The following is a 144,179-nucleotide window of genomic DNA, read 5'->3' on the forward strand; positions in this document are numbered from 1 at the left end:
ATGGGACTGCAATTCTGCACCTGGGTCTTGTCACTGAGCTTTTCAGCTCAAGACTACTGCCCTATCCCTTGAGCCATAGGGCCACTTCTGGGTTTCTGGTGGTTAATTGGAGATAAGAGTCACATGGACTTCAGTGCCCAGGCTGACTTTGAACTGCTATCCTTGGATCCCAGCCTCTTGAGTAGCTACATTTACAAGTGTGAGCCACCATACCCGGCTAAATTATTTTTTAAGTTAATTTTTTTGGTTAAGTCAATATATAGTTGGCATACGGTTACATAAGTAATGAACATATTTCTTAAGAAAATTGTTATCCCCTCCCTCATTTTTCTCTGTTTTCCTACCCTCAGCCCCCTCTCCACCCAGATTGTTCAGTTCATTTCCGTTTAGTGTCTTCCAAGTATCACTGTTCAATTGGTTCACCCTTTATCCTTTGTTTTTTTTTTTACCATTTTAATATACCCTCTCCATTTCCCAAATCACCTAAACCTATGTACAAGGCACAGGGTACCCGAATTCAACACAGTGACTACAGAGAAGAAAACTAAAGGGAAAAAGAAGAAAAGAGGTAAAAAGCAAAGAAAATGAAAGAACATCATACAGTACCTTAGAAGCAACAACACTGAAAAACAAAACATAAAACCTTGGGCTGAAAATGAAGCTTACCTAGAATGTATGAAACCCTGGATTCCATTCCTCAGCACCACATAAACAAAAAACTGGAAGTGCCACTGTGACTCAGCTGGTAGATTTCTAACGTTCAGCACAGAGTGTCTCCAAGTGACAAAAATCTGTCACATTTAAGTCAGGCTTCAAAACTTTGCTAGGAACCAGTTATGTGATTTGGAATAAAGTCCAGTTTTCAAAAAATCACTAGCCAGGCGCTGGAGGGTCATAATTGTCATTCTACTAGCCAGGGAGAAGGTGATTCAAAGCCTTTGCAAGCAAAAAAATGAAAACAAAAAAAACTGTAAGATTCTACTCTCCACTTATCCACCCAAAAACTAAGTGGAGTTGTGGCTAAAACTGGTACAGCATTAGCCTTGAGGAAAAAGAACTAAGAGACCTTGACCAGGTCCAAAGTTCAACCTCCCCACCAAGAAAGAAAAAAAAAAGGAGTCCAGATACCTTAGTTTAAAAAGTATATCTGGATATCTTAGTAGATTTTTCTGATCTTTCCTCATTCATCTCATGGAACCACATAATCTTGATCCTGACCTGACTAAGAGCCTGCATTGTGCGTAATAAATTCACTCCACATATTCCAGTAGAATCTGGACAGCTAACAGCCACTTACCAATGCTTTATTCTACGTTTAGGCCAGTATGTCTTCATACCATCTACACAGTCAGCTATATCATCTTTCCAGAAGTATCATTGAGTGTAGAACACTCAGAACTAAAATAATTGCATAAAGATGTAATAAAACCCCTTGATTCATTAAGAAAATTTCTGTACCACTTAGAGCAAGTACATTAGTGGTATTTACCTCTAGCCTCTTTTTTAAAAAAATTTATTAACATTGAATTTTACATCATATTTCAAATGTCATGTTTAACCAACAAGTATTCAAGAAGGGAATCGCTATACAATCACTGGCACATAGATTTTAGAATATAGTAAAAATTAAGCTGAGTCTTTGTATGTCATAGATACAGATTAATCTATAATAAAACACATGTCTATAGAGTGTATAGTCTATCCTAGATTTTTATGTCTATGTAGTTATGTTTATATCTCCAAAATTATGTCCAGAACTTTGGGTATCAACTATTCAATCATCGCTCTACTACTGTTTGAAACTAATATCCATATATTAAGGATACCCTGTACCTTTTGTTCCTTGGTCTTGACTTATCTCACTCAACAGGATTCACTCTAATTTCATCCACTACCCCAAAAATGCCATTATTATTTTTTTCTGTGCAGATCTTCTTTTTATGTATTTATTTTTATTGTAATTTATAGAAGGGTTACATTACATTCACCAGATAGAAGGTGCATTACTTCTCAAACTTTGATACCCCATGTAATGATATGGTCCCCATTTCCCTTCCCCTACCCCCATTCATGTTCATTTCCCCCCTTCCCTATCCAATTTCAAATAACCAATTAGGCACATATGAAATATATCAGAAAACAAGGTGAAATATTGTAACAATATGATATAACCAAGGGATAGTAAAAGAGATAAGAGATCACATAGTTCATTAAGGACAACAATCACTCATTATATGAGTTTTGTTTCTTTATCTTGGAGGTCCTTACATTTAGTGTCATACTATTTGTCACGATGTCTCTAGATTTTGTTCTATTGTAAATCTCTGGTACCAGAGCCCAAGGTTTCTAACTGAATTTGACAAATGAGGGAGACTCTTGGGCCTATGTTCTTTGAGTTTGGCTTACTTCACTTAATATGATTTTTTTCCTTTTCATCCACTTCCCCGAGAATGCCATTATTTTATCTTGTCGGTTGGCTATGTATCATTCCATTGTGTGTGTGTGCGTTTGTGTGTGTGTGTGTGTGTGTGTGTGTGTGTGTGTGCGTGTATCACATTTTTTGTAGTAGGGCATCTGGTTGTTTCCATCATCCAGCCTCATTTTCTACAGATATTTTTATAGTCTCTTTTTTATTTTCAGGGTAATGTATAGAGGGGTTACGATTACATTTACAGGTAGTGGACTGCATTACTTCTCACACATTTATTCCACTACACATGTTTTTGTCCCCAGTTCCCTCTCCCCTCCCCTTCCCAATCATCTTGTTTCCCCCCTTCCCTTTCCTATTTGACATAAACAAATAAACATATATACAATATGCCAGGGTAAAAATCAGATACACTAACAATCTGACATTAACCAAAGGGCAAAATAAGAGATGAGAAATAACATAGTAGTTTAAGGACAAAAATCACACAAGATTAAGAGCAACGATGACACAAGATATAGCTCTTGTTCCCATATCCTAGAGATCCTTTCATTTAGTCTCATCCTATATGACCTTATATACCTAGGTTTTTGAGTTATTGTAATCCTCTGCTAGGAGAGTCCTAGATGTGAACTAATTATTACAAATGAGGGAAACCATTGAGGTTATGTTTCTTTGGGTCTGGCTGCTTCACTTAATATGAATTTTTCCAAGTCTTTCCATTTCCTTACAAATGGGGCGATGTCATTCCTTCTGATGGCATCATAGCATTCCATTGTGTATAAGTACCACATCTTCTTGATTCAGTCATCTACTGAGTGGCATCTGGGTTGGTTTCATATCTTTGCTATGGTAAATAGTGCTGCAATGGGCATCATTGTGCTAGTGGCTTTAGTATGTCCTTTTTTCTGGACAATTGGGTAGATGCCAAGTAGTGGATTTGCTGGATCATAGGGGAGCTCTATGTTCAGTCTTTTGTGGAACCACCACACTGCTTTCCCTAGTGGTTGAACGAGTTTATACTCACACCAACAGTGTAGGTGTGATCCCCCCTGGTCACTTCCCCACCAGTACCTCTTATTAGATTTTTTGATAATGGCCATTCTGACTGGAGTCAGGTGGAATCTCAAAGTTGTTTTGATTTTCATTTCCCTTATTGCTAGAGTTATGGAGCATTCCTTTATGTGTCTAAAGCCCATTTTAATTTTTTCTTCAGAGAATACTCTTTTAAGTCTTTAGTCCACCTGTTAATAGGATGGTTGTTTCTTTGAAGATTTGTTTGGGAGAGATTCATTTTTTTCAGCTATAGATATATTTTAGATAACTACATATATTTTTGTAGAAAAAAGAATGGAAGCCATCATGCTGGCTCACAACTTAATTTCAGCTACTTAGGAGGCTCAGGGATTAGGATCACAGGTCAAAGCCAACCAGGGCCCTACAGTGTGTGAGATCAAACTCTGTGAACATACAATGACTGTAAGAGGAATCTCACTGCCTGGGAATGTAGCCTAATGGTAGAGTGCTCACCTAGAATGCATGAAGACCTAGGTTCTATTCACCGGTACCGCATACTCAGAAAAAAGCTAGAAGTGGCGCTGTGTCTCAAGAGGCAGAGCACTCACCTTGGGCAAGCGAGTCCAATGAAAATGACTAATCCCTGAGTCCAAGCCGTAGGACTGGCAAAAAAAAAGAAAGAGTAGTCTTACTTAAGTAGCAAGGAATGTACCCTATATTTATACAGACTGAAAAATTCATTAAGAAATTAGAAAATATGTATAAAGTGCATAATTTCTTTTGTGTGTTGGCACTGGGTCTTCAACTGAGTGCTTCAGCTCTATCCCTGACCTTTTCTGCTCAAGGCTAGCACTCTACCAATGCAGCCCCAAATCAACTATCTTCAATTGAGATATAAGCTTTGAATATTTCAGGGTGCTTCATGAAAAACATTTTTAAAAATTGAAACTTTCAACACAGTCTTATTTTAGTATGAATGTTGAGATGGGAAGAGACAGAAAAAGTGAAATGTTTCCTGATCTCCATAGAGAAGAAACTCAGCAGAACCACTGTGGTCTGCAGGCTTCTTTGTGAGTTTTGTTTGCTTGTTTGATTTTTGTCAATTGTGGGGCTTGAACTCTGGGCCTGGGCACTGTCCCTGAGCTCTTCAGCTCAAGCCTAGTGCTTTAATCTGTGAGCCACAGTGCCACTTCTGGTTTTTCTGGCAGTTAACTGGGTACTTTGGCTGGCTTTAAACTTTGATTCTCAGATCTTAGCCTCCTGAGTAGCTAAGATTATAGGTGTGAGGTACCATCACCAGGCTGCTGCTCTGTTACTATGCAGGTTCTGGATCAAGAACTTCAAGTTCGTACTTCAATTTTTTCTTCTCTTGCCTGATACTCTGCCATTTGAACGAAGCCCCAGTTCCTGGTCTTTGTTGGTTAATGAGAGATATTATGATTTTCTAATATTCAGAGCAACGATTATAAAACCCAGCATTTTACTTACTTGAATAAATTAAGAGACAGGACCTAGTGAGATGGAAAACAAAATTTTTTTTCAAGTTGCAATCCTGTTCTAATGCATAAGTCTGGCTATTTTGCTTACACACAAATATATATTTTACCAGTTTCTACTCTATTTTTGCTTAGCTTAAAACCACCACTGCCATTTCATAGATTTTGTTGTTGCTGTTTGCGGTGCTTGAACTCTGTGCCTGGGCTGTTCCTCAGATCTTCAGTTCAATGCCAGTGCTCTACTACTTTTGATTTGGCCAGTCCTGGGCTTGAACTCAGGGACTGAGCACTGTCCTTATATGTTCTCAAGGCTAGGGCTCTACCACTTCAGCCTCAGCACCACTTCCAGCATTTTTCTATGTATGTGATATTGAGGAATTGAACCCAGGTATTCGTGCATGCTAGGCAAGCACTCTACCACTAGGCCAAACTCCCAGCCCAAAATTATTCATCATTACTATTAGCTATCTTCTTTTTTTATTATTGATTCATCATGGTGCTGGACTTTGGGCCTGGACACTGTCCCTGAGCTCTTCAGCTCAAGGCTAGCGCTCGTCCTCTACAGCTCCATTTTTGGTTTCTGGTAGTTAATTGGTGATGTAAGTCTCACAAACATATATGTCCAGGCTGGCTTTGGGCTTTGAACCAAGATCCTCCAATCACAGCCTCCATAGTAGCTAGAATTACAAGCTTCAGCCAGCAGTGCTTGACTGTTTGATGTCTCTGTCTCTGTCTCTCTCTCTGTCTGTCTCTGTCTGTCTGCCTTTCTGTCTGCCTCTCTCTCTATCTCTGTCTCTGTGTCTCTCTCTCTCTTTCTCTCTGTCTCTCTCTGTCTCTCTCTGTCTCTCTGTCTCTCTCTGTCTCTCTCTGTCTGTCTGTCTGTCTGTCTGTCTGTCTGTCTCTCTCTCTCTCTCTCTCTCTCTCTCTCTCTCTCTCTCTCTCTCTCTCTCTCTCTTTCTCTCTCTCTCTCTCTCTTTTGGTTGTAAGACTTTAATTGTGCACCTGGGAAGTGTCCCTGGGCTCTTCAGCTCAAGGCTACAACCTTAAACACCTTGAGCCACAGTGTCACTTCTGGTTTTCTGGTGCTCAAGTGGAAGTAACAGTTTCATGGACTTTAGTGTCTGGCCTGGCTTGGAACTGTGATCCTCAGAACCCAACCTTATGAGATCATTTCCAGCTTTTTTTTTGGTGTAAGTGGTACAGAGTAATTGAACACAGGGCTTTGTGCATACTAGGCAAGCAAACTACCACTAGTGTGCACTCCAGCCTTAGATAAGGGCTTTCTTTTTCTTTTTCTTTTTTTCACTCATGGGGCTTGAACTCTGGGCCTGGATGTTTACCTTAAGCTCTTCAGCTCAAGGCAAGAGCTCTACCACTTGAGGCACATTGTCATTTTGAATTTTCTGGATTATTTGGAAATAAGATTCTCACAGATTTTTATGCCTGGGCCGTCTTTGAACCTCGATCCTCCAGGGTAGCTAGGATTACTAGGGTGAGCCACCAGTCACAGGCATTAAATTATTATTTTTGCATGTCCTATGGCTTCAACTCATGGCCAGAGCACTGTCCTAGGGCTTGCTCAAGGATAGCACTTTACTTCAGCCAGCCAACTCCCGGTCCAAATAGGCCACTCTTGAAGCTAGAATTACAGAGATCTGCCATAATACTGGCATGTCGTTATCTAAGTATACAATTTTTCTTCTATTTTTGATGGATTTTCCTTAGTGTACATAATTCCTACATATTTTATGGAAAACTTCCTTCCCACTGGGGCCATAAGTTAAGCCTAGTGGGAGAGTTCTTGCCGAGCATTAATGAAAACCCAAGTTCAATTCCTCAGCACAACATAGATAAAAAAAATAAAAGTGGGGCTGTGGCACATGTGATAGAACTTGCGCCTTAAGAATAAACAAAAACAAAAACAAGGATCGTGCTCAGGTCCTGAGTCTAAGCCCAGTACTGGCAAAAAAAATTCTGTCCAAAGTAGACATTTAAACTTATTGTACTTTTCAAAAAATTTGTTGTCAAGGTGATATACAAAGAGATTGCTGTTACATATGTAATGATTACATTTCTGGAAACACTGTTACCCCCTTCCCCTTTTCTCTTTCCCATCCCCCCAAGTCATAAATTTCATTTACAACAAATATATATGTATTTTCATTCCTGAAAAAAATAGTTTAAAATGTGTTCAAATACATGATGTAGGTTGATATATTTATCAAAATGGATTACTTGAACTCTAAAATAATCATTCTAGGTAATTTTTCTCCTAAAATTGTAGTAATGCTATAAAAATAATAAAAAAGGATTTACCATTAACATTATTACACTAAGCATGCTGTTTATGGTATTAATACAGACAGCATGAAATATGATTATGTTAAAAAAATTAAATGATTAAAAATAGTAAGGTTGGGGGCCAGTAGTTTGGTTTGGTGGCACACACCCTGGACTGGCAAAAAAGAAGTAGGGTTAGATAAAACAGATTTATTTCCAAATATGTGGAAAATGGTATGATTTCTTGTTTGGCTAGTCCTGCGGCTTGAACTGAGGGACCAGGTACTGTCCTTGGCCACATTTGTTCAAGGGTGGCACTCTGACACCTGAGCCACAGTGCCCCATCTGCTTTTTCTGTGTATGCAGTGTCGAAGAATTGAATCAAGGTCTTCTTGTATACTAGGCGAGCACTCTACAACTAGGCCACATTCAAAGCCAAAGTAGATTTTTGATGCTATTGTGGAGTTTTAATTTTCTTAAATATTTGTACAAAGCACAATGGATATATAAACAGACTTGAACTCACCGAACAGAGTCCCACATAATATTACAGTTACTCTGGCACTTCTCCCGATTGACAAAACACATTTCCAGTCATCTGTTCTGTCCTTAAGCTTTGGTAGCTGACTTGTCTTTCCATGGAGGCCTGGCCTGGATTCCTGGTGATTCCATGCATTTCATAGTTCCCTGTATATCCAGTAAGGTTGTCTTCTATGGGACCAGACCTGTCTGGTTTTTGGCCCACCCAGGACCTATGTGTCTGAGGTCTCACATTATAAGTGGAAAATAAAACACAGTATAATAAGCACTGAAGAACTGCACACCATAATATTAACAATGAGAGTTTAATAGTTAGCAAAGTAAATACAATGAATACTTGACAAGAATCATGAGAGCAAGACAAAGAGATGGCTTTTTAGGAAGGGGACAGGGAAGCTCTAAATCCAGACTGGCCTCCAAGTTGCCTTCAGACAGTAATTCTCCTTCAGAATCCTCAGAAGGGTCTCCTTCCTCATGAGAAACAGAATGTCCTTCCTGAGTTAAGAGGGGGATGGATTCTGGTTTGTCGAATGGAGATTGAGTCTCTTTTAGTGAGATGGATGGGTCTGGATATTCTGTGAGGATGGATTCATTTTCCTCCAATGAATCCAGTATTGAGAGTACACTTGCTGCTTCCCATGGGGACATTTTCCATGAGCCCAGCGTGTGCACCTTCAGCTTGCACAATAAGTGGAGTGTTACTCTTACTCAGATGGACGGACTGGGTGGAGTGTGAAAGGAAATGGAAGGAAATCTGGCTGCTCTTTTTCTTCCTACATAGTATCTGCAGGTTCAACTGTGTCACACATGGGGTGCAGAGCAAAAGGTATATCCACAGGACTCTAAACCTGTTTGGTAATTTCTACAGAAGGCCCATGCTTTCTGGAGTGCAGTGATGATTCTCAGTCTCCATCAGTCACCAGCTCCATTGGTGGGTTTTTCATCCGGAGTTCAGGATAAGCTCTTCCACGATGCCCCAAACCTAAGAATGGAAATAGGTACAGAGTGGACAGAGTGGACTCTGCAAGTTGAAGTGTCACTCAACTTCCATGAGGATCTAATGGAGGAACCTGTAGAACTGGAGTTTGGACTGAACACTGAGGAGGTGTAGGGTCTTTCTAATGAGGGCTTATTCCCGAGTCCTTTCAGAGGACAGACATTACCTGGGTGACACCACCCATAAAGGGCATTTTGCCAAGCTCTGTAGAAGTAAGGGCCAACCAATATCTAGACCACATGGGCTTCCTACTCACAGGCTCTGAGGCACCCACACCAGGACTTCTACTTTTTCTTGGTCTTACTGGTCGCACATTCCTCCAGCTGGTAAAAAGTATGTGTTTAGAAGAGCAGGTCCAAAGCCGGCATGTGGAGCCTCATATAGAGGTTGAGTTGTGTCAGGGTGTGGCAGCTCTTGAATTCGTAGAAATCACTGGGGTAGAAGTCCATTCACATCGTATAGATGGAACACATGATGCTGTGGGCACATTCGGTACAAGGAAAGTGAGAGCCTTCTCTCTCCATCCTGAGCCTTCTACAAAAGCCCCTTTCTTGCAGGACTCTAATGCTGTGGCTGTCCTGCAGAGATGTGCACTTATGTGCTGGGAGGGGGGTAAGAGACACTCGAGAACAGGATGACTTTTACACCCCACTTCCAGAAGCTTCTGAGAGAGGCCTCTATGCATCTGTCCAAAGTAAACACACCTTAAATTAACCAAGTAAATGCTCTAAATAAATCAATAAGTGAATGCTCTAAATAAAGAACTAAATGCTCATTCCTCTAATCTTAGCCACCCAGCACGCTGAGCTCTGAAGATCACAGTGGAAAGCCAGTCTAGTCAGTAAAACTCTAAAGGCACTTGTCTTCAATTAGGCAGCAAAAAGCCAAAACTTGACCTATGACTCAAATGGTACAGTGCTAATTTTTGAACACCAAAGGGACGGCATTTAGACCTGGGTTCAGGTTCAAGTGGCAGCACTGGACCACACACCAAAATGTAAATGCTTTCAGGTTCTAACAGGCAAAGCTATCACAATCCCTCCCTCATGGCTCAAAAGTGATTCAGCCCCCAGCTTTTCCTCTGACTCCAGTATTTCACAGGCCTCCGCCATTAGTACTGACACCTCATTTCTTACTGGGAAATGGGATTTCCTAGGATGTCACCTAGGTGAGGGCTGCAGTTGGGAGCCACTTACTCATTCCTGAAATCAAACTTCTCAGTAAGCACACTGTTGAGACTCCAGTAGCTTGTGAGGGAAATGAAATGGCATGGTGTCCCAGTCATAATAAAGTAGTTTGTGCACTTTTATCATGCTTAGCTCCCCTGTGAACACCCCAGTGAACCAATCAGGCTCAGAGAGGAGCCAAGTATTCCAAGACTTGGCCAGGAGGGGTGAGCAAACCTGGGTTTGGAGGGGGAACACTCACTTTTTCAAGAGAATTTCCAGCAACTACTACATTGTCCTCCACTATTTGAAATTGTGCAGGAAGTTTCCCACATAAAAGAGATCACCTTTCTGGTAGGCAGCGATCAGCTTTGTCAGCAGCATCTCCAACAGGCCTTCCTCCAGGATCCATAGGTTACAAGCTCATTCAGAGTCTGAGCTGACTTACCATCACACTATGTTGGCAAAACAGTGGATATTTCAAACGTAGGAATGGGACCACACTTCACACTGAGGAATTGGAATAGAGTAGATTGGAAATGACACACTCTAATCTCACTATAGTCACTTGAAAGCACACAAGAAGGTTGTAGTGTGTGGGCAGGATGATGGGTTCCAATAGGTTTCCTCTCAATATACCTCATCTGAGTTGCCCTGGAGTTTCCTGGCTTTCTTCCTAGAGAAATGCCTGATATACTGGAATTTTGGCTTGGCACTGATCCAGCATCTACTTCTTCAAGTGAGACATCCATATCTCTCATGCCTGAGATGCGAGCCTCCTGACCTTTGGCAACAGCACAGCAACATCTTTCTGGTTCCTGAGCCACAGGCCAAGGGAGCTGGCTTGAGCTGGTTGTCACATACAGTGGCTTGGTTACCAGGGTTCCATATTCTGTTCCATTGTGAGGGAGGTAGGGTCACCTTTCAAGGCCCAATGACCAAAGCTCCTTGCTCACAGAAGACCTCCCCAAAGACATACTGGAGGCTGAATCTCCCTTCCCACCTCACATATGGATGTAGTAAACAGCACACCTTTTTGTTCAAATCCCAAGTCATTAACTAGGCGTAAGTGCTAGCCTGGTCTCAGGCTCAAGGAGTCTTTCTTAGGTAAGATCCAAACTTAACTGTCACTATTCCCCTTACCCTTCACAAGACATTTTGCTTCACAGTGCCTTCTCAGCTTGCATTTTGCCTCTTGCACATTTTTTTGCTAGTCCTGGGACTTGACCTCAGAGCCTGACCATTGTTCCTAGGCTTTCTTTAGGCTATAGCTGTCCCACCAAGCCACAGCACCACTTCCAGCGTTTTCTATGTATATGGTACTGCAGAATCAAACCGGAGTCTTTTTGTGTGGTAGCCCAGCACTCTACAAATAGATGAAACACCCAGGCCATCTTGCACATATTTTTCACTTCAATCTACTAGGACGTTGTTAGGTTTCTGTAGCCTAATCTATTTTTCTTCCTGATGAATATCTGTGCTGTCATCTGTAAAAATGCAAGTGGGAAAATCACAGAAGCATTGGTGACATAAAAAAGTCTTACAGACATAGATAAGTGTTCATTCTTTGTAGGAGAAAGGATATTTTGATATGATGATGATGACTATTTATAAATACTTTATCGGGGTTTAGAGTTTGGCCCAGTGGTAGAGTGCTTGCCTAGCATCCATGAAGATCTAGGTTTGAGTCCTTAATATCACACAGATATAAAAATCCATATGGCAATGTGGGTCAAGTGGCAGAAGGCTAGACTTGGGAAAAGCCAAGAGCAGTGCTCAGGCCCTGAGTTCAAGCCCCAGGAATGGCAGAAAAAACAAAAGAAAAGAAAAGAAAAGAAATGTGCTTTTTACAAGTTATTCACTCACAGCATTTGCCTCTGAATTCTTCGCTTCTGCATCTTGTGACTTATCCCTTTCCCTCAATGTAGACAAGAAAAACAGATTTTATTACTTGCTATCCTGTGGTCCAATCTTTGGATATTAATTCAAAATACAATATTGCATGAGATATTGTGTGTGTGCATGTGTGTGTGTATCTGCCAATGTGTGCATGCACACATGTGTACAGGGTTTAGGGCTTACTCATAGGGCCTGTGTGATAACCCTCAGCATCTTTTCCTCAAAGGTATTGGTCTTTCACTTGTAACTTATTATAGCTAATTGGAGTTGAGAGATTCACTCAATTTCTTGCCCTGTGCATTGGAACCCAGTGCTGGGTTCTCATATTGTTAATTGTAGCTATAGAGAAGGCTGAGGTCTGAGGATCCTCGTTAGAATCCAGCCCCTGAAAGAAAGTCACTGATAGAAATCTTTATCTTCAGTTAAGCACGAATAAATAAGGCAAAAGTGGAACTGTGGCTCAGTTCCTCTTGTACCAGCCATGAGAAAATTAGTAAGTGGCAGCACCTGGTCCCTGAGAGAAATCCTTAGCACTGGTTCAAAAAAAGAAATAAAATAATGAAAAAATTAAAACTTGCTGAGGAATCCATAAGGATAAACGTGCCTGTGAATAATCTTGTCATTTCAGATTCCCTCAAGAGCTTATGTCTCTCTATATTTTATCAAGTTTTTTTAAAGATATTTACATATTTTCTATCTTTCTTAAACAGAGATAGCCATCCACAAAACACAAACACAAACTCTCACACAGTATACCACCCACCCATAAGTGTCTGGCTATGTATATATGTATAGTCATATGTATTGATCTATCTCTCTATACTAATATATAAATGCATAAACATATGTATTTAGACAAACAGGAAACATACATAGATAGGTCTCAGGCATTTCCAGATTTTGTGCAAGTCTTCTGAGGGCAACTTACCATTGTATTGTTTGTCAAGATAGAGTCCCTCTAACTTTTGGCCAGCTTCTTGTCCTTTGATACTTTTTTCTGGCAGTCCTGGGTTTTGAACGCTAGGCCTGGATGCTGTCACTGAGCTTGAGCTTCTTGCATTCAGAAGTTTATTGCAGATAAGAGTCTCATGGAGTTTCTGTCCTGGGCTGGCTTTGAATTGTGATCCTCAGATCTCAAACTCCTGAGTAGCTAGTATGACAGTCTTGAGCTACCAGTACCTGGTTCCTTTGCCTCTTTTACCCTTTTTTTTGGCCCCACCACAGCCATGGAATCTACCTTCCTATGTTCTCTCCACCTGCCCCCAGACAGGGGTCTGACAGATGCTTTCCACCCACTTATTCATGTCCTCCTCTGTATTGGCTGACAGCTAAGACATGCACTCACTTGTCTGGATGCCAAACACAAAGCCATGTGATTGTTTCTCAGTCTGGAACATCCTATCAGATTTATAGCACCACAGAGGGTCAGGTTGATGCTCCTCCAGGGCTTCTTAAATTGTTCTCATATTAATCCCCAACATGTTTGTCATCACTTGTCCAGCTAATTCATGGACTAAAGCAGCATTCCCTACAAACTTAGATCCCAATACCATGAGGACACTCAAGGGTGCATTAGGAGTGTGACCTGCAGGTGGATGTGAATCTGTCTAACTTGGAGGGGATATCTCCACCACAGGAAATGGAATACAAATTTAGAATCTGCTTTCATGAGGTGACAATCTCTGGCAGATGTTATTATTAAATGTGGCACTGCCTACTTCCAGCTTAAAACATGGGTTGATGACGCAGCATAACAGAGAATACATTCACCCCGGCCCAACACATAGGCTGGGACCCTGAACTTTCAGGTAGCATTTGGCTTTGAAGGTCATGAGATCTTAGTCTACAAATGATGAGCCCCCTCCCGTGAGGCATAGTAAATGGAGCCAAACTGCAACCCAGTTAAGCACCAGATCAAGCTTCCCTTCTTCAGTAGGGTATGGTTTGAAAACTGTGCATAGCTTCGGTTTAAAGCCAGTCCAGAAAGGAAAGTCCATGAAACTCTCATTTCCAGTTAACTGCCAAGAAAAAGCCAAAGATAGAGATGAAGCTCAAGAGAGGTAGAGAGCCATCTGAAAAGAATGGTTACACCCTGCAACATCCTCATTACCTGATCTTGAAAACATCTCTGCGTGCATTCCAGCATGCAGCCAGCATCTGGGGGTGACAGTGAACCCTGCGCCCATTGGCAATCTGCACTGTCTCTGACATCTGTAATGTGAACCTCATTCTGTTGGGTTTTTGAAGCGGTGTCAACCCTGCAGAAGGAACCAACTGTGCCCTAACTCCCTCTGTCCCCTGGGGCCCCTAGCATTCCCCCATCTGCAACCCTCCTGTGGCTTCTGATCCTAGGGAGCCCTCCTGCCCTGTCCAACACTCACATGAAGTGCATATTTCTTCTCCTGGGGCAACTTCTCCACAGAGAGTACATGACATGCCCACTCTCCAGGCACGGGGAGATCCTGCCCAAGTAGCAAATCAGTGATAAGGACATAAAGTGATGAATAGAATTTTAGATCCTGATGGTAGACAGTCTGCAAAATCCAAGGGAGAATGGAATTGGAGGGGACCAAGGATCAGGATGTGGGCATGGAGCTTCCCTGCCAACGGGGTGGGGGAAGTCACAGGCTGGGGGATGCACAGGATGATCCATGGGCCCTGTGCAGCTACTGGGTCACCCCCTTCTGCATCTCAGCCTTTGGCTTTGAGCTCTGTGATCGTCAAGATGTGCACAGTCTGTACTCTGGCTGGCAGAAGAAAGGACCCTGGGAAGACAATTGTAGACCCTTTGTGAGTGTAGGAAGGGGTATGCTGGACACCCAGTCCAAGAGGAGCTAAAACTGGAGTCGAGGGGTGTGCAAGGATTGGGTGTGAGTGTTGTGGGCAGTCACAGTCACGGCAGAGGTGGCTCTGTCTGTGGGGTGAGTGCCTCCCTGCAGGCACAGCACTGGACATATCAGAGATCCACATGAAAAGGAAAAGCTGGAAATGGCACTATGGTTCAAATGGTAGAGCATCAACCTTGAGCAAAAGAGCTCAGGGACAGTACCCAGGACCTGAGTTCAAGCCTCATGACTGTAAAAGAAAAAGAACCAGGACTATGAGAGGGAACCTGGTACTCTCTTGGTCTAATCAGACACAAGAAGAGGCCGGGATAGGCTGGGGAAAAAACACAGGGAACATCTTCCCCCAGCTCATCCTGTCCAGCATGCAGGGACAGCCATGTAACTAGGGCTATGGTGAGATCATCTTCACCCCTGTGCTGCCATCTGAATTGTAGGACTCTTTCCTGGAATGGGGTGTCCTGATGGCTGAGCAGGTGCCCTAACCCTAGATGGAGATCAGCCACTGACTGTGGTAGCTAAGGAGAGATCTGTTCCATAGCTATCAGTCCACCCAGCATGGGAGCCATAACCACCCCTCACCCAGGTAGAGGCCAATGGTTCTCCAGGTGCTACTAACATTGCCCCACCCCTAGCTCTGGGTACACGTGACATTCCCTCCACAAGGAGCAGGACTAAGTGAAGGATCAGGAAGCTGCCTATGGGCTTCAGATGATGGCCAGGCTGGCACTACAGATGGCCTCACTCTGTCACCACCTTCCCCTGCCTCCATCATTCCTCCATCATGCCTCTCTACCTCCCACCCATTAACCTTGGAAACCAATGAACTGGGATCTCATCATTCCTCTCATCTCTTCACCCACCTTGCCATGCGTCCATCCCTCTGTCACTTCCACCCCACACACATCCCACCACCAGCCACCCTGTAGCTTATGAGGATCCCAGAGGAAGCTCTTGGTGAAGGGCTTGTGACCACAAAACAGTTACTGTCACCCGGTCCGGCCTGATCCACCACAGAATAAGAACAGCCAAGCAGGCACACACTGCAGCAGAGTTGCTCTGCTGCCACCTTGATTTCTTCATGGCCAGGACTTGGCTCTCCTCAGCCTCCCAGCTCAGTAACCAGAACATTGTGCTTTCACAGAGCCATGGCTTCCAGTCTCCATGGACACAATGAGATCAAGGTGATGCCAACTTCCCCATCTCTATATATTTCTAACTATGGGATGGGAGCTGAGGTTCTCTTCTGTGACTCCATCCGCTAAGAGGCTCATGCAGATTTCTATCCTTTGCTCATCATGGTGACTCTTTGGTTAACAAGTCACTGCTGGGCTTCCAGTTCACCACATATAGAACCCATACTCCAACACTTTTCTTAGAAGGATTGATGACTTTTAAATATTCTCTAGTTTTAAATTTCTACTTCCTTCTCTCTTTCATTTATATATTTCCCTTCCTCACATACTTCCCTTTTTTTACCTTCCTTCTTTCATTCCTGGCCTTGAACTCAAGACCTGGAGCTTTTTCTTAGCTTTTCTTTGCTCAAGGTAGCACTCTAGCTCTTGAGCCACAGCTCTACTTCAATCTTGCTCTAAACTGGGAGTATGAGTCTCATGCATTTTTCCCTTTGCTGGGTTGGTTTTAAACCACAATACTAAGATCAGGATCCTGAATATGCCTCGGATTACAGGTATTATCTAATCAAAACAAATTCCTGATTTCTTTTTTAGACATAATTAGTTCTTTCAGGTGAGCCACCAGCCACTCATGCAAGAGCATTGCAGGATCGCAGCATTCATCTTGTCTCCAGTCTTATTCCATCAATCTCACAATGGTCATCTAAAACACCCTGCTGCATGGCTGAAGTCGCAAGGAACGTTCTCAACGCCATGAGAAGCCCCCTTAAGCTCTGCCTCAGACATGCCCAGCCCCCATCCCACTTCCACATGAGCATTTGTTTAGGAGAAATTTCCTGAGTACATCATCATCTTTTCCTCACCATTCAAATGTCATCTTTGGAGTCATTTCTCCCAGACAAAGAGGAACATGATCCATGGTTTGATAGCAGCTCCAGCTACATAGTCCCAGCCACCAACACCCCCCATTACCCTGGCAGACACCTGAATTCAAGAACAATGTTTTCACTACCCCTGACGCTTATCAAATGTTTTAACTTATACAGTGCATTAAAATAATTTTACTGAATGGAATAAACACATGGCATGAAGCTTTAGAATCTTTGCACCTGAACTTTTAGTGAATCTCAGACACACCAGCATTTCTGTAGCCAACAGAAATCTTAGCTTTGAGATTTCAGCATTCCTGGTATCCAAGTTTGGATGTGCTAACACTGCCCTTAATGGGGCACTTCAATCACACAATCCCACAACAATCAATGTCATTTGACATTCACTAGTAGGTGGTGCTAGGAAAAAGACTGATGTGCAACTGCATGCTGGCTTGACCTATGCCATCTTCAAACCTGGAGCAAGTGGGGCTCCTCTCTCCATGACACCTTTTGTGTACTACCCCAGGAGGACCTTTACCTTGAGACAAAATTATGAAGACTATCTCTACCAGCAAAGATTCCAGTGAGATGTGCCTACATGGATAAAGCTAAAATCTCACTAAAGTGAGGTTGTTGACAGTGCTGGAGCCTGAACTCAGGGCCTGGGCACTAAGCATTTGTACTCAAGACTAGCCCTTTACCACTGGAGCACAAACTCCATTCCCAGCTGTTTTTATTTTTGGTAGCAAGAATCTATCAGACTTTCCTGTTCTAGGTGACTTGGAACTTCCATACTCAGATCTCAGCCTCCTGACCAGCCTGGATTAAAAGTGTGGATCAGCCATGCGCCACACCTGAGGACTTCTGCCAGCACATTTTTTCCCAAAAATTGGAAAAGGAAGATGAGGGAGGGTTGGGCTCATCCTGCCCTGCATATGAAGGAGAGCATCAGCGCCTGAACTTCATTCCCTGTTGTAGGCTGCTGGAGGAAAACGAAGCAAATAGGCACAGGCTGGCAGCAGAAGCCACAGAACAACTTGTGACCAAGACTCCCAGAGCAGACCTCAGAATCGATGACAGAGTTGGATCTACCCAGTAACAGAGGCAGTGGTGACACCTGAAACTGCGTGTTTGAGCCTTTGCTGCTAGTAAACAGGGCCACCTATGTCTCAATGAGAAAGGTGAGATTTTGGTGGAGAAGGTGAGATTAAACATTATGTATCATGCAAGAAGACAGACTATAAGGGGTCTTTTATTATTCCAAGTGAACTTTTGGATTTCCTCTTCTGTTTCTTTAAAGAATGACATTGGGATATTGATGAATATTGCACTGAATTTGTAGATAGTCCTTATCAAGATTGCCATTTTTACAATATTACTTCTTCCAAACCAGGAGCATAGGTTTTTGCATTTCCTCAGTTCTGCGTTAATTTCCTTCTCCAGGGTTTATAGTTCCATCAAAAAGGTGCTTTACATTCTAAGTTAATTCCTAGGTATTTATTTTCTTTGATAGCAAAATGAGTTGCTATCCTGATTCTTGCCTCATTCCTCTCATTTGTTAGCATATGGGAAGGCAGTTGAGATTGAGGGTTAATTTTATACCCTGCTACCTTACCAAAGTTTTATATCAGCTCAAGCAGCTTTGGAGTAGAGTCTATAGGGTTCTTTAAATACAGAATCATGTCATCTGTAAGGAGAGAAAGTTTCAGTTCCTCTTTCCCTTTTCCTCCTCACTCCAGTTAGAATGGCCAAGATCCAGAAATCTAATAACGTATGCTGGAGGGGATGTGGCCAGGAGGGATCACTACTACACTGCTGGTGGGATTGCAAAGTCATTCAACCACTATGGAAAGCACTATGGCAGTATCCCAAAAAGACTAAACATAGAGCTCCCCTGTGATCCAGCAATTTCACTACTTGCCAATCGTCCAGATAGGACATACTAAATTCACTAGAACAATAACATTTATCACAGCACTATTTACTATAACAAAGGTATGGAACCAACCCAGATGCCCGTCAGTTGATGAGTAGATCAAATATGGTATTTTTACACAATGGAATTCTGTGCTTCTGTCAGAAAGAATGACATAGACGAATGTGTAAGGAAATAGAAAGACTGTAAGGTTTAGAAATTAGGTTCTGTGTCCTTCTCTATCTCTGTAAAATTTAGAAGTTCCTGTTTCTCTCTCTTTCTGTCTCTTTTCTCTCTTTCTCTCTCTCTCTCTCTCTTTCTGTCTCTCTCTCTGTCGCTCTCTCTCTGTCTCTCTCTGTCTCTCTGTCTCTGTCTCTCTCTCTCTCTCTCTCTCTCTCTCTCTCTCTCTCTCTCTCTCTCTCTCTCTCTCTCTCTCTCTCTCTCTCTCTCTCTCTCTCTCTCTCTGTCCAATCCTTAGGCTTGAACTCAGGGCCTGAGATACTTTTGCTCAAGGTTAGCACTCTACCATTTGAACCACAGTGCTGCTTCTGGCTTGCTCTTTTCACGTAGTATTGAGGAATCTAACCCAGGTCTTCATCCTTGATAGGTTAGCACTCTACCACTAAGCCACACAGTCAGCTTTTAGAGGTTCCTGACAAAGGTATTCCTACATGCTATTATTTCTTCTGTGAGTGCTCTTATTGCTTGCTGAAGGTTGACTTTGTTTAGAAGACTTACCCTAATGCTCCCATATACAGAGATTCTATATATAGCTAAATGTTTTTCATTACTCAGAATTTCTCTATTGTGTATATTCTGAAATGTACTGAAGACTGACTTCTGATTAAAAGTCATTGCACATTTGTTCTATTCATTAGATTTCTTTTCTTCTATGGGAATCAGGTTTGTGATGAACACAGAAGTATGCCTTCCAGGTCAAACACTTTCCACATTTGTAATATTCATAAGGTTTTTCTCTCCTATGTGCATTTTATACTTAGTCATACGTTCATGATGGATTTTTCATATTCTTATATTCATACGATTTTTATCCTGTGTCTGTGTGGTATCATGCAAACTCAACTATGAGTTCTTCAAAAAAATTTCCCTTTCATTTTATTCATAGGATTCTATCCTGTGGGTGTTTAGTGATAAATCTTGACTTGTGCCTTCTGGGGAAAAGACTGAACATTTGCTACATTCATTTAGGGTTTTATCTTGTGTTGGTTCTGTGACACAAGCTGAGTTTTCATCCACAGACTAAAAAGTCTTTCCCATTTATTACATTGCTAAGGCTTCTCATATGTGTGAACTCTCTTATGCTTCCTGAAGGGTGAATACTGCACGAAAGACTTTCAACTTTGGTTATATTCCTAAGGTTTCTAATATGTGTGAATTCTGTTATGCCTCCTGTAATGTGACTTCCATCTGAAGGTCTTACCACATTTGATGCACTCGTACAGTTTCTCTCCTGTGTGTGTTCTCTGATGCAATTTGAGGGAAGACTTCCATTTGAAAGACATTCCACATCGGTTACATTCATAAGGTTTTTCTCCTGTTTGAATTGTCTTATGCATGTTGAGGTTTGGCTTCTGTGTGAAGGACTTTCCACATATGTTACACTCATAAGATGTTTCTCCTGAGTATATTCTCTGATGAACATGGAGTTTTACCTTCCATTTGAAAGACTTTCCGCATTCACTACATGCATAAGTTTTCTCTCCTGTGTGTGTTCTATTATGCCCATCAAGATATGACTTCCTCTTGAAGGTCTTTCCACATTTGTTGCACACATAAGGTTTCTCTCCTGTGTGTGTTCTTTGATGCAATTTGAGGGAAGATTTCTGTCTGAAAGACTTTACACATTGGTTACATTCATAAGGTTTCACTCCTGTGTGTATTCTCTGATGAACACGAAGTTTTCCCTTCCCTTGGAAAGACTTTCCACATTCATTACACTTATAAGATTTCTCTCCTGTGTGTGTTATTTGATGAACTCGAAGGTGTATCTTCTGGGTGAAAGACTTTTATCATTTGTTACATTCATAAGGTTTCTCTTCTGTGTGTCTTCTCTGGTGCAAAGTGAGGTATGATTTCAGTCTAAAAGTCTTCCCACATTTATCCCATTCATAAGATTTCTCTTCTGTGTGAGATCTCTGATGTGTGCTGAGAGCTGAATTCTGGACAGAAATTGTATTACGTTCCTCATATTCATAAGGTTTGTCTTCTCTTGGAGATCGAAGTTGGAGAGTCAGGTCTGACTTCTCAGAAATTAATTTTCACACTTGATGTATGCATCACATATCTCAGGATATTTGCTCTGAGGTATTGTAAGGCGTATTTCATTACTGAAAGATTTCTTACATTCACTACATGTATGAGGAGTCTCTCCTGTGTACATTTTCGGATGTGTAGTGATGGTCAGTGTTAAGTACAATATTTTTCATCACACAGAACATTTAGCAGTTTTCCTCCCTCCCTGAAGAATTTCTTGGGCAGGGAGAACAGAATTATGATACTACATATCTTTTGGACTGTCACAATCATGAATAAAATGCTCTGAATATCCGATGGATTTTTTAAGAACAGGAGACATACGAGATCTATATGCAGCATGCATCTCATCAGGCTTAGGAGACAGAAGCATGTTCTGACACTTAATGAACTCCTCAGTCCTCACCCCTAAGTTGTTACCGTTATTACTAATCAGCTCTGGATTATGTGTAGAGCTCAAATTTAAAGTTGTTGCAAATCTCACGTTTTCCTCCACTTCGATACTACTTGCAACTGCTACTTCACAAAGACATTCATGTGGACTTTCCTGGCAGGTCTTGAACACATTTTCCATTACCTGGACATCTAAAATGAGTCATAGAAAAAAAGACACAAACATACACGAGATACAAATATTCCTTACTGTAAAGGTAATGACTTTACTTTCCCATTCTAAGTGTTAGATATTTTAAAATATAAAAGTGGAAATTGATTTGTGAGAAATATATGCTTTTCTCCCTAACATATTAAGAAAATGATATTTTACAATGACCAATAATGTTTTTCTGTGTTTTAGTTCTCTTTTTTTGTATTTTTTTATTGTAATTAGTAAAAGGGTTACACGATATTGGCCAGATAGAAGGTGCATTAATTCACATACATTGATACCCTTTCACATGTCTTGGTACCCGTATCCCTCCCCCCCCACACCCCCCACCCGTCTTGATTTTCCCCCCTTCCCTATCAAATTTCAAATATCCAAATACAAATAAATTCAATAAATCAGATGACAAACTGAGATACTATACCAATATGAGATAACCAAGGGACAGCAAAGGAGTGCTCCAGTGGTGCAATCGGTTAGCGCGCGGTACTTATATAATAGTTCTCTTTTTATATCACAGGAAATATTTATTGAAATTACCCAACTATGTATTGCTACAGTTTTAAGCTGAGTACTACCTATACTATACCTGCAGCTGTTTTTTTTCAAATACTGCTTTGTTTATACATTGAGGAATAGCTGCCTTTCTTTTATTTTTGAGAAATAATCTAAATATTGTGCTGGTTTGCATCTTATTAAAACTTTCTTTTCTTTTCTTTTCTTTTTTTTTGTAGTTCATAGGCCTCGGCCCTGTCCCTGAACACTTCAGCAGAAGACTATAACCCCTACCCTTGAGCTACAGCCCCACTTCCTCTTTTCTAGAGTTAACTACAGATAAGAGTCTCAGGTCCTGAGTAGCAGATAGGATTACCTTACCCAGTTTCAATGCTGTTTGCTTATTAAACATTAAGTGAGGAACACGAATTTTTTCTAGATTCAACGGCCACAAGTTTGGTTTATATGTCTGTTTGCCTTTGATCCAAGCAAGAACGATTCTTGAGAGTAAGGTCTTACACATATATCCCTTCAGTTACAACTTCTCACTAAAGTCTCAATTTAGGTATTTGTGGGAATTTTGAAATTCATTTCTTTCCATTTGAAGTCTTATAAAAATTCCTTTTCTAACACTCCTGTCCCTCAGAACCATGGAAGACCAGAAAATCCCCAGCTCATAGTATAGTTAATTTTCTAATGTTGATTGAAACTTTGTTGTTTTTTTTTCCTTCCATTCCTGGGTTTGAACTTAGGACCTAACCATTGTCCTTGGGTTTTCTCAAGACTAGAACCCTACCAATGAATTCATTACTTCTGGCTTTTCTATGTATGTGGTAATAAGGAATCAAACCTGTGTCTTTGTGCATGGTAGGCAAGCACCCTACCACTAGGCTCAATTTCTGGTGGAAAGGTCTGGTTCTGAATACCAGTCTCTTCCTACCAGCAAAAAGATATTATCCTTATCAGAGAATAATGCCCTGACTTATTCCTTGTTTGCTAAATCATTTATAGTCTTAGTTTTAAAGAAATGAAATATCTTTCTTTCTTTCTTTCTTTCTTCCTTTCTTCCTTCCTTTCCTTCCTTCGCTCTTCCTTCCCTCTTTCTTCTTTCTTTCTTTCTTTCTTTCTTTCTTTCTTTCTTTCTTTCTTTCTTTCTTTCTTTCTTGTTTTGCAGTCATGGGACTTGAATTCTAGACCTGGCTGTTCTTCCTGAGCTCTTCAGCTCAAGGCTACTGCCCTATGTTTTAGCCTCAACCCCACTTCTCATTTTCTATTGGTTCATTGGAGAGAAGAGAGTAAGGTGTTTTTGTGATAGGTCAGTCTTTGAACCTTGATCTTCAGATCTCAGCCTCCTAAGTAGCTAGGATTACAGGCATGAGCCACGGGCTCATGGCTTTCTCATTTTATTTTGTTTCACACTGATTTCTACAGAGAAATCTAACTTTAACTCTACTGCCACATAGAATTCATTATATCACCCTATGATTCTTGGTGCTGGGGGTTTGGGCTAGCATGCACAAAGACCTGGTTCAGTTCATTGGTACTACATACAAAGAAAAAGGCAGAAGTTGTGCTATGACTCAAGAAGTAGAGAGCTAGCCTTGAGAAAACCCAAGGACCATGCTCAGGCAATGAGACCAAGCATAGGATTGGGAAAAGAAAATGATTCTTGATTCATTCACAAAGAATTCCATAGGTTCCACACAGGATTTAGGGTAACTAAGAATATTATTGCTCAGTACATCACAACATGAACTTACCAATGGGGCTCAGGCTCCAACATCAATATGAAGATGCATTCATTAACCTGTGATATTCTTGTCAGAGTAATTTCCTATCCAGAGGTGTGCACAGTGCTCTAGCTTGTCAATTAATACAGGTTTGGGAATATAGGGCCCTGTAAATTAGAAACAGTAGAGAGTTATTGCTTATGCTGGGTCATCATTGCTTTAAGTTCGCAGACATCCTACTCACAAGTTATCTATTAAATCTTTTCTCTCATTTCTCACTGGCTCCATGGTTGACTTTTCCCCAGCTCTGCATTCATTTTGTATGGCATAAACTTAGCTGTCTTACTCAAGGCTAGAAAAATACCAGTTTGAGTCCCAGCTCCACTTACATGCATAGGTCTTCATGCATGCTAGGCAAGCACTCAACCACAAAGTCAAACTCTTGACACTCCACTAACATTTTTGAGGGGTTACTTGGAGTTATAGAGTTTCATGGCAATTTTTAAGCCATTGCTGGCTTCAAATTAGAATTCTTAGATTTCTTCCTCCTGAATATTTTAAGATTACAGGCATGAAACATTGCACCTAGTGCCAGGTTTCCATTATAAAATCACTGTTTAGTGATTTGTAGATCCTATTTCCAATAATGATATATATTCTATTCTGGATTGTTTATCCACTTACAATTACTGTGTAAGTTTGGAATGTCGTCTCCATTAGAGGAAACATAATTTAGAACGGTTGTCAAAGTATCCTGAAGGTATCCTGAAGAATGAGTACAAAATTACCTTAGGTTTTCTTTAGAAAGTAATGATACTTCTCAGGGCCTGGAATCTTTCATTTAAATAGTATTGAAAGTTTGATAAACATTCACGTATCTGCAAAATAACAAGGCACTTGGCCTTGCAAGTGAATTTGACTTTTGCTCACCTAAAGACACCAGGTTGCTGTAGGTCTCCAGCATTACATCTCTGTACAGGGTCCTCTGAGCATTGTCCAGATGCTGACACTCCTTCCAGCTGAAATCCACAGCTACATCATCAAATGACACCAGCTTCTGGAATGGCACATTTCATCAAGTAATTAGCACTAAGTTATAGACACACCATGTCTGGAATTTTATTCTTTTGTGGTTGGAATTGTATTGCTTTACTTAAATGTTTAGACTTACATGAAATATTGACCTGAAAAGCTTAGGGATGGCGCCTAGGCCCAGAGTTCAAGTCCCAAGACCCACCAAAAATAAAAAGGCAAGCCAGGTGTTGGTGGCTCACGCCTGTCATCCTAGCTACTCAGGAGACTGAGATCTGAGGACCATGGTTCAAAGCCATCTGGCACAAAATTCCATGAGACTCCTTTCCTATTACCCACCATAAAATGTTTAATGGCTTGTGGCATATCATGGTAGAGCAATTGTGGTATTGACAAAAATATGTCTCTTCAACTCAAGGCTATCACTCTACCTATGAAGCCACAGTGCAATTTCCCATATTCTAGTGGTTAACTGTAGATGAGGGTCTCATAGACTTTCTAATGCCCAGGCTGGCTTTGAACCAAATCATTAGATATCAGCCTGATATCTGAGTAGATAGGATTACAGGTAGAAGTCAGTGCACCTGGCAAGAAATTTATTTCTTGCTGTTTCATACTACAAATTTACTGTATGTTTTACTTTTTCAAAAAGACTGAGGATGACCTTTGTTCTGTATATAATGGGAAGAGGGGTAGGGAGCTGTGAGCAGAAGGACTGAGGGGCAATACTCAGGGTAGGACAATAGCCTTAAACTAAAGAGCTCACGGCCCAAGGTCCAAGCCCCATGACTTTCCCCACTACCCCACAAAAAAAGGGAAAAAATTGGAGATTGGAGAGGATTATCTAAAAAGAATATATAGAAATAGTAGATCAAAATGTAGAAAGAAGTTCAATATTAACAGTCATGAGAAAAATTCAAATTACAATGAAATCATTACTTTAAGTATATTAATATAAATATAGTTTTAAACAAAAAGATCCACATACACACACACAAACACACACACACACGCATACAAAAAAACAACTTTCAAAGTCTAACTATTACTGGGAAGGAAGTGAGAAGAAGTAGAACTCTGGAATATTTCTGCAAGGAATATAAAACAATCAAAAATTGCATGGAGAGTGCTAAAAAAGTACTAAATATAGAATTACATAGAAATATGGTCCAACACTTCTATTTCTAGATTTGTACCTAACGGAAGAGAAAGCAGAGACTAGAACAAATATGTGGAGAATCCATTCACAACTATTAATAATAATCCAAAGATAGAAATATGCAAAACAATGCATTGAAAAGGAAGAACATTTTACTATATTTTACAGATGAATCTTGATTACAGTAAACTAATAATACAGCAGTCATAAAGGAAGAGCTAGGGTATGTTTTCCCTTCCAGAGCTTCCAAGGATCAACAAACCCTTAGAGCCAAAAAGCACGATGATTCCAGAGAATGGAGTAGAGAGGAACAGGAGTTGAATGTTTAATGATTATACATGGAAGATGAAAATTGCTCTAGATGGGTAGAATGAAGAGAGAACTGTACCCTAAACAATGGTTATGTAGCCACACAGGATGGGACACACCTATACTCCCTGATCTTGGGAAACTCAAGAAGGATTTCTAGCCATCCTGGATGCATGGAAAGATCTATCATAAAAACTAATGTGGAGGGGCTGGGAGTTTGGCATAGTTGTAGAGTGCTTGTATGAAGACGAAGGTTCAATTCCGCAGTACCACATACACAGAAAAAACCAGAAGTAGTGCTGTGGCTCAAGTAGAAGATCACTAGGCTTGAGGAAAGCTGAAGGACAGTGCTCAGACCGAGTTCCAGCCAAAGGGCTTCTTTAAAAGAAAACCAGAAAGCTGAGCATGATGGGGTGGTGGCTCACTTCTATAATCCTAGCTACTCAGGAGGCTGAGATCTGAGGATCAAGGTTTAAAGCCATCCTGGCACAAAAAGACCTGAGACTCTTATCTCCAATTTACCTTTAGAAAATGGGAAGTGGGGCTTGGCTCCAGGGTAAGGTGGTAGCCTGGAGCTGAAGAGCTCAGGGATAGTGCCCAGGCTGAGTTCAAGATCTATGACCCATCAAAAAAAAACAAAAAACAAAAAATAATACGGAAAAATTTGGATTCTGTGAATTTTATCAGGCATATAAATGTCTTTTTTTGCCGTTGAAATAACAAATTGTTTGGAAACATTTTAAAAGTTTTTACCTAGAAATGTACACTACAAATGGAATTAATAACAAACACAAAATATGCAAAAGATACAAATTATCACAATATGGGTATCCTGCTTCTGTATCTTTTCACTGACTTCTGTTCAAATGAGTCACATATTCTGAATCATTTCTCCCAGTCGATATATGCCACACATGTTAGCTTGTACTGAACTTCTTGGGAAATCAAAAGCAAATACTAAGCAAATGTGTGTTAGATTTTGTCAACAGTGCTATTTCAAATATAAAACCATACTCATAGCATTATTTAATATCAATGCTGGAATCTAACTTACACTGGCAGAATCTTCAATATTTTGAGAATCTTCAAAAGGGTGTGTAAATATTTAGGATCGTTATGTCTTCCTGGAGGAAAGATCCCTTTAGTAGTATGTAGTCACCTTCTTTGTCTTTTCTTACTAATTTTAGTTTGAAGTCTATTGTATCTGATATGAGGATGGCAACTCCTGCCTGTTTATGGGGGCAGTTAGCTTGATAGAGTTTATTCCAACCTCTCACTTTCAAAAGATGATTGTTTTTGGGTAAGATGTGTCTCTTCAAGACAGCAGAACGATGGCTCTTGCTTTTTGATCCAACTAGACAGCCTATGCCGTTTAATTGGAGAGTTAAGTCCATTGATATTGAGAGTTAGGATTGAGAGATATTTATTAGTTCCTACCATTTTTAAAAGCTTTTAGTAGGGTTTGTGTGTTGACAGTTCTTGTGCTCCTTAGATGGTATGCTATTTAGGTGCCATTTCTTTCCCTATATTGCATTTATTTTGGTTTTCTATGTATAGAGCATCCTTGAGAATTCTCTGTAGTGTTGGTTTTGTTTCGACATATTGTTGCAGCTTTTCCCTGGAATGGAACATTTTTCTTGTCCCCTCAGTTATGAATGAGAGCTTTCCTGGCTACAGTATCATTGGATGGTAGTTATTTGGTTTAAGGGCATGACATATATGCTTCCAGTCATTTCGTGCTTGCATGGTCTCTGCTGAGAAATCTGGGGTTATTCTGATTGGTTTGCCTTTATAGGTTACTGATCCATTTTCCCTGGCTGCCTTTAGGATCTTTTCTTTCGTTTCTATTGATCCAGTTCGGACCACAATGTGGCAGTGGGATGTTCTTTTCTGGTCAGGTCTGTTATGGGTTCTAAAAGCTTCTCGTATCTGGATGGGCCTGCCCTTCTGGATATTTGGGAAATTCTCTGAGATGATTCCCTGAAGTATATTTCCAATGCCATTGACCTCTTTCTCCACGCCCTCCTCAATACCAACTAGCCTTAAATTAGGCTTCCTAACTGCATCTTGGACCTCCTGAAGCGCTCTCTCATATTTCCTAGATTTGAATTGACTCATTTTCTGTTCTTTCTCTATAATAACTAAATTATCTTCAGCCCCGGAAATTCTCTCCTCTGCATTGTCTAACCTGCTATCAAAGCTACCTACTTTATTTTTCATCTCCCTTGCTTCTAATTGCTCACTTTTGATGCCTTGCATCTCTTTTTTTAGATCGTGTATGGATTTCTTTATCTCCTTGATTTCCTTTTGAGTGGTTAGCTCAGTAGCTTTATTTTCTTTGGACATTTGCTGGAGTTTGGTCACGTTTTTATTTGTGGATTCAATGAATTCATCCATCTTTCTTTGAAAAACCTTTATTATGGCCTCCTTTATGGCTTCTTCTTTTTCACTTATCACCTTGTTTTTGCTTTGCTCTTGTTCAGCTATGGCTTCCTCCATTATCTCTTTCTTTATATTTTCACATTTTTCATTAATGAAGTTTATCAATTGCATGTGTGTAGCACTTGGGAGACTCTCCTCTAGGATTGCCAGTGACTGTTCCATTGTCTGTTTACATTGGGTGGGGGATGTTGTTTCTAGATTTGACATTTTTCTTGAGTTTCTTATTCTTCCCATTTGAAAATGGGAGCAAGATTACTACTAAATATGATTATAGTGTTTCATATATAACCAACCTAGACCTCTGTAGCTGGTAGACACTAGATGTTCACAAGTTTTGATTGGTATTATCACTCTTTCTTTTTGTGCACTTACAGACCAGTCTATTACAACCACTGATAAACGATTTATACCTAAAACAATAAGCCTCTCAATCCATTCTCTATTGACTTTAGGTCCCACTGAGCCTAGAGAATAATTAACCACCTACATATACAATATTGCTCAACAGCCATCAAGTGTAGATCCGTGCATTATAAGGGTTGAAAGAAGAGCAGAGGTCCAGAGATAGAAAAAAGAATGAGAGAGGTCAGGGGAGGTACAAGAGGATTAACGTAGGAGTGTAAGAATATTGTAGTAATGAAGAAAAATATAGCATAAAGATAACTAAAATAAGTTGGTTAGTAGGTAGCATATTTGAGTACAAAGTTTGGAAAGTATTAGAATAAAACTTATGTGTTGCTGCACGACTAGCTCTTAGCCCAACCAGTGGCCTCACAGTGGACCATGGGATGGATCTTTTTTTCTTGTCAATGTTGAGGGAAAGGTGTATTACACAAGATACAGAAGCAAAGATTTCAGAAGCAATGCTGTGAGTGAATTAGCTCGTAAAAAGCATTTTTATTTTCTTTTATCTTTCTGCCAGTCTTGGGGCTTGAATTCAGGGCCTGAGCACTGTCCTCGGGTTTTCTCAAGTCTAGCCCTCTGCCACTTGCCCCACAGTGCCACATCTAGATTTTCTATCTATGTGATACTGAGCAATCAAACCCAGATCTTCATGGATGCTAGGAAAGCACTCTACAATTATGCCAAACTCTCAACCCTGAAAAAGTAAGTATAAAGTCATCATCATTATATCAAAATATCCTTTCTTCTACAAAGAATGAACACTTATCTATGTGTGCAATCCTTTTTTTTTAATTTCATTAATTCTTCTGTGTTTTTCCCTCTTGCATTTTTTACACATGACAGCAAAGCTAATCATCAGGAAAAAATTCATTAGGATACAGAAACCTAATAATATCCTAGTAGACTGACGTCAAAAATATGTGCAAGATGCCCTGTGTGTTTGGCCTAGTGGTAGAGTCCTTGGATACCACGCAAAAAGACTCAGGTTTGTTTCCTCACTACCACATACATAGAAAACTCTATAAGTGTTGCTGTGGCTCGGAGGGACAGCTAAAGCCTAAAAAAAGCCCAAGAACAATGTTCACACTCTGAGGTCAAGTCCCAAGACTAGCAAAAAAAAATTCGACAAGGGGCAAATTGCAGGCAGAGAAGGCACTGTGAAGCAAATGTTTAGTAAAGGATGAGGGCAATAATGACCCTTAAGTTTGGATCTTACCTAAGAAAGGCTCCTTGAGTCTGAGACCAGACTGGTAGTTGGGCCTAGTTGAAAACATTGGAATTGGATAAATAAGGTGTGATGTTTAATACATCCACACGTATATTGTGAGATTGGAGGAGAGATTCAGCCTCCAGTATGTTTTTTGTGAGGTCTTCTGTGAGCAAGGACCTTTGGTCATTGGGCCCTGAAGGGTGACCCTGCCTCCCTCACAATGGAACAGAATATGGAACCCTGGTAACCAAGCCACTGTAACTAACAACCAACTCAAGCCAGCTCACTTGGCCTGTGTCTCAGGAGGAAGAAAGATGTTGCTGTGCTGTTGCCAAAGGTCAGGAAACCCGAGTCTCAGGCATGGAAGCTGTGGATGTCTTACTCGAAGATGTACATGCTAGATCATTGCCAAGCCACAAATCCAGTATAACAGGCCTTTCTCTAAGAAGAAGGCCAGGAAAATCCAGGGCAATCAGATGTGGTATATTTCTAAGAAGAAATGTATTTGACCCCATCATCCTCCCCACACACTACAACTTTCTTTTTTTTAGTTTTTTTTCTTTTAATTAGTAATAGGGTTACATGATATTTGCCAGATAGAAGGTGCATTAAGTCACATACATTGATACCCTTTCACATGTCTTTGTACCCATTTCCCTCCAACCCCACACCCCCCACCCGTCTTGGTTTTCCCCCCTTCCCTATCAAATTTCAAATATCCAAATACAAATAAATTCAATATATCAGATAACAAAGTGAGATACTATACCAATATGGGATAACCAAGGGACAGCAAAGGACATGAGAGACAACATAGTACATTAAGGACAACATTCATTCATTATGTGGCTTTTGTTTCAATATCCTGGAAGTCCTTTCAATTAGCTTCACATTATATGGCCTTATATATGGCCTTTTGCTCTATTGCAAATCTCTGCTAGTAGAGCCCAAGGTTTCTACTGATTATCACGAATGAGGGAAACCACTGAGCCTGAGTTCCTTTGAGTCTGGCTTACTTCACTTAATATGATTTGTTCTAAGTCTTTCCATTTCCTAACAAATGGGGCGCTGTCATTCTTTCTGACAGCAGCATAGAATTCCATTGTGTACAAATACCACAACTTGTTGATCCACTCATCAACTGAGGGACATCTGGGTTGGTTCCATATCTTTGCTAGGGTGAATAGTGCTGCAATGAACATTGTTGTGCTAGTGGGTTTAGTATGCCATTGTTTCTGGATTGTTGGGTAAATGCGAAGTAGTGGAATTGCTGGGTCGTAGGGGAGTTCTATGTTTAGCCTTTTGAGGCACTGCCACACTGCTATCCATAGTGGTTGAACGAGTTTGCACTCCCACCAACAGTGTAGTAGTCATCCCTCCTGGCCAGATCCCCTCCAGCATCTGTTGTCATTCGTTTTCCTGATCCTGGCCATTCTAACTGGAGTGAGGTGGAATCTTAGAGTTGTTTTGATTTGCATTTCTTTATGACCAGAGATGTGGAGCATTTCTTCATGTGTCTATAGGCCATTTTTGTTTCTTCTTCAGAGAAGACTCTCTTTAAGGCTTTGGCCCATTTTTAATGGGATGGGTGTTACTTCGGAGGTTAGTTTTGGAGTGATTCAATTTTTTGAGTTGTTGATATATTTTAGATATGAGGCCTTGGTCCGTTGTTTGGTTGGTGAAGATCTTCTCCCACTCTGTAGGCTTCCTGATTAGTTTACTAGCTATATGCGTTGCCATACAAAAGCTCTGCAGTTTAATGCAGTCCCACTTATCCAGCCTTTCTCTGATTTGTTGTGATTCTTGGTCCTTATTAAGAAAGTTTCGACCTGTGCGAAGGAGACCTACTGTATCTCCTATTCCTTCCTGTAAACTTTTCAGTGTGTCAGCTTTTACCTCCACGTCTTTGATCCATTTGGAGTTAATTCTACTGCAAGGTGACAAAGAAGGATCCAACATTAGTTTTCTGCAGGTGTTTAACCAGTTCTGCCAGCACAACTTGTTGAAGAGGCTATCTTTCTTCCATTCTATTTTTTTGGCTCCCTTGTCAAATATTAGGTGGCCATTGGTCTGTGGTTTAATATCTGGGTCCGCAGTTCTATTCCATTGGACTTCAGGCCTGTTCTTGTGCCAGTACCAAGCTGTTTTGAGAATTATTGCTCTGTAATAGAGTCTAAAGTTTGGAATTGAAATTCCTCCAGCGCTGTTCTTTCTGCTAAGAAGTGTTTTTGCTATATGGCTCTTTTATTATTCCATATGAAATTTTGAATTGCCTCTTCTATTTCTTTAAAGAATGACATTGGGATGTTGATGGGTATTGCATTGAATTAGTAGATAGCCCTTGGCAAGATTGTCATTTTCACAGTGTTGATTCTTCCAATCCAGGAGCATGGGAGGTTTTTCCATTTCCATAGTTCTGCTTTAATTTCCTTTTTTAGGTTTTAAAGTTTTCATCTAAACGGTCCTTTACATTCTTAGTTAAGCTAATTCCTAGGTACTTTATTTTCTTTGAGGCTATTGAGAAAGGAGTTTCTTTCCTGATTATTGCCTCGTTCCTCACACTGTTGGCGTAAAGGAAGGCAGTTGATTTGTGAGGGTTGATTTTAGGACCTGCTACGCTTCCAAAGTTTGGATCAGCTCAAGGAGCTTGGGAGTAGAGTCTATAGGATTCTTTAAATACAGAATCATGTGATCTCCAAAGAGGGATAGTTTTATTTCCTCTTTCCCTACTTGGATCCCCTTTATGCTTGTTTCTTGCCTTATTGCACTGCTTAAGAATTCTAGTACTATGTTAAAAAGGAGTGGAGAGAGTGGGCATCCTTGTCTCGTTCCTGATTTTAGAGGGAATGGCTTTAGATTTTCACCATTAAGTATAATACTGGCAGTGGGTCTCTCATACACAGCCTTTATTACATTGAGAATTGTTCCATGGATTCCTAGTTTCTCCACATCTTTTAACATAAAGGGGTTTTGGATCGTGTAAAATGTCTTTTCCGCATCTATTGAGACAATCATGTGATTTTTGTCCTTGCTCCTGTTGATGTGTTGAAGTATATTAATTGATTTGTGTATGTTGAACCAGCTTTGCCTCCCTGTGATGAATCCAGTTTGATCATAGTGTATAATTTTTTTAATCAGTTGTTCATCAAAGAAATGGGTCTATAGTTCTCTTTCTTTGATGAATCTCTGTCTGGTTTGGGGATGAGGGATATGCTGGCTTCACAGAATCAGTTTGGTAAAGAACCTTCATTTTCAATTTCGTTGAAGAGCTTGAGGAGTATTGGTGTGAGTTCTGCTTTGAAGACCTTATAGAATTCAGCTGTGAATCCATCTGGCCCTGGGCTCTTTTTAAGGGGAAGTTGTCTAATTTCCATTTCTATTTCAGAGCTTGAAATAGGCCTGTTGAGTTGGGCTAGCTCTTCTTGGTTCAGTGTCTGTATGTTAATATTGTCTAGGAATTCATCCATTTCTTCTAGATTCTCAAATTTGTTGGCGTAAGGTTTGAGAAGTATTCCCTCATGATATTCTGGATCTTGGTAATTTCTGTCGTGATATTACCATTTTCATCTGCGATTTTGTTTATTTCGATATGCTCTCTTCTTTTTTTGGTAAGATTTGTTAAGGGCTTGTCAATTTTGTTAATTCTTTCAAAGAACCAACTCCTTGTTTTGTTGATTCTTTCTATAGTTTTTTTTTATTCCAAATCATTTAATTCTGCTTTGATTTTAATAATTTGCTTTCTCCTAATGGGTTTAGGGTTGGTTTGTTGCTCTTTTTCCAGGAGGTTAAGGTGAGACATTAACTAGTTGGTTTGCCATTTTTCTGACTTGCTGTTGTAGGCACTCAGCGCTATAAATTTTCCTCTGAGTACTGCCTTTGTTGTGTCCCTCAGGAGTTGATATTTGTGTGCTCCTTATTGTTAAATTTCATAAACAGTTGGATATCTGTTCTGATCTCTTCGATTACCCATTGTTTTTGATTCAACAATGTATTGTTCAGTCTCCATGAGTTACAGGGTTTTCTTTGGTGGAGATGTGTGTTCAGTTCCAATTTAATGCCTTTATTGTCTGAGAGTGTGCATGGAATAATTTCAGTGTTTCTGAATCTGTCCAGGTTTGTTTTATGGCCTAAGATGTGGTCTATTTTGGAAAATGTTCCATGTGCTGCTGAGAAAAACGTATATTGTGTTGTTACTGGGTGGAATATTCTGCAGATGTCTGTTAGATCTTGTTGGTCTATATAGTTGTTCAGTTCTAAGGTTTCTCTGTTGAGTTTTTGCCTTGTTGATCTGTCCATACGTGAGAATGGTGTGTGAAACTCACCAACAATCACTGTATTTCGATCTATGTATGGTTTCAGTGTAAGTAAAGTTTGCTTGATGAAGTTTGGAGCTCCGGGATTGGGTGTGTAAATATTTAGGATCGTTATGTCTTCCTGGAGGAAAGATCCCTTTAGTAGTATGTAGTAACCTTCTTTGTCTTTTCTTACTAATTTTTGTTTGAAGTCTATTGTATCTGATATGAGGATGGCAACTCCAGCCTGTTTATGGGGGCAGTTAGCTTGATAGAGTTTATTCCAACCTCTCACTTTCAAAAGATGATTGTTTTTGGGTAAGATGTGTCTCTTGAAGACAGCAGAACGATGGCTCTTGCTTTTTGATCCAACTAGACAACCTATGCCATTTAATTGGAGAGTTAAGTCCATTGATATTGAGAGTTAGGATTGAGAGATATTTATTAGTTCCTACCATTTTTAAAAGCTTTTAGTAGGGCCTGTGTCTTGACAGTTCTTGTGGTCCTTAGATTGTATGCTGTTTAGGTGCCTTTTCTTTCCCTATATTGCATTTATTTTGGTTTTCTATGTATAGAGCATCTTTGAGTATTTTCTGTAGTGTTGGTTTTGTTTCAACATATTGTTGCAGCTTTTCCCTGTAATGGAATGTTTTTATTGTTCCCTCAGTTATGAATGAGACCTTAGCTGGCTACAGTATTCTTGGTTGGTAGTTATTTGATTTAAGGGCATGACATATATGCTTCCAGTCACTTCGTGCTTGCATGGTCTCTGCTGAGAAATCTGGGGTTATTCTGATTGATTTGCCTTTGTAGGTAACTGATCCCTTTTCCCTGGCTGCCTTTAGGATCTTTCCTTTCGTTTCTATTGATCCAGTTCGGATCACAATGTGGCGGTGGGATGTTCTTTTCTGGTCAGGTGTCTTTGGGGTTCTAAAAGCTTCTCGTATCTGAATGGGCCTGCCCTTCTGGATATTTGGGAAATTCTCTGAGATGATTCCCTGAAGTATATTTCCAATTCCATTGACCTCTTTCTGCACGCCCTCCTCAATACCAACCAGAGTTAAATTAGGCTTCCTAATTGTATCTTGGACCTCCTGAAGCGCTCTCTCATATTTCCTAGATTTGGATTGACTCATTTTCTGTTCTTTCTCTATAATAACTAAATTATCTTCAGCCCCGGAAATTCTCTCCTCTGCATTGTATAACCTGCTATCAAAGCTATCTACTTTATTTTTCATCCCTTGTTTCTTATCGCTCACTTTTGATGCCTTGCATGTCTTGTTTTAGATCATGTATGGATTTCTTTATCTCCTTTATTTCCTTTTGAGTGCTTAGCTCAGTATCTTTATTTTCTTTGGACATTTGCTGGAGTTTGGTCAGGTTTTTATTTGTGGATTCTATGAATTCGTCCATCTTTCTTTGAAAAACCTTTATTATGGCCTCCTTTATGGCTTCTTCTTTTTCACTTATCACCTTGTTTTTGCTTTCCTCTTGTTCAGCTATGATTTCCTCCATTATCTCTTTCTTTATATTTTCACATTTTTCATTAATGATGTTTATAAATTGCATTTGTGTAGCACTTGGGAGACTCTCCTCTAGGTTTGCCAGTGACTGTTCCATTGTCTGTTTACATTGGGTGGGGGATGTTGTTTTTGATTTGACATTTTTCTTGAGTTTCTTGTTCTGCCCATTTGAAAATGGGAGCAAGATTACTACTAAATACGATTATAGTTTTTCAGATATAACCAACCTAGACCTCTGTAGCTGGCAGAAACTAGATGTTCATAAGTTTTGATTGGTATTATCACTCTTTCTTTTTGTGCACTTACAGACCAGTCTAATACAACCACTGATAAGCGATTGATGCCCAAAACAATAAGCCTCTCAATCCAATCTCTATTGTCTTTAAGTCCCTCTGAGCCTAGAGAATAATTGACCACCTACATATACAATATTGCTCAACAGCCATCAAGTGTAGATCCGTGCAGTATAAGGGTTGAAAGACGAGCAGAGGTCCAGAGATAGAAAAATAGAATTGGAGGTCAGGGAGGTACAAGAGGATTAACGTAGGAGTGTAAGAATATTGTAGTAATAAAGAAAAGGTATAGCATAAGGATAACTGACCTAAGTTGGTAAGTAGGTAACATATTTGAGTACAAATTTTGGAAAGTATTAGAATAAAACTTATGTGTTGCTGCACGACTAGCTCTTAGCCCAACCAGTGGCATCACAGTGGACCATGGGATGGATCTGTTTTTCTTGTCTACATTGAGGGAAAGGGGTATTTCACAAGATGCAGAAGCGAAGATTTCAGAAGCCAATGCTGTGAGTGAATTAGCTCGTAAAAAGCATTTTTATTTTCTTTTATCTTTCTGCCAGTCTTGGGGCTTGAATTCAGGGCCTGAGCACTGTCCTCGGGTTTTCTCAAGTCTAGCCCTCTGCCACTTGAGCCACAGTGCCACATCTAGATTTTCTATCTATGTGATACTGAGCAATCAAACCCAGATCTTCATGGATGCTAGGCAAGCACTCTACCACTATGCCAAACTCTCAACCCTGACATAGTAATTATAAAGTCATCATCATCATATCAAAATAACCTTTCTCCTACAAAGAATGAACACTTATCTATGTGTGTAATGTTTTTTTTTAAATTTCACTACTTCTTCTGTGTTTTACCCTCTCGCATTTTTACACATGACAGCAAAGCTAATCATCAGGAAAAAATTGTTTATGATACAGAAACTTAATAATATCCTAGTAGATTGACGTCAAAAATATGTGCAAGATGCCCTGTGTGTTTGACCTAGTGGTAGAGTACTTGGCTACCACGCAAAAAGCCTCAGGTTTGATTCCTCATTAACACATACATAGAACACGCTGCAAGTGGTGCTGTGGCTCGGTGGGACAGCTAAAGCCTAAGGAAAGCCCAAGAACAATGTTCAAACTCTGAGGTCAAGTCCCAAGACTAGCAAAAACAAAAAAAAAATCGACAAGGGGCAAAATGCAGGCAGAGAATGCACTGTGAAGCAAATGTTTTGTAAAGGATGAAGGCAATATTGGGTTTGGACAAATAAGGTGTGATGTTTACTACATCCACATGTATATTGTGCGATTGGAGGAGAGATTCAGCCTCCAGTATGTCTTTGGTGAGGTCTTCTGTGAGCAAGGATCTTTGGTCATTGGGCCCTGAAGGATGACCCTGCCTCCCTCACAATGGAACAGAATATGGAACCCTGGTAACCAAGCCACTGTAACTAAGAACCAACTCAAGCCAGCTCACTTGGCTTGTGGCTCAGGAGGAAGAAAGATGTTGCTGTGCTGTTGTCAAAGATCAGGAAACTCGAGTCTCAGGCATGGAAGTGGTGGATGTCTTCTTTGGAGATGTCCATGCTAGATCATTGCCAAGCCACAAATCCAGTATAACAGGCCTTTAAGACGAAGGCCAGGAAAATCCAGGGCAACCAGATGAGGTATATTTCTAAGAAGAAATGTATTTGACCCCATCATCCTCCCCACACATTACAACTTTCTTTTTAATTTTTTTTATTGTAATTAGTAAAAGGGTTACATGATATTTGCCAGATAGAAGGTGCATTAATTCACATACATTGATACCCATTCACATGTCTTGGTAGCCATTTCCCTCCAACGCTACACCCACACCCGTCTTGATTTTCCCCCCTTCCCTATGAAATTTCAAATATCCAAATACAAATAAATTCAATATATCAGATAACAAAGTGAGATACTACACCAATATGGGATAACCAAGGGACATCAAAGGAGATGAGAGACAACATAGTACATTAAGTACAACAATCATTCATTATGTGGCTTTTGTTTCAATATCCTGGAGGTCCTTTCAATTAGCTTCACATTATATGGCCTTATATATGGCCTTTTGCTCTATTGCAAATCACTGCTAGTACAGCCCAAAGTTTCTACTGATTATGACGAATGAGGGAATCCACTGAGCCTAAGTTCCTTTGAGTCTGGCTTACTTCACTTAATATGATTTGTTCTAAGTCTTTCCATTTCCTAACAAATGGGGCGATGTCATTCTTTCTGACAGCAGTATAGAATTCCATTGTGTACAAATACCACAACATGTTGATCCACTCATCAACTGAGGGACATCTGGGTTGGTTCCATATCTTTGCTATGGTGAATACTGCTGCAATGAACTAGTGGGTTTAGTATGCCCTTGTTTCTGGATTGTTGGGTAACTGCCAAGTAGTGGAATTGCTGGGTCATAGGGGAATTCTATGTTTAGCCTTTTGAGGCACTGCCACCCTTCTTTCCATAGGGGTTGAACGAGTTTTGATTTGCATTTCTTTTATGACCAGAGATGTGGAGCATTTCTTCATGTGTCTATAGGCCATTTTTGTTTCTTCTTCAGAGAAGACTCTCTTTAAGGCTTTGGCCCATTTTTTAATGGGATGGGTGTTACTTTGGAGGTTAGTTTTGGAGTGCTTCAATTTTTTGAGTTGTTGATATATTTTAGATATGAGGCCTTTGTCAGTTGTTTGGTTGGTGAAGATCTTCTCCCACTCTGTAGGCTTTCTGATTAGTTTACTAGCTATATCCGTTGCCATACAAAAGCTCTGCAGTTTAATGCAGTCCCACTTATCCAGCCTTTCTCTGATTTGTTGTGATTCTTGGTCCTTATTAAGAAAGTTTCGACCTGTGCCAAGGAGGCCTAGTGTATCTCCTATTCCTTCCTGTAAACTTTTCAGTGTGTCAGCTTCTACCTCCAGGTCTTTGATCCATTTGGAGTTAATTCTAGTGCAAGGTGACAAAGAAGGACCCAACCTTAGTTTTCTGCAGGTGCTTAACCAGTTCTGCCAGCACTACTTGTTGAAGAGGCTATCTTTCTTCCATTCTATTTTTTTGGCTCCCTTGTCAAAGATTAGGTGGCCCTAGGTCTGTGGTTTAATATCTGGGTCCGCAGTTCTATTCCATTGGACTTCAGGCCTGTTCTTGTGCCAGTACCAAGCTGTTTTAAGAATTATAGCTCTGTAATAGAGTCTAAAGTTTCAAATCGAAATTCCTCCAGCGTTGTTCTTTCTGCTAAGAAGTGTTTTTGCTATACGGCTCTTTTACTATTCCATATGAAATTTTGAATTGCCTCTTCTATTTCTTTAAAGAATGACATTGGGATGTTGATGGGTATTGCATTGAATTTGTAGATAGACCTTGGCAAGATTGTCATTTTCACAATGTTGATTCTTCCAGTCCAGGTGCATGGGAGGTTTTTCCATTTCCTTAGTTCTGCTCTAATTTCCTTTTTTAGGGTTTTAAAGGTTTCTTCTAAACGGTCCTTTACATTCTTAGTTAAGCTAATTCCTAGGTACTTTATTTTCTTTGAGGCTATTGTGAAAGGAGTTTCTTTCCTGATTATTGCCTCGTTCCTCTCACTGTTGGCGTAAAGGAAGGCAGTTGATTTTTGAGGGCTGATTTTATGGCCTGCTACCCTTCCAAAGCTTTGAATCAGCTCAAGGAGCTTGGGAGTAGAGTCTATAGGATTCTTTAAATACAGAATCATGTCATCTGTAAAGAGGGATATTTTTATTTCCTCATTCTCCACTTGGATCCCCTTTATGCTTGCTTCTTGCCTTATTGCACTGCCTAGGAATTCTAGTACTATGTTAAAAAGGAGTGGAGAGAGTGGGCATCCTGAATGCTACCCCTTAGCACTTTTATGCAAAGCTTAGGCCTGTGGCATTTTACGCACAATTCAACGCTCTGTTTTTTGCTGGTTAATTAGAGGTAAAAATCTTATGGAATTTATTGCATGGCTGATTTTGAACTGGAATCCTCAGGTCTCAGCTTATCTTGAGTAGCTAGGATTACAGTACTTTTACAACCTGTATGCTCATACACATCGCTTCTGATCCAAACACTCATTGTTCAATTTAACTAACAAGATGTGAGGAAAGATGATTGACTGTAATTTACTAGATGGGCTTCTAGTGAGTATATATTTCCACTTCCACTCTGAAGCCAGGGAAATGTTTCTGGTACTTGTTTCAACTATCTCCCAAAGAGGAAATAATGTGTAGTACGTTTGCTAGTATTTCAGATAGGAGATGGACTTTGGTGTTTGGAACCTGTTGGGCAGAGTGTATCAGCTGGGCTGTGATAACAGAGATGATGTTTCAGACAGGAATATTTTCATAACAGACAGACTTAGTCCAGATCCTTGGATTTCAGGCCTTGAGTAGATAGAATTACAAGTGTGAGCTGCCACCACCACCTGGTTCATTTTGGAAACCTTAATTGCTTCTCATTTGTTCCTTTCCTTTTTTGGAAGATTGATCTAAGCTGGCTGATTGTGCATCACAATGAAGTGATTGGCCTCAGGAATTGCAAATATTTGTTTCATCAGCACGGAATGAATGAAAGTTGATCTAAACCCAATAGTATTATCCTTCTGATAAAGAGGGAACTTACTTATATCATTTTTCCTTGCCTTTGCTTTCCCAAAGCAAGCAACATGTTTCTTAAAAACTATACTTCATGAGAATATTATAATTAGAAGCTATCTTCTGCACACTTCAGAATAGTCCTTGCATTTATAAACTTATATTACAATATTAGGTAGAAGAATGGTGACTGTTAGTTTCATAACTATCTCATATGTTTTACTCTTTAAGGCTCATTAACTCAAGAAGGGATTAAATACATTTAGATAATAGTAGATCATAGCTGCTGCTGAATTGATGTGTGTGCATATGATACACAGATTAATTAGGATTACTGAAAAATTTTGTTCAAATTTTCAGTAGTAGACTGCTATGCTAACGGGAAGGTGATAGTAATGATGCTGAAATTCTATGAATCAGCTATGAAGCAGAATTTCAGGGGAGAGTATTTGCTAGGGACTTAATTTCTAAGACGCATATCAAGAATATTGAACTATAACACCAAATGATGGACGACTCAGTGTCACATTTTGTTTGTTTTATGCAAGTCTTGGGACTTGAACCCAGGGCCTGGGAACTGTCCTTAAATGTTTTTTTTTGCTTCAGGCTAGTGTTCTACCACTTGATCCACAGCTCTACCTCCAAATTTTTGGTAATGAACTGTAAATCAGAATATCATGCAATTTGTTTGGGCTGGATTCAAACCTGATTCTGTGTAGATAGGATTCCAAGTGTGAGCGCACAGAGCCTGGCTAGTATCATTCATCATTCAAGTCATGGGACTGCAATTCTGCACCTTGGTCTTGTCACTGAGCTTTTCAGCTCAAGACTACTGCCCTATCCCTTGAGCCATAGGGCCACTTCTGGGTTTCTGGTGGTTAATTGGAGATAAGAGTCACATGGACTTCAGTGCCCAGGCTGACTTTGAACTGCTATCATTGGATCCCAGCCTCTTGAGTAGCTACATTTACAAGTGTGAGCCACCATACCCAGCTAAATTATTTTTTAAGTTAATTTTTTTGTTAAGTCAATATATAGTTGGCATACGGTTACATAAGTAATGAACACATTTCTTAAGAAAATTGTTATCCCCTCCCTCCTTTTTCTCTGTTTTCCTACCCTCAGCCCCCTCTCCACCCAGATTGTTCAGTTCATTTCCGTTTAGTGTCTTCCAAGTATCACTGTTCAATTGGTTCACCCTTTTTCCTTTGTTTTTTTTTTACCATTTTATTATATCCTCTCCATTCCAAATCACATAAACCTATGTACAAGACACAGGGTACCCGAATTCAACACAGTGACTACAGAGAATAAAACTAAAGGGAAAAAGAAGAAAAGAGGTAAAAAGCAAAGAAAATGAAAGAACATCATACAGTACCTTAGAATCAACAACACTGAAAAAACAAAACATAAAACCTTGGGCTGAAAATGAAGCTTGCCTAGCATGTATGAAACCCTGGATTCCATTCCTCAGCACCACATAAACAAAAAACTGGAAGTGCCACTGTGACTCAGCTGGTAGATTTCTAACGTTCAGCACAGAGTGTCTCCAAGTGACAAAAATCTGTCACATTTAAGTCAGGCTTCAAAACTTTGCTAGGAACCAGTTACGTGATTTGGAAGAAAGTCCAATTTTCAAAAAATCACTAGCCAGGCGCTGGAGGGTCATAATTGTCATTCTACTAGCCAGGGAGAAGGTGAATCAAAGCCTTTGCAAGCAAAAAAACGAAAACAAAAAAACCTGTAAGATTCTACTCTCCACTTATCCACCCAAAAACTAAGTGGAGTTGTGGCTAAAACAGGTACAGCATTAGCCTTGAGGAAAAAGAACTAAGAGACCTTGCCCAGGTCCAAAGTTCAAGCTCCCCACCAAGAAAGAAAAAAAAAGGAGTCCAGATACCTTAGTTTCAAAAGTATATCTGGATATCTTAGTAGATTTTTCTGATCTTTCCTCATTCATCTCATGGAACCACATAATCTTGATCCTGATCTGACTAAGAGCCTGCATTGTGCTTAATAAATTCATTCCACATATTCCAGTAGAATCTTGACAGCTAACAGCCACTTACCAATGCTTTATTCTACGTTTAGGCCAGTATGTCTTCATACCATCTACACAGTCAGCTATATCATCTTTCCAGAAGTATCATTGAGTGTAGAACACTCAGAACTAAAATAATTGCATAAAGATGTAATAAAACCCCTTGATTCATTAAGAAAATTTCTGTACCGCTTAGAGCAAGTACATTAGTGGTATTTACCTCTAGCCTCTTTTTTAAAAAAATTTATTAACATTGAATTTTACATCATATTTCAAATGTCATGTTTAACCAACAAGTATTCAAGAAGGGAATCGCTATACAATCACTGGCACATAGATTTTAGAATATAGTAAAAATTAAGCTGAGTCTTTGTATGTCATAGATACAGATTAATCTATAATAAAACACATGTCTATAGAGTGTATAGTCTATCCTAGATTTTTATGTCTATGTAGTTATGTTTATATCTCCAAATTATGTCCAGAACTTTGGGTATCAACTATTCAATCATCGCTCTACTACTGTTTGAAACTAATATCCATATATTAAGGATACCATGTACCTTTTGTTCCTTGGTCTTGACTTATCTCACTCAACAGGATTCACTCTAATTTCATCCACTACCCCAAAAATGCCATTATTATTTTTTTCTGTGCAGATCTTCTTTTTATGTATTTATTTTTGTTGTAATTTATAGAAGGGTTACATTATATTCACCAGATAGAAGGTGCATTACTTCTCAAACTTTGATACCCCATGTAATGATATGGTCCCCATTTCCCTTCCCCTACCCCCACTCATGTTCATTTCCCCTCTTCCCTATCCAATTTCAAATAACCAATTAGGCACATATGAAATATATCAGAAAACAAGGTGAAATATTGTAACAATATGATATAACCAAGGGATAGCAAAAGAGATAAGAGATCACATAGTTCATTAAGGACAACAATCACTCATTATATGAGTTTTGTTTCTTTATCTTGGAGGTCCTTACATTTAGTGTCATACTATTTGTCACGATGTCTCTAGATTTTGTTCTATTGTAAATCTCTGGTAGCAGAGCCCAAGGTTTCTACTGAATTGGACAAATGAGGGAGACTCTTGGGCCTATGTTCCTTTGAGTTTGGCTTACTTCACTTAATATGATTTTTTTCCTTTTCATCCACTTCCCCGAGAATGCCATTATTTTATCTTGTCGGTTGGCTATGTATCATTCCATTGTGTGTGTGTGTGTGTGTGTGTGTGTGTGTGTGTGTGTGTGTGTGTGTGCGTGTATCACATTTTTTGTAGTAGGGCATCTGGTTGTTTCCATCATCCAACCTCATTTTCTACAGATATTTTTATAGTGTCTTTTTTATTTTCAGGGTAATGTATAGAGGGGTTACGATTACATTTACAGGTAGTGGACTGCATTACTTCTCACACATTTATTCCACTCCACATGTTTTTGTCCCCAGTTCCCTCTCCCCTCCCCTTCCCAATCATCTTGTTTCCCCCCTTCCCTTTCCTATTTGACATAAACAAATGAACATATATACAATATGCCAGGGAAAAAATCAGATACAGTAACAATCTGACATTAACCAAAGGGCAAAATAAGAGATGAGAAATAACATAGTAGTTTAAGGACAAAAATCACACAAGATTAAGAGCAACGATGACACAAGATATAGCTCTTGTTCCCATATCCTAGAGATCCTTTCATTTAGTCTCATCCTATATGACCTTATATACCTAGGTTTTTGAGTTATTGTAATCCTCTGCTAGGAGAGTCCTAGATGTGAACTAATTGTTACAAATGAGGGAAACCATTGAGCTTATGTTTCTTTGGGTCTGGCTTGCTTCACTTAATATGAATCTTTCCATTTCCTTACAAATGGGGCGATGTCTTTCCTTCTGATGGCAGCATAGCATTCCATTGTGTATAAGTACCACATCTTCTTGATTCAGTCATCTACTGAGTGGCATCTGGGTTGGTTTCATAGCTTTGCTATGGTAAATAGTGCTGCAATGAGCATCATTGTGCTAGTGGCTTTAGAATGTCCTTTTTTCTGGACAATTGGGTAGATGCCAAGTAGTGGATTTGCTGGATCATAGGGGGAGCTCTATGTTCAGTCTTTTGAGGAACCACCACACTGCTTTCCCTAGTGGTTGAACGACTTTACACTCACACCAACAGTGTAGGTGTGATCCCCCTGGTCACTTCCCCACCAGTATCTCTTATTAGATTTTTTGATAATGGCCATTCTGACTGGAGTCAGGAGGAATCTCAAAGTTGTTTTGATTTTCATTTCCCTTATTGCCAGAGATATGGAGCATTTTTTCATGTGTCTAAAGCCCATTTTAATTTTTTCTTCAGAGAATACTCTTTTAAGTCTTTAGCCCACCTTTTAATAGGATGGTTGTTTCTTTGAAGATTTGTTTGGGAGAGATTCATTTTTTTCAGCTATAGATATATTTTAGATAACTACATATATTTTTGTAGAAAAGAGAATGGAAGTCATCATGCTGGCTCACAATTTAATTTCAGCTACTTAGGATGCTCAGGGTTTAGGATCACAGGTCAAAGCCAACCAGGGCCCTACAGTGTGTGAGATCAAACTCTATGAACATACAATGACTGTAAGAGGAATCTCACTGCCTGGGAATGTAGCCTAATGGTAGAGTGCTCACCTAGAATGCATGAAGACCTAGGTTCTATTCACCGGTACCGCATACTCAGAATAAAAGCTAGAAGTGGCGCTGTGTCTCAAGAGGCAGAGCACTCACATTGGCAAGCGAGTCCAATGAAAATGTCTAGGCCCTGAGTCCAAGCCGTAGGACTGGCAAAAAGAAAAAAAAAGAGCAATCTTACTTAAGTAACAAGGAATGTACCCTATATTTATACAGACTGAAAAATTCATTAAGAAATTAGAAAATATGTATAAAGTGCATAATTTCTTTTGTGTGTTGGCACTGGGTCTTCAACTGAGTGCTTCAGCTCTATCCCTGACCTTTTCTGCTCAAGGCTAGCACTGTACCAATGCAGCCCCAAATCAACTATCTTCAATTGAGATATAAGCGATGAATATTTCAGGGTGCTTCATGAAAAACATTTGTATAAATTGAAACTTTCAACACAGTCTTATTTTAGTATGAATGCTGAGATGGGAAGAGACAGAAAAAGTGAAATGTTTCCTGATCCCCATAGAGAAGAGACTCAGCAGAACCACTGTGGTCTGCAGGCTTCTTTGTGAGTTTTGTTTGCTTGTTTGATTTTTGTCAATTGTGGGGCTTGAACTCTGGGCCTGGGCGCTGTCCCTGAGCTCTTCAGCTCAAGGCTAGTGCTTTAATCTGTGAGCCACAGTGCCACTTCTGGTTTTTCTGGCAGTTAACTGGGTACTTTGGCTGGCTTTAAACTTTGATTCTCAGATCTTAGCCTCCTGATTAGCTAAGATTATAGGTGTGAGGTACCATCACCAGGCTACTGCTCTGTTACTATGCAGGTTCTGGATCAAGAACTTCAAGTTCTTACTTCAATTTTTTCTTCTCTTGTCTGATACTCTGCCATTTGAACAAAGCCCCAGTTCCTGGTCTTTCTTGGTTAATGAGAGATATTATGATTTTCTAATATTCAGAGCAACGATTATAAAACCCAGCATTTTATTTACTTGAATAAATTAAGAGACAGGACCTAGTGAGATGGAAAACAAAATTTTTTTTCAAGTTGCTATCCTGTTCTAATGCATAAGTCTGGCTATTTTGCTTACACACAAATATGTATTTTACCAGTTTCTACTCTATTTTTGCTTAGCTTAAAACCACCACTGCCATTTCATAGATTTTGTTGTTGTTGTTTGCGGTGCTTGAACTCTGTGCCTGGGCTGTTCCTCAGATCTTCAGTTCAATGCCAGTGCTCTACTACTTTTGATTTGGCCAGTGCTGGGCTTGAACTCAGGGACTGAGCACTGTCCTTATATTTTCTCAAGGCTAGGGCTCTACCACTTCAGCCTCAGCACCACTTCCAGCATTTTTCTATGTTTGTGATATAGAGGAATTGAACCCAGGTCTTCGTGCATGCTAGGCAAGCACTCTACCACTAGGCCAAACTCCCAGGCGAAAATTATTCATCATTACTATTAGCTATCTTCTGTTTTTATTATTGATTCGTCATGGTGCTTGGACTTTGGGCCTGGACACTGTCCCTGAGCTCTTCAGCTCAAGGCTAGCGCTCTTCCTCTACAGCTCCATTTTTGGTTTCTGGTAGTTAATTGGTGATGTAAGTCTCACAAACATATGTGTCCAGGCTGGCTTTGGGCTTTGAACCAAGATCCTCCAATCTCAGCCTCCATCGTAGGTAGAATTACACGCTTCAGCCAGCAGTGCCTGACTGTTTGATGTCTCTGTCTCTGTCTCTCTGTCTCTGTCTTTCTGCCTCTCTCTCTCTCTGTCTCTCTCTCTGTCTCTCTGTCTCTGTCTCTGTCTCTGTCTCTCTCTCTCTCTCTCACTCTCTCTCTCTTGGTTGTAAGACTTTAATTGTGCACCTGGGCAGTGTCCCTGGGCTCTTCAGCTCAAGGCTACAACCTTAAACACCTTGAGCCACAGTGTCACTTCTGGTTTTCTGGTGCTTAACTGGAAGTAACAGTTTCATGGACTTTAGTGTCTGGCCTGGCTTTGAACTGTGATCCTCAGAACCCAACATTAGGAGATCATTTCCAGATTTTTCTTTTGGGTGTAAGTGGTACAGAGTAATTGAACACAGGGCTTTGTGCATACTAGGCCAGCAAACTACCACTAGTGTGCACTCCAGCCTTAGATAAGGGCTTTCTTTTTCTTTTTCGTTTTTTCACTCATGGGGCTTGAACTCTGGGCCTGGATGTTTACCTTAAGCTCTTCAGCTCAAGGCAAGAGCTCTACCACTTGAGGCACATTGTCATTTTGAATTTTCTGGATTATTTGGAAATAAGATTCTCACAGATTTTTATGCCTGGGCCGTCATTGAACCTCGATCCTCCAGGGTAGCTAGGATTACCAGGGTGAGCCACCAGTCACGGGCATTAAATTATTATTTTTTGCATGTCCTATGGCTTCAACTCATGGCCAGAGCACTGTCCTAGGGCTTGCTCAAGGATAGCACTTTACTTCAGCCAGCCAACTCCCGGTCCAAATAGGCCACTCTTGAAGCTAGTATTACAGAGATCTGCCATAATACTGGCATGTCGTTATCTAAGTATATAATTTTTCTTCTATTTTTGATGGCTTTTCCTTAGTGTACATATTTCCTACATATTTTATGGAAAACTTCCTTCCCACTGGGGCCATAAGTTAAGCCTAGTGGAAGAGTTCTGGCCGAGCATGAATGAAGACCCAAGTTCAATTCCTCAGCACAACATAGATAAAAAAAGATAAAAGTGGTGCTGTGGCACATGTGATAGAACTTGCGCCTTAAGAATAAACAAAAACAAAAACAAGGATCGTGCTCAGGTCCTGAGTCTAAGCCCAGTACTGGCAAAAAAAAATTCTGCCCAAAGTAGACATTTAAACGCATTGTACTTTTCAAAAAATTTGTTGTCAAGGTGATATACAAAGAGATTGCTGTTACATATGTAATGAGTACATTTCTTGTAAACACTGTTACCCCCTTCCCCCTTTTCTTTTTCCCTTCCCCCCAAGTCATAAATTTCATTTACAACAAATATGTATGTATTTTCATTCCTGAAAAAAATAGTTTAAAATGTGTTCAAATAAATGATGTAGGTTGATATATTTATCAAAATGGATTACTTGAACTCTAAATAAACATTCTAGGTAATTTTTCTCATAAAATTGTAGTAATGTTATAAAAATAATAAAAAAGGAATTTTAGTTATTAATTTCTTATGTTTTACCTTTAACATTATTACACTAAGCATACTGTTTATGCTATTAATACAGACAGCATGAAATATGATTATGTAAAAAAAATTAAATGATTAAAAATAGTAAGGTTGGGGGCCAGTAGTTTGGCTTGGTGGCACACACTCTGTACTGGCAAAAAAGAAGTAGGGTTAGATAAAACAGATTTATTTCCAAATGTGTGGAAAATGGTATGATTTCTTGTTTGGCTAGTCCTGGGGCTTGAACTGAGGGACCAAGAACTGTCCTTGGCCACATTTGTTCAAGGGTGGCACTCTGACACCTGAGCCACAGTGCCCCATCTGCTTTTTCTGTGTATGCAGTGCCGAGGAATTGAATCAAGGTCTTCTTGTATACTAGGCGAGCTCTCTACAACTAGGCCACATTCAAAGCCAAAGTAGATTTTTGATGGTATTGTGGAGTTTTAATTTTCTTAAATATTTGTACAAAGCACAATGGATATATAAACAGGCTTGAACTCACAGAACAGAGTCCCACATAATATTACAGTTACTCTGGCACTTCTCCCGATTGACAAAACACATTTCCAGGCATCTGCTCTGTCCTTAAGCTTTGGTAGCTGACTTGTCTTTCCATGGAGGCCTGGCCTGGATTCCTGGTGATTCCATGCATTTCATAGTTCCCTGTATATCCAGTAAGGTTGTCTTCTATGGGACCAGACCTGTCTGGTTTTTGGCCCAACCAGGACCTATGTGTCTGAGGTCTCACATTATAAGTGGAAAATAAAACACAGTATAATAAGCACTGAAGAACTGCACACCATAATATTAACAATGAGAGTTTAATAGTTAGCAAAGTAAATACAATGAATACTTGACAAGAATCATGAGAGAAAGATAAAGAGATGTCTTTTTAGGAAGGGGACAGGGAAGCTCTAAATCCAGACTGGCCTCCAAGTTGCCTTCAGACAGTAATTCTACTTCAGAGTCCTCAGAAGGGTCTCCTTCCTCATGAGAAACAGAATGTCCTTCCTGAGTTAAGAGGGGGATGGATTCTGGTTTGTCGAATGGAGATTGAGTCTTTTTTAGGGAGATGGATGGGTCTGGATATTCTGTGAGGATGGATTCATTTTCCTCCAATGAATCCAGTATTGAGAGTACACTTGCTGCTTCCCATGGGGACATTTATCATGAGCCCAGCGTGTGCCCCTTCAGCTTGCACAATAAGTGGAGTGTTACTCTGACTCAGATGGACTGACTCTGGGTGGAGTGTGAAAGGAAACGGAAGGAAATCTGGCTGCTCTTTTTCTTCCTCCATAGTATCTGCAGGTTCAACTGTGTCACACATGGGGTTCAGAGCAAAAGGTATATCCACAGGACTCTAAACCTGTTTGGTAATTTCTACAGAAGGCCCATGCTTTCTGGAGTGCAGTGATGATTCTCAGTCTCCATCAGTCACCAGCTCCATTGGTGGGTTTTTCATCCGGAGTTCAGGATAAGCTCTTCCACGATGCCCCAAACCTAAGAATGGAAATAGGTACAGAGTGGACAGAGTGGACTCTGCAAGTTGAAGTGTCACTCAACTTCCATGAGGATCTAATGGAGGAACCTGTAGAACTGGAGTTTGGACTGAACACTGAGGAGGTGTAGGGTCTTTCTAATGAGTGCTTATTCCCAAGTCCTTTCAGAGGACAGACATTACCTGGGTGACACCACCCATAAAGGGCATTTTGCCAAGCTCTGTAGAAGTAAGGGCCAACCAATATCTAGACCACATGGGCTTCCTACTCACAGGCTCTGAGGCACCCACACCAGGACTTCTACTTTTTCTTGGTCTTACTGGTCGCACATTCCTCCAGCTGGTCAAAAAGTATGTGTTTAGAAGAGCAGGTCCAAAGCCGGCATGTGGAGCCTCATATAGAGCTTGAGTTGTGTCAGGGTGTGGCAGTTCTTGAACTCGTAGAAATCACTGGGGTAGAAGTCCATTCACATCGTATAGATGGAACACATGGTGCTGTGGGCACATTCGGTACAAGGAAAGTGAGAACCTTCTCTCTCAATCCTGAGCCTTTTACCAAAGCCCCTTTCTAGCAGGACTCTAATGCTGTGGCTGTCCTGCAGAGATGTGCACTTATGTGCTGGGAGGGGGGTTAGAGACACTCGAGAACAGGATGACTTTTACACCCCACTTCCAGAAGCTTCTGAGAGAGGCCTCTATGCATCTGTCCAAAGTAAACGCACCTTAAATTAACTAAGTAAATGCTCTAAATAAATCAATAAGTGAATGCTCTAAATAAAGAACTAAATGCTCATTCCTCTAATCTTAGCCACCCAGCAGGCTGAGCTCTGAAGATCACAGTGGAAAGCCAGTCTAGTCAGTAAAAGTCTAAAGGCACTTGTCTTCAATTAGGCAGCAAAAAGCCAGAACTTGACCTATGACTCAAATGGTACAGTGCTAATTTTTGAACACCAAAGGAATGGTATTTAGACCTGGGTTCAGGTTCAAGTGGCAGCACTGGACCACACACCAAAATGTAAATGCTTTCAGGTTCTAACAGGCAAAGCTATCACAATCCCTTCCTGATGGCTCAAAAGTGATTCAGCCCCCAGCTTTTCCTCTGATGCCAGTATTTCACAGGCCTCCGCCATTAGTACTGACACTTCATTTCTTACTGGGAAATGGGATTTCCTAGGATGTCACCTAGGTGAGGGCTGCAGTTGGGAGCCACTTCCTCATGCCTGAAATCCAACTTCTCAGTAAGCACACTGTTGAGACTCCAGTAGCTTGTGAGGGAAATGAAATGGCATGGTGTCCCAGTCATAATGAAGTAGTTTGTGCACTTGTATCATGCTTAGCTCCCCTGTGAACACCCCAGTGAACCAAACAGGCTCAGAGAGGAGCCAAGTATTCCAAGACTTGGCCAGGAGGGGTGAGCAAACCTGGGTTTGGAGGGGGAACACTCACTTTTTCAAGAGAATTTCCAGCAACTACTACATTATCCTCCACTATTTGAAATTGTGCAGGAAGTTTCCCACACAAAAGAGATCACCTTTCTGGTAGGCAGTGATCAGCTTTGTCAGCAGCAACTCCAACAGGCCTTCTTCCAGGATCCATAGGTTACAAGGCTCATTCAGAGTCTGAGCTGACTTACCATCACATTATGTTGGCAAAACAGTGGATATTTCAAACGTAGGAATGGGACCACACTTCACACTGAGGAATTGGAATAGAGTATATTGGAAATGACACACTCTAATCTCAGTAGAGTCACTTGAAAGCACACAAGAAGGTTGTAGTGTGTGGGCAGGATGATGGGTTCAAATAGGTTTCCTCTCAATATACCTCATCTGAGTTTCCCTGGAGTTTCCTGGCTTTCTTCCTAGAGAAATGCCTGATATACGGGAATTTTGGCTTGGCACTGATCCAGAATCTACTTCTTCAAGTGAGAGATCCATATCTCTCATGCGGAGATCGGAGCCTCCTGACCTATGGCAACAGCACAGCAACATCTTTCTTCCTCCTGAGCCACAGGCCAAGGGAGCTGGCTTGAGGTGGTTGTCACATGCAGTGGCTTGGTTACCAGGGTTCCATATTCTGTCCATTGTGAGGTAGGTAGGGTCACCTTTCAAGGCCCAATGACCAAAGCTCCTTGCTCACAGAACACCTCCCCAAAGACATACTGGAGGCTGAATCTCCCTTCCCACCTCACATATGGATGTAGTAAACAGCACACCTTTTTGTTCAAATCCCAAGTCATTAACTAGGCATAAGTGCTAGCCTGGTCTCAGGCTCAAGGAGCCTTTCTTAGGTAAGATCCAAACTTAACTGTCACTATTCCCCTTACCCTTCACAAGACATTTTGCTTCACAGTGCCTTCTCAGCTTGCATTTTGCCTCTTGCACATTTTCTTTGCTAGTCCTGGGACTTGACCTCAGAGCCTGACCATTGTTCTTAGGCTTTCTTTAGGCTATAGCTGTCCCACCAAGCCACAGCACCACTTCCAGCGTTTTCTATGTATATAGTACTCCAGAATCAAACCGGAGTCTTTTTGTGTGGTAGCCAAGCACTCTACAAATAGATGAAACATCCAGGCCATCTTGCACATATTTTTCACTTCAATCTACTAGGACGTTGTTAGGTTTCTGTATCCTAATCTATTTTTCTTCCTGATGAATATCTGTGCTGTCATCTGTAAAAATGCAAGTGGGAAAATCACAGAAGCATTGGTGACATAAAAAAAGTCTTACAGACATAGATAAGTGTTCATTCTTTGTAGGAGAAAGGATATTTTGATATGATGATGATTACTACTTATAAATACTTTATCGGGGTTTAGAGTTTGGCCCAGTGGTAGAGTGCTTGCCTAGCATCCATGAAGATCTAGGTTTGAGTCCTTAATATCACACAGATATAAAAATCCATATGGCAATGCGGCTCAAGTGGCAGAGGGCTAAACTTGGGAAAAGCCAAGAGCAGTGCTCAGGCCCTGAATTCAAGCCCCAGGAATGGCAGAAAAAACAAAAGAAAAGAAAAGAAAAGAAATGTGCTTTTTACAAGTTATTCACTCACAGCATTTGCCTCTGAATTCGTTGCTTCTGCATTTTGTGACTTATCCCTTTCCCTCAATGTAGACAAGAAAAACAGATTTTATTACTTGCTATCCTTTGTCCAATCTTTGGATATTAATTCAAAATACAATATTGCCTGAGATATTGTGTGTGTGCATGTGTGTGTGTTTCTGCCAATGTGTGCATGCACACATGTGTACAGGGTTTAGGGCTTACTCATAGGACCTGTGTGATAACCCTCAGCATCTTTTCCTCAAAGGTATTGGTCTTTCACTTGTAGCTTATTATAGCTAATTGGAGTTGAGAGATTCACTCAATTTCTTGCCCTGTGCATTGGAACCCAGTGCTGGGTTCTCATATTGTTAATTGTAGCTATAGAGAAGGCTGAGGTCTGGGGATCCTCGTTAGAATCCAGCCCCTGAAAGAAAGTCACTGATAGAAATCTTTATCTTCAGTTAAGCACTAATAAATAAGGCAAAAGTGGAACTGTGGCTCAGTTCCTCTTGTACCAGCCATGAGAAAATTAGTAATAGGCAGCACCTGGTCCCTGAGAGAAATCCTTAGCCCTGGTTCAAAAAAAGAAAGAAAATAATGAAAAAAATTAAAACTTGCTGAGGAATCCATAAGGATAAACGTGCCTGTGAATAATCTTGTCATTTCAGATTCCCTCAAGAGCTTATGTCTCTCTATATTTTATCAAGTTTTTTTTAAAGATATTTACATATTTTCTATCTTTCTTAAACAGAGATAGCCATCCACAAAACACAAACACAAACTCTCACACAGTATACCACCCACCCATAAGTGTCTGGCTATGTATATATGTATAGTCATATGTATTGATCTGTCTCTCTATAATAATATATAAATGCATAAACATATGTATTTAGACAAACAGGAAACATACATAGATAGGTCTCAGGCATTTCCAGATTTTGTGCAAGTCTTCTGAGTGCAACTTACCATTGTATTGTTTGTCAAGATAGAGTCCCTCTAACTTTTGGCCAGCTTCTTGTCCTTTGATACTTTTTTCTGCCAGTCCTGGGTTTTGAACGCTAGGCCTGGATGCTGTCACTGAGCTTGAGCTTCTTGCATTCAGTAGTTGATTGCAGATAAGAGTCTCATGGAGTTTCTGTCCTGGGCTGGCTTTGAATTGTGATCCTCAGATCTCAAACTCTTGAGTAGCTAGGATGACAGTCTTGAGCTACCAGTACCTGGTTCCTTTTGCCTCTTTTACCCTTTTTTTTGGCCCCACCACAGCCATGGTATCTACCTTCCTATGTTCTCTCCACCTGCCCCCAGGCAGGGGTCTGACAGATGCTTTCCACCCACTTATTCATGTCCTCCTCTGTATTGGCTGACAGCTAAGACATGCACTCACTTGTCTGGATGCCAAACACAAAGCCATGTGAATGTTTCTCAGTCTGGAACATCCTATCAGATTTATAGCACCACAGAGGGTCAGGTTGATGCTCCTCCAGGGCTTCTTAAATTGTTCTCATATTAATCCACAACACGTTTGTCATCACTTGTCCAGCTAATTCATGGACTAAACCAGCATTCCCTACAAACTTAGATCCCAATACCATGAGGACACTCAAGGGTGCATTAGGAGTATGACCTGCAGGTGGATGTGAGCCTGTCCAACTTGGAGGGGATTTCTCCACCACAGGAAATGGAATACAAATTTAGAATCTGCTTTCATGAGGTGACAATCTCTGGCAGATGTTCTTATCAAATGTGGCACTGCCTACTTCCAGCTTAAAACATGGGTTGATGACCCAGCATAACAGAGAATGTATTCACCCCGGCCCAACACATAGGCTGGGACCCTGAACTTTCAGGTATCATTTGGCTTTGAAGGTCATGAGATCTTAGTCTACAAATGATGAGCCCCCTCCCGTGAGGCATAGCAAACGGAGCCAAAGTGTAACCCAGTTAAGCACCAGATCAAGGTTCCCTTCTTCAGTAGGGTATGGTTTGAAAACTGTGCATAGCTTCTGTTTGAAGCCAGTCCGGAAAGGAAATTCCATGAAACTCTCATTTCCAGTTAACTGCCAAGAAAAAGCCAAAGATAGAGATGAAGCTCAAGAGAGCTAGAGAGCCATCTGAAAAGAATGGTTACACCCTGCAACATCCTCATTATCTGATCTTGAAAACATCTCTGCGTGCATCCCAGCATGCAGCCAGCATCTGGGGGTGACAGTGACACCTGCGCCCATTGGCAATCTGCACTGTCTCTGACATCTGTAATGTGAACCTCATTCTGTTGGGTTTGTGAAGCGGTGTCAACCCTGCAGAAGGAACCAACTGTGCCCTAACACCCACTGTCCCCTGGGGCCCCTAGCATTCCCCCATCTGCACCCCTCCTGTGGCTTCTGATCCTAGGGAGCCCTCCTGCCCTGTCCAACACTCACATGAAGTGCATATTTCTTCTCCACAGAGAGTACATGACATGCCCACTCTCCAGGCACGGGGAGATCCTGCCCAAGTAGCAAATCAGTGATAAGGACATAAAGTGATGAATAGAATTTTAGATCCTGATGGTAGACAGTCTGCAAAATCCAAGGGAGAATGGAATTGGAGGGGACCAGGGATCAGGATGTGGGCATGGAGCTTCCCTGCCAAGGGGGTGGGGGAAGTCACAGGCTGGGGGATGCACAGGATGATCCATGGGCCCTGTGCAGCTACTGGGTCACCCCCTTCTGCATCTCAGCCTTTGGCTTTGAGCTCTGTGATCGTCAAGATGTGCACAGTCTGTACTCTGGCTGGCAGAAGAAAGGACCCTGGGAAGAAAATTGTAGACCCTTTGTGAGTGTAGGAAAGGGTAGGCTGGACACCCAGTCCAAGAGGAGCTAAAACTGGAGTCGAGGGGTGTGCAAGGAGTGGGTGTGAGGGTTGTGGGCAGTCACAGTCCCAGCAGAGGTGGCTCTGTCTTTGGGGTGAGTGCCTCCCTGCAGGCACAGTACTGGACATATCAGAGATCCACATGAAAAGGAAAAGCTGGAAATGGCACTATGGTTCAAATGGTAGAGCATCAACCTTGAGCAAAAGAGCTCAGGGACAGTACCCAGGACCTGAGTTCAAGCCTCATGACTGTAAAAGAAAAAGAACCAGGACTATGAGAGGGAACCTGGTACTCTCTTGGTCTAATCAGACACAAGAAGAGGCCAGGATAGGCTGTGGAAAAACACAGAGAACATCTTCCCCCAGCTCATCCTGTCCTGCATGCAGGGACAGCCATGTAACTAGGGCTACGGTGAGATCATCTTCACCCCTGTGCTGCCATCTGAATTGTAGGCCTCTGTCCTGGCATGGGGTGTCCTGATGGCTGAGCAGGTGCCCTAACCCTAGATGGAGAGCAGCCACTGACTGTGGTAGCTAAGGAGAGATCTGTTCCATAGCTATCAGGCCACCCAGCATGGGAGCCATAACCACCCCTCACCCAGGTAGAGGCCAATGGTTCTCCAGGTGCTACTAACATTGCCCCACCCCTACCTCTGGGTACACGTGACATTCCCTCCACAAGGAGCAGGACTAAGTGAAGGATCAGGAAGCTGCCTATGGGCTTCAGATGATGGCCAGGCTGGCACTACAGATGGCCTCACTCTGTCACCACCTTCCCCTGCCTCCATCATTCCTCCATCATGCCTCTCTACCTCCCACCCATTAACCTTGGAAACCAATGAACTGGGCTCTCATCATTCCTCTCATCTCTTCACCCACCTTGCCATGCGTCCATCCCTCTGTCACTTCCACCCCACACACATCCCAACACCAGCCACCCTGTAGCTTATGAGGATCCCAGAGGAAGCTCTTGGTGAAGGGCTTGTGACCACAAAACAGTTACTATCACCCGCTCTGGCCTGATCCACCACAGAATAAGAACAGCCAAGCAGGCACACACTGCAGCAGAGTTGCTCTGCTGCCACCCTGATTTCTTCATGGCCAGGACTTGGCTCTCCTCAGCCTCCCAGCTCAGTAACCACAACATTGTGCTTTCACAGAGCCATGGCTTCCAGTCTCCATGGACACAATGACATCAAGGTGATGCCAACTTCCCCATCTCTATATACTTCTAACTATGGGATGGGAGCTGAGGTTCTCTTCTGTGACTCCATCCGCTAAGAGGCTCATGCAGATTTCTATCCTTTGCTCATCATGGTGACTCTTTGGTTAACAAGTCACTGCTGGGCTTCCAGTTCACCACATATAGAACCCATACACCAACACTTTTCTTAGAAGGACTGATGACTTTTAAATATTCTCTAGTTTTAAATTTCTAGTTCCTTCTCTCTTTCATTTATATATTTCCCTTCCTCACATACTTCCCTTTTTTACCTTCCTTCTTTCATTCCTGGCCTTGAACTCAAGACCTGGAGCTTTTTCTTAGCTTTTCTTTGCTCAAGGTAGAACTCTAGCTCTTGAGCCACAGCTCTACTTCAATCTTTGTTCTTGCTCTAAACTGGGAGTATGAGTCTCATGCATTTTTCCCTTTGCTGGGTTGGTTTTAAACCACAATACTAAGATCAGGATCCTGAATATGCCTCGGATTACAGGTATTATCTAATCAAAACAAATTCCTGATTTCTTTTTTAGACATAATTAGTTCTTTCAGGTGAGCCACCAGCCACTCATGCAAGAGCACTGCAGGATCCCAGCATTCATCTTGTCTCCAGTCTTATTCCATCCATCTCACAATGGTCATCTAAAACACCCTGCTGCATGCCTGAAGTCGCAAGGAACGTTCTCAACGCCATGAGAAGCCCCCTTAAGCTCTGCCTCAGATATGCCCAGCCCCCATCCCACTTCCACATGAGCATTTGTTTAGGAGAAATTTCCTGAGTACATCATCATCTTTTCCTCACCATTCAAATTTCATCTTTGGAGTCATTTCTCCCAGACAAAGGGGAACATGATCCATGGTTTGATAGCAGCTCCAGCTTCACAGTCCCAGCCACCAACACCCCCCATTACCCTGCCAGACACCTGAATTCAAGAACAATGTTTTCACTACCCCTGACTCTTATCAAATGTTTTAACTTATACAGTGCATTAAACTAATTTTACTAAATGGAATAAACACATGGCATCAAGCTTCAGAATCTTTGCACCTGAACTTTTAGTGAATCACAGACACACCAGCATTTCTGTAGCCAACAGAAATCTTAGCTTTGAGATTTCAGCATTCCTGGTATCCAAGTTTGGATGTGCTAACACTGCCCTTAATGGGGCACTTCAATCACACAATCCCACAACAATCAATGTCATTTGACATTCACTGGTAGGTGGTGCTAAGAAAAAGACTGATGTGCCAACTCCATGCTGGCTTGACCTATGCCATCTTCAAACCTGGAGCAAGTGGGGCTCCTCTCTCCATGACATCTTTTGTGTACTACCCCAGGAGGACCTTTACCTTGAGACAAAATTATGAAGACAATCTCTACTAGCAAAGATTCCAGTGAGATGTGCCTATATGGATAAAGCTAAAATCTCACTAAAGTGAGGTTGTTGGCAGTGCTGGAGCCTGAACTCTGGGCCTGGGCACTAAGCATTTGTACTCAAGACTAGCCCTTTACCACTTGAGCCCAAATTCCATTCCCAGCTGTTTTTATTTTTGGTAGTAAGAATCTATTAGACTTTCCTGTTCTAGGTGACTTGGAACTTCCATACTCAGATCTCAGCCTCCTGACCAGCCTGGATTAAAAGTGTGGATCAGCCATGTGCCACACCTGAGGACTTTTGCCAGCACATTTTTTCCCAAAAATTAGAAGAGGAAGATGTGGGAGTGTTGGGCTCATCCTGCCCTGCATATGAAGGAGAGCATCAGCGCCTGAACTTCATTCCCTGTTGTAGGCTGCTGGAGGAAAAGGAAGCAAATAGGCACAGGCTGGCAGCAGAAGCCACAGAACAACTTGTGACCAAGACTCCCAGAGCAGACCTCAGAATCAATGACAGAGTTGGATCTACCCAGTAACAGAGGCAGTGGTGACACCTGAAACTGCGCGTTTGAGCCTTTGCTGCTAGTAAACAGGGCCACCTATGTCTCAATGAGAAAGGTGAGATTTTGGTGGAGAAGGTGAGATTAAACATTATGTATCATGCAAGAAGACAGACTATAAGGGGTCTTTTATTATTCCAAGTGAACTTTTGGATTTCGTCTTCTGTGTCTTTAAAGAATGACATTGGGATATTGATGAATATTGCACTGAATTTGTAGATAGTCCTTATCAAGATTGCCATTTTTACAATATTACTTCTTCCAAAGCAGGAGCATAGGTTTTTGCATTTCCTCAGTTCTGCGTTAATTTCCTTCTCCAGGGTTTATAGTTCCATCAAAAAGGTGCTTTACATTCTAAGTTAATTCCTAGGTATTTTATTTTCTTTGATAGCAAAATGAGTTGCTATCCTGATTCTTGCCTCATTCCTCTCATTTGTTGGCATATAGGAAGGCATTGAGGGTTCATTTTATACCCTGCTACCTTACCAAAGTTTTATATCAGCTCAACAGCTTCGGAGTAGAGTCTATAGGGTTCTTTAAATACAGAATCATGTCATCTGTAAGGAGAGAAAGTTTCAGTTCCTCTTTCCCTTTTCCTCCTCACTCCAGTTAGAATGGCCAAGATCCAGAAATCTAATAACGTATGCTGGAGGGGATGTGGCCAGGAGGGATCACTACTACACTGCTGGTGGGATTGCAAACTCGTTCAACCACTATGGAAAGCACTATGGCAGTATCCCAAAAAGACTAAACATAGAGCTCCCCTGTGATCCAGCAAATTCACTAGAACAATAACATTTATCACAGCACTATTTACTATAACAAAGGTATGGAACCAACCCAGATGCCCGTCAGTTGATGAGTAGATCAAATATGGTATTTTTACACAATGGAATTCTGTGCTTCTGTCAGAAAGAATGACATAGACGAATTTGGAAGGAAATAGAAAGACTGTAAAGTTTAGAAATTAGTTTCTGTCTCCTTCTCTCTCTCCTTCTCTATCTCTGTAAAATTTAGAAGTTCCTGTTTCTCTCTCTTTTCTCTCTCTCTCTCTCTCTCTCTCTCTCTCTCTCTCTCTCTCTCTCTCTCTCTCTCTCTCTCTCTCTCTCTCTCTCTCATCCTTAGGCTTGAACTCAGGGCCTGAGCTACTTTTGCTCAAGGTTAGCACTCTACCATTTGAATCACAGTGCTGCTTCTGGCTTGCTCTTTTCACGTAGTATTGAGGAATCTAACCCAGGCCTTCATCCTTGATAGGTTAGCACTCTACCACTAAGCCACACAGTCAGCTTTTTGAGGTTTCTCACAAAGGTTTTCCTACATGCTATTATTTCTTCTGTGAGTGCTCTTAATGCTTAAGGCTTCTCATATGTGTGAACTCTCTTACGCTTCCTGAAGGGTGAATACTGCACGAAAGACTTTCATCTTTGGTTATATTCCTAAGGTTTCTAATATGTGTGAATTCTGTTATGCCTCCTGTAATGTGACTTCCATCTGAATGTCTTACCACATTTGATGCACTCGTACAGTTTCTCTCCTGTGTGTGTTCTCTTATGCAATTTGAGGGAAGACTTCCATTTGAAAGACATTCCACATCGGTTACATTCATAAGGTTTTTCTCCTGTTTGAATTGTCTTATGCATGTTGAGGTTTGGCTTCTGTGTGAAGGACTTTCCACATATGTTACACTCATAAGGTGTTTCTCCTGAGTATATTCTCTGATGAACATGGAGTTTTACCTTCCATTTGAAAGACTTTCCGCATTCACTACATGCAAAAGTTTTCTCTCCTGTGTGTGTTCTATTATGCCCATCAAGATATGACTTCCACTTGAAGGTCTTTCCACATTTGTTGCACACATAAGGTTTCTCTCCTGTGTGTGTTCTTTGATGCAATTTGAGGGAAGATTTCTCTCTGAAAGACTTTACACATTGGTTACATTCATAAGGTTTCACTCCTGTGTGTATTCTCTGATGAACACGAAGTTTTCCCTTCCCTTGGAAAGACTTTCCACATTCATTACACTTATAAGATTTCTCTCCTGTGTGTGTTATTTGATGAACTCGAAGGTGGATCTTCTGGGTGAAAGACTTTTATCATTTGTTACATTCATAAGGTTTCTCTTCTGTGTGTCTTCTCTGGTGCAAAGTGAGGTATGATTTCAGTCTAAAAGTCTTCCCACATTTATCCCATTAAAGATTTCTCTTCTGTGTGAGATCTCTGATGTGTGTTGAGAGCTGAATTCTGGGCAGAAATTTTATTACGTTCCGCATATTCATAAGGTTTGTCTTCTCTTGGAGATCGAGGTTGGAGCGTCAGGTCTGACTCCTCAAGCACTCAACCACAAAGTCAAACTCTTGACACTCCACTAACATTTTTGAGGGGTTACTTGGAGTTATAGAGTTTCATGGCAATTTTTATGCCATTGCTGGCTTCAACTTAGAATTCTTATATTTCTTCCTCCTGAATATTTTAAGATTACAGGCATGAAACATTGCACCTAGTGCCAGGTTTCCATTATAAACTCACTGTTTAGTGATTTGTAGATCCTATTTCCAATAATGATATATATTCTATTCTGGATGATTTATCACCTTACAATTACTGTGTAAGTTTGGAATGTCGTCTCCATTAGAGGAAACATAATTTAGAACTGTTGTCAAAGTATCCTGAATGTATCCTGAAGAATGAGTACAAAATTACCTTAGGTTTTCTTAAGAAAGTAATGATACTTCTCAGGGCCTGGAATCTTTCATTTAAATAGTATTGAAAGTTTGATAAACATTCACATATCTGCAAAATAACAAGGCACTTGGCCTTGCAAGTGAATTTGACTTTTGCTCACCTAAGGACACCAGGTTGCTGTAGGTCTCCAGCATTACATCTCTGTACAGGGTCCTCTGAGCATTGTCCAGATGCTGCCACTCCTCCCAGCTGAAATCCACAGCTACATCATCAAATGACACCAGCTTCTGGAATGGCACATTTTCATCAAGTAATTAGCACTGAGTTATAAACACACCATGTCTGGAATTTTATTCTTTTTTTTGTTGGAATTGTATTCCTTTACTTAAATGTTTAGACTTACATGAAATATTGACCTGAAAAGCTTAGGGATGGTGCCTAGGCCCAGAGTTCAAGTCCCAAGACCCACAAAAAAATAAAAAAGGCAAGCCAGGTGTTGGTGGCTCACGCCTGTCATCCTAGCTACTCAGGAGACTGAGATCTGAGGACCATGGTTCAAAGCCAGCCTGGCACAAAATTCCATGAGACTCCTTTCCAATTACCCACCATAAAATGTTTAATGGCTTGTGGCATATCATGGTAGAGCAATTGTGGTATCGGCAAAAATAAGTCGCGGGAGTAGATTTAGGTTATAAATGGAATTATTCCATTGAAAAGGAACTACATTATATGATGACATATGCTGATACTGAGAGAATATTGCAAAATCTTAGGGTATCAAGTAATAATACTGTGAAGTACACCCAGAATGTTAATGTTCTATGTCTGGCATAATAATCACTTGGGGAAGAAACTTTTTTTTCTTTTTTTTGGCTGGGGGATTTGTTAGGCTTGAACTCTGGGCCTGGGCACTGTTCCTGAGCTCTTCAACTCAAGGCTATCACCCTACCTATGAAGCCACAGTGCCATTTCCCATATTCTAGTGGTTAACTGTAGATGAGAGTCTCATAGACTTTCTAATGCCCAGGCTGGCTTTGAACCAAATCTTTAGATATCAGCCTGATATCTGAGTAGCTAGGATTACAGGTAGAAGTCACTGCACCTGGGAAAAATTTATTTCTTGCTGTTTTATACTACAAATTTACTGTATGTTTTACTTTTTCAAAAAGACTGAGGATGACCTTTGTTCTGTATATAATGGGAAGAGGGGTAGGGAGCTGTGAGCAGAAGGACTGAGGGGCAATACTCAGGGTAGGACAATAGCCTTAAACTAAAGAGCTCACGGCCCAAGGTCCAAGCCCCATGACTTTCCCCACTACCCCACAAAAAAAGGGAAAAAAATTGGAGATTGGAGAGGATTATCTAAAAAGAATATATAGAAATAGTAGATCAAAATGTAGAAAGAAGTTCAATATTAACAGTCATGAGAAAAATTAAAATTACAATGAAATCATTACTTTAAGTATATTAATATAAATATAGTTTTAAACAAAAAGATCCACATACACACACACAAACACACACACACACACACACACACACACGCATACAAAAAAACAACTTTCAAAGTGTAACTATTACTGGGAAGGTAGTGAGAAGAAGTAGAACTTTGGAATAGTTCTGCAAGGAATATAAAACAATCAAAAATTGCTTGGAAAGTGCTAAAAAAGTAATAAATATAGAATTACATAGAAATATGGTCCAACACTTCTATTTCTGGATTTGTACCTAATGGAAGAGAAAGCAGAGACTAGAACAAATATGTGGAGAATCCATTCACAACTATTAATAATAATCCAAAGATAGAAATATGCAAAACAATGCATTCAAAAGGAAGAACATTTTACTATATTTTACAGATGAATCTTGATTACAGTAAACTAAAAATACAGCAGTCATAAAGGAAGAGCAAGGGTATGTTTTCCCTTCCAGAGCTTCCAAGGATCAACAAACCCTTAGAGCCAAAAAGCACGATGGTTCCAGAGAATGGAGTAGAGAGGAACAGGAGCTGAATGTTTAATGATTATACATGGAAGATGAAAATTGCTCTAGATGGGTAGAATGAAGAGAGAACTGTACCCTAAACAATGGTCATGTAGCCACACAGGATGGGACACACCTATACTCCCTGATCTTGGGAAACTCAAGAAGGATTTCTAGCCATCCTGGATGCATGGAAAGATCTATCATAAAAACTAATGTGGAGGGGCTGGGAGTTTGGCATAGTTGTAGAGTGCTTGTATGAAGACGAAGGTTCAATTCCGCAGTACCACATACACAGAAAAAACCAGAAGTAGTGCTGTGGCTCAAGTAGAAGATCACTAGGCTTGAGGAAAGCTGAAGGACAGTGCTCAAACCGAGTTGCAAAAAAACCCAGAAAGCTGAGCATGATGGGGTGGTGGCTCACTTCTATAATCCTAGCTACTCAGAAGGCTGAGATCTGAGGATCAAGGTTTAAAGCCATCCTGGCACAAAAAGACCTGAGACACTTATCTCCAATTTACCTTTAGAAAATGGGAAGTGGGGCTTGACTCCAGGGTAAGGTGGTAGCCTGAAGCTGAAGAGCTCAGGGATAGTGCCCAGGCTGAGTTCAATATCTATGACACACCAAAAAACCCCAAAAAACAAAGAATAAGATGGAAAAAATTGGATTCTGTGAATTTTATCAGGCATATAAATGTCTTTTTTTACGGTTGAAATAACAAATTATTTGGAAAAAAGTTTTTGCCTAGAAATGTACACTACAAATGGAATTAACAACAAACACAAAAAATGCAAAAGATACAAATTATCACAATATGGGTATCCTACTTCTGTATCTTTCACTGACTCCTGTTCAAATGAGTCACATATTCTGAATCATTTCTCACAGTCGATATATGCTACAAGAGTCTGCTTGTACTGTACTTCTTGGGAAATCAAAAGCAAATACTAAGCAAATGTGTGTTAGATTTTGTCAACAGTGATATTTCAAATATAAATCCCTACTCATTGCATTACTTAATATCAATGCCGGAATCTAACTTACACTGGCAGAATCTTCAATCTTTTGAGAATCTTCAAAAGGGTGTGTAAATATTTAGGATCGTTATGTCTTCCTGGAAGAAAGATCCCTTTAGTAGTATGTAGTAACCTTCTTTGTCTTTTCTTACTAATTTTAGTTTGAAGTCTATTTTATCTGATATGAGGATGGCAACTCCAGCCTGTTTATAGGGGCAGTTAGCTTGATAGAGTTTATTCCAACCTCTCACTTTCAAAAGATGAGTGTTTTTGGGTAAGATGTGTCTCTTGAAGACAGCAGAACGATGGCTCTTGCTTTTTGATCCAACTAGACAGCCTATGCCGTTTAATTGGAGAGTTCAGTCCATTGATATTGAGAGTTAGGATTGAGAGATATTTATTAGTTCCTACCATTTTAAAAAGCTTTTAGTAGGGCTTGTGTCTTGACAGTTCTTGTGGTCCTTAGATGGTATGCTGTTTAGGTGCCATTTCTTTCACTATGTTGCATTTATTTTCGTTTTTTATGTATAGAGCATCTTTGAGAATTCTCTGTAGTGTTGGTTTTGTTTTGACATATTGTTGCAGCTTTTCCCTGTAATGGAATGTTTTATTGTTCCCTCAGTTATGAATGAGACCTTAGCTGGCTACAGTATTCTTGGTTGGTAGTTATTTGATTTATGGGCATGACATATATGCTTCTAGTCACTTCGTGCTTGCATGATCTCTGCTGAGAAATCTGGGGTTATTCTGATTGGTTTGCCTTTATAGGTTACTGATCCCTTTTCCCTGGCTGCCTTTAGGATCTTTACTTTCGTTTCTATTGATCCAGTTCGGATCACAATGTGGAGGTGGGATGTTCTTTTCTGGTCAGGTCTGTTTGGGGTTCTAAAAGCTTCTCGTATCTGGATGGGCCTGCCCTTCTGGATATTTGGGAAATTCTCTGAGATGATTCCCTGAAGTATATTTCCAATACCATTGACCTCTTTCTCCACGCCCTCCTCAATACCAACTAGCCTTAAATTAGGCTTACTAATTGTATCTTGGATCTCCTGAAGCACTCTGTCATATTTCCTAGATTTGGATTGACTCATTTTCTGTTCTTTCTCTATAATAACTAAATTATCTTCAGCCCCGGAAATTCTCTCCTCTGCATTGTCTAACCTGCTATCAAAGCTATCTACTGTATTTTTCATCTCCATTGCTTCTAATCGCTCACTTTTGGTGCCTTGCATGTCTTGTTTTAGATCATGTATGGATTTCTTTATCTCCTTGATTTCCTTTTGAGTGGTTAGCTCAGTAGCTTTATTTTCTTTGGACATTTGCTGGAGTTTGGTGACGTTTTCATTTGTGGATTCTATGAATTCATCCATCTTTCTTTGAAAAACCTTTAATATGGCCTCCTTTATGGCTCCTTCTTTTTCACTTATCACCTTGTTTTTGCTTTCTTCTTGTTCAGCTATGGCTTCCTCCATTATCTCTTTCTTTATATTTTCACATTTTTCATTAAGGATGTTTATCAATTGCATTTGTGTAGCACTTGGAAGACTCTCCTCTAGGTTTGCCAGTGACTGTTTCATTGTCTGTTTATATTGGGTGGGGATGTTGTTTCTTGATTTGACATTTTTCTTGAGTTTCTTGTTCTGCCCATTTGAAAATGGGAGCAAGATTACTACTAAATACGATTATAGTTTTTCAGATATAACCAACCTAGACCTCTGTAGCTGGAAGACACTAGATGTTCACAAGTTTAGATTGGTATTATCACTCTTTCTTTTTGTGCACTTACAGACCAGTCTAATACAACCACTGATAAGCGATTTATACCCAAAACAATAAGCCTCTCAATCCAATCTCTATTGTCTTTAAGTCCCTCTGAGCCCAGCAAAGCTAACCATTAGGAAAAAGTTGATTAGGATATAGAAACCAAATAATATCCTAGTAGATTGACGTCAAAAATATGTGCAAGATTCCCTGTGTGTTTGACCTAGTGGTAGAGTCCTTGGCTACCACGCAAAAAGACTCAGGTTTGATTCCTCATTACCAATTACATAGAAAACGCTGCAAGTGGTGCTGTGGCTCGGTGGGACAGGTAAAGCCTAAAGAAAGCCCAAGAACAATGTTCACACTCTAAAGTCAAGGCCCAAGACTAGCAAAAACAAAAAAAATTCGACAAAGGGCAAAATGCAGGCAGAGAAGGCACTGTGAAGCAAATGTTTTGTAAAGGATGAGGGCAATATTGACCCTTAAGTTTGGATCTTACCTAAGAAAGGCTCCTTGAGCCTGAGACCAGACTGGTAGTTGGGCCTAGTGGAAGACATTGGGATTGGACAAATAAGGTGTGCTGTTTACTACATCCACATGTATATTGTGAGATTGGAGGAGAGATTCAGCCTCCAGTATGTCTTTGGTGAGGTCTTCTGTGAGCAAGGATCTTTGGTCATTAGGCCCTGAAAGGTGACCCTGCCTCCCTCACAATGGAACAGAATATGGAACCCTGGTAACCAAGCCACTGTAACTAACAACCAACTCAAGCCAGCTCACTTGGCCTGTGGCTCAGGAGGAAGAAAGATGTTGCTGTGCTGTTGCCAAAGGTCAGGAAACTCGAGTCTCAGGCATGGAAGTTGTGGCTGTCTTACTCGAAGATGTACATGCTAGATCATTGCCAAGCCACAAATCCAGTATAACAGGCTTTTCTCTAAGAAGAAGGCCAGGAAAACCCAGGGCAAACAGATGAGGTATATTTCTAAGAAGAAATATATTTGACCCCATCATCCTCCCAACACACTACAACTTTCTTTTTTTAAATTTTTTTATTGTAATTAGTAAAAGGGTTACATGATATTTGCCAGATAGAAGGTGCATTAATTCACATACATTGATACCCTTTCACATGTCTTGTTAACCATTTCCCTCCAACCCCAAACCCCCCACCCGTCTTGGTTTTACCCCCTTCCCTATCAAATTTCAAATATCCAAATACAAATAAATTCAATATAACAGATAACAAAGTGAGATACTATACCAATATGGGATAACCAAGGGACAGCAAAGGAGATGAGAGACAACATAGTACATTAAGGACAACAATCATTCATTATGTGGCTTTTGTTTCAATACCATGGAGGTCCTTTCAATTAGCTTCACATTATTTGGCCTTATATATGGCCTTTTCTCTATTGCAAATCTCTGCTAGTAGAGCCCCAGGTTTCTACTGATTATGACGAATGAGGGAAACCACTGAGCCTAAGTTCCTTTGAGTCTGGCTTACTTCACTTAATATGATTTGTTCTAAGTCTTTCCATTTCCTAACAAATGGGGCGATGTCATTCTTTCTGACAGCAGCATAGAATTCCATTGTGTACAAATACCACAACTTGTTGATCCACTCATCAACTGAGGGACATCTGGGTTGGTTCCATATCTTTGCTATGGAGAATAGTGCTGCAATGAACATTGTTGTGCTAGTGGGTTTAGTATGCCCTTGTTTCTGGATTGTTGGGTAAATGCCAAGTAGTGGAATTGCTGGGTGATAGGGGAGTTCTATGTTTAGCCTTTTGAGGCACTGCCACACTGCTTTCCATAGTGGTTGAACGAGTTTGCACTCCCACCAACAGTGTAGAGTGATCCCTCCTGGCCACATCCCCTCCAGCATCTGTTGTCATTCGTTTTCCTGATAATGGCCATTCTAACTGGAGTGAGGTGGAATCTTAGAGTTGTTTTGATTTGCATTTCTTTCATGACCAGAGATATGGAGCATTTCTTCATGTGTCTATAGGCCATTTTTGTTTCTTCTTCAGAGAAGACTCTCTTTAAGTCTTTGGCCCATTTTTTACTGGGATGGGTGATACTTTGGAGGTTAGTTTTGGAGTGATTCAATTTTTTGAGTTGTTGATATATTTTAGATATGAGGCCTTTGTCCGTTGTTTGGTTGGTGAAGATCTTCTCCCACTCTGTAGGCTTCCTGATTAGTTTACTAGCTATACGCGTTGCCATACAAAAGCTCTGCAGTTTAATGCAGTCCCACTTATCCAGCCTTTCTCTGATTTGTTGTGATTCTTGGTCCTTATTAAGAAAGTTTCGACCTGTGCCAAGGAGGCCTAGTGTATCTCCTATTCCTTCCTGTAAACTTTTCAGTGTGTCAGATTTTACCTCCAGGTCTTTGATCCATTTGGAGTTAATTCTAGTGCAAGGTGACAAAGAAGGATCCAACTTTAGTTTTCTGCAGGTGCTTAACCAGTTCTGCCAGCACAACTTGTTGAAGATGCTATCTTTCTTCCATTCTATGTTTTTGGCTCCCTTGTCAAAGATTAGGTGGCCATAGGTCTGTGGTTTAATATCTGGGTCCGCAGTTCTATTCCATTGCACTTCAGGCCTGTTCTTGTGCCCGTACAAGAATTATAGCTCTGTAATAGAGTCTAAAGTTTGGAATTGAAATTCCTCCAGCGCTGTTCTTTCTGCTAAGGAGTGGTTTTGCTAAACGGGGTCTTTTATTATTCCATATGAAATTTTGAATTGCCTCTTCTATTTCTTTAAAGAATGACATTGGGGTGGTGATGGGTATTGCATTGAATTTGTAGATAGCCCTTGGCAAGATTGTCATTTTCACAGTGTTGATTCTTCCAATCCAGGAGCATGGGAGGTTTTTCCATTTCCTTAGTTCTGCTTTAATTTCCGTTTTTAGGGTTTTAAAGTTTTCATCTAAAAGGTCCTTTACATTCTTAGTTAAGCTAATTCCTAGGTACTTTATTTTCTTTGAGGCTGTTGTGAAAGGAGTTTCTTTCCTGATTATTGCCTCGTTCCTCTCACAGTTGTCATAAAGGAAGGCAGTTGATTTGTGAGGGTTGATTTTATGGCCTGCTACCCTTCCAAAGCTTTGAATCAGCTCAAGGAGCTTGGGAGTAGATTCTATAGGATTCTTTAAATACAGAATCATGTCATCTGCAAAGAAGGATAGTTTTATTTCCTCTTTCCCTACTGGATCCACTTTATGCTTGCTTCTTGCCTTATTGCACTGCCTAGGAATTCTAGTACTAATTAAAAAGGAGTGGAGAGAGTGGGCATCCTTGTCTCGTTCCTGATTTTAGAGGGAATGGCTTTAGATTTTCACCATTAAGTATAATACTGGCAGTGGGTTTCTCATACACTGCCTTTATTACATTGAGAAATGTTCCATGGTTTCCTAGTTTCTCCTCATCTTTTAACATAAAGGAGTTTTGGATCTTGTCAAATGCCTTTCCGCATCTATTGAGACAATCATGTGATTTTTGTCCTTGCTCCTTTAGATGTGTCGAATTATATTAATTGATTTGTGTATGTTGAACCAGCTTTGCCTGCCTGTGATGAATCCAGTTTGATCATAGTGTATAATTTTTTTGATCAGTTGTTGTAGACGGTTGGCCAGTATTTTGTTGAGAAGTTTTGCACTGATGTTCATCAAAGAAATGGGTCTATAGTTCTCTTTCTTTGATGAATCTCTGTCTGGTTTGGGGATGAGGGATATACTGGCTTCACAGAATGAGTTTGGTAAAGAACCTTCATTTTCAATTTCGTTGAAGAGCTTGAGGAGTATTGATGTGAGCTCTGCTTTGAAGACCTTATAGAATTCAGCTGTGAATCCATCTAGCCCTGGGCTCTTTTTAAGTGGAAGTTGTCTAATTTCCATTTCTATTTCAGAGCTTGAAATAGGCCTGTTGAGTTGGGTTAGCTCTTCTTGGCTCAGTGTGTGTATGTTAACATTGTCTAGGAATTCATCCATTTCTTCTAGATTCTCAAATTTGTTGGCGTAAAGGATTGAAAAGTATCCCCTCATGATATTCTGGATCTTGGTAATTTCTGTCGTGATATTACCATTTTCATCTGCGATTTTGTTTATTTTGATATGCTCTCTTCTTTATTTGGTAAGATTTGCTAAGGGCTTGTCAATTTCGTTAATTCTTTCAAAGAACCAACTCCTTGTTTTGTTGATTCTTTCTATAGTTTTTTTTATTCCAAATCATTTAATTCTGCTTTGATTTTAATAATTTGCTTTCTCCTAATGGGTTTAGGGTTGGTTTGTTTCTCTTTTTCCAGGAGGTTCAGGTGAGACATTAACTAGTTGGTTTGCCATTTTTCCAACTTGCTGTTGTAGGCACTCAGCGCTATAAATTTTCCTCTGAGTACTGCCTTTGTTGTGTCCCTCAGGAGTTGATATTTGTGTGCTCCTTATTGTTAAATTTCATAAACAGTTGGATATCTGTTCTGATCTCTTCGATTACCCATTGTTTTTGATTCAACAATGTGTTGTTCAGTCTCCATGAGTTACAGGGTTTTCGTTGGTGGAGATGTGTGTTCAGTTCCAATTTGATGCCTTTATGGTCTAAGAGTGTGCATGGAATAATTTTAGTGTTTCTGAATCTTTCCAGGTTTGTTTTATGGCCTAAGATGTGGTCTATTTTGGAAAATGTTCCATGTGCTGCTGAGAAAAACGTATATTGTGTTGTTACTGGGTGGAATATTCTGCAGATGTCTGTTAGATCTAGTTGGTCTATATAGTTGTTCAGTTCTAAGGTTTTTCTGTTGAGTTTTTGCCTTGTTGATCTGTCCATAGGTGAGAGTGGTGTGTTAAACTCACCAACAATCACTGTATTTCGATCTATGTATGGTTTCAGTGTAAGTAAAGTTTGCTTGATGAAGTTTGGAGCTCCGGGATTGGGTGTGTAAATATTTAGGATCGTTATGTCTTCCTGGGGGAAAGATCCCTTTAGTAGTATGTAGTAACCTTCTTTGTCTTTTCTTACTAATTTTAGTTTGAAGTCCATTGTATCTGATATGAGGATGGCAACTCCAGCCTGTTTATGGGGGCAGTTGGCTTGATAGAGTTTATTCCAACCTCTCACTTTCAAAAGATGATTGTTTTGGGGTAAGATGTGTCTCTTGAAGACAGCAGAACGATGGCTCTTGCTTTTTGATCCAACTAGACAGCCTATGCCGTTTAATTGGACAGTTCAGTCCATTGATATTGAGAGTTAGGATTGAGAGATATTTATTAGTTCCTACCATTTTTACAAGCTTTTAGTAGGGCCTGTGTCTTGACAGTTCTTGTGGTCCTTAGATGGTATGCTGTTTAGGTGCCATTTCTTTCCCTATGTTGCATTTATTTTCGTTTTTTATGTATAGAGCATATTTGAGAATTTTCTGTAGTGTTGGTTTTGTTTCGACATATTGTTGCAGCTTTTCCCTGGAATGGAATGTTTTTATTGTTCCCTCAGTTATGAATGAGACCTTAGCTGGCTACAGTATTCTTGGTTGGTAGTTATTTGATTTACGGGCATGACATATATGCTTCTAGTCACTTCGTGCTTGCATGAACTCTGCTGAGAAATCTGGGGTTATTCTGATTGGTTTGCCTTTATAGGTTACTGATCCCTTTTCCCTGGTTGCCTTTAGGATCTTTTCTTTCGTTTCTATTAATCCAGTTCGGATCACAATGTGGAGGTGGGATGTTCTTTTCTGGTCAGGTCTGTTTTCGGTTCTAATAGCTTCTCGTATCTGGATGGGCCTGCCCTTCTGGATATTTGGGAAATTCTCTGAGATGTTTCCCTGAAGTATATTTCCAATACCATTGACCTCTTTCTCCACGCCCTCCTCAATACCAACTAGCCTTAAATTAGGCTTCCTAATTGCAACTTGGACCTCCTGAAGCGCTCTTTCATATTCCCTAGATTTCGATTGAGTCATTTTCTGCTCGTTCTCTATAATAACTAAATTATCTTCAGCCCCGGAATTTCTCTCTATTTCTTTAAAGAATGACATTGGGATGTTGATGGGCATTGCATTGAATTTGTAGATAGCCCTTGGCAAGATTGTGATTTTCACAATGTTGATTCTTCCAATCCAGGATCATGGGAGGTTTTTCCATTTCCTTAGTTCTGCTTTAATTTCCTTTTTTAGGGTTTTAAAGTTTTCATCTAAACAGTCCTTTACATTCTTAGTTAAGCTAATTCCTAGGTACTTTATTTTCTTTGAGGCTATTGTGAAAGTAGTTTCTTTCCTGATTATTGCCTCGTTCCTCTCACTGTTGGCGTAAAGGAAGGCAGTTGATTTTTGAGGGATGATTTTATGGCCTGCTACCCTTCCAAAGCTTTGAATCAGCTCAAGGAGCTTGGGAGTAGAGTCTATAGGATTCTTTAAATAGAATCCTGTCATCTGCAAAGAGGGATATTTTTATTTCCTCCTTCTCCACTTGGATCCCCTTTATGCTTGCTTCTTACCTTTTTGCACTGCCTAAGAATTCTAGTACTATGTTAAAAAGGAGTGGAGAGAGTGGGCATCCTGAATGCTACCCCTTACCACTTTTATGCAAAGCTTAGGCCTGTGGCATTTTACGCACAATTCAACGCTCTGTTTTTTGCTGGTTAATTAGAGGTAAAAATCTTATGGAATTTATTGCATGGCTGATTTTGAACTGGAATCCTCAGGTCTCAGCTTATCTTGAGTAGCTAGGATTACAGTACTTTTACAACCTGTATGCTCATACACATCGCTTCTGATCCAAACACTCATTGTTCAATTTAACTAACAAGATGTGAGGAAAGATGATTGACTGTAATTTACTAGATGGGCTTCTAGTGAGTATATATTTCCACTTCCACTCTGAAGCCAGGGAAATGTTTCTGGTACTTGTTTCAACTATCTCCCAAAGAGGAAATAATGTGTGAGTACGTTTGCTAGTATTTCAGATAGGAGATGGACTTTGGTGTTTGGAACCTGTTGGGCAGAGTGTATCAGCTGGGCTGTGATAACAGAGATGATGTTTCAGACAGGAATATTTTCATAACAGACAGACTTAGTCCAGATGCTTGGATTTCAGGCCTTGAGTAGATAGAATTACAAGTGTGAGCTGCCACCACCACCTGGTTCATTTTGGAAACCTTAATTGCTTCTCATTTGTTCCTTTCCTTTTTTGGAAGATTGATCTAAGCTGGCTGATTGTGCATCACAATGAAGTGATTGGCCTCAGGAATTGCAAATATTTGTTTTATCAGCACGGAATGAATGAAAGTTGATCTAAACCCAATAGTATTTTCCTTCTGATAAATAGGGAACTTACTTATATCATTTTTCCTTGCCTTTGCTTTCCCAAAGCAAGCAACATGTTTCTTAAAAACTATACTTCATGAGAATATTATAATTAGAAGCTATCTTCTGCACATTCAGAATAGTCCTTGCATTTATAAACTTATATTACAATATTAGGTAGAAGAATGGTGACTGTTAGTTTCATAACTATTTCATATGTTTTACTCTTTAAGGCTCATTAACTCAAGAAGTGATTAAATACATTTAGATAATAGTAGATCATAGCTGCTGCTGATTTGATGTGTGTGCAGATGATACACAGATTTATTAGGATTACTCAAAAGTTTTGTTCAAATTTTCAGTAGTAGACTGCTATGCTAACGGGAAGGTGATAGTAATGATGCTGAAATTCTATGAATCAGCTATGAAGCAGAATTTCAGGGGAGAGTATTTGCTAGGGACTTAATTTCTAAGACGCATATCAAGAATATTGAACTATAACACCAAATGATGGACGACTCAGCGTCACATTTTGTTTGTTTTATGCAAGTCTTGGGACTTGAACCCAGGGCCTGGGAACTGTCCTTAAATGTTTTTTTTTTGCTTCAGGCTAGTGTTCTACCACTGGATCCACAGCTCTACCTCCAGATTTTTGGTAATGAACTGTAAATCAGAATATCATGCAATTTGTTTGGGCTGGATTCAAACCTGATTCTGTATAGATAGGATTCCAAGTGTGAGCGCACAGAGCCTGGCTAGTATCATTCATCATTCAAGTCATGGGACTGCAATTCTGCACCTGGGTCTTGTCACTGAGCTTTTCAGCTCAAGACTACTGCCCTATCCCTTGAGCCATAGGGCCACTTCAGGGTTTCTGGTGGTTAATTGGAGATAAGAGTCACATGGACTTCAGTGCCCAGGCTGACTTTGAACTGCTATCCTTGGATCCCAGCCTCTTGAGTAGCTACATTTACAAGTGTGAGCCACCATACCCAGCTAAATTATTTTTTAAGTTAATTTTTTTGGTTAAGTCAATATATAGTTGGCGTACGGTTACATAAGTAATGAACACATTTCTTAAGAAAATTGTTATCCCCTCCCTCCTTTTTCTCTGTTTTCCTACCCTCAGCCCCCTCTCCACCCAGATTGTTCAGTTCATTTCCGTTTAGTGTCTTCCAAGTATCACTGTTCAATTGGTTCACCCTTTTTCCTTTGTTTTTTTTTTTTTTACCATTTTATTATACCCTCTCCATTCCAAATCACATAAACCTATGTACAAGACACAGGGTACCCGAATTCAACACAGTGACTACAGAGAATAAAACTAAAGGGAAAAAGAAGAAAAGAGGTAAAAAGCAAAGAAAATGAAAGAACATCATACAGTACCTTTGAATCAACAACACTGAAAAAACAAAACATAAAACCTTGGGCTGAAAATGAAGCTTGCCTAGCATGTATGAAACCCTGGATTCCATTCCTCAGCACCACATAAACAAAAAACTGGAAGTGCCAATGTGACTCAGCTGGTAGATTTCTAACGTTCAGCACAGAGTGTCTCCAAGTGACAAAAATCTGTCACATTTAAGTCAGGCTTCAAAACTTTGCTAGGAACCAGTTACGTGATTTGGAAGAAAGTCCAATTTTCAAAAAATCACTAGCCAGGCGCTGGAGCGTCATAATTGTCATTCTACTAGCCAGGGAGAAGGTGAATCAAAGCTTTGCAAGCAAAAAAACGAAAACAAACCTGTAAGATTCTACTCTCCACTTATCCACCCAAAAACTAAGTGGAGTTGTGGCTAAAACTGGTACAGCATTAGCCTTGAGGAAAAAGAACTAAGAGACCTTGCCCAGGTCCAAAGTTCAAGCTCCCCACCAAGAAAGAAAAAAAAAGGAGTACAGATACCTTAGTTTCAAAAGTATATCTGGATATCTTAGTAGATTTTTCTGATCTTTCCTCATTCATCTCATGGAACCACATAATCTTGATCCTGATCTGACTAAGAGCCTGCATTGTGCTTAATAAATTCATTCCACATATTCCAGTAGAATCTTGACAGCTAACAGCCACTTACCAATGCTTTATTCTACGTTTAGGCCAGTATGTCTTCATACCATCTACACAGTCAGCTATATCATCTTTCCAGAAGTATCATTGAGGGTAGAACACTCAGAACTAAAATAATTGCATAAAGATGTAATAAAACCCCTTGATTCATTAAGAAAATTTCTGTACCACTTAGAGCAAGTACATTAGTGGTATTTACCTCTAGCCTCTTTTTTAAAAAAATTTATTAACATTGAATTTTACATCATATGATTTTTTTTCCTTTTCATCCACTTCCCCGAGAATGCCATTATTTTATCTTGTCGGTTGGCTATGTATCATTCCATTGTGTGTGTGTGTGTGTGTGTGTGTGTGTGTGTGTGAGTGTATCACATTTTTTGTAGTAGGGCATCTGGTTGTTTCCATCATCCAGCCTCATTTTCTACAGATATTTTTATAGTCTCTTTTTTATTTTCAGGGTAATGTATAGAGGGGTTACGATTACATTTACAGGTAGTGGACTGCATTACTTCTCACACATTTATTCCACTACACATGTTTTTGTCCCCAGTTCCCTCTCCCCTCCCCTTCCCAATCATCTTGTTTCCCCCCTTCCCTTTCCTATTTGACATAAACAAATAAACATATATACAATATGCCAGGGAAAAAATCAGATACACTAACAATCTGACATTAACCAAAGGGCAAAATAAGAGATGAGAAATAACATAGTAGTTTAAGGACAAAAATCACACAAGATTAAGAGCAACGATGACACAAGATATAGCTCTTGTTCCCATATCCTAGAGATCCTTTCATTTAGTCTCATCCTATATGACCTTATATACCTAGGTTTTTGAGTTATTGTAATCCTCTGCTAGGAGAGTCCTAGATGTGAACTAATTGTTACAAATGAGGGAAACCATTGAGCTTATGTTTCTTTGGGTCTGGCTTGCTTCACTTAATATGAATTTTTCCAAGTCTTTCCATTTCCTTACAAATGGGGCGATGTCTTTCCTTCTGATGGCAGCATAGCATTCCATTGTGTACAAGTACCACATCTTCTTGATTCAGTCATCTACTGAGTGGCATCTGGGTTGGTTTCATAGCTTTGCTATGGTAAATAGTGCTGCAATGAGCATCATTGTGCTAGTGGCTTTAGAATGTCCTTTTTTCTGGACAATTGGGTAGATGCCAAGTAGTGGATTTGCTGGATCATAGGGGAGCTCTATGTTCAGTCTTTTGAGGAACCACCACACTGCTTTCCCTAGTGGTTGAACGAGTTTACACTCACACCAACAGTGTAGGTGTGATCCCCCTGGTCACTTCCCCACCAGTATGTCTTATTAGATTTTTTGATAATGGCCATTCTGACTGGAGTCAGGAGGAATCTCAAAGATGTTTTGATTTTCATTTCCCTTATTGCTAGAGATATGGAGCATTTTTTCATGTGTCTAAAGCCCATTTTAATTTTTTCTTCAGAGAATACTCTTTTAAGTTTTTAGCCCACCTTTTAATAGGATGGTTGTTTCTTTGAAGATTTGTTTGGGAGAGATTCATTTTTTTCAGCTATAGATATATTTTAGATAACTACATATATTTTTGTAGAAAAAAGAATGGAAGTCATCATGCTGGCTCACAATTTAATTTCAGCTACTTAGGATGCTCAGGGTTTAGGATCACAGGTCAAAGCCAACCAGGGCCCTACAGTGTGTGAGATCAAACTCTATGAACATACAATGACTGTAAGAGGAATCTCACTGCCTGGGAATGTAGCCTAATGGTAGAGTGCTCACCTAGAATGCATGAAGACCTAGGTTCTATTCACCGGTACCGCATACTCAGAATAAAAGCTGGAAGTGGCGCTGTGTCTCAAGAGGCAGAGCACTCACCTTGGGCAAGCGAGTCCAATGAAAATGTCTAGGCCCTGAGTCCAAGCCGTAGGACTGGCAAAAAGAAAAAAAAGAGCAATCTTACTTAAGTAACAAGGAATGTACCCTATATTTATACAGACTGAAAAATTCATTAAGAAATTAGAAAATATGTATAAAGTGCATAATTTCTTTTGTGTGTTGGCACTGGGTCTTCAACTGAGTGCTTCAGCTCTATCCCTGACCTTTTCTGCTCAAGGCTAGCACTCTACCAATGCAGCCCCAAATCAACTATCTTCAATTGAGATATAAGCGATGAATATTTCAGGGTGCTTCATGAAAAACATTTGTATAAATTGAAACTTTCAACACAGTCTTATTTTAGTATGAATGTTGAGATGGGAAGAGACAGAAAAAGTGAAATGTTTCCTGATCCCCATAGAGAAGAGACTCAGCAGAACCACTGTGGTCTGCAGGCTTCTTTGTGAGTTTTGTTTGCTTGTTTGATTTTTGTCAATTGTGGGGCTTGAACTCTGGGCCTGGGCACTGTCCCTGAGCTCTTCAGCTCAAGGCTAGTGCTTTAATCTGTGAGCCACAGTGCCACTTCTGGTTTTTCTGGCAGTTAACTGGGTACTTTGGCTGGCTTTAAACTTTGATTCTCAGATCTTAGCCTCCTGAGTAGCTAAGATTATAGGTGTGAGGTACCATCACCAGGCTGCTGCTCTGTTACTATGCAGGTTCTGGATCAAGAACTTCAAGTTCTTACTTCAGTTTTTTCTTCTCTTGTCTGATACTCTGCCATTTGAACGAAGCCCCAGCTCCTGGTCTTTGTTGGTTAATGAGAGATATTATGATTTTCTAATATTCAGAGCAACGATTATAAAACCCAGCATTTTACTTACTTGAATAAATTAAGAGACAGGACCTAGTGAGATGGAAAACAAAATTTTTTTTCAAGTTGCTATCCTGTTCTAATGCATAAGTCTGGCTATTTTGCTTACACACAAATATGTATTTTACCAGTTTCTACTCTATTTTTGCTTAGCTTAAAACCACCACTGCCATTTCATAGATTTTGTTGTTGTTGTTTGCGGTGCTTGAACTCTGTGCCTGGGCTTTTCCTCAGATCTTCAATTCAATGCCAGTGCTCTACTACTTTTGATTTGGCCAGTGCTGGGCTTGAACTCAGGGACTGAGCACTGTCCTTATATTTTCTCAAGGCTAGGGCTCTACCACTTCAGCCTCAGCACCACTTCCAGCATTTTTCTATGTATGTGATATTGAGGAATTGAACCCAGGTCTTCGTGCATTCTCGGCAAGCACTCTACCACTAGGCCAAACTCCCAGCCCAAAATTTTTCATCATTACTATTATCTACCTTCTTTTTTTATTATTGATTCCTCATGTTGCTTGGACTTTGGGCCTGGACTGTCCCTGACCTCTTCAGCTCAAGGCTAGCGCTCTTCCTCTACAGCTCCATTTTTGGTTTCTGGTAGTTAATTGGTGATGTAAGTCTCACAAACATATGTGTCCAGGCTGGCTTTGGGCTTTGAACCAAGATCCTCCAATCTCAGCCTCCATAGTAGGTAGAATTACACGCTTCAGCCAGCAGTACCTGACTGTTTGATGTCTCTGTCTCTGTCTCTCTGTCTCTGTCTCTGTCTGTCTGCCTCTCTCTCTCTCTCTGTCTCTCTGTCTCTCTGTCTCTCGGTCTCTCTGTCTCTGTCCCTCTCTCTCTCTCTCTCTCTCTCTCTCTCTCTCTCTCTCTCTCTCTCTCTCTCTCTCTCTCTCTCTCTCTCAGTCTCTCTCTCTCTTGGTTGTAAGACTTTAATTGTGCACCTGGGCAGTGTCCCTGGGCTCTTCAGCTCAAGGCTACAACCTTAAACACCTTGAGCCACAGTGTCACTTCTGGTTTTCTGGTGCTTAAGTGGAAGTAACAGTTTCATGGACTTTAGTGTCTGGCCTGGCTTTGAACTGTGATCCTCAGAACCCAACCTTCTGAGATCATTTCCAGGTTTTTTTTTTGGTGTAAGTGGTACAGAGTAATTGAACACAGGGCTTTGTGCATACTAGGCCAGCAAACTACCACTAGTGTGCACTCCAGCCTTAGATAAGGGCTTTCTTTTTCTTTTTCTTTTTTTCACTCATGGGGCTTGAACTCTGGGCCTGGATGTTTACCTTAAGCTCTTCAGCTCAAGGCAAGAGCTCTACCACTTGAGGCACATTGTCATTTTGAATTTTCTGGATTATTTGGAAATAAGATTCTCACAGATTTTTATGCCTGGGCCGTCTTTGAACCTCGATCCTCCAGGGTAGCTAGGATTACCAGGGTGAGCCACCAGTCACGGGCATTAAATTATTATTTTTTGCATGTCCTATGGCTTCAACTCATGGCCAGAGCACTGTCCTAGGGCTTGCTCAAGGATAGCACTTTACTTCAGCCAGCCAACTCCCGGTCCAAATAGGCCACTCTTGAAGCTAGAATTACAGAGATCTGCCATAATACTGGCATGTCGTTATCTAAGTATATAATTTTTCTTCTATTTTTGATGGCTTTTCCTTAGTGTACATATTTCCTACATATTTTATGGAAAACTTCCTTCCCACTGGGGCCATAAGTTAAGCCTAGTGGAAGAGTTCTTGCCGAGCATGAATGAAGACCCAAGTTCAATTCCTCAGCACAACATAGATAAAAAAAGATAAAAGTGGTGCTGGGGCACATGTGATAGAACTTGCGCCTTAAGAATAAACAAAACCAAAAACAAGGATCGTGCTCAGGTCCTGAGTCTAAGCCCAGAACTGGCAAAAAAAATTCTGCCCAAAGTAGACATTTAAACTTATTGTACTTTTCAAAAAATTTGTTGTCAAGGTGATATACAAAGAGATTGCTGTTACATATGTAATGAGTACATTTCTTGTAAACACTGTTACCCCCTTCCCCCTTTTCTTTTTCCCTTCCCCCCAAGTCATAAATTTCATTTAAAACAAATATGTATGTATTTCCATTCCTGAAAAAAATAGTTTAATATGTGTTCAAATAAATGATGTAGGTTGATATATTTATCAAAATGGATTACTTGAACTCTAAAATAAACATTCTAGGTAATTTTTCTCATAAAATTGTAGTAATGTTATAAAAATAATAAAAAAGGAATTTTAGTTATTAATTTCTTATGTTTTACCTTTAACATTATTACACTAAGCATACTGTTTATGCTATTAATACAGACAGCATGAAATATGATTATGTAAAAAAATTAAATGATTAAAAATAGTAAGGTTGAGGGCCAGTAGTCTGGCTTGGTGTCACACACTCTGGACTGGCAAAAAAGAAGTAGGGTTAGATAAAACAGATTTATTTCCAAATGTGTGGAAAATGGTATGATTTCTTGTTTGGCTAGTCCTGGGGCTTGAACTGAGGGACCAGGAACTGTCCTTGGCCACATTTGTTCAAGGGTGGCACTCTGACACCTGAGCCACAGTGCCCCATCTGCTTTTTCGGTGTATGCAGTGTCGAGGAATTGAATCAAGGTCTTCTTGTATACTAGGCGAGCTCTCTACAACTAGGCCACATTCAAAGCCAAAGTAGATTTTTGATGGTATTGTGGAGTTTTAATTTTCTTAAATATTTGTACAAAGTACAATGGATATATAAACAGGCTTGAACTCACAGAACAGAGTCCCACATAATATTACAGTTACTCTGGCACTTCTCCCGATTGACAAAACACATTTCCAGGCATCTGCTCTATCCTTAAGCTTTGGTAGCTGACTTGTCTTTCCATGGAGGCCTGGCGTGGATTCCTGGTGATTCCATGCATTTCATAGTTCCTTGTATATCCAGTAAGGTTGTCTTCTATGGGACTAGACCTGTCTGGTTTTTGGCCCACCCAGGACCTATGTGTCTGAGGTCTCACATTATAAGTGGAAAATAAAACACAGTATAATAAGCACTGAATAATTGCACACCATAATATTAACAATGAGAGTTTAATAGTTAGCAAAGTAAATACAATGAATACTTGACAAGAATCATGAGAGCAAGATAAAGAGATGTCTTTTTAGGAAGGGGACAGGGAAGCTCTAAATCCAGACTGGCCTCCAAGTTGCCTTCAGACAGTAATTCTACTTCAGAGTCCTCAGAAGGGTCTCCTTCCTCATGAGAAACAGAATGTCCTTCCTGAGTTAAGAGGGGGATGGATTCTGGTTTGTCGAATGGAGATTGAGTCTTTTTTAGGGAGATGGATGGGTCTGGATATTCTGTGAGGATGGATTCATTTTCCTCCAATGAATCCAGTATTGAGAGTACACATGCTGCTTCCCATGGTGACATTTATCATGAGCCCAGCGTGTGCCCCTTCAGCTTGCACAATAAGTGGAGTGTTACTCTGACTCAGATGGACTGACTCTGGTGGAGTGTGAAAGGAAACGGAAGGAAATCTGGCTGCTCTTTTTCTTCCTCCATAGTATCTGCAGGTTCAACTGTGTCACACATGGGGTTCAGAGCAAAAGGTATATCCACAGGACTCTAAACCTGTTTGGTAATTTCTACAGAAGGCCCATGCTTTCTGGAGTGCAGTGATGATTCTCAGTCTCCATCAGTCACCAGCTCCATTGGTGGGTTTTTCATCCGGAGTTCAGGATAAGCTCTTCCATGATGCCCCAAACCTAAGAATGGAAATAGGTACAGAGTGGACAGAGTGGACTCTGCAAGTTGAAGTGTCACTCAACTTCCATGAGGATCTAATGGAGGAACCTGTAGAACTGGAGTTTGGACTGAACACTGAGGAGGTGTAGGGTCTTTCTAATGAGTGCTTATTCCCAAGTCCTTTCAGAGGACAGACATTACCTGGCTGACACCACCCATAAAGGGCATTTTGCCAAGCTCTGTAGAAGTAAGGGCCAACCAATATCTAGACCACATGGGCTTCCTACTCACAGGCTCTGAGGCACCCACACCAGGACTTCTACTTTTTCTTGGTCTTACTGTTCGCACATTCCTCCAGCTGGTCAAAAAGTATGTGTTTAGAAGAGCAGGTCCAAAGCCGGCATGTGGAGCCTCATATAGAGCTTGAGTTGTGTCAGGGTGTGGCAGTTCTTGAACTCGTAGAAATCACTGGGGTAGAAGTCCATTCACATCGTATAGATGGAACACATGATGCTGTGGGCACATTCGGTACAAGAAAAGTGAGAGCCTTCTCTCTCCATCCTGAGCCTTCTACAAAAGCCCCTTTCTTGCAGGACTCTAATGCTGTGGCTGTCCTGCAGAGATGTGCACTTATGTGCTGGGAGGGAGGTAAAAGACACTCGAGAACAGGATGACTTTTACACCCCACTTCCAGAAGCCTCTGAGAGAGGCCTCTATGCATCTGTCCAAAGTAAACGCACCTTAAATTAACTAAGTAAATGCTCTAAATAAATCAATAAGTGAATGCTCTAAATAAAGAACTAAATGCTCATTCCTCTAATCTTAGCCACCCAGCAGGCTGAGCTCTGAAGATCACAGTGGAAAGCCAGTCTAGTCAGTAAAAGTCTAAAGGCACTTGTCTTCAATTAGGCAGCAAAAAGCCAGAACTTGACCTATGACTCAAATGGTACAGTGCTAATTTTTGAACACCAAAGGGATGGCATTTAGACCTGGGTTCAGGTTCAAGTGGCAGCACTGGACCACACACCAAAATGTAAATGCTTTCAGGTTCTAACAGGGAAAGCTATCACAATCCCTCCCTGATGGCTCAAAAGTGATTCAGCCCCCAGCTTTTCCTCTGATGCCAGTATTTCACAGGCCTCCGCCATTAGTACTGACACCTCATTTCTTACTGGGAAATGGGATTTCCTAGGATGTCACCTAGGTGAGGGCTGCAGTTGGGAGCCACTTCCTCATGCCTGAAATCCAACTTCTCAGTAAGCACACGGTTGAGACTCCAGTAGCTTGTGAGGGAAATGAAATGGCATGGTGTCCCAGTCATAATGAAGTAGTTTGTGCACTTGTATCATGCTTAGCTCCCCTGTGAACACCCCAGTGAACCAAACAGGCTCAGAGAGGAGCCAAGTATTCCAAGACTTGGCCAGGAGGGGTGAGCAAACCTGGGTTTGGAGGGGGAACACTCACTTTTTCAAGAGAATTTCCAGCAACTACTACATTGTCCTCCACTATTTGAAATTGTGCAGGAAGTTTCCCACATAAAAGACATCACCTTTCTGGTAGGCAGCGATCAGCTTTGTCAGCAGCATCTCCAACAGGCCTTCTTCCAGGATCCATAGGTTACAAGGCTCACTCAGAGTCTGAGCTGACTTACCATCACATTATGTTGGCAAAACAGTGGATATTTCAAACGTAGGAATGGGACCACACTTCACACTGAGGAATGGGAATAGAGTAGATTGGAAATGACACACTCTAATCTCAGTAGAGTCACTTGAAAGCACACAAGAAGGTTGTAGTGTGTGGGCAGGATGATGGGTTCAAATAGGTTTCCTCTCAATATACCTCATCTGAGTTTCCCTGGAGTTTCCTGGCTTTCTTCCTAGAGAAATGCCTGATATACGGGAATTTTGGCTTGGCACTGATCCAGAATCTACTTCTTCAAGTGAGAGATCCATATCTCTCATGCCTGAGATCCCAGCCTCCTGACCGTTGGCAACAGCACAGCAACATCTTTCTTCCTCCTGAGCCACAGGCCAAGGGAGCTGGCTTGAGCTGGTTGTCACATGCAGTGGCTTGGTTACCAGGGTTCCATATTCTGTTCCATTGTGAGGTAGGTAGGGTCACCTTTCAAGGCCCAATGACCAAAGCTCCTTGCTCACAGAAGACCTACCCAAAGACATACTGGAGGCTGAATCTCCCTTCCCACCTCACATATGGATGTAGTAAACAGCACACCTTTTTGTTCAAATCCCAAGTCATTAACTAGGCGTAAGTGGTAGCCTGGTCTCAGACTCAAGGAGCCTTTCTTAGGTAAGATCCAAACTTAACTGTCACTATTCCCCTTACACTTCACAAGACATTTTGCTTCACAGTGCCTTCTCAGCTTGCATTTTGCCTCTTGCACATTTTCTTTGCTAGTCCTCGGACTTGACCTCAGAGCCTGACCATTGTTCTTAGGCTTTCTTTAGGCTATAGCTGTCCCACGAAGCCACAGCACCACTTCCAGCGTTTTCTATGTATATAGTACTGCAGAATCAAACCGGAGTCTTTTTGTGTGGTAGCCAAGCACTCTACAAATAGATGAAACACCCACGCCATCTTGCACATATTATTCACTTCAATCCACTATGACGTTGTTAGGTTACTGTATCTTAATCTATTTTTCTTCCTGATGAATATCTGTGCTGTCATCTGTAAAAATGCAAGTGGGAAAATCACAGAAGCATTGGTGACATAAAAAAAGTCTTACAGACATAGATAAGTGTTCATTCTTTGTAGGAGAAAGGATATTTTGATATGATGATGATGACTATTTATAAATACTTTATCGGGGTTTAGAGTTTGGCCCAGTGGTAGAGTGCTTGCCTAGCATCCATGAAGATCTAGGATTGAGTCCTTAATATCACACAGATATAAAAATCCATATGGCAGTGCGGCTCAAGTGGCAGAGGGCTAGACTTGGGAAAAGCCAAGAGCAGTGCTCAGGCCCTGAGTTCAAGCCCCAGGAATGGCAGAGAAAAGAAAAGAAAAGAAAAGAAAAGAAATGTGCTTTTTACAAGTTATTCACTCACAGCATTTGACTCTGCATTCTTCGCTTCTGCATCTTGTGACTTATCCCTTTCCCTCAATGTAGACAAGAAAAACAGATTTTATTACTTGCTATCCTGTTGTCCAATCTTTGGATATTAATTCAAAATACAATATTGCCTGAGATATTGTGTGTGCGCGTGTGTGTGTGTATCGGCCTATGTGTGCATGCACACATGTGTACAGGGTTTAGGGCTTACTCATAGGGCCTGTGTGATAACCCTCAGCATCTTTTCCTCAAAGGTATTGGTCTTTCACTTCTAGCTTATTATAGCTAATTGGAGTTGAGAGATTCACTCAATTTCTTGCCCTGTGCATTGGAACCCAGTGCTGGGTTCTCATATTGTTAATTGTAGCTATAGAGAAGCCTGAGGTCTGGGGATCCTCGTTAGAATCCAGCCCCTGAAAGAAAGTCACTGATAGAAATCTTTATCTTCAGTTAAGCACGAATAAATAAGGCAAAAGTGGAACTGTGGCTCAGTTCCTCTTGTACCAGCCATGAGAAAATTAGTAATTGGCAACACCTGGTCCCTGAGAGAAATCCTTAGCACTGGTTCAAAAAAAGAAAGAAAATAATGAAAAAAATTAAAACTTGCTGAGGAATCCATAAGGATAAACGTGCCTGTGAATAATCTTGTCATTTCAGATTCCCTCAAGAGCTTATGTCTCTCTATATTTTATCAAGTTTTTTTTAAAGATATTTACATATTTTCTATCCTTCTTAAACAGAGATAGCCATCCACAAAACACAAACACAAACTCTCACACAGTATACCACCCACCCATAAGTGTCTGGCTATGTATATATGTATAGTCATATGTATTGATCTGTCTCTCTATACTAATATATAAATGCATAAACATATGTATTTAGACAAACAAGAAACATACATAGATAGGTCTCAGGCATTTCCAGATTTTGTGCAAGTCTTCTGAGTGCAACTTACCATTGTATTGTTTGTCAAGATAGAGTCCCTGTAACTTTTGGCCAGCTCCTTGTCCTTTGATAATTTTTTCTGCCAGTCGTGGGTTTTGAACGCTAGGCCTGGATGCTGTCACTGAGCTTGAGCTTCTTGCATTCAGTAGTTTATTGCAGATAAGAGTCTCATGGAGTTTCTGTCCTGGGCTGGCTTTGAATTGTGATCCTCAGATCTCAAACTCCTGAGTAGCTAGGATGACAGTCTTGAGCTACCAGTACCTGGTTCCTTTGCCTCTTTTACCCTTTTTTTGGCCCCACCCCAGCCATGGTATCTACCTTCCTATGTTCACTCCACCTGCCCCCAGGCAGGGGTCTGACAGATGCTTTCCATCCACTTATTCATGTCCTCCTCTGTATTGGCTGACAGCTACGACATGCACTCACTTGTCTGGATGCCAAACACAAAGCCATGTGATTGTTTCTCAGTCTGGAACATCCTATCAGATTTATAGCACCACAGAGGGTCAGGTTGATGCTCCTCCAGGGCTTCTTAAATTGTTCTCATATTAATCCACAACACGTTTGTCATCACTTGTCCAGCTAATTCATGGACTAAACCAGCATTCCCTACAAACTTAGATCCCAATACCATGAGGACACTGAAGGGTGCATTCGGAGTGTGACCTGCAGGTGGATGTGAGCCTGTCTAACTTGGAGGGGATTTCTCCACCAGAGGAAATGGAATACAAATTTAGAATCTGCTTTCATGAGGTGACAATCTCTGGCAGATGTTCTTATCAAATGTGGCACTGCCTACTTCCAGTTTAAAACATGGGTTGATGACCCAGCATAACAGAGAATGTATTCACCCCGGCTCAACACATAGGCTGGGACCCTGAACTTTCAGGTAGCATTTGGCTTTGAAGGTCATGAGATCTTAGTCTACAAATGATGAGCCCCCTCCCGTGAGGCATAGCAAACGGAGCCAAAGTGCAACCCAGTTAAGCACCAGATCAAGCTTCCCTTCTTCAGTAGGGTATGGTTTGAAAACTGTGCATAGATTCTGTTTGAAGCGAGTCCAGAAAGGAAAGTCCATGAAACTCTCATTTCCAGTTAACTGCCAAGAAAAAGCCAAAGATAGAGATGAAGCTCAAGAGAGGTAGAGAGCCATCTGAAAAGAATGGTTACACCCTGCAACATCCTCATTATCTGATCTTGAAAACATCTCTGCGTGCATCCCAGCATGCAGCCAGCATCTGGGGGTGACAGTGACCCCTGCGCCCATTGGCAATCTGCACTGTCTCTGACATCTGTAATGTGAACCTCATTCTTTTGGGTTTGTGAAGCGGTGTCAACCCTGCAGAAGGAACCAACTGTGCCCTAACTCCCACTGTCCCCTGGGGACCCTAGCATTCCCCCATCTGCACCCCTCCTGTGGCTTCTGATCCTAGGGAGCCCTCCTGCCCTGTCCAACACTCACATGAAGTGCATATTTCTTCTCCTGGGGCAACTTCTCCACAGAGAGTACATGACATGCCCACTCTCCAGGCACGGGGAGATCCTGTCAAAGTAGCAAATCAGTCATAAGGACATAAAGTGATGAATAGAATTTTAGATCCTGATGGTAGACAGTCTGCAAAATCCAAGGGAGAATGGAATTGGAGGGGACCAGGGATCAGGATGTGGGCATGGAGCTTCCCTGCCAAGGGGGTGGGGGAAGTCACAGGCTGGGGGATGCACAGGATGATCCATGGGCCCTGTGCAGCTACTGGGTCACCCCCTTCTGCATCTCAGCCTTTGGCTTTGAGCTCTGTGATCATCAAGATGTGCACAGTCTGTACTCTGGCTGGCAGAAGAAAGGACCCTGGGAAGACAATTGTAGACCCTTTGTGAGTGTAGGAAGGGGTAGGCTGGACACCCAGTCCAAGAGGAGCTAAAACTGGAGTCGAGGGGTGTGCAAGGAGTGAGTGTGAGGGTTGTGGGCAGTCACAGTCACGGCAGAGTTGGCTCTGTCTGTGGGGTGAGTGCCTCCCTGCAGGCACAGCACTGGACATATCAGAGATCCACATGAAAAGGAAAAGCTGGAAATGGCACTATGGTTAAAATGGTAGAGCATCAACCTTGAGCAAAAGAGCTCAGGGACAGTACCCAGGACCTGAGTTCAAGCCTCATGACTGTAAAAGAAAAAGAACCAGGACTATGAGAGGGAACCTGGTACTCTCTTGGTCTAATCAGACACAAGAAGAGGCCGGGATAGGCTGTGGAAAAACACAGAGAACATCTTCCCCCAGCTCATCCTGTCCTGCATGCTGGGGCAGCCATGTAACTAGGGCTACGGTGAGATCATCTTCACCCCTGTGCTGCCATCTGAATTGTAGGCCTCTGTCCTGGCATGGGGTGTCCTGATGGCTGAGCAGGTGCCCTAACAATAGATGGAGAGCAGCCACTGACTGTGGTAGCTAAGGAGAGATCTGTTCCATAGCTATCAGGCCACCCAGCATGGGAGCCATAACCACCCCTCACCCAGGTAGAGGCCAATGGTTTTCCAGGTGCTACTAACATTGCCCCACCCCTAGCTCTGGGTACACGTGACATTCCCTCCACAAGGAGCAGGACTAAGTGAAGGATCAGGAAGCTGCCTATGGGCTTCAGATGATGGCCAGGCTGGCACTACAGATGGCCTCACTCTGTCACCACCTTCCCCTGCCTCCATCATTCCTCCATCATGCCTCTCTACCTCCCACCCATTAACCTTGGAAACCAATGAACTGGGCTCTCATCATTCCTCTCATCTCTTCACCCACCTTGCCATGCGTCCATCCCTCTGTCACTTCCACCCCACACACATCCCAACACCAGCCACCCTGTAGCTTATGAGGATCCCAGAGGAAGCTCTTGGTGAAGGGCTTGTGACCACAAAACAGTTACTATCACCCGCTCTGGCCTGATCCACCACAGAATAAGAACAGCCAAGCAGGCACACACTGCAGCAGAGTTGCTCTGCTGCCACCCTGATTTCTTCATGGCCAGGACTTGGCTCTCCTCAGCCTCCCAGCTCAGTAACCACAACATTGTGCTTTCACAGAGCCATGGCTTCCAGTCTCCATGGACACAATGACATCAAGGTGATGCCAACTTCCCCATCTCTATATACTCCTAACTATGGGATGGGAGCTGAGGTTCTCTTCTGTGACTCCATCCGCTAAGAGGCTCATGCAGATTTCTATCCTTTGCTCATCATGGTGACTCTTTGGTTAACAAGTCACTGCTGGGCTTCCAGTTCACCACATATAGAACCCATACTCCAACACTTTTCTTAGAAGGACTGATGACTTTTAAATATTCTCTAGTTTTAAATTTCTAGTTCCTTCTCTCTTTCATTTATATATTTCCCTTCCTCACATACTTCCCTTTTTTACCTTCCTTCTTTCATTCCTGGCCTTGAACTCAAGACCTGGAGCTTTTTCTTAGCTTTTCTTTGCTCAAGGTAGAACTCTAGCTCTTGAGCCACAGCTCTACTTCAATCTTTGTTCTTGCTCTAAACTGGGAGTATGAGTCTCATGCATTTTTCCCTTTGCTGGGTTGGTTTTAAACCACAATACTAAGATCAGGATCCTGAATATGCCTCGGATTACAGATATTATCTAATCAAAACAAATTCCTGATTTCGTTTTTAGACATAATTAGTTCTTTCAGGTGAGCCACCAGCAACTCATGCAAGAGCATTGCAGGATCCCAGCATTCATCTTGTCTCCATTCTTATTCCATCCATCTCACAATGGTCATCTAAAACACCCTGCTGCATGCCTGAAGTCGCAAGGAACGTTCTCAACGCCATGAGAAGCCCCCTTAAGCTCTGCCTCAGATATGCCCAGCCCCCATCCCACTTCCACATGAGCATTTGTTTAGGAGAAATTTCCTGAGTACATCATCATCTTTTCCTCACCATTCAAATTTCATCTTTGGAGTCATTTCTCCCAGACAAAGGGGAACATGATCCATGGTTTGATAGCAGCTCCAGCTTCATAGTCCCAGCCACCAACACCCCCCCATTATCCTGCCAGACACCTGAATTCAAGAACAATGTTTTCACTACCCCTGACTCTTATGAAATGTTTTAACTTATACAGTGCATTAAAATAATTTTACTAAATGGAATAAACACATGGCATCAAGCTTCAGAATCTTTGCACCTGAACTTTTAGTGAATCACAGACACACCAGCATTTCTGTAGCCAACAGAAATCTTAGCTTTGAGATTTCAGCATTCCTGGTATCCAAGTTTGGATGTGCTAACACTGCCCTTAATGGGGCACTTCAATCACACAATCCCACAACAATCAATGTCATTGGACATTCACTGGTAGGTAGTGCTAAGAAAAAGACTGATGTGCCAACTGCATGCTGGCTTGACCTATGCCATCTTCAAACCTGGAGCAAGTGGGGCTCCTCTCTCCATGACATCTTTTGTGTACTACCCCAGGAGGACCTGTACCTTGAGACAAAATTATAAAGACTATCTCTACCAGCAAAGATTCCAGTGAGATGTGCCTACATGGATAAAGCTAAAATCTCACTAAAGTGAGGTTGTTGGCAGTGCTGGAGCCTGAACTCTGGGCCTGGGCACTAAGCATTTGTACTCAAGACTAGCCCTTTACCACTTGAGCCCAAATTCCATTCCCAGCCGTTTTTATTTTTGGTAGTAAGAATCTATGAGACTTTCCTGTTCTAGTTGACTTGGAACTTCCATACTCACATCTCAGCCTCCTGACCAGCCTGGATTAAAAGTGTGGATCAGCCATGCGCCACACCTGAGGACTTTTGCCAGCACATTTTTTCCCAAAAATTGGAAGAGGAAGATGTGGGAGGGTTGGGCTCATCCTGCCCTGCATATGAAGGAGAGCATCAGCGCCTGAACTTCATTCCCTGTTGTAGGCTGCTGGAGGAAAAGGAAGCAAATAGGCACAGGCTGGCAGCAGAAGCCACAGAACAACTTGTGACCAAGACTCCCAGAGCAGACCTCAGAATCAATGACAGAGTTGGATCTACCCAGTAACAGAGGCAGTGGTGACCCCTGAAACTGCGCGTTTGAGCCTTTGCTGTAGTAAACAGGGCCACCTATGTCTCAATGAGAAAGGTGAGATTTTGGTGGAGAAGGTGAGATTAAACATTATGTATCATGCAAGAAGACAGACTATAAGGGGTCTTTTATTATTCCAAGTGAACTTTTGGATTTCCTCTTCTGTTTCTTTAAAGAATGACATTGGGATATTGATGAATATTGCACTGAATTTGTAGATAGTCCTTATCAAGATTGCCATTTTTACAATATTACTTCTTCCAAAGCAGGAGCATAGGTTTTTGCATTTCCTCAGTTCTGCGTTAATTTCCTTGTCCAGGGTTTATAGTTCCATCAAAAAGGTGGTTTACATTCTAAGTTAATTCCTAGGTATTTTATTTTCTTTGATCGCAAAATGAGTTGCTATCCTGATTCTTGCCTCATTCCTCTCATTTGTTGGCATATAGGAAGGCAGTTGACATTGAGGGTTCATTTTATACCCTGCTACCTTACCAAAGTTTTATATCAGCTCAACAGCTTCGGAGTAGAGTCTATAGGGTTCTTTAAATACAGAATCATGTCATCTGTAAGGAGAGAAAGTTTCAGTTCCTCTTTCCCTTTTCCTCCTCACTCCAGTTAGAATGGCCAAGATCCAGAAATCTAATAACGTATGCTGGAGGGGATGTGGCCAGGAGGGATCACTACTACACTGCTGGTGGGATTGCAAACTCGTTCAACCACTATGGAAAGCACTATGGCAGTATCCCAAAAAGACTAAACATAGGGCTCCCCTGTGATCCAGCAATTTCACTACTTGCCAATCGTCCAGATAGGACACAGTAAATTCACTAGAACAATAACATTCATCACAGCACTATTTACTATAACAAAGGTATGGAACCAACCCAGATGCCCGTCAGTTGATGAGTAGATCAAATATGGTATTTTTACACAATGGAATTCTGTGCTTCTGTCAGAAAGAATGACATAGACGAATTTGTAAGGAAATAGAAAGACTGTAAAGTTTAGAAATTAGTTTCTGTCTCCTTCTCTCTCTCCTTCTCTATCTGTGTAAAATTTAGAAGTTCCTCTTTCTCTCTCTTTCTCTCTCTTTTCTCTGTCTCTCTCTCTCTCTCTCTCTCTCTCTCTCTCTCTCTCTCTCTCTCTCTCTCTCTCTCTCTCTCTCTCTCTCTCTCCCTCTCTCTCTCTCTCTGTCTCTCTCCAATCCTTAGGCTTGAACTCAGGGCCTGAGCTACTTTTGCTCAAGGTTAGCACTCTACCATTTGAACCACAGTGCTGCTTCTGGCTTGCTCTTTTCACGTAGTATTGAGGAATCTAACCCAGGCCTTCATCCTTGATAGGTTAGCACTCTACCACTAAGCCACACAGTCAGCTTTTAGAGGTTTCTGAGAAAGGTTTTCCTACATGCTATTATTTCTTCTGTGAGTGCTCTTAATGCTTGCTGAAGGTTGACTTTGTTTAGAAGACTTACCCTAATGCTCCCATATACAGAGATTCTATATATAGCTAAATGTTTTTCATTACTCAGAATTTCTCTATTGTGTATGTTCTGAAATGTACTGAAGACTGACTTCTGATTAAAAATCATTGCACATTTGTTCTATTCATTAGTTTTCTTTTCTTCTATGGGAATCAGGTTTGTGATGAACACAGAAGTATGCCTTCCAGGTCAAACACTTTCCACATTTGTAATATTCATAAGGTTTTTCTCTCCTATGTGCATTTTATACTTAGTCATACGTTCATGATGGATTTTTCATATTCTTATATTCATACGATTTTTACCCTGTGTCTGTGTGGTATCATGCAAACTCAACTATGAGTTCTTCAAAAAAATTTCCCTTTCATTTTATTCATAGGATTCTATCCTGTGGGTGTTTAGTGATAAATCTTGACTTGTGCCTTCTGGGGAAAAGACTGAACATTTGCTACATTCATTAAGGGTTTTATCTTGTGTTGGTTCTGTGACACAAGCTGAGTTTTCTTCCACAGACTAAAAAGTCTTTCCTATTTATTACATTGGTAAGACTTCTCATATGTGTGAACTCTCTTACGCTTCCTGAAGGGTGAATACTGCACGAAAGACTTTCAACTTTGGTTATATTCCTAAGGTTTCTAATATGTGTGAATTCTGTTATGCCTCCTGTAATGTGACTTCCATCTGAATGTCTTACCACATTTGATGCACTCGTACAGTTTATCTCCTGTGTGTGTTCTCTGATGCAATTTGAGGGAAGACTTCCATTTGAAAGACATTCCACATCGGTTACATTCATAAGGTTTTTCTCCTGTTTGAATTGTCTTATGCATGTTGAGGTTTGGCTTCTGTGTGAAGGACTTTCCACATATGTTACACTCATAAGGTGTTTCTCCTGAGTATATTCTCTGATGAACATGGAGTTTTACCTTCCATTTGAAAGACTTTCCGCATTCACTACATGCATAAGTTTTCTCTCCTGTGTGTGTTCTATTATGCCCATCAAGATATGACTTCCACTTGAAGGTCTTTCCACCTTTGTTGCACACATAAGGTTTCTCTCCTGTGTGTGTTCTTTGATGCAATTTGAGGGAAGATTTCTCTCTGAAAGACTTTACACATTGGTTACATTCATAAGGTTTCACTCCTGTGTGTATTCTCTGATGAACACGAAGTTTTCCCTTCCCTTGGAAAGACTTTCCACATTCATTACACTTATAAGATTTCTCTCCTGTGTGTGTTATTTGATGAACTCGAAGGTGGATCTTCTGGGTGAAATACTTTTCACATTTGTTACATTCATAAGGTTTCTCTTCTGTGTGTCTTCTCTGGTGCAAAGTGAGGTATGATTTCAGTCTAAAAGTCTTCCCACATTTATCCCATTAAAGATTTCTCTTCTGTGTGAGATCTCTGATGTGTGCTGAGAGCTGAATTCTGGGCAGAAATTTTATTACGTTCCGCATATTCATAAGGTTTGTCTTCTCTTGGAGATCGAGGTTGGAGAGTCAGGTCTGACTCCTCAGAAATTAATTTTCACACTTGATGTACGCATCACATATCTCAGGATATTTGCTCTGAGGTATTGTAAGGCGTATTTCATTACTGAAAGATTTCTCACAATCACTACATATATGAGGAGTCTTTCCTGTGTACATTTTCGGATGTGTAGTGATGGTCGGTGTTAAGTACAATATTTTTCATCACACAGTGCATTTAGTAGTTTTCCTCCCTCCCTGAAGAATTTCTTGGGCAGGGAGAACAGAATTATGATACTGCAGATCTTTTGGACTGTCACAATCATGAATAAAATGCTCTGAATATCCGATGGATTTTTTAAGAACAGGAGACATACGAGATCTATATGCAGTATGCATCTCATCAGGCTTAGGAGACAGAAGCATGTTCTGACACTTTATGAACTCCTCAGTCCTCACCCCTAAGTTGTTACCGTTATTACTAATCAGCTCTGGATTATGTGTAGAGCTCAAATTTAAAGTTGTTGCAAATCTCACGTTTTCCTCCACTTCGATACTACTTGCAACTGCTACTTCACAAAGACATTCATGTGGAATTTCCTGGCAGGTCTTGAACACATTTTCCATTACCTGGACATCTAAAATGAGTCATAGAAAAAAAGACACAAACATACATGAGATACAAATATTCCTTACTGTAAAGGTAATGACTTTACTTTCCCATCCTAAGTGTTAGATATTTTAAAATATAAAAGTGGAAATTGATTTGTGAGAAATATATGCTTTTCTCCCTAACCTATTAAGAAAATGATATTTTACAATGACCAATAATGTTTTTCTGTGTTTTAGTTCTCTTTTCATATCACAGGAAATATTTATTGAAATTACCCATCTATGTATTGCTACCGTTTTAAGCTGAATACTACCTATAATATACCTGCAGCTGTTTTTTTTCAAATACTGTTTTGTTTATACATTGAGGAATAGCTGCCTTTCTTTTATTTTTGAGAAATAATCTAAATATTGTGCTGTTTTGCATCTTTTTAAAACTTTCTTTTCTTTTCTTTTCCTTTTTTTTTTGTAGTTCATAGGCCTCGGCCCTGTCCCTGAACACTTCAGCAGAAGACTATAACCCCTATCCTTGAGCTACAGCCCCACTTCCTGTTTTCTAGAGTTAACTACAGATAAGAGTCTCAGGTCCTGAGTAGCAGATAGGATTACCTTACCCAGTTTCAATGCTGTTTGCTTATTAAGCATTAAGTGAGGAACACGAATTTTTTCTAGATTCAGCGGCCACAAGTTTGGTTTATATGTCTGTTTGCCTTTGATCCAAGCAAGAACGATTCTTGAGAGTAAGGTCTTACACCTATATCCCTTCAGTTACAACTTCTCACTAAAGTCTCAATTTAGGTATTTGTGGGAATTTTGAAATTTGTTTCTTTCCATTTCAAGTCTTATAAAAATTCCTTTTCTAACACTCCTGTCCCTCAGAACCATGGAAGACCAGAAAATCCCCAGCTCATTGTCTAGTTAATTTTCTTATGTTGATTGAAACTTTGTTCTTTTTTTTTTCCTTCTATTCCTGGGTTTGAACTTAGGACCTAACCACTGTCCTTGGGTTTTCTCAAGACTAGAACCCTACCAATGAATTCATTACTTCTGGCTTTTCTATGTATGTGGTAATAAGGAATCAAACCTGTGTCTTTGTGCATGGTAGGCAAGCACCCTACCACTAGGCTCAATTTCTGGTGGAAAGGTCTGGTTCTGAATACCAGTCTCTTCCTACCAGCAAAAAGATATTATCCTTATCAGAGAATAATGCCCTGACTTATTCCTTGTTTGCTCAATCATTTATAGTCTTAGTTTTAAAGAAATGAAATATCATTCTTTCTTTCTTTCTTCCTTTCTTTCTTTCTTTCTTTCTTTCTTTCTTTCTTTCTTTCTTCCTTTCCTTCCTTCCCTCTTTCTTCCCTCTTTCTTCTTTCTTTCTTTCTCTCTTTCTTTCTTTCTTTCTTTCTTTCTTTCTTTCTTTCTTTCTTTCTTTCTTTCTTTCTTTCTTTCTTTCTTTCTTGTTTTGCGGTCATGGGACTTGAATTCTAGACCTGGCTGTTCTTCCTGAGCTCTTCAGCTCAAGGCTACTGCCCTATGTCTTTAGACTAAACCCCACTTCTCATTTTCTATTGGTTCATTGGAGAGAAGAGTCTAAGGTGTTTTTGTGATAGGTCAGTCTTTGAACCTTGATCCTCAGATCTCAGCCTCCTAAGTAGCTAGGAGTACAGGCATGAGCCACGGGCTCATGGCTTTCTCATTTTATTTTGTTTCACACTGATTTCTACAGAGAAATCTAACTTTAACTCTACTGCCACATAGAATTCATCATATCACCCTATGATTCTTGGTGCCGGGGGTTTGGGCTAGCATGCACAAAGACCTGGTTCATTTCCTTGGTACTACATACAAAGAAAAAGCCAGAAGTGGTGCTATGACTCAAGAAGTAGAGAGCTAGCCTTGAGAAAACCCAAGGACCATGCTCAGGCCCTGAGACCAAGCATAGGATTGGGAAAAGAAAATGATTCTTGATTCATTCACAAAGAATTCCATAGGTTCCACACAGGATTTAGGGTAACTAAGAATATTATTGCTCAGTACATCACAACATGAACTTACCAATGGGGCTCAGGCTCCAACATCAATATGAAGATGCATTCACTCACCTGTGATATTCTTGTCAGAGGAATTTCCTATCCAGAGTTCTGCACAGTGCTCTAGCTTGTCAATTAATACAGGTTTGGGAACACAGGGCCCTGTAAATTAGAAACAGTAGAGAATTATTGCTTATGCTGTGTCATCATTGCTTTAAGTTCGCAGACATCCTACTCACAAGTTATCTATTAAATCTTTTCTCTCATTTCTCACTGGCTCCATGGTTGACTTTTCCCCAGCTCTGGATTCATTTTGTATGGCATACACTTAGCTGTCTTGCTCAAGGCTAGAAAAATACCAGTTTGAGTCCCAGCTCCACTTACATGCATAGGTCTTCATGCACGCTAGGCAAGCACTCAACCACAAAGTCAAACTCTTGACACTCCACTAACATTTTTGAGGGGTTACTTGGAGTTATAGAGTTTCATGGCAATTTTTATGCCATTGCTGGCTTCAAATTAGAATTCTTAGATTTCTTCCTCCTGAATATTTTAAGATTACAGGCATGAAACATTGCACCTAGTGCCAGGTTTCCATTATAAACTCACTGTTTAGTGATTTGTAGATCCTATTTCCAATAATGATATATATTCTATTCTGGATGGTTTATCGACTTACAATTACTGTGTGAGTTTGGAATGTCGTCTCCATTAGAGGAAACATAATTTAGAACTGTTGTCAAAGTATCCTGAAGGTATCCTGAGGAATGAGTACAAAATTACCTTAGGTTTTCTTTAGAAAGTAATGATACTTCTCAGGGCCTGGAATCTTTCATTTAAATAGTATTGAAAGTTTGATAAACATTCACGTATCTGCAAAATAACAAGGCACTTGGCCTTGCAAGTGAATTTGACTTTTGCTCACCTAAGGACACCAGGTTGCTGTAGGTCTCCAGCATTACATCTCTGTACAGGGTCCTCTGAGCATTGTCCAGATGCTGCCACTCCTCCCAGCTGAAATCCACAGCTACATCATCAAATGACACCAGCTTCTGGAATGGCACATTTTCATCAAGTAATTAGCACTGAGTTATAAACACACCATGTCTGGAATTTTATTCTTTTTTTTTGTTGGAATTGTATTCCTTTACTTAAATGTTTAGACTTACATGAAATATTGACCTGAAAAGCTTAGGGATGGTGCCTAGGCCCAGAGTTCAAGTCCCAAGACCCACAAAAAAATAAAAAGGCAAGCCAGGTGTTGGTGGCTCACGCCTGTCATCCTAGCTACTCAGGAGACTGAGATCTGAGGACCATGGTTCAAAGCCAGCCTGGCACAAAATTCCATGAGACTCCTTTCCAATTACCCACCATAAAATGTTTAATGGCTTGTGGCATATCATGGTAGAGCAATTGTGGTATCGGCAAAAATAAGTCGCGGGAGTAGATTTAGGTTATAAATGGAATTATTCCATTGAAAAGGAACTACATTATATGATGACATATGCTGGTACTCTGAGAATATTGCAAAATCTTAGGGTATCAAGTAATAATACTGTGAAGTACACCCAGAATGTTAATGTTCTATGTCTGGCATAATAATCACTTGGGGAAGAAAGTTTTTTTTCTTTCTTTGGCTGGGGGATTTGTAAGGCTTGAACTCTGGGCCTGGGCACTGTTCCTGAGCTCTTCAACTCAAGGCTATCACCCTACCTATGAAGCCACAGTGCCATTTCCCATATTCTAGTGGTTAACTGTAGATGAGAGTCTCATAGACTTTCTAATGCCCAGGCTGGCTTTGAACCAAATCTTTAGATATCAGCCTGATACCTGAGTAGCTAGGATTACAGGTAGAAGTCACTGCACCTGGCAAGAAATTTATTTCTTGCTGTTTTATACTACAAATTTACTGTATGTTTTACTTTTTCAAAAAGACTGAGGATGACCTTTGTTCTGTATATAATGGGAAGAGGGGTAGGGAGCTGTGAGCAGAAGGACTGAGGGGCAATACTCAGGGTAGGACAATAGCCTTAAACTAAAGAGCTCACGGCCCAAGGTCCAAGCCCCATGACTTTCCCCACTACCCCACAAAAAAAAGGGAAAAAAATTGGAGATTGGGGAGGATTATCTAAAAAGAATATATAGAAATAGTAGATCAAAATTTAGAAAGAAGTTCAATATTAAGAGTCATGAGAAAAATTAAAATTACAATGAAATCATTACTTTAAGTATATTAATATAAATATAGTTTTAAACAAAAAGATCCACATACACACACACAAACACACACACACACACAAACACATACAAAAAAACAACTTTCAAAGTCTAACTATTACTGGGAAGGTAGTGAGAAGAAGTAGAACTTTGGAATAGTTCTGCAAGGAATATAAAACAATCAAAAATTGCGTGGAGAGTGCTAAAAAAGTACTAAATATAGAATTAAATAGAAATATGGTCCAACACTTCTATTTCTAGATTTGTACCTAATGGAAGAGAAAGCAGAGACTAGAACAAATATGTGGAGAATCCATTCACAACTATTAATAATAATCCAAAGATAGAAATATGCAAAACAATGCATTGAAAAGGAAGAACATTTTACTATATTTTACAGATGAATCTTGATTACAGTAAACTAAAAATACAGCAGTCATAAAGGAAGAGCTAGGGTATGTTTTCCCTTCCAGAGCTTCCAAGGATCAACAAACCCTTAGAGCCAAAAAGCACGATGGATCCAGAGAATGGAGTAGAGAGGAACAGGAGCTGAATGTTTAATGATTATACATGGAAGATGAAAATTGCTCTAGATGGGTAGAATGAAGAGAGAACTGTACCCTAAACAATGGTTATGTAGCCACACAGGATGGGACACACCTATACTCCCTGATCTTGGGAAACTCAAGAAGGATTTCTAGCCATCCTGGATGCATGGAAAGATCTATCATAAAAACTAATGTGGAGGGGCTGGGAGTTTGGCATAGTTGTAGAGTGCTTGTATGAAGACGAAGGTTCAATTCCGCAGTACCACATACACAGAAAAAACCAGAAGTAGTGCTGTGGCTCAAGTAGAAGATCACTAGGCTTGAGGAAAGCTGAAGGACAGTGCTCAAACCGAGTTTAAAAAAAACCCAGAAAGCTGAGCATGATGGGGTGGTGGCTCACTTCTATAATCCTAGCTACTCAGGAGGCTGAGATCTGAGGATCAAGGTTTAAAGCCATCCTGGCACAAAAAGACCTGAGACACTTATCTCCAATTTACCTTTAGAAAATGGGAAGTGGGGCTTGGCTCCAGGGTAAGGTGGTAGCCTGAAGCTGAAGAGCTCAGGGATAGTGCCCAGGCTGAGTTCAAGATCTATGACCCACCAAAAAAAACCCCAAAAAACAAAAAATAAGATGGAAAAAATTGGATTCTGTGAATTTTATCAGGCATATAAATGTCTTTTTTTGCTGTTGAAATAACAAATTGTTTGGAAAAAAGTTTTTACCTAGAAATGTACACTACAAATGGAATTAACAACAAACACAAAAAAATGCAAAAGATACAAATTATCACAATATGGGTATCCTGCTTCTGTATCTTTCACTGACTCCTGTTCAAATGAGTCACATATTCTGAATCATTTCTCCCAGTCGATATATGCCACACATGTTAGCTTGTACTGAACTTCTTGGGAAATCAAAAGCAAATACTAAGCAAATGTGTGTTAGATTTTGTCAACAGTGATATTTCAAATATAAATCCCTACTCATTGCATTATTTAATATCAATGCCGGAATCTAACTTACACTGGCAGAATCTTCAATCTTTTGAGAATCTTCAAAAGGGTGTGTAAATATTTAGGATCGTTATGTCTTCCTGGAAGAAAGATCCCTTTAGTAGTATGTAGTAACCTTCTTTGTCTTTTCTTACTAATTTTAGTTTGAAGTCTATTTTATCTGATATGAGGATGGCAACTCCAGCCTGTCTATGGGGGCAGTTAGCTTGATAGAGTTTATTCCAACCTCTCCCTTTCAAAAGATGATTGTTTTTGGGTAAGATGTGTCTCTTGAAGACAGCAGAACAATGGCTCTTGCTTTTTGATCCAACTAGACAGCCTATGCCGTTTAATTGGAGAGTTAAGTGCATTGATATTGAGAGTTAGGATTGAGAGATATTTATTAGTTCCTACCATTTTTACAAGCTTTTAGTAGGGCCTGTGTCTTGACAGTTCTTGTGGTCCTTAGATGGTATGCTGTTTAGGTGCCATTTCTTTCCCTATGTTGCATTTATTTTCGTTTTTAATGTATAGAGCATATTTGAGAATTTTCTGTAGTGTTGGTTTTGTTTCGACATATTGTTGCAGCTTTTCCCTGGAATGGAATGTTTTTATTGTTCCCTCAGTTATGAATGAGACCTTAGCTGGCTACAGTATTCTTGGTTGGTAGTTATTTGATTTATGGGCATGACATATATGCTTCTAGTCACTTCGTGCTTGCATGATCTCTGCTGAGAAATCTGGGGTTATTCTGATTGGTTTGCCTTTATAGGTTACTGATCCCTTTTCCCTGGCTGCCTTTAGGATCTTTTCTTTCATTTCTATTGATCCAGTTCGGATCACAATGTGGAGGTGGGATGTTCTTTTCTGGTCAGGTCTGTTTGGGGTTCTAACAGCTTCTCGTATCTGAATGGGCCTGCCCTTCTGGATATTTGGGAAATTCTCTGAGATGATTCCCTGAAGTATATTTCCAATACCATTGACCTCTTTCTGCACGCCCTCCTCAATACCAACTAGCCTTAAATTAGGCTTCCTAATTGTATCTTGGACCTCCTGAAGCGCTCTCTCATATTTCCTAGATTTGGATTGACTCATTTTCTGTTCTTTCTCTATAATAACTAAATTATTTTCAGCCCCGGAAATTTTCTCCTCTGCATTGTCTAACCTGCTATCAAAGCTATCTACTTTATTTTTCATCTCCCTTGCTTCTAATCGCTCACTTTTGGTGCCTTGCATCTCTTGTTTTAGATCATGTATGGATTTCTTTATCTCCTTGATTTCCTTTTGAGTGGTTAGCTCAGTAGCTTTATTTTCTTTGGACATTTGCTGGAGTTTGGTGACGTTTTTATTTGTGGATTCTATGAATTCATCCATCTTTCTTTGAAAAACCTTTATTATGGCCTCCTTTATGGCTTCTTCTTTTTCACTTATCACCTTGTTTTTGCTTTCCTCTTGTTCAGCTATGGTTTCCTCCATTATCTCTTTCTTTATATTTTCACATTTTTCATTAAGGATGTTTATCAATTGCATTTGTGTAGCACTTGGAAGACTCTCCTCTAGGTTTGCCAGTGACTGTTTCATTGTCTGTTTATATTGGGTGGGGATGTTGTTTCTTGATTTGACATTTTTCTTGAGTTTCTTGTTCTGCCCATTTGAAAATGGGAGCAAGATTACTACTAAATACGATTATAGTTTTTCAGATATAACCAACCTAGACCTTTGTAGCTGGCAGACACTAGATGTTCACAAGTTTTGATTGGTATTATCACTCTTTCTTATTGTGCACTTACACACCACTCTAATACAACCACTGATAAGCGATTTATACCCAAAACAATAAGCCTCTCAATCCAATCTCTATTGTCTTTAAGTCCCTCTGAGCGCAGAGAATAATTAACCACCTACATATACAATATTGCTCAACAGCCATCAAGTGTAGATCCGTGCAGTATATGGGTTGAAAGAGGAGCAGAGGTCCAGAGATAGAAATAAAGAATGAGAGAGGTCAGGGGAGGTACAAGAGGATTAAGGTAGGAGTGTAAGAATATTGTAGTAATGAAGAAAAGGTATAGCATAAGGATAACTGACCTAAGTTGGTAAGTAGGTAGCATATTTCAGTACAAAGTTTGGAAAGTATTAGAATAAAACTTATGTGTTGCTGCACGACTAGCTCTTAGCCCAACCAGAGGCCTCACAGTGGACCATGGGATGGATCTGTTTTTCTTGTCTACGTTGAGGGAAAGGGGTATTTCACAAGATGCAGAAGCGAAGATTTCAGAAGCAAATGCTGTGAGTGAATTAGCTCGTAAAAAGCATTTTTATTTTCTTTTATCTTTCTGCCAGTCTTGGGGCTTGAATTCAGGGCCTGAGCACTGTCCTCGGGTTTTCTCAAGTCTAGCCCTCTGCCACTTGAGCCACAGTGCCACATCTAGATTTTCTATCTATGTGATACTGAGAAATCAAACCCAGATCTTCATGGATGCTAGGCAAGCACTCTACCAATATGCCAAACTCTCAACCCTGACATAGTAATTATAAAGTCATCATCATCATATCAAAATATCCTTTCTCCCACAAAGACTGAAGACTTATCTATGAGTGTAATGCTTTTTTTTTAAATTTCACTAATTCTTCTGTGTTTTTCCCTCTTGCATTTTTTACACATGACAGCGAAGCTAACCATTAGGAAAAAGTTGATTAGGATATAGAAACCTAATAATATCCTACTTGATTGACGTCAAAAATATGTGCAATATTCCCTGTGTGTTTGACCTAGTGGTAGAGTCCTTGGCTACCACGCAGAAAGACTTAGGTTTGATTCCTCATTACCAATTACATAGAAAACGCTGCAAGTGGTGCTGTGGCTAGGTGGGTCAGGTAAAGCCTAAAGAAAGCCCAAGAACAATGTTCACACTCCAAAGTGAAGGCCCAAGACTAGCAAAAACAAAGAAAATTCGACAAGGGGCAAAATGCAGGCAGAGAAGCCACTGTGAAGCAAATGGTTTGTAAAGGATGAGGGCAATATTGACCCTTAAGTTTGGATCTTACCTAAGAAAGGCTCCTTGAGCCTGAGACCAGATTGGTCGTTGGGCCTAGTGGAAGACATTGGGATTGGACCAATAAGGTGTGCTGTTTACTACATCCACATGTATATTGTGAGATTGGAGGAGAGATTCAGCCTCCACTATGTCTTTGGTGAGGTCTTCTGTGAGCAAGGATCTTTGGTCATTGGGCCCTGAAAGGTGACCCTGCCTCCCTCACAATGGAACAGAATATGGAACCCTGGTAACCAAGCCACTGTAACTAACAACCAACTCAAGCCAGCTCACTTGGCCTGTGACTCAGGAGGAAGAAAGATGTTGCTGTGCTGTTGCCAAAGATCAGGAAACTCGAGTCTCAGGCATGGAAGTTGTGGCTGTCTTACTCGAAGCTGTACATGCTAGATCATTGCCAAGCCACAAATCCAGTATAACAGGCCTTTCTCTAAGAAGGAGGCCAGTTAAACCCAGGGCAACCAGATGAGGTATATTTCTAAGAAGAAATATATTTGACCCCATCATCCTCCCAACACACTACAACTTTCTTTTTTTAAATTTTTTATTGTAATTAGTAAAGGGGTTACATGATATTTGCCAGATAGAAGGTGCATTAATTCACATACATTGATACCCTTTCACATGTCTTGTTAACCATTTCCCTCCAACCCCAAACCCCCCACCCGTCTTGGTTTTCCCCCCTTCCCTATCAAATTTCAAATATCCAAATACTAATAAATTCAATATAACAGATAACAAAGTGAGATACTATACCAATATGGGATAACCAAGGGACAGCAAAGGAGATGAGAGACAACATAGTACATTAAGGACAACAATCATTCATTATGTGGCTTTTGTTTCAATACCATGGAGGTCCTTTCAATTAGCTTCACATTATTTGGCCTTATATATGGCCTTTTCTCTATTGCAAATCTCTGCTAGTAGAGCCCAAGGTTTCTACTGATTATGACGAATGAGGGAAACCACTGAGCCTAAGTTCCTTTGAGTCTGGCTTACTTCACTTAATATGATTTGTTCTAAGTCTTTCCATTTCCTAACAAATGGGGCGATGTCATTCTTTCTGACAGCAGCATAGAATTCCATTGTGTACAAATACCACAACTTGTTGATCCACTCATCAACTGAAGGACATCTGGGTTGGTTCCATATCTTTGCTATGGAGAATAGTGCTGCAATGAACATTGTTGTGCTAGTGGGTTTAGTATGCCCTTGTTTCTGGATTGTTGGGTAAATGCCAAGTAGTGGAATTGCTTGGTGATACGGGAGTGCTATGTTTAGCCTTTTGAGGCACTGCCACACTGCTTTCCATAGTGGTTGAACGAGTTTGCACTCCCACCAACAGTGTAGAGTGATCCCTCCTGGCCACATCCCCTCCAGCATCTGTTGTCATTCGTTTTCCTGATCCTGGCCATTCTAACTGGAGTGAGGTGGAATCTTAGAGTTGTTTTGATTTGCATTTCTTTTATGACCAGAGATGTGGAGCATTTCTTCATGTGTCTATAGGCCATTTTTGTTTCTTCTTCAGAGAAGACTCTCTTTAAGTCTTTGGCCCATTTTTTACTGGGATGGGTGATACTTTGGAGGTTAGTTTTGGAGTGATTCAATTTTTTGAGTTGTTGATATATTTTAGATATGAGGCCTTTGTCCGTTGTTTGGTTGGTGAAGATCTTCTCCCACTCTGTAGGCTTCCTGATTAGTTTACTAGCTATATCCGTTGCCATACAAAAGCTCTGCAGTTTAATGCAGTCCCACTTATCCAGCCTTTCTCTGATTTGTTGTGATTCTTGGTCCTTATTAAGAAAGTTTCGACCTGTGCCAAGGAGGCCTAGAGTATCTCCTATTCCTTCCTGTAAACTTTTCAGTGTGTCAGCTTTTACCTCCACGTCTTTCATCCATTTGGAGTTAATTCTAGTGCAAGGGGACAAAGAAGGATCCAACTTTAATTTTCTGCAGGTGCTTAACCAGTTCTGCCAGCACAACTTGTTGAAGAGGCTATCTTTCTTCCATTCTATGTTTTTGGCTCCCTTGTCAAAGATTAGGTGGCCATAGGTCTGTGGTTTAATATCTGGGTCCGCAGTTCTATTCCATTGAACTTCAGGCTTGTTCTTGTGCCCGTACAAGAATTATAGCTCTGTAATAGAGTCTAAAGTTTGGAATTGAAATTCCTCCAGCGCTGTTCTTTCTGCTAAGGAGTGGTTTTGCTAAACGGGGTCTTTTATTATTCCATATGAAATTTTGAATTGCCTCTTCTATTTCTTTACAGAATGACATTGTGGTGGTGATGGGTATTGCATTCAATTTGTAGATAGCCCTTGGCAAGATTTTCATTTTCACAGTGTTGATTCTTCCAATCCAGGAGCATGGGAGGTTTTTCCATTTCCTTAGTTCTGCTTTAATTTCCGTTTTTAGGGTTTTAAAGTTTTCATCTAAATGGTCCTTTACATTCTTAGTTAAGCTAATTCCTAGGTACTTTATTTTCTTTGAGGCTGTTGTGAAAGGAGTTTCTTTCCTGATTATTGCCTCCTTCCTCTCACTGTTGGCATAAAGGAAGACAGTTGATTTGTGAGGGTTGATTTTATGGCCTGCTACCCTTCCAGCTTTGAATCAGCTCAAGGAGCTTGGGAGTAGAGTCTATAGGATACTTTAAATACAGAATCATGTCATCTGCAAAGAAGGATAGTTTTATTTCCTCTTTCCCTACTGGATCCACTTTATGCTTGCTTCTTGCCTTATTGCACTGCCTAGGAATTCTAGTACTAATTAAAAAGGAGTGGAGAGTGTGGGCATCCTTGTCTTGTTCCTGATTTTAGAGGGAATGGCTTTAGATTTTCACCATTAAGTATAATACTGGCAGTGGGTTTCTCATACACTGCCTTTATTACATTGAGAAATGTTCCATGGTTTCCTAGTTTCTCCACATCTTTTAACATAAAGGAGTTTTGGATCTTGTCAAATGCCTTTCCGCATCTATTGAGACAATCATGTGATTTTCGTCCTTGCTCCTGTAGATGTGTCGAATTATATTAATTGTTTTGTGTATGTTGAACCAGCTTTGCCTCCCTGTGATGAATCCAGTTTGATCATAGTGTATAATTTTTTTGATCAGTTGTTGTAGACGGTTGGCCAGTATTTTGTTGAGAAGTTTTGCATCGATGTTCATCAAAGAAATGGGTCTATAGTTCTCTTTCTTTGATGAATCTCTGTCTGGTTTGGGGATGAGGGATATACTGGCTTCACAGAATGAGTTTGGTAAAGAACCTTCATTTTCAATTTCGTTGAAGAGCTTGAGGAGTATTGATGTGAGCTCTGCTTTGAAGACCTTATAGAATTCAGCTGTGAATCCATCTAGCCCTGGGCTCTTTTTAAGTGGAAGTTGTCTAATTTCCATTTCTATTTCAGAGCTTGAAATAGGCCTGTTGAGTTGGGTTAGCTGTTCGTGACTCAGTGTGGGTATGTTAACATTGTCTAGGAATTCATCCATTTCTTCTAGATTCTCAAATTTGTTGGCGTAAAGGATTGAGAAGTATTCCGTCATGATATTCTGGATCTTGGTAATTTCTGTCGTGATATTACCATTTTCATCTGCGATTTTGTTTATTTCGATATGCTCTCTTCTTTTTTTGGTAAGATTTGCTAAGGGCTTGTCAATTTCGTTAATTCTTTCAAAGAACCAACTCCTTGTTTTGTTGCTTCTTTCTATAGTTTTTTTATTCCAAATCATTTAATTCTGCTTTGATTTTAATAATTTGCTTTCTCCTAATGGGTTTAGGGTTGGTTTGTTGCTCTTTTTCCAGGAGGTTCAGGTGAGACATTAACTAGTTGATTTGCCATTTTTCCAACTTGCTTTTGTAGGCACTCAGCGCTATAAATTTTCCTCTGAGTACTGCCTTTGTTGTGTCCCTCAGGAGTTGATATTTGTGTGCTCCTTATTGTTGAATTTCATAAACAGTTGGATATCTGTTCTGATCTCTTCGATTACCCATTGTTTTTGATTCAACAATGTGTTGTTCAGTCTCCATGAGTTACAGGGTTTTCGTTGGTGGAGATGTGTGTGCCTTTATGGTCTGAGAGTGTGCATGGAATAATTTCAGTGTTTCTGAATCTGTCCAGGTTTGTTGTATGGCCTAAGATGTGGTCTATTTTGGAAAATGTTCCATGTGCTGCTGAGAAAAACGTATATTGTGTTGTTACTGGGTGGAATATTCTGCAGATGTCTGTTAGATCTAGTTGGTCTATATAGTTGTTCAGTTCTAAGGTTTTTCTGTTGAGTTTTTGCCTTGTTGATCTGTCCATAGGTAAGAGTGGTGTGTTAAACTCACCAACAATCACTGTATTTCGATCTATGTATAGTTTCAGTGTAAGTAAAGTTTCCTTGATGAAGTTTGGAGCTCCGGGATTGGGTGTGTAAATATTTAGGATCGTTATGTCTTCCTGGAGGAAAGATGCCTTTAGTAGTATGTAGTAACCTTCTTTGTCTTTTCTTACTAATTTTAGTTTGAAGTCTATTGTATCTGATATGAGGATGGCAACTCCAGCCTGTTTATGGGGGCAGTTGGCTTGATAGATTTTATTCCAACCTCTCACTTTCAAAAGATGATTGTTTTGGGGTAAGATGTGTCTCTTGAAGACAGCAGAAAGATGGCTCTTGCTTTTTGATCCAACTAGACAGCCTATGCCGTTTAATTGGAGAGTTAAGTCCATTGATATTGAGAGTTAGGATTGAGAGATATTTATTAGTTCCTACCATTTTTAAAAGCTTTTAGTAGGGCTTGTGTCTTGACAGTTCTTGTGGTCCTTAGAAGGTATGCTGTTTAGGTGCCATTTCTTTCCCTATGTTGCATTTATTTTCGTTTTTTATGTATAGAGCATATTTGAGAATTTTCTGTAGTGTTGGTTTTGTTTCGACATATTGTTGCAGCTTTTCAGTGGAATGGAATGTTTTTATTGTTCCCTCAGTTATGAATGAGACCTTAGCTGGCTACAGTATTCTTGGTTGGTAGTTATTTGATTTATGGGCATGACATATATGCTTCTAGTCACTTCGTGCTTGCATGATCTCTGCTGAGAAATCTGGGGTTATTCTGATTGGTTTGCCTTTATAGGTTACTGATCCCTTTTCCCTGGCTGCCTTTAGGATATTTTCTTTCGTTTCTATTGATCCAGTTCGGATCACAATGTGGAGGTGGGATGTTCTTTTCTGGTCAGGTCTGTTTGGGGTTCTAAAAGCTTCTCGTCTCTGGATGGGCCTGCCCTTCTGGATATTTGGGAAATTCTCTGAGATGATTCCCTGAACTATATTTCCAATACCAATTGACCTCTTTCTCCACGCCCTCCTCAATACCAACTAGCCTTAAATGAGGCTTCCTAATTGTATCTTGGACGTACTGAAGCGCTCTCTCATATTTCCTAGATTTGGATTGACTCATTTTCTTTTCTTTATAATACCTAAATTATCTTCAGCCCCGGAAATTCTCTCCTCTGCAATGTCTAACCTGCTACCAAAGCTATCTACTTTATTTTTCATCTCCCTTGCTTCTAATTGCTCACTTTTGATGCCTTGCATCTCTTGTTTTAGATCATGTATGGATTTCTTTATCTCCTTGATTTCCTTTTGAGTGGTTAGCTCAGTAGCTTTATTTTCTTTGGACATTTGCTGGAGTTTGGTCACGTTTTTATTTGTGGATTCTATGAATTCATCCATCTTTCTTTGAAAAACCTTTATTATGGCCTCCTTTATGGCTTCTTCTTTTTCACTTATCACCTTGTTTTTGCTTTCCTCTTGTTCAGCTATGGCTTCCTCCATTATCTCTTTCTTTATATTTTCACATTTTTCATTAATGATGTTTATCAATTGCATTTGTGTAGCACTTGGAAGACTCTCCTCTAGGTTTGCCAGTGACTGTTCCATTGTTTGTTTACATTGGGTGGGGGATGTTGTTTCTTGATTTGACATTTTTCTTGAGTTTCTTGTTCTGCCCATTTGAAATGGGAGCAAGATTACTACTAAATACGATTATAGTTTTTCAGATATAACCAACCTAGACCTCTGTAGCTGGCAGACTCTAGATGTTCACAAGTTTTGATTGGTATTATCACTCTTTCTTTTTGTGCACTTACAGACCAGTCTAATACAACCACTGATAGGCGATTTATACCAAAAACAATAAGCCTCTCAATCCAATCTCTATTGTCTTTAACTCCCTCTGAGCCTAGAGAATAATTAACCACCTACATATACAATATTGCTCAACAGCCATCAAGTGTAGATCCGTGCAGTATAAGAGTTGAAAGACGAGCAGAGGTCCAGAGATAGAAAAAAAAATGAGAGAGGTCAGGGGAGGTGCAAGAGGATTAACGTAGGAGTGTAAGAATATTGTAGTAATGAAGAAAAGGTATAGCATAAGGATAACTGACCTAAGTTGGTATGTAAGTAGCATAATTGAGTACAAAGTTTGGAAAGTATTAGAATAAAACTTATGTGTTGCTGCACGACTAGCTCTTAGACCAACCAGTGGCCTCACAGTGGACCATGGGATGGATCTGTTTTTCTTGTCTACGTTGAGGGAAAGGGGTATTTCACAAGATGCAGAAGCGAAGATTTCAGAAGCAAATGCTATGAGTGAATTAGCTTGTAAATAGCATTTTTATTTCTTTTATCTTTCTGCCTGTCTTGGGAGTTGAATTCAGGGCCTGAGCACTGTCCTGGGTTTTTCTCAAGTCTAGCCCTCTGTCACTTGAGCCACAGTGCCACATCTAGATTTTCTATCTATGTGATACTGAGCAATCAAACCCAGATCTTCATGGATGCTAGGCAAGCACTCTACCACTATGCCAAACTCTCAACCCTGACATAGCATTTGTAAAGTCATCATCATCATATCAAAATATCCTTCCTCCTACAAAGAATGAACACTTATCTATGTGTGTAATGCTTTTTTTAATTTCCCTAATTCTTCTGTGTTTTTCCCTCTTGTATTTTTTACACATGACAGCAAAGCTAATTATCAGGAAAAATTGATTAGGATACAGAAACATAATAATATCCTAGTAGATTGACGTCAAAAATATGTGCAAGATGCCCTGTGTGTTTGACCTAGTGGTAGAGTCCTTGGCTACCACGCAAAAAGACACAGGTTTGATTCCTCATTACCACATACATAGAAAAAACTGCAAGTGGTGCTGTGGTTCGGTGGGACAGCAAAAGCCTAAAGAAAGCCCAAGAACAATGTTCACACTCTGAGGTCAAGTCCCAAGACTAGCAAAAACAAAAAAAATTCGACAAGGGGCAAAATGCAGGCAGAGAAGGCACTGTGAAGCAAATGTTTTGTAAAGGATGAGGGCAATATTGACCCTTAAGTTTGGATCTTACCTAAGAAAGGCTCCGTGAGCCTGAGACCAGACTAGTAGTTGGGCCTATTGGAAGATATTGGGATTGGACAAATAAGGTGTGCTGTTTACTACATCCACATGTATATTGTGAGATTGGAAGAGAGATTCAGCCACCACTATGTCTTTGGTGAGGTCTTCTGTGAGCAAGGATCTTTGGTCATTAGGCCCTGAAAGGTGACCCTGCCTCCCTCACAATGGAACAGAATTTGGAAACCTGATAACCAAGCCACTGTAACTAATAACCAACTCAAGCCAGCTCACTGTGTCTCAGGAGGAAGAAATGTTGCTGTGCTGTTGCCAAAGGTCAGGAAACTCGAGTCTCAGGCATGGAAGTTGTGGATGTTTTACTCGAAGATGTACATGCTAGATCATTGCCAAGCCACAAATCCAATATAACAGGCCTTTCTCTAAGGAGAAGCCCAGGAAAATCCAGGGCAACCAGATGAGGTATATTTCTAAAAAATGTATTTGACCCCATCATCCTCCCCACACACTACAACTTTCTTTTTTTTAATTTTTTTATTGTAATTAGTAAAAGGCTTACATGATATTTGCCAGATAGAAAGTGCATTATTCACATACATTGATACCCTTTCACATGTCTTGGTACCCATTTCCTTCCAACCCCACAACCCCACCCGTCTTGGTTTTCCCCCCTTCCCTATCAAATTTCAAATATCCAAATACAAATAAATTCAATATATCAGATAACAAAGTGAGATACTATACCAATATGGGATAACCAAGGGACAGCAAAGGAGATGAGAGACAACATAGTACATTAAGGACAACAATCATTCATTATGTGGCCTTTGTTTCAATATCCTGGAGGTCCTTTCAATTAGCTTCACATTATATGGCCTTATATATGGCCTTTTGCTCTATTGCAAATCTCTGCTAGTGGAGCCCAAGGTTTCTACTGATTATGACGAATGAGGGAAAGCACTGAGCCTAAGTTCCTTTGAGTCTGGCTTACTTCACTTAATATGATTTGTTCTAAGTCTTTCCATTTCCTAACAAATGGGGCGATGTCATTCTTTAGAATTCCATTGTGTACAAATACCACAACTTGTTGATCCACTCATCAACTGAGGGACATCTGGGTTGGTTCCATATCTTTTCTATGGTGAATAGTGCTGCAATGAACATTGTTGTGCTAGTGTGTTTAGTATGCCCTTGTTTCTGGATTGTTGGGTAAATGCCAAGTAGTGGAATTGCTGGGTCATAGGGGAGTTCTATGTTTAGCCTTGTGAGGCACTGCCACACTGCTTTCCATAGTGGTTGAACGAGTTTGCACTCCCATCAACAGTGTAGTAGTGATCCCTCCTGGCCACATCCCCTCCAGCATCTGTTGTCATTCGTTTTCCTGATCCTGGCCATTCTAACTGGAGTGAGGTGGAATCTTAGAGTTGTTTTGATTTGCATTTCTTTTATGACCAGAGATGTTGAGCATTTCTTCATGTGTCTGTAGGCCATTTTTGTTTCTTCTTCAGAGAAGACTCTCTTAAGTCTTTGGCCCATTTTTCGTGGGATGGGTGTTACTTTGGAGGTTAGTTTTGGAGTGATTCAATTTTTTGAGTTGTTGATATATTTTAGATATGAGGCCTTTGTCCGTTGTTTGGTTGGTGAAGATCTTCTCCCACTCTGTTGGCTTCCTGATTAGTTTACTAGATACATCCGTTGCCATACAAAAGCTCTGCAGTTTAATGCAGTCCCACTTATCCAGCCTTTCTCTGATTTGTTGTGATTCTTGGTCCTTATTAAGAAAGTTTCGACCTGTGCCAAGGAGGCCTAGTGTATCTCCTATTCCTTCCTGTAAACTTTTCAGTGTGTCAGCTTTTACCTCCAGGTCTTTGATCCATTTGGAGTTAATTCTAGTGCATGGTGACAAAGAAGGATCCAACTTAATTTTCTGCAGATGTTTAACCAGTTCTGCCAGCACAACTTTTTGAAGAGGCTATCTTTCTTCCATTCTATTTTTTTGGCTCCCTTGTCAAAGGTTAGGTGGCCATAGGTCTGTGGTTTAATATCTGGGTCCGCAGCTCTATTCCATTGGGCTTCAGGCCTGTTCTTGTGCCAGTACCAAGCTGTTTTGAGAATTATAGCTCTGTAATAGAGTCTAAAGTTTGGAATTGAAATTCCTCCAGCGCTGTTTTACTGCTAAGAAGTGTTTTAATATGCGGGGTCTTTTATTATTCCATATGAAATTTTGAATTGCCTCTTCTATTTCTTTAAAGAATGACATTGGGATGTTGATGGGTATTGCATTGAATTTGTAGATAGCCCTTGGCAAGATTTTCATTTTCACAATGTTGATTCTGACAATCCAGGAGCATGGGAGGTTTTTCCATTTCCTTAGTTCTGCTTTAATTTCCTTTTTTAGGGTTTTAATGTTTTCATCTAAACGGTCCTTTACATTCTTAGTTAAGCTAATTCCTAGGTACTTTATTTCCTTTGAGGCTATTGTGAAAGCAGTTTCTTTCCTGATTATTGCCTCGTTCCTCTCACTGTTGGCATAAAGTAAGGCAGTTGATTTGTGAGGGTTGATTTTATGGCCTGCTACCCTTCCAAAGCTTTGAATCAGCTCAAGGAGCTTGGGAGTAGATTCTATAGGATTCTTTAAATACAGAATCATGTCATCTGCAAAGAGGGATAGTTTTATTTCCTCTTTCCCTACTTGGATCCCCTTTATGCTTGCTTCTTGCCTCATTGCACTGCCTAGGAATTCTAGTAGGATGTTAAAAAGGAGTGGAGAGAGTGGGCATCCTTGTCTTGTTCCTGATTTTAGAGGGAATGGCTTTAGATTTTCACCATTAAGTATAATACTAGCAGTGGGTTTCTCATACACAGCCTTTATTACATTGAGAAATGTTCCATGAATTCCTAGTTTCTCCACATCTTTTAACATAAAGGGGTTTTGGATCTTGTCAAATGCCTTTTCTGCATCTATTGAGACAATCATGTGATTTTTGTCCTTGCTCCTGTTGATGTGTTGAATTATATTAATTGATTCGTGTATGTTGAACCAGCTTTGCCTCCCTGTGATGAATCCAGTTTGATCATAATGTATAATTTTTTTGATGAGTTGTTGTAGACGGTTGGCCAATATTTTGTTGAGAAGTTTTGCATCGATGTTCATCAAAGAAATGGGTCTATAGTTCTCTTTCTTTGATGAATCTCTGTCTCGTTAGGAGATGAGGGATATACTGGCTTCACAGAATGAGTTTGGTAAAGAACCTTCATTTTCAATTTCGTTGAAGAGCTTGAGGAATATTGGTGTGAGCTCTGCTTTGAAGACCTTATAGAATTCAGCTGTGAATCCATCTGGCTCTGGGCTCTTTTTAAGTGGAAGTTGTCTAATTTCCATTTCTATTTCAGAGCTTGAAATAGGCCTGTTGAGTTGGGTTAGCTCTTCTTGGTTCAGTGTGTGTATGGTAATATTGTCTAAGAATTCATACATTTCTTCTAGATTCTCAAATTTGTTGGCGTAAAGTTTTGAGAAGTATTCCCTCATGATATTCTGGATCTTGGTAATTTCTGTCGTGATATTACCATTTTCATCTGTGATTTTGTTTATTTCGATATGCTCTCTTCTTTTTTTGGTAAGATTTGCTAAGGGCTTGTCAATTTTGTTCATTCTTTCAAAGAACCAACTCCTTGTTTTGTTGATTCTTTCTATAGATTTTTTTATTCCAAATCATTTAATTCTGCTTTGATTTTAATAATTTGCTTTCTCCTAATGGGTTTAGGGTTGGTTTGTTGCTCTTTTTCCAGGAGGTTCAGGTGAGACATTAACTAGTTGGTTTGCCATTTTTCCAACTTGCTGTTGTAGGCACTCAGCGCTATAAATTTTCCTCTGAGTACTGCCTTTGTTGTGTCCCTAAGGAGTCGATATTTGTCTGCTCCTTATTGTTAAATTTCATAAACAGTTGGATATCTGTTCTGATCTCTTCGATTACCCATTGTTTTTGATTCAACAATGTGTTGTTCAGTCTCCATGAGTTACAGGGTTTTCTTTGGTGGAGATGTGTGTTCAGCTCCAATTTGATGCCTTTATGGTCTGAGAGTGTGCATGGAATAAATTCAGTGTTTCTGAATCTGTCCAGGCTTGCTTTATGGCCTAAGATGTGGTCTATTTTGGAAAATTTTCCATATGCTGCTGAGAAAAACGTATATTGTGGTGTTACTGGGTGGAATATTCCGCAGATGTCTGTTACATCTAGTCGGTCTATATAGTTGTTCAGTTCTAAGGATTCTCTGTTGAGTTTTTGCCTAGTTGATCTGTCCATAGGTGAGAGTGGTGTGTTAAACTCACCAACAATCACTGTATTTCGATCTTTGTATGGTTTCAGTGTAAGTAAAGTTTGCTTGATGAAGTTTGCAGCTCCGGGATTGGGTGTGTAAATATTTAGGATCGTTATGTCTTCCTGGAGGAAAGATCCCTTTAGTAGTATGTAGTAACCTTCTTTGTCTTTTCTTACTAATTTTAGTTTGAAGTCTATTGTCTGTTATGAGGATGGCAAATCCAGCCTGTTTATGTGGGCAGTTAGCTTGATAGAGTTTATTCCAACCTCTCACTTTCAAAAGATGATTGTTTTTGGGTAAGATGTGTCTCTTGAAGACAGCAGAACGATGGCTCTTGCTTTTTGATCCAACTAGACAGCCTATGCCGTTTAATTGGAGAGTTAAGTCCATTGATATTGAGAGTTAGGATTGAGAGATATTTATTAGTTCCTACCATTTTTAAAAGCTTTTGTAGGGCCTGTGTCTTGACAGTTCTTGTGGTCCTTAGATGGTATGCTACTTAGGTGCCATTTCTTTCCCTATAATGTATTTATTTTGGTTTTGTATGTATAGAGCATCATTGAGAATTCTCTGTAGTGTTGGTTTTGTTTTGACATATTGTTGCAGCTTTTCCCTGGAATGGAATGTTTTATTGTTCCCTCAGTTTGAATGAGAGCTTAGCTGGCTACAGTATTCTTGGTTGGTAGTTATTTGATTTAAGGGCATGACATATATGCTTCTAGTGACTTCGGGCTTGCATGGTCTCTGCCGAGAAATCTGGGGTTATTCTGATTGGTTTGCCTTTATAGGTTACTGATCCCTTTTCCCTGGCTGCCTTTAGGATCTTTCCTTCGTTTCTAATGATCCAGTTCGGATCACAATGTGGCGGTGGGATGTTCTTTTCTGGTCAGGTCTGTTTGGGGTTCTAAAAGCTTCTCGTATCTGGATGGGCCTGCCCTTCTGGATATTTGGGAAATTCTCTGAGATGATTCCCTGAAGTATATTTCCAATACCATTGACCTCTTTCTCCACGCCCTCCTCAATACCAACTAGCCTTAAATGAGGCTTCCTAATTGTATCTTGGACCTCCTGAAGCGCTCTCTCATATTTCCTAGATTTGGATTGACTCATTTTCTGTTCTCTATAATACCTAAATTATCTTCAGCCCCGGAAATTCTCTCCTCTGCATTGTCTAACCTGCTATCAAAGCTATGTACTTTATTTTTCATCTCCCTGTCTTCTAATTGCTCACTTTTTATTCCTTGCATCTCTTGTTTTAGATCATGTATGGATTACTTTATCTCCTTGATTTCCTTTTGAGTGGTTAGCTCAGTAGCTTTATTTTCTTTGGACATTTGCTGGAGTTTGGTCACGTTTTTATTTGTGGATTCTATGAATTCATCCATCTTTGTTTGAAAAACCTTTATTATGGCCTCCTTTATGGCTTCGTCTTTTTCACTTATCACCTTGTTTTTGCTTTCCTCTTGTTCAGCTATGGCTTCCTCCATTATCTCTTTCTTTATATTTTCACATTTTCCATTAAGGATGTTTATCAATTGCATTTGTGTAGCACTTGGAAGACTCTCCTCTAGGTTTGCCAGTGACTGTTCCATTGTCTATTTACATTGGGTGGGGGACGTTGTTCCTTGATTTGACATTTTTCTTGAGTTTCTTGTTCTGCCCATTTGAAAATGGGAGCAAGATTACTACTAAATACGATTATAGTTTTTCAGATATACCCAACCTAGACCTCTGTAGCTGGCAGACACTAGATGTTCACAAGTTTTGATTGGTATTATCACTCTTTCTTTTTGTGCACTTACAGACCAGTCTAATACAACCACTGATAAGCGATTTATACCCCAAACAATAAGCCTCTCAATCTATCTCTATTGTCTTTAAGTCCCTCTGAGCCTAGAGAATAATTAACCACCTACATATACAATATTGCTCAACAGCCATCAAGTGTAGATCCGTGCAGTATAAGGGTTGAAAGACGAGCAGAGGTCCAGAGATAGAAAAAAAGAATGAGAGAGGTCAGGGGAGGTACAAAAGGATTAACGTAGGAGTGTAAGAATATTGTAGTCATGAAGAAAAGGTATAGCATAAGGATAACTGACCTAAGTTAGTAAGTATGTAGCATATTTGAGTACAAAGTTTGGAAAGTATTAGAATAAAACTTATGTGTTGCTGCACGACTAGCTCTTAGCCCAACCAGTGGCCTCACAGTGGACCATGGGATGGATCTGTTTTTCTTGTCTACATTGAGGGAAAGGGGTATTTCACAAGATGCAGAAACGAAGATTTCAGAAGCAAATGCTGTTAGTGAATTAGCTCATAAAAAGCATTTTTATTTTCTTTTATCTTTCTGCCAGTCTTGGGGCTTGAATTCATGGCCTGAGCCCTGTCCTGGGGTTTTCTCTAGTCTAGCCCTCTGCCACTTGAGCCACAGTGCCACATCTAGATTTTCTATCTATGTGATACTGAGCAATCAAACCCAGATCTTCATGGACGCTAGGCAAGCACTCTACCACTATGCCAAACTCTCAACCCTGACATAGTAATTATAAAGTCATCATCATCATCATCATCATCATCATCATCATCATCATCATCATCATATCCAAAATCTTTTCTCCTACAAAGAATGAACACTTAACTGTGTCTAATGCTTTTTTTTAATTTCACTAATTCTTCTGTGTTTTTCCCTCTTGCATTTTTTACACTTGACAACAAAGCTAATCATCAGGAAAAAAATGATTAGGATACAGAAACCTAATAATATCCTAGTACATTGACGTCAAAAATATGTGCAAGATGCCCTGTGTGTTTGACCTAGTGGTAGAGTACTTGGCTACCAAGCAAAAAGACTCAGGTTTGATTCCTCATTGCCACATACATAGAAAACCCTGCAAGTGGTGCTGTGGCTCGGTGGGACAGCTAAAGCCTAAAGAAAGCCCAAGAACAATGTTCACACTCTGAGGTCAAGTCCCAAGACTAGCAAAAACAAAAAAAAATTCGACAAGGGGCAAAAAGCAGGCAGAGAAGGCACTGTGAAGCAAATGTTTTGTAAAGGATGAGGGCAATATTGACCCTTAAGTCTGGATATTACCTAAGAAAGGCTCCTTGATCCTGAGACCAGACTGGTAGTTGGGCCTAGTGGAAGACATTGGGATTGGACAAATAAGGTGTGCTGTTTACTACATCCACATGTATATTGTGAGATTGGAGGAGAGATTCAGCCTCCAGTATGTCTTTGGTGAGGTCTTTTGTGAGCAAGGATCTTTGGTCATTGGGCCCTGAAAGGTGACCCTGCCTCCCTCACAATGGAACAGAATATGGAACCCTGGTAACCAAGCCACTGTAACTAACAACCAGCTCAAGCCAGCTCACTTGGCCTGTGGCTCAGGAGGAAGAAAGATGTTGCTGTGCTGTTGCCAAAGGTCAGGAAACTCGAGTCTCAGGCATGGAAGTTGTGGATGTCTTACTCGAAGATGTACATGCTAGATCATTGCCAAGCCACAAATCCAGTATAACAGGCCTTTCTCTAAGAAGAAGGCCAGGAAAATCCAGGGCAACCAGATGAGGTAAATTTCTAAGAAGAAATGTATTTGAACCCATTATCCTCCCTACACACTACAAGTTTCTTTTTTTTTCATTTTTTTATTGTAATTAGTAAAAGGGTTAGATGATATTTGCCAGATAGAAGGTGCATTAATTCACATACATTGATACCCTTTTACATGTCTTGGTACCCATTTCCCTCCAAGCCCACACCCCCCACCCGTCTTGGTTTTCCCCCCTTCCCTATCAAATTTCAAATATCCAAATACAAATAAATTCAATATATAAGATAAAGTGAGATACTATACCAATATGGGATAACCAAGGGACAGCAAACGAGATGAGAGACAACATGGTACATTAAGGACAACAATCATTCATTATATGGCTTTTGTGTCAATATCCTGGAGGTCCTTTCAATTAGCTTCACATTATATGGCCTTATATATGGCCTTTTGATCTATTGACAATCTTTGTAGTAGAGCCCAAGGTTTCTACTGATTATGACGAATGAGGGAAACCAGTGAGCCTAAGTTCCTTTGAGTCTGGCTTACTTCACTTAATATGATTGTTCTAAGTCTTTCCATTTCCTAACAAATGGGGCGATGTCATTCTTTCTGACAGCAGCATAGAATTCCATTGTGTACAATTACCACAACTTGTTGATCCACTCATCAACTGAGGGACATCTGGGTTGGTTCCATATCTTTGCTACGGTGAATAGTGCTGCAATGAACATTGTTGTGCTAATGGGTTTAGTATGCCCTGGTTTCTGGATTGTTGGGTAAATGCCAAGTAGTGGAATTGCTGGGTCATAGGGGAGTTCTATGTTTAGCCTTTTGAGGCACTGCCACACTGCTTTCCATAGTGGTTGAACGAGTTTGCACTCCCACCAACAGTGTAGTAGTGATCCCTCCTGGCCACATCCCCTCCAGCATCTGTTGTCATTCGTTTTCCTGATCCTGGCCATTCTAACTGGAGTGAGGTGAAATCTTAGAGTTGTTTTGATTTGCATTTCTTTTATGACCAGAGATGTGGAGCATTTCTTCATGTGTCTATAGGCCATTTTTGTTTCTTCTTCAGAGAAGACTCTCTTTAAGTCTTTGGCCCATTTTTAATGGGATGGGTGTTACTTTGGAGGTTAGTTTTGGAGTGATTCAATTTTTTGAGTTGTTGGTATATTTTAGATATGAGGCCTTGGTCCGTTGTTTGGTTGGTGAAGATCTTCTCCCACTCTGTAGGCTTCCTGATTAGTTTACTAGCTATATCCGTTGTCATACAAAAGCTCTGCAGTTTAATGCAGTCCCACTTATCCAGCCTTTCTCTGATTTGTTGTGATTCTTGGTCCTTATTAAGAAAGTTTCGACCTGTGCCAAGGAGGCCTAGTGTATCTCCTATTCCTTCCTATAAACTTTTCAGTGTGTCAGCTTTTACCTCCACGTCTTTGTTCCGTTTGGAGTTAATTCTAGTGCAAGGTGACAAAGAAGGATCCAACTTTAGTTTTCTGCAGGTGCTTAACCAGTTCTGCCAGCACAACTTGTTGAAGAGGCTATCTTTCTGCCATTCTATTTTTTTGGCTCCCTGGTCAAAGATTAGGTGGCCATAGGTCTGTGGTTTAATATCTGGGTCCGCAGCTCTATTCCATTGGACTTCAGGCCTGTTCTTGTGCCAGTACCAAGCTGTTTTGAGAATTATAGCTCTGTAATAGAGTCTAAAGTTTGGAATTGAAATTCCTCCAGCGCTGTTCTTACTGCTAAGAAGTGTTTTTGCTATACGGGGTCTTTTATTATTCCACATGAAATTTTGAATTGCCTCTTCTATTTCTTTAAAGAATGACATTGGGATGTTGATGGGTATTGCATTGAATTTGTAGATAGCCCTTGGCAAGATTGTCATTTTCACAATGTTGATTCTTCCAATCCAGGAGCATGGGAGGTTTTTCCATTTCCTTAGTTCTGCTTTAATTTCCTTTTTTATGGCTTTAAAGTTTTCATCTAACCGGTCCTTGACATTCTTAGTTAAGCTAATTCCTAAGTACTTTATTTTCTCTGAGGCTATTGTGAAAGGAGTTTCTTTCCTGATTATTGCCTCGTTCCTCTCACTGTTGGCGTAAAGGAAGGCAGTTGATTTGTGAGGGTTGAATTTATGTCCTGCTACCCTTCCAAAGCTTTGAATCAGTTCAAGGAGCTTGGGAGTAGAGTCTATAGGATTCTTTAAATACAGAATCATGTCATCTGCAAAGAGGGATAGTTTTATTTCCTCTTTACCTACTTAGATCCCCTTTATGCTTGCTTCTTGCCTTATTGCACTGCCTCGGAATTCTAGTACTATGTTAAAAAGGAGTGAAGAGAGTGGGCATCCTTGTCTCGTTCCTGATTTTAGAGGGAATGGCTTTAGATTTTCACCATTAAGTATAATACTAGCAGTGGGTTTCTCATACACAGCCTTTATTACATTGAGAAATGTTCCATGGATTCCTAGTTTCTCCACATCTTTTAACAAAAAGGGGTTTTGGATCTTGCCAAATGCCTTTTCCGCATCTATTGAGACAATCATGTGATTTTATCCCTGCTCCTGTTGATGTGTTGAATTATATTAATTGATTCGTATATGTTGAACCAGCTTTGCCTTCTTGTGATGAATCCAGTTTGATCATAGTGTATAATTTTTTTGATGAGTTGTTGTAGACGGTTGGCCAGTATTTTGTTGAGAAGTTTTGCATCGATGTTCATCAAAGAAATAGGTCTATAGAACTCTTTCTTTGATGAATCTCTGTCTGGTTTGGGGATGAGGGATATACTGGCTTCACAGAATGAGTTTGGTAAAGAACCTTCATTTTCAATTTCGTTGAAGAGCTTGAGGATTATTGGTGTGAGCTCTGCTTTGAAGACCTTATAGAATTCAGCTGTGAATCCATCTGGCCCTGGGCTCTTTTTAAGTGGAAGTTGTCTAATTTCCATTTCTATTTCAGAGCTTGAAATAGGCCTGTTGAGTTGGGTTAGCTCTTCTTGGTTCAGTGTGTGTATGGTAATATTGTCTAAGAATTCATACATTTCTTCTAGATTCTCAAATTTGTTGGCGTAAAGGTTTGAGAAGTATTCCCTCATGATATTCTGGATCTTGGTAATTTCTGTCGTGATATTACCATTTTCATCTGTGATTTTGTTTATTTCGATATGCTCTCTTCTTTTTTTGGTAAGATTTGCTAAGGGCTTGTCAATTTTGTTCATTCTTTCAAAGAACCAACTCCTTGTTTTGTTGATTCTTTCTATAGATTTTTTTATTCCAAATCATTTAATTCTGCTTTGATTTTAATAATTTGCTTTCTCCTAATGGGTTTAGGGTTGGTTTGTTGCTCTTTTTCCAGGAGGTTCAGGTGAGACATTAACTAGTTGGTTTGCCATTTTTCCAACTTGCTGTTGTAGGCACTCAGCGCTATAAATTTTCCTCTGAGTACTGCCTTTGTTGTGTCCCTAAGGAGTTGATATTTGTCTGCTCCTTATTGTTAAATTTCATAAACAGTTGGATATCTGTTCTGATCTCTTCGATTACCCATTGTTTTTGATTCAACAATGTGTTGTTCAGTCTCCATGAGTTACAGGGTTTTCTTTGGTGGAGATGTGTGTTCAGCTCCAATTTGATGCCTTTATGGTCTGAGAGTGTGCATGGAATAAATTCAGTGTTTCTGAATCTGTCCAGGCTTGCTTTATGGCCTAAGATGTGGTCTATTTTGGAAAATTTTCCATATGCTGCTGAGAAAAACGTATATTGTGGTGTTACTGGGTGGAATATTCCGCAGATGTCTGTTACATCTAGTCGGTCTATATAGTTGTTCAGTTCTAAGGATTCTCTGTTGAGTTTTTGCCTAGTTGATCTGTCCATAGGTGAGAGTGGTGTGTTAAACTCACCAACAATCACTGTATTTCGATCTTTGTATGGTTTCAGTGTAAGTAAAGTTTGCTTGATGAAGTTTGCAGCTCCGGGATTGGGTGTGTAAATATTTAGGATCGTTATGTCTTCCTGAAGGAAAGATCCCTTTAGTAGTATGTAGTAACCTTCTTTGTCTTTTCTTACTAATTTTAGTTTGAAGTCTATTGTCTGTTATGAGGATGGCAAATCCAGCCTGTTTATGTGGGCAGTTAGCTTGATAGAATTTATTCCAACCTCTCACTTTCAAAAGATGATTGTTTTGGGGTAAGATGTGTCTCTTGAAGACAGCAGAACGATGGCTCTTGCTTTTTGATCCAACAAGACAGCCTATGCCGTTTAATTGGAGAGTTAAGTCCATTGATATTGAGAGTTAGGATTGAGAGATATTTATTAGTTCCTACCATTTTTAAAAGCTTTTGTAGGGCCTGTGTCTTGACAGTTCTTGTGGTCCTTAGATGGTATGCTGCTTAGGTGCCATTTCTTTCCCTATAATGTATTTATTTTGGTTTTGTATGTATAGAGCATCATTGAGAATTCTCTGTAGTGTTGGTTTTGTTTTGACATATTGTTGCAGCTTTTCCCTGGAATGGAATGTTTTATTGTTCCCTCAGTTTGAATGAGAGCTTAGCTGGCTACAGTATTCTTGGTTGGTAGTTATTTGATTTAAGGGCATGACATATATGCTTCTAGTGACTTCGGGCTTGCATGGTCTCTGCCGAGAAATCTGGGGTTATTCTGATTGGTTTGCCTTTATAGGTTACTGATCCCTTTTCCCTGGCTGCCTTTAGGATCTTTCCTTCGTTTCTATTGATCCAGTTCGGATCACAATGTGGCGGTGGGATGTTCTTTTCTGGTCAGGTCTGTTTGGGGTTCTAAAAGCTTCTCGTATCTGGATGGGCCTGCCCTTCTGGATATTTGGGAAATTCTCTGAGATGATTCCCTGAAGTATATTTCCAATACCATTGACCTCTTTCTCCACGCCCTCCTCAATACCAACTAGCCTTAAATGAGGCTTCCTAATTGTATCTTGGACCTCCTGAAGCGCTCTCTCATATTTCCTAGATTTGGATTGACTCATTTTCTGTTCTCTATAATACCTAAATTATCTTCAGCCCCGGAAATTCTCTCCTCTGCATTGTCTAACCTGCTATCAAAGCTATGTACTTTATTTTTCATCTCCCTGTCTTCTAATTGCTCACTTTTTATTCCTTGCATCTCTTGTTTTAGATCATGTATGGATTACTTTATCTCCTTGATTTCCTTTTGAGTGGTTAGCTCAGTAGCTTTATTTTCTTTGGACATTTGCTGGAGTTTGGTCACGTTTTTATTTGTGGATTCTATGAATTCATCCATCTTTGTTTGAAAAACCTTTATTATGGCCTCCTTTATGGCTTCGTCTTTTTCACTTATCACCTTGTTTTTGCTTTCCTCTTGTTCAGCTATGGCTTCCTCCATTATCTCTTTCTTTATATTTTCACATTTTCCATTAAGGATGTTTATCAATTGCGTTTGTGTAGCACTTGGAAGACTCTCCTCTAGGTTTGCCAGTGACTGTTCCATTGTCTATTTACATTGGGTTGGGGACGTTGTTCCTTGATTTGACATTTTTCTTGAGTTTCTTGTTCTGCCCATTTGAAAATGGGAGCAAGATTACTACTAAATACGATTATAGTTTTTCAGATATACCCAACCTAGACCTCTGTAGCTGGCAGACACTAGATGTTCACAAGTTTTGATTGGTATTATCACTCTTTCTTTTTGTGCACTTACAGACCAGTCTAATACAACCACTGATAAGCGATTTATACCCCAAACAATAAGCCTCTCAATCTATCTCTATTGTCTTTAAGTCCCTCTAGAGAATAATTAACCACCTACATATACAATATTGCTCAACAGCCATCAAGTGTAGATCCGTGCAGTATAAGGGTTGAAAGACGAGCAGAGGTCCAGAGATAGAAAAAAAGAATGAGAGAGGTCAGGGGAGGTACAAAAGGATTAACGTAGGAGTGTAAGAATATTGTAGTCATGAAGAAAAGGTATAGCATAAGGATAACTGACCTAAGTTAGTAAGTATGTAGCATATTTGAGTACAAAGTTTGGAAAGTATTAGAATAAAACTTATGTGTTGCTGCACGACTAGCTCTTAGCCCAACCAGTGGCCTCACAGTGGACCATGGGATGGATCTGTTTTTCTTGTCTACGTTGAGGGAAAGGGGTATTTCACAAGATGCAGAAACGAAGATTTCAGAAGCAAATGCTGTTAGTGAATTAGCTCATAAAAAGCATTTTTATTTTCTTTTATCTTTCTGCCAGTCTTGGGGCTTGAATTCATGGCCTGAGCACTGTCCTGGGGTTTTCTCTAGTCTAGCCCTCTGCCACTTGAGCCACAGTGCCACATCTAGATTTTCTATCTATGTGATACTGAGCAATCAAACCCACATCTTCGTGGATGCTAGGCAAGCACTCTACCACTATGCCAAACTCTCAACCCTGACATAGTAATTATAAAGTCATCATCATCATCATCATCATCATCATCATCATATCCAAATATCTTTTCTCCTACAAAGAATGAACACTTAACTGTGTCTAATGCTTTTTTTTTAATTTCACTAATTCTTCTGTGTTTTTCCCTCTTGCATTTTTACACTTGACAACAAAGCTAATCATCAGGAAAAAAATGATTAGGATACAGAAACCTAATAATATCCTAGTACATTGACGTCAAAAATATGTGCAAGATGCCCTGTGTGTTTGACCTAGTGGTAGAGTACTTGGCTACCAAACAAAAAGACTCAGGTTTGATTCCTCATTGCCACATACATAGAAAACCCTGCAAGTGGTGCTGTGGCTCGGTGGGACAGCTAAAGCCTAAAGAAAGCCCAAGAACAATGTTCACACTCTGAGGTCAAGTCCCAAGACTAGCAAAAACAAAAAAAAATTCGACAAGGGGCAAAAAGCAGGCAGAGAAGGCACTGTGAAGCAAATGTTTTGTAAAGGATGAGGGCAATATTGACCCTTAAGTCTGGATATTACCTAAGAAAGGCTCCTTGATCCTGAGACCAGACTGGTAGTTGGGCCTAGTGGAAGACATTGGGGTTGGACAAATAAGGTGTGCTGTTTACTACATCCACATGTATATTGTGAGATTGGAGGAGAGATTCAGCCTCCAGTATGTCTTTGGTGAGGTCTTTTGTGAGCAAGGATCTTTGGTCATTGGGCCCTGAAAGGTGACCCTGCCTCCCTCACAATGGAACAGAATATGGAACCCTGGTAACCAAGCCACTGTAACTAACAACCAGCTCAAGCCAGCTCACTTGGCCTGTGGCTCAGGAGGAAGAAAGATGTTGCTGTGCTGTTGCCAAAGGTCAGGAAACTCGAGTCTCAGGCATGGAAGTTGTGGATGTCTAACTCGAAGATGTACATGCTAGATCATTGCCAAGCCACAAATCCAGTATAACAGAACTTTCTCTAAGAAGAAGGCCAGGAAAATCCAGGGCAACCAGATGAGGTAAATTTCTAAGAAGAAATGTATTTGAACCCATTATCCTCCCTACACACTACAAGTTTCTTTTTTTTTCATTTTTTTATTGTAATTAGTAAAAGGGTTAGATGATATTTGCCAGATAGAAGGTGCATTAATTCACATACATTGATACCCTTTCACATGTCTTGGTACCCATTTCCCTCCAAGCCCACACCCCCCACCCGTCTTGGTTTTCCCCCCTTCCCTATCAAATTTCAAATATCCAAATACAAATAAATTCAATATATAAGATAAAGTGAGATACTATACCAATATGGGATAACCAAGGGACAGCAAACGAGATGAGAGACAACATGGTACATTAAGGACAACAATCATTCATTATATGGCTTTTGTGTCAATATCCTGGAGGTCCTTTCAATTAGCTTCACATTATATGGCCTTATATATGGCCTTTTGATCTATTGACAATCTTTGTAGTAGAGCCCAAGGTTTCTACTGATTATGACGAATGAGGGAAACCACTGAGCCTAAGTTCCTTTGAGTTTGGCTTGCTTCATTTAATATGATTGTTCTAAGTCTTTCCATTTCCTAACAAATGGGGCGATGTCATTCTTTCTGACAGCAGCATAGAATTCCATTGTGTACAATTACCACAACTTGTTGATCCACTCATCAACTGAGGGACATCTGGGTTGGTTCCATATCTTTGCTACGGTGAATAGTGCTGCAATGAACATTGTTGTGCTAATGGGTTTAGTATGCCCTGGTTTCAGGATTGTTGGGTAAATGCCAAGTAGTGGAATTGCTGGGTCATAGGGGAGTTCTATGTTTAGCCTTTTGAGGCACTGCCACACTGCTTTCCATAGTGGTTGAACGAGTTTGCACTCCCACCAACAGTGTAGTAGTGATCCCTCCTGGCCACATCCCCTCCAGCATCTGTTGTCATTCGTTTTCCTGATCCTGGCCATTCTAACTGGAGTGAGGTGGAATCTTAGAGTTGTTTTGATTTGCATTTCTTTTATGACCAGAGATGTGGAGCATTTCTTCATGTGTCTATAGGCCATTTTTGTTTCTTCTTCAGAGAAGACTCTCTTTAAGTCTTTGGCCCATTTTTAATGGGATGGGTGTTACTTTGGAGGTTAGTTTTGGAGTGATTCAATTTTTTGAGTTGTTGATATATTTTAGATATGAGGCCTTGGTCCGTTGTTTGGTTGGTGAAGATCTTCTCCCACTCTGTAGGCTTCCTGATTAGTTTACTAGCTATATCCGTTGTCATACAAAAGCTCTGCAGTTTAATGCAGTCCCACTTATCCAGCCTTTCTCTGATTTGTTGTGATTCTTGGTCCTTATTAAGAAAGTTTCGACCTGTGCCAAGGAGGCCTAGTGTATCTCCTTTTCCTTCCTGTAAACTTTTCAGTGTGTCAGCTTTTACCTCCACGTCTTTGTTCTGTTTGGAGTTAATTCTAGTGCAAGGTGACAAAGAAGGATCCAACTTTAGTTTTCTGCAGGTGTTTAACCAGTTCTGCCAGCACAACTTGTTGAACAGGCTATCTTTCTGCCATTCTATTTTTTTGGCTCCCTGGTCAAAGATTAGGTGGCCATAGGTCTGTGGTTTAATATCTGGGTCCGCAGCTCTATTCCATTGGACTTCAGGCCTGTTCTTGTGCCAGTACCAAGCTGTTTTGAGAATTATAGCTCTGTAATAGAGTCTAAAGTTTGGAATTGAAATTCCTCCAGGGCTGTTCTTTCTGCTAAGAAGTGTTTTTGTTATACGGGGTCTTTTATTATTCCACATGAAATTTTGAATTGCCTCTTCTATTTCTTTAAAGAATGACATTGGGATGTTGATGGGTATTGCATTGAATTTGTAGATAGCCCTTGGCAAGATTGTCATTTTCACAATGTTGATTCTTCCAATCCAGGAGCATGGGAGGTTTTTCCATTTCCTTAGTTCTGCTTTAATTTTCTTTTTCTTAGTTAAGCTAATTCCTAAGTACTTTATTTTCTCTGAGGCTATTGTGAAAGGAGTTTCTTTCCTGATTATTGCCTCGTTCCTCTCACTGTTGGCGTAAAGGAAGGCAGTTGATTTGTGAGGGTTGAATTTATGTCCTGCTACCTTCCAAAGCTTTGAATCAGTTCAAGGAGCTTGGGAGTAGAGTCTATAGGATTCTTTAAATACAGAATCATGTCATCTGCAAAGAGGGTTAGTTTTATTTCCTCTTTACCTACTTAGATCCCCTTTATGCTTGCTTCTTGCCTTATTGCACTGCCTCGGAATTCTAGTACTATGTTAAAAAGGAGTGAAGAGAGTGGGCATCCTTGTCTCGTTCCTGATTTTAGAGGGAATGGCTTTAGATTTTCACCATTAAGTATAATACTAGCAGTGGGTTTCTCATACACAGCCTTTATTACATTGAGAAATGTTCCATGGATTCCTAGTTTCTCCACATCTTTTAACAAAAAGGGGTTTTGGATCTTGCCAAATGCCTTTTCCGCATCTATTGAGACAATCATGTGATTTTATCCCTGCTCCTGTTGATGTGTTGAATTATATTAATTGATTCGTATATGTTGAACCAGCTTTGCCTTCTTGTGATGAATCCAGTTTGATCATAGTGTATAATTTTTTTGATGAGTTGTTGTAGACGGTTGGCCAGTATTTTGTTGAGAAGTTTTGCATCGATGTTCATCAAAGAAATGGGTCTATAGAACTCTTTCTTTGATGAATCTCTGTCTGGTTTGGGGATGAGGGATATACTGGCTTCACAGAATGAGTTTGGTAAAGAACCTTCATTTTAAATTTCGTTGAAGAGCTTGAGGAGTATTGGTGTGAGCTCTGCTTTGAAGACCTTATAGAATTCAGCTGTGAATCCATCTGGCCCTGGGCTCTTTTTAAGTGGAAGTTGTCTAATTTCCATTTCTATTTCAGAGCTTGAAATAGGCCTGTTGAGTTGGGTTAGCTCTTCTTGGTTCAGTGTGTGTATGGTAATATTGTCTAAGAATTCATACATTTCTTCTAGATTCTCAAATTTGTTGGCGTAAAGGTTTGAGAAGTATTCCCTCATGATATTCTGGATCTTGGTAATTTCTGTCGTGATATTACCATTTTCATCTGTGATTTTGTTTATTTCGATATGCTCTCCTCTTTTTTTGGTAAGATTTGCTAAGGGCTTGTCAATTTTGTTAATTCTTTCAAAGAACCAACTCCTTGTTTTGTTGATTCTTTCTATAGATTTTTTTATTCCAAATCATTTAATTCTGCTTTGATTTTAATAATTTGCTTTCTCCTAATGGGTTTAGGGTTGGTTTGTTGCTCTTTTTCCAGGAGGTTCAGGTGAGACATTAACTAGTTGGTTTGCCATTTTTCCAACTTGCTGTTGTAGGCACTCAGCGCTATAAATTTTCCTCTGAGTACTGCCTTTGGTGTGTCCCTAAGGAGTCGATATTTGTCTGCTCCTTATTGTTAAATTTCATAAACAGTTGGATATCTGTTCTGATCTCTTCGATTACCCATTGTTTTTGATTCAACAATGTGTTGTTCTGTCTCCATGAGTTACAGGGTTTTCTTTGGTGGAGATGTGTGTTCAGCTCCAATTTGATGCCTTTATGGTCTGAGAGTGTGCATGGAATAAATTCAGTGTTTCTGAATCTGTCCAGGCTTGCTTTATGGCCTAAGATGTTGTCTATTTTGGAAAATTTTCCATATGCTGCTGAGAAAAACGTATATTGTGGTGTTACTGGGTGGAATATTCCGCAGATGTCTGTTACATCTAGTCGGTCTATATAGTTGTTCAGTTCTAAGGATTCTCTGTTGAGTTTTTGCCTAGTTGATCTGTCCATAGGTGAGAGTGGTGTGTTAAACTCACCAACAATCACTGTATTTCGATCTTTGTATGGTTTCAGTGTAAGTAAAGTTTGCTTGATGAAGTTTGCAGCTCCGGGATTGGGTGTGTAAATATTTAGGATCGTTATGTCTTCCTGGAGGAAAGATCCCTTTAGTAGTATGTAGTAACCTTCTTTGTCTTTTCTTACTAATTTTAGTTTGAAGTCTATTGTCTGTTATGAGGATGGCAAATCCAGCCTGTTTATGTGGGCAGTTAGCTTGATAGAGTTTATTCCAACCTCTCACTTTCAAAAGATGATTGTTTTTGGGTAAGATGTGTCTCTTGAAGACAGCAGAAGGATGGCTCTTGCTTTTTGATCCAACTAGACAGCCTATGCCGTTTAATTGGAGAGTTAAGTCCATTGATATTGAGGGTTAGGATTGAGAGATATTTATTAGTTCCTACCATTTTTAAAAGCTTTTGTCGGGCCTGTGTCTTGACAGTTCTTGTGGTCCTTAGATAATATGCTGCTTAGGTGCCATTTCTTTCCCTATAATGTATTTATTTTGGTTTTGTATGTATAGAGCATCGTTGAGAATTCTCTGTAGTGTTGGTTTTGTTTTGACATATTGTTGCAGCTTTTCCCTGGAATGGAATGTTTTATTGTTCCCTCAGTTTGAATGAGAGCTTAGCTGGCTACAGTATTCTTGGTTGGTAGTTATTTGATTTAAGGGCATGACATATATGCTTCTAGTAACTTCGGGCTTGCATGGTCTCTGCCGAGAAATCTGGGGTTATTCTGATTGGTTTGCCTTTATAGGTTACTGATCCCTTTTCCCTGGCTGCCTTTAGGATCTTTCCTTCGTTTCTATTGATCCAGTTCGGATCACAATGTGGCGGTGGGATGTTCTTTTCTGGTCAGGTCTGTTTGGGGTTCTAAAAGCTTCTCATATCTGGATGGGCCTGCCCTTCTGGATATTTGGGAAATTCTCTGAGATGATTCCCTGAAGTATATTTCCAATACCATTGACCTCTTTCTCCACGCCCTCCTCAATACCAACTAGCCTTAAATGAGGCTTCCTAATTGTATCTTGGACCTCCTGAAGCGCTCTCTCATATTTCCTAGATTTGGATTGACTCATTTTCTGTTCTCTATAATACCTAAATTATCTTCAGCCCCGGAAATTCTCTCCTCTGCATTGTCTAACCTGCTATCAAAGCTATGTACTTTATTTTTCATCTCCCTGTCTTCTAATTGCTCACTTTTTATTCCTTGCATCTCTTGTTTTAGATCATGTATGGATTACTTTATCTCCTTGATTTCCTTTTGAGTGGTTAGCTCAGTAGCTTTATTTTCTTTGGACATTTGCTGGAGTTTGGTCACGTTTTTATTTGTGGATTCTATGAATTCATCCATCTTTGTTTGAAAAACCTTTATTATGGCCTCCTTTATGGCTTCGTCTTTTTCACTTATCACCTTGTTTTTGCTTTCCTCTTGTTCAGCTATGGCTTCCTCCATTATCTCTTTCTTTATATTTTCACATTTTCCATTAAGGATGTTTATCAATTGCGTTTGTGTAGCACTTGGAAGACTCTCCTCTAGGTTTGCCAGTGACTGTTCCATTGTCTATTTACATTGGGTGGGGGACGTTGTTCCTTGATTTGACATTTTTCTTGAGTTTCTTGTTCTGCCCATTTGAAAATGGGAGCAAGATTACTACTAAATACGATTATAGTTTTTCAGATATACCCAACCTAGACCTCTGTAGCTGGCAGACACTAGATGTTCACAAGTTTTGATTGGTATTATCACTCTTTCTTTTTGTGCACTTACAGACCAGTCTAATACAACCACTGATCAGCGATTTATACCCCAAACAATAAGCCTCTCAATCTATCTCTATTGTCTTTAAGTCCCTCTGAGCCTAGAGAATAATTAACCACCTACATATACAATATTGCTCAACAGCCATCAAGTGTAGATCCGTGCAGTATAAGGGTTGAAAGACGAGCAGAGGTCCAGAGATAGAAAAAAAGAATGAGAGAGGTCAGGGGAGGTACAAAAGGATTAACGTAGGAGTGTAAGAATATTGTAGTCATGAAGAAAAGGTATAGCATAAGGATAACTGACCTAAGTTAGTAAGTATGTAGCATATTTGAGTACAAAGTTTGGAAAGTATTAGAATAAAACTTATGTGTTGCTGCACGACTAGCTCTTAGCCCAACCAGTGGCCTCACAGTGGACCATGGGATGGATCTGTTTTTCTTGTCTACATTGAGGGAAAGGGGTATTTCACAAGATGCAGAAACGAAGATTTCAGAAGCAAATGCTGTTAGTGAATTAGCTCATAAAAAGCATTTTTATTTTCTTTTATCTTTCTGCCAGTCTTGGGGCTTGAATTCATGGCCTGAGCACTGTCCTGGGGTTTTCTCTAGTCTAGCCCTCTGCCACTTGAGCCACAGTGCCACATCTAGATTTTCTATCTATGTGATACTGAGCAATCAAACCCAGATCTTCATGGATGCTAGGCAAGCACTCTACCACTATGCCAAACTCTCAACCCTGACATAGTAATTATAAAGTCATCATCATCATCATCATCATCATCATCATCATCATCATCATCATCGTCATCATATCCAAATATCTTTTCTCCTACAAAGAATGAACACTTAACTGTGTCTAATGCTTTTTTTTAATTTCACTAATTCTTCTGTGTTTTTCCCTCTTGCATTTTTTACACTTGACAACAAAGCTAATCATCAGGAAAAAAATGATTAGGATACAGAAACCTAATAATATCCTAGTACATTGACGTCAAAAATATGTGCAAGATGCCCTGTGTGTTTGACCTAGTGGTAGAGTACTTGGCTACCAAGCAAAAAGACTCAGGTTTGATTCCTCATTGCCACATACATAGAAAACCCTGCAAGTGGTGCTGTGGCTCGGTGGGACAGCTAAAGCCTAAAGAAAGCCCAAGAACAATGTTCACACTCTGAGGTCAAGTCCCAAGACTAGCAAAAACAAAAAAAAATTCGACAAGGGGCAAAAAGCAGGCAGAGAAGGCACTGTGAAGCAAATGTTTTGTAAAGGATGAGGGCAATATTGACCCTTAAGTCTGGATATTACCTAAGAAAGGCTCCTTGATCCTGAGACCAGACTGGTAGTTGGGCCTAGTGGAAGACATTGGGATTGGACAAATAAGGTGTGCTGTTTACTACATCCACATGTATATTGTGAGATTGGAGGAGAGATTCAGCCTCCAGTATGTCTTTGGTGAGGTCTTTTGTGAGCAAGGATCTTTGGTCATTGGGCCCTGAAAGGTGACCCTGCCTCCCTCACAATGGAACAGAATATGGAACCCTGGTAACCAAGCCACTGTAACTAACAACCAGCTCAAGCCAGCTCACTTGGCCTGTGGCTCAGGAGGAAGAAAGATGTTGCTGTGCTGTTGCCAAAGGTCAGGAAACTCGAGTCTCAGGCATGGAAGTTGTGGATGTCTTACTCGAAGATGTACATGCTAGATCATTGCCAAGCCACAAATCCAGTATAACAGGCCTTTCTCTAAGAAGAAGGCCAGGAAAATCCAGGGCAACCAGATGAGGTAAATTTCTAAGAAGAAATGTATTTGAACCCATTATCCTCCCTACACACTACAAGTTTCTTTTTTTTTCATTTTTTTATTGTAATTAGTAAAAGGGTTAGATGATATTTGCCAGATAGAAGGTGCATTAATTCACATACATTGATACCCTTTCACATGTCTTGGTACCCATTTCCCTCCAAGCCCACACCCCCCACCCGTCTTGGTTTTCCCCCCTTCCCTATCAAATTTCAAATATCCAAATACAAATAAATTCAATATATAAGATAAAGTGAGATACTATACCAATATGGGATAACCAAGGGACAGCAAACGAGATGAGAGACAACATGGTACATTAAGGACAACAATCATTCATTATATGGCTTTTGTGTCAATATCCTGGAGGTCCTTTCAATTAGCTTCATATTATATGGCCTTATATATGGCCTTTTGATCTATTGACAATCTTTGTAGTAGAGCCCAAGGTTTCTACTGATTATGACGAATGAGGGAAACCAGTGAGCCTAAGTTCCTTTGAGTCTGGCTTACTTCACTTAATATGATTGTTCTAAGTCTTTCCATTTCCTAACAAATGGGGCGATGTCATTCTTTCTGACAGCAGCATAGAATTCCATTGTGTACAATTACCACAACTTGTTGATCCACTCATCAACTGAGGGACATCTGGGTTGGTTCCATATCTTTGCTACGGTGAATAGTGCTGCAATGAACATTGTTGTGCTAATGGGTTTAGTATGCCCTGGTTTCTGGATTGTTGGGTAAATGCCAAGTAGTGGAATTGCTGGGTCATAGGGGAGTTCTATGTTTAGCCTTTTGAGGCACTGCCACACTGCTTTCCATAGTGGTTGAACGAGTTTGCACTCCCACCAACAGTGTAGTAGTGATCCCTCCTGGCCACATCCCCTCCAGCATCTGTTGTCATTCGTTTTCCTGATCCTGGCCATTCTAACTGGAGTGAGGTGGAATCTTAGAGTTGTTTTGATTTGCATTTCTTTTATGACCAGAGATGTGGAGCATTTCTTCATGTGTCTATAGGCCATTTTTGTTTCTTCTTCAGAGAAGACTCTCTTTAAGTCTTTGGCCCATTTTTAATGGGATGGGTGTTACTTTGGAGGTTAGTTTTGGAGTGATTCAATTTTTTGAGTTGTTGATATATTTTAGATATGAGGCCTTGGTCCGTTGTTTGGTTGGTGAAGATCTTCTCCCACTCTGTAGGCTTCCTGATTAGTTTACTAGCTATATCCGTTGTCATACAAAAGCTCTGCAGTTTAATGCAGTCCCACTTATCCAGCCTTTCTCTGATTTGTTGTGATTCTTGGTCCTTATTAAGAAAGTTTCGACCTGTGCCAAGGAGGCCTAGTGTATCTCCTTTTCCTTCCTGTAAACTTTTCAGTGTGTCAGCTTTTACCTCCACGTCTTTGTTCTGTTTGGAGTTAATTCTAGTGCAAGGTGACAAAGAAGGATCCAACTTTAGTTTTCTGCAGGTGTTTAACCAGTTCTGCCAGCACAACTTGTTGAACAGGCTATCTTTCTGCCATTCTATTTTTTTGGCTCCCTGGTCAAAGATTAGGTGGCCATAGGTCTGTGGTTTAATATCTGGGTCCGCAGCTCTATTCCATTGGACTTCAGGCCTGTTCTTGTGCCAGTACCAAGCTGTTTTGAGAATTATAGCTCTGTAATAGAGTCTAAAGTTTGGAATTGAAATTCCTCCAGGGCTGTTCTTTCTGCTAAGAAGTGTTTTTGTTATACGGGGTCTTTTATTATTCCACATGAAATTTTGAATTGCCTCTTCTATTTCTTTAAAGAATGACATTGGGATGTTGATGGGTATTGCATTGAATTTGTAGATAGCCCTTGGCAAGATTGTCATTTTCACAATGTTGATTCTTCCAATCCAGGAGCATGGGAGGTTTTTCCATTTCCTTAGTTCTGCTTTAATTTTCTTTTTCTTAGTTAAGCTAATTCCTAAGTACTTTATTTTCTCTGAGGCTATTGTGAAAGGAGTTTCTTTCCTGATTATTGCCTCGTTCCTCTCACTGTTGGCGTAAAGGAAGGCAGTTGATTTGTGAGGGTTGAATTTATGTCCTGCTACCTTCCAAAGCTTTGAATCAGTTCAAGGAGCTTGGGAGTAGAGTCTATAGGATTCTTTAAATACAGAATCATGTCATCTGCAAAGAGGGTTAGTTTTATTTCCTCTTTACCTACTTAGATCCCCTTTATGCTTGCTTCTTGCCTTATTGCACTGCCTCGGAATTCTAGTACTATGTTAAAAAGGAGTGAAGAGAGTGGGCATCCTTGTCTCGTTCCTGATTTTAGAGGGAATGGCTTTAGATTTTCACCATTAAGTATAATACTAGCAGTGGGTTTCTCATACACAGCCTTTATTACATTGAGAAATGTTCCATGGATTCCTAGTTTCTCCACATCTTTTAACAAAAAGGGGTTTTGGATCTTGCCAAATGCCTTTTCCGCATCTATTGAGACAATCATGTGATTTTATCCCTGCTCCTGTTGATGTGTTGAATTATATTAATTGATTCGTATATGTTGAACCAGCTTTGCCTTCTTGTGATGAATCCAGTTTGATCATAGTGTATAATTTTTTTGATGAGTTGTTGTAGACGGTTGGCCAGTATTTTGTTGAGAAGTTTTGCATCGATGTTCATCAAAGAAATGGGTCTATAGAACTCTTTCTTTGATGAATCTCTGTCTGGTTTGGGGATGAGGGATATACTGGCTTCACAGAATGAGTTTGGTAAAGAACCTTCATTTTAAATTTCGTTGAAGAGCTTGAGGAGTATTGGTGTGAGCTCTGCTTTGAAGACCTTATAGAATTCAGCTGTGAATCCATCTGGCCCTGGGCTCTTTTTAAGTGGAAGTTGTCTAATTTCCATTTCTATTTCAGAGCTTGAAATAGGCCTGTTGAGTTGGGTTAGCTCTTCTTGGTTCAGTGTGTGTATGGTAATATTGTCTAAGAATTCATACATTTCTTCTAGATTCTCAAATTTGTTGGCGTAAAGGTTTGAGAAGTATTCCCTCATGATATTCTGGATCTTGGTAATTTCTGTCGTGATATTACCATTTTCATCTGTGATTTTGTTTATTTCGATATGCTCTCCTCTTTTTTTGGTAAGATTTGCTAAGGGCTTGTCAATTTTGTTAATTCTTTCAAAGAACCAACTCCTTGTTTTGTTGATTCTTTCTATAGATTTTTTTATTCCAAATCATTTAATTCTGCTTTGATTTTAATAATTTGCTTTCTCCTAATGGGTTTAGGGTTGGTTTGTTGCTCTTTTTCCAGGAGGTTCAGGTGAGACATTAACTAGTTGGTTTGCCATTTTTCCAACTTGCTGTTGTAGGCACTCAGCGCTATAAATTTTCCTCTGAGTACTGCCTTTGGTGTGTCCCTAAGGAGTCGATATTTGTCTGCTCCTTATTGTTAAATTTCATAAACAGTTGGATATCTGTTCTGATCTCTTCGATTACCCATTGTTTTTGATTCAACAATGTGTTGTTCTGTCTCCATGAGTTACAGGGTTTTCTTTGGTGGAGATGTGTGTTCAGCTCCAATTTGATGCCTTTATGGTCTGAGAGTGTGCATGGAATAAATTCAGTGTTTCTGAATCTGTCCAGGCTTGCTTTATGGCCTAAGATGTGGTCTATTTTGGAAAATTTTCCATATGCTGCTGAGAAAAACGTATATTGTGGTGTTACTGGGTGGAATATTCCGCAGATGTCTGTTACATCTAGTCGGTCTATATAGTTGTTCAGTTCTAAGGATTCTCTGTTGAGTTTTTGCCTAGTTGATCTGTCCATAGGTGAGAGTGGTGTGTTAAACTCACCAACAATCACTGTATTTCGATCTTTGTATGGTTTCAGTGTAAGTAAAGTTTGCTTGATGAAGTTTGCAGCTCCGGGATTGGGTGTGTAAATATTTAGGATCGTTATGTCTTCCTGGAGGAAAGATCCCTTTAGTAGTATGTAGTAACCTTCTTTGTCTTTTCTTACTAATTTTAGTTTGAAGTCTATTGTCTGTTATGAGGATGGCAAATCCAGCCTGTTTATGTGGGCAGTTAGCTTGATAGAGTTTATTCCAACCTCTCACTTTCAAAAGATGATTGTTTTTGGGTAAGATGTGTCTCTTGAAGACAGCAGAAGGATGGCTCTTGCTTTTTGATCCAACTAGACAGCCTATGCCGTTTAATTGGAGAGTTAAGTCCATTGATATTGAGGGTTAGGATTGAGAGATATTTATTAGTTCCTACCATTTTTAAAAGCTTTTGTCGGGCCTGTGTCTTGACAGTTCTTGTGGTCCTTAGATAATATGCTGCTTAGGTGCCATTTCTTTCCCTATAATGTATTTATTTTGGTTTTGTATGTATAGAGCATCGTTGAGAATTCTCTGTAGTGTTGGTTTTGTTTTGACATATTGTTGCAGCTTTTCCCTGGAATGGAATGTTTTATTGTTCCCTCAGTTTGAATGAGAGCTTAGCTGGCTACAGTATTCTTGGTTGGTAGTTATTTGATTTAAGGGCATGACATATATGCTTCTAGTAACTTCGGGCTTGCATGGTCTCTGCCGAGAAATCTGGGGTTATTCTGATTGGTTTGCCTTTATAGGTTACTGATCCCTTTTCCCTGGCTGCCTTTAGGATCTTTCCTTCGTTTCTATTGATCCAGTTCGGATCACAATGTGGCGGTGGGATGTTCTTTTCTGGTCAGGTCTGTTTGGGGTTCTAAAAGCTTCTCATATCTGGATGGGCCTGCCCTTCTGGATATTTGGGAAATTCTCTGAGATGATTCCCTGAAGTATATTTCCAATACCATTGACCTCTTTCTCCACGCCCTCCTCAATACCAACTAGCCTTAAATGAGGCTTCCTAATTGTATCTTGGACCTCCTGAAGCGCTCTCTCATATTTCCTAGATTTGGATTGACTCATTTTCTGTTCTCTATAATACCTAAATTATCTTCAGCCCCGGAAATTCTCTCCTCTGCATTGTCTAACCTGCTATCAAAGCTATGTACTTTATTTTTCATCTCCCTGTCTTCTAATTGCTCACTTTTTATTCCTTGCATCTCTTGTTTTAGATCATGTATGGATTACTTTATCTCCTTGATTTCCTTTTGAGTGGTTAGCTCAGTAGCTTTATTTTCTTTGGACATTTGCTGGAGTTTGGTCACGTTTTTATTTGTGGATTCTATGAATTCATCCATCTTTGTTTGAAAAACCTTTATTATGGCCTCCTTTATGGCTTCGTCTTTTTCACTTATCACCTTGTTTTTGCTTTCCTCTTGTTCAGCTATGGCTTCCTCCATTATCTCTTTCTTTATATTTTCACATTTTCCATTAAGGATGTTTATCAATTGCGTTTGTGTAGCACTTGGAAGACTCTCCTCTAGGTTTGCCAGTGACTGTTCCATTGTCTATTTACATTGGGTGGGGGACGTTGTTCCTTGATTTGACATTTTTCTTGAGTTTCTTGTTCTGCCCATTTGAAAATGGGAGCAAGATTACTACTAAATACGATTATAGTTTTTCAGATATACCCAACCTAGACCTCTGTAGCTGGCAGACACTAGATGTTCACAAGTTTTGATTGGTATTATCACTCTTTCTTTTTGTGCACTTACAGACCAGTCTAATACAACCACTGATCAGCGATTTATACCCCAAACAATAAGCCTCTCAATCTATCTCTATTGTCTTTAAGTCCCTCTGAGCCTAGAGAATAATTAACCACCTACATATACAATATTGCTCAACAGCCATCAAGTGTAGATCCGTGCAGTATAAGGGTTGAAAGACGAGCAGAGGTCCAGAGATAGAAAAAAAGAATGAGAGAGGTCAGGGGAGGTACAAAAGGATTAACGTAGGAGTGTAAGAATATTGTAGTCATGAAGAAAAGGTATAGCATAAGGATAACTGACCTAAGTTAGTAAGTATGTAGCATATTTGAGTACAAAGTTTGGAAAGTATTAGAATAAAACTTATGTGTTGCTGCACGACTAGCTCTTAGCCCAACCAGTGGCCTCACAGTGGACCATGGGATGGATCTGTTTTTCTTGTCTACATTGAGGGAAAGGGGTATTTCACAAGATGCAGAAACGAAGATTTCAGAAGCAAATGCTGTTAGTGAATTAGCTCATAAAAAGCATTTTTATTTTCTTTTATCTTTCTGCCAGTCTTGGGGCTTGAATTCATGGCCTGAGCACTGTCCTGGGGTTTTCTCTAGTCTAGCCCTCTGCCACTTGAGCCACAGTGCCACATCTAGATTTTCTATCTATGTGATACTGAGCAATCAAACCCAGATCTTCATGGATGCTAGGCAAGCACTCTACCACTATGCCAAACTCTCAACCCTGACATAGTAATTATAAAGTCATCATCATCATCATCATCATCATCATCATCATCATCATCATCATCATCATCGTCATCATATCCAAATATCTTTTCTCCTACAAAGAATGAACACTTAACTGTGTCTAATGCTTTTTTTTAATTTCACTAATTCTTCTGTGTTTTTCCCTCTTGCATTTTTTACACTTGACAACAAAGCTAATCATCAGGAAAAAAATGATTAGGATACAGAAACCTAATAATATCCTAGTACATTGACGTCAAAAATATGTGCAAGATGCCCTGTGTGTTTGACCTAGTGGTAGAGTACTTGGCTACCAAGCAAAAAGACTCAGGTTTGATTCCTCATTGCCACATACATAGAAAACCCTGCAAGTGGTGCTGTGGCTCGGTGGGACAGCTAAAGCCTAAAGAAAGCCCAAGAACAATGTTCACACTCTGAGGTCAAGTCCCAAGACTAGCAAAAACAAAAAAAAATTCGACAAGGGGCAAAAAGCAGGCAGAGAAGGCACTGTGAAGCAAATGTTTTGTAAAGGATGAGGGCAATATTGACCCTTAAGTCTGGATATTACCTAAGAAAGGCTCCTTGATCCTGAGACCAGACTGGTAGTTGGGCCTAGTGGAAGACATTGGGATTGGACAAATAAGGTGTGCTGTTTACTACATCCACATGTATATTGTGAGATTGGAGGAGAGATTCAGCCTCCAGTATGTCTTTGGTGAGGTCTTTTGTGAGCAAGGATCTTTGGTCATTGGGCCCTGAAAGGTGACCCTGCCTCCCTCACAATGGAACAGAATATGGAACCCTGGTAACCAAGCCACTGTAACTAACAACCAGCTCAAGCCAGCTCACTTGGCCTGTGGCTCAGGAGGAAGAAAGATGTTGCTGTGCTGTTGCCAAAGGTCAGGAAACTCGAGTCTCAGGCATGGAAGTTGTGGATGTCTTACTCGAAGATGTACATGCTAGATCATTGCCAAGCCACAAATCCAGTATAACAGGCCTTTCTCTAAGAAGAAGGCCAGGAAAATCCAGGGCAACCAGATGAGGTAAATTTCTAAGAAGAAATGTATTTGAACCCATTATCCTCCCTACACACTACAAGTTTCTTTTTTTTTCATTTTTTTATTGTAATTAGTAAAAGGGTTAGATGATATTTGCCAGATAGAAGGTGCATTAATTCACATACATTGATACCCTTTCACATGTCTTGGTACCCATTTCCCTCCAAGCCCACACCCCCCACCCGTCTTGGTTTTCCCCCCTTCCCTATCAAATTTCAAATATCCAAATACAAATAAATTCAATATATAAGATAAAGTGAGATACTATACCAATATGGGATAACCAAGGGACAGCAAACGAGATGAGAGACAACATGGTACATTAAGGACAACAATCATTCATTATATGGCTTTTGTGTCAATATCCTGGAGGTCCTTTCAATTAGCTTCACATTATATGGCCTTATATATGGCCTTTTGATCTATTGACAATCTTTGTAGTAGAGCCCAAGGTTTCTACTGATTATGACGAATGAGGGAAACCAGTGAGCCTAAGTTCCTTTGAGTCTGGCTTACTTCACTTAATATGATTGTTCTAAGTCTTTCCATTTCCTAACAAATGGGGCGATGTCATTCTTTCTGACAGCAGCATAGAATTCCATTGTGTACAATTACCACAACTTGTTGATCCACTCATCAACTGAGGGACATCTGGGTTGGTTCCATATCTTTGCTACGGTGAATAGTGCTGCAATGAACATTGTTGTGCTAATGGGTTTAGTATGCCCTGGTTTCTGGATTGTTGGGTAAATGCCAAGTAGTGGAATTGCTGGGTCATAGGGGAGTTCTATGTTTAGCCTTTTGAGGCACTGCCACACTGCTTTCCATAGTGGTTGAACGAGTTTGCACTCCCACCAACAGTGTAGTAGTGATCCCTCCTGGCCACATCCCCTCCAGCATCTGTTGTCATTCGTTTTCCTGATCCTGACCATTCTAACTGGAGTGAGGTGGAATCTTAGAGTTGTTTTGATTTGCATTTCTTTTATGACCAGAGATGTGGAGCATTTCTTCATGTGTCTATAGGCCATTTTTGTTTCTTCTTCAGAGAAGACTCTCTTTAAGTCTTTGGCCCATTTTTAATGGGATGGGTGTTACTTTGGAGGTTAGTTTTGGAGTGATTCAATTTTTTGAGTTGTTGATATATTTTAGATATGAGGCCTTGGTCCGTTGTTTGGTTGGTGAAGATCTTCTCCCACTCTGTAGGCTTCCTGATTAGTTTACTAGCTATATCCGTTGTCATACAAAAGCTCTGCAGTTTAATGCAGTCCCACTTATCCAGCCTTTCTCTGATTTGTTGTGATTCTTGGTCCTTATTAAGAAAGTTTCGACCTGTGCCAAGGAGGCCTAGTGTATCTCCTTTTCCTTCCTGTAAACTTTTCAGTGTGTCAGCTTTTACCTCCACGTCTTTGTTCTGTTTGGAGTTAATTCTAGTGCAAGGTGACAAAGAAGGATCCAACTTTAGTTTTCTGCAGGTGTTTAACCAGTTCTGCCAGCACAACTTGTTGAACAGGCTATCTTTCTGCCATTCTATTTTTTTGGCTCCCTGGTCAAAGATTAGGTGGCCATAGGTCTGTGGTTTAATATCTGGGTCCGCAGCTCTATTCCATTGGACTTCAGGCCTGTTCTTGTGCCAGTACCAAGCTGTTTTGAGAATTATAGCTCTGTAATAGAGTCTAAAGTTTGGAATTGAAATTCCTCCAGGGCTGTTCTTTCTGCTAAGAAGTGTTTTTGTTATACGGGGTCTTTTATTATTCCACATGAAATTTTGAATTGCCTCTTCTATTTCTTTAAAGAATGACATTGGGATGTTGATGGGTATTGCATTGAATTTGTAGATAGCCCTTGGCAAGATTGTCATTTTCACAATGTTGATTCTTCCAATCCAGGAGCATGGGAGGTTTTTCCATTTCCTTAGTTCTGCTTTAATTTTCTTTTTCTTAGTTAAGCTAATTCCTAAGTACTTTATTTTCTCTGAGGCTATTGTGAAAGGAGTTTCTTTCCTGATTATTGCCTCGTTCCTCTCACTGTTGGCGTAAAGGAAGGCAGTTGATTTGTGAGGGTTGAATTTATGTCCTGCTACCTTCCAAAGCTTTGAATCAGTTCAAGGAGCTTGGGAGTAGAGTCTATAGGATTCTTTAAATACAGAATCATGTCATCTGCAAAGAGGGTTAGTTTTATTTCCTCTTTACCTACTTAGATCCCCTTTATGCTTGCTTCTTGCCTTATTGCACTGCCTCGGAATTCTAGTACTATGTTAAAAAGGAGTGAAGAGAGTGGGCATCCTTGTCTCGTTCCTGATTTTAGAGGGAATGGCTTTAGATTTTCACCATTAAGTATAATACTAGCAGTGGGTTTCTCATACACAGCCTTTATTACATTGAGAAATGTTCCATGGATTCCTAGTTTCTCCACATCTTTTAACAAAAAGGGGTTTTGGATCTTGC

The sequence above is a fragment of the Megascapheus bottae genome, unplaced genomic scaffold, assembly GCF_031878675.1.
Source record: "Megascapheus bottae isolate mThoBot1 unplaced genomic scaffold, mThoBot2.hap1 HAP1_SCAFFOLD_52, whole genome shotgun sequence".
Lineage (NCBI taxonomy): Eukaryota > Metazoa > Chordata > Mammalia > Rodentia > Geomyidae > Megascapheus > Megascapheus bottae.